At 37.5% G+C, this 144,179-nt stretch overlaps 1 long non-coding RNA gene and 1 pseudogene across 1 annotated transcript; one reads left to right on the top strand and one right to left on the bottom strand.

Moving 5' to 3' along the window:
• Window positions 1–15,500: 15,500 nt before the first annotated feature.
• Window positions 15,501–17,140, bottom strand: LOC149266398 (uncharacterized). The gene is made up of 2 exons (XR_016252778.1): window positions 16,334–17,140; window positions 15,501–15,984 (listed from the first exon to the last, which is right to left on the bottom strand). It is a non-coding gene; the product is annotated as an uncharacterized LOC149266398 (long non-coding RNA).
• Window positions 17,141–36,287: 19,147 nt separating this feature from the next.
• LOC149266397 (large ribosomal subunit protein uL18 pseudogene) lies at window positions 36,288–98,948 on the top strand (annotated as a pseudogene).
• The last annotated feature ends 45,231 nt before the right edge of the window (window positions 98,949–144,179 follow it).

The raw sequence follows: 144,179 nt of genomic DNA, 5'->3' as shown, positions 1-144,179 counted from the left end.
TACTCAAATACATATGCAGGAAGTACAAAAAATAAACATAATAATCAAATCCATAATTCTAAACAAAAGTAAGAGGCATCATAAGTCAAGAAATACTTATCTTCAATGAGAGGTGATCCTCTCCCACTTAAACCAACCATTACCATCCATAATCCACATAACATTGTTACCTTTAATCAACCAATGAGGCATACTAGGGATTATCCCATCTAGGGCTTCATCAAATCTTTCACAAGTGCTTGAGCATTTTTACATTAACCATACTAGGTTTCATATCTCATAATTTTTCCGTAAACCAGGGTTTCTATCAAACCCTAATCCTAATAATCGAGTTGCCTAGGGTTTGCTTTAAACCCTAGAATTATTTTAGGTCTCTTCCATCCTCTTCTTGCTTCCATTAAAGGTGTCATCATCAGGGTGATCTCCATGGCTTTTCTTCAGCCCAGCTCTGGTACCATGTTAAATTTCATAGGGCTACATTGTTCTTTGTTTTGATAATTGCATTTCTTCATTAACACATTGAGTTCAACCCATAACATTATAACATTATTCAGATTTACATTATTATTCATTAGCATATGCAAATATGTAGAAAGAACAATATCATCATCGTCTATGCAGCGGAATATAAAGGGACAATAAAAGAAAATCATACACACATAGAGACACCAAGATTGGTAGGAGACCAAGAAAAACCCAACTATGAGGAAAACCCTTGGAAATTCTTCTTCTTCTTGGATTGTCATCAAATGATTTAGCAAAAGAGAGTACAATGATTCATATTTTCATTAATGCAACAAACAACTAGAACATCCATAACATGGCCTTAAACATACTTATGCTCAAAGATCATGATTCTGAGGACTGTAATGCACTGTCACTAACTGTAGTTAACTACTCGATATTGTTGTCACTGCGTTGAATGTTGTTGAACACTGTTGCATACTGATAACTCATATTTTGGTCTCGAAAGCATGCAAAGATAATGTGTGCGAGCATCTAAGGTTGATTTGGATTCTCTCTCGAGAACAGGATGAGTGCGTCTAGGACTAATTTGGACACTCCCAAGTGAATTTCTTGTGGGCATCCGGGGTCCAATTGCACTGCAGAAACCCTAGCCTCCTAGATGCTCCCTTATATGCCCTTTGCGAGCGGCGACACTGATCTGGACAATCTCTAAGAACTAGATGTGAGCGTTTGAGACTGATCTGGACTATGGAAGCCCTAGCCTCTCGGACTATCTCTTAGACACTGTGTGCGAGTGTTTGAGACTTCATAGACGCTCTCAGGATAATACGGTGCCAGCGTCCACGGATGAAAAACATTAGTTATGAGCGTGCGTCCAAGGCTCAGCAATCCCGGACACATGCGAAGTTTGACCCTGTAGTTTCAAACCCCATTAGAGAACTTTTGAGGTCTAAAATGGGCCTCCTAAGAAAAATGTACAACCAAAATAAACTTTATAAAAACCAATAGGATTCAAGATGATGATGTCAACCATGGGGGATGATTCACCTTTTTTGGAGTAAAAAATTAAAAATAATAAAAAATAATAAAACTACTTTTTCGACTCGTATTTTCAACTTATCTCCCTAAGGTTTTACTCAAATTTTGAGTGGGAGTACTCGGATGCAAAATTTAATTCCTCATCCAAGGAGTACACATGTTGCATTCTTTCTATGGACCATGCTACATGAAATATGAGAAATACATGAAAAAACGTGATTACAATCACATTTTTCATGTATTTCTCATTTTTCCTGTAGCAAGGTCCATCAAAAGTATGCAACATGGGTACTCCTTGGATGAGGAATCAAATTCTGCATCCAACGAGTGTTACCACCTGAAATTTGAGTAGCCGATAGGGAGATAAGTTGAAAATACGAGTTGAAAAAATAATTTTTTTTCTTTTTTCCGTCTAAAATTTGATGATGTAATCTAATATTATTTTATTATTTCCACTATTATTTTATAATTTCCTTAAAAGGCCCTTTTAGACCTCAAAATTTCTCTAATTATTTGTGTGAGTTTTCCTCTACCAGACCTGTGCGAACCAAACAATAGAAGATAAAAGAGAGTGCTTGACAATTGTGTCCAAATGAGCTTGAGGTCTCTTCTATATATAGGCTTTCATGAGGGTCCACTTGTTGTTGAGACCAACTTGTCCAATTGTACATGTGCTTAGGGCTGACCTAGTTGAATATACATGAGTAAATAAGCAAATTCACAAACCAACTTTTGCTTGTCCATATAAGGTGATCTTTAGGTCTATTTTGGTCCTCTCGAAAAGATGAATCTAATGCAATTATCCTCTTCATCATATGAGCTACCCAAAGTGGAATTTGATTGTAGTTGCGTAATTTTAACATGTGCCAACAAAGAAGTGACATCAACAAGCGAGCGTGATTTTTGCGAGACCAAGGGCCTTCTACCATACAATTCCTGTCTAGGGTGTGTTCCACATGTCTTTCCTAAAACTGCCCACACCATCATCCCATCCACACATCACTCCACTGATCTTCCTGCCTTTAAAACCTTCCCATGCTAGTCATTGTCATTTCAAATTTGTTACTCGCCAATGGTTTCCCTCTATCACTCCTATGTTTAACCTCATTAAGCCATCAGCTAGTGTAGAGAAACTCCAATGCCACCACACCAAATCACAGTTGCCCACCATGGATTTTAATTAAAAGTTGTTCACATTTTTTTTATCTAATGTATTTTGATCTTTTCTTCTGAAAATATGTATGTGTTATGAATTTTTATATGTTGTAGCTAATTTTTTCTCTCATTTGTTTGCAAATTAAACATAGGGAAATACGTTTTAATATTTTTCATTTAACTTTTATTGCAACTAATCTTTTTCTTTCACAAATTGCAGACATAGATAATTGGTCCTTCCCAGTAAGCCACCAATTGTTGGTAGGCCAACTACCTCCCCTCTCATTCACTGCTCAATAATATGGGCCCTTACCTATCTCTTTGGACTTTGCTTATGATTTCAAATTGCTCATCTATATATATATAAAGATATAGATAGATAGATATATCCCCATATTTGGAGTTTTTTCTTCTTCTAGCCATGAATATTGGTTAAGTTTTATGATTACAACTTCAGATGATCGTTGTGCTTGCTATCCACTTACGTTGAATCTTTTCATCCTCAAGGTTTTTAGTCTTTCTTTTGAATTCGAATATTTCCATCAAAAGAAAACATTGTTACAGAATTTGGAAATTCTGTAACAATCCTTATTTAGTTATCATAGTTATTTTCTTTAATCTAAATTTTTGTTCAAATGCCTAGACTTAATGTGTTAACCTATTAATTGATATCTTGAGTGAATAATTTTAATTCAATATAATCGTTCGATTTCCCTTTTTCAGGATATTCCTACCTATCTTGGCCTAAATATTTGACACTTTTAATTGTTAATAACTATGTCACCTAGCGCATGGCCTAGTCTTTGGCATGAGTTAGATTTATGCTTTGTGAATATTGCAATCCCCCAAGTTCTAAAGTTTAGAGTTGTGGGTAGAACTTTCTTGAATCACAGTCATGCATGTTTCGAGGTCAGGGAATGATTGAAGCAGGGGTTTCGAAGTTGGTGGTGTCGTTTCAACGATCAATCCTTGCCACCTATAGCCGTCTGACAAACGAAAATATCAGGGCCTGTTATGATTCTACCTTACCATTCAATGCATGATTTGTTATATTTTTCAAGGGTTATTCCATTTTTGTCTTTGTCATTCCCTTCTGGATCATGTCTCTACCGAAACGGTAGGTTATGGTTTCCAGGTTTTTGCGACTACAAATCATTGGTGATGTGTAAAACTGGCATGCCATTAGGTTAGTCATGTCTCGAGTTATTTAGTTTGAAACCAAAGGCATTGATTTATTAGAATCATATGATGGTTGTGCTAAACATTTTCGGGAAGTAGGATGGTTATAACCAGTGGGTTTCCAAGGCATTTTCTGCCTCCTTCAATGGTCGTAAATCCAAGGTAGGAGACCTAGATTTTATAGTGGATGTTAAGTTTATTACACAGGCTACTCACTTGCCATTGGAGGGTGAAATCTAGTCAAAACCCGAAGGATTAAGAAGATTCAATGGAGAAAGTTGTTGGTGAGGAAGGGATATACTTATGATATAAAAGGTATGTTGACTTCCTATTTAAAACCTAGGTGAAAAAATATGATGTTATTTCTGAGAAGTTATATCACTTGTGAAGGCCGATATAGCCTTGTCTTTATTTACCATATTAAGTTACTCATGGTTTTTCTAGGATTTCCATTAAATCTAAGGAATTTTGTGTATGTCACTGGTTAAGATGTCCTCAATGCATCAAAAATGTCACTCTGGGTCACGTCATTCTCTAGTTCATCATAGTCTAATTGTTATTTTAGTTAAATATTAGTTGAGAAAGTTAGGGTTAGACAGAAAAGCCTTTCTGTTAGGAAATAGTTTTCATGAAAACCCTCCTTTCGAGAAAATTCACTCTCAGATATCCCCTGGCCCTAGTTCGATGCATGGTAATGGTTTCGTTGACCTTTTGGGTGGCAGCATTCACTTTAGTGACCCCGAGTCAACACCCAAAACAATCATTTCCGTTGAGAAAGAGGATAAAGTTCTAGAGCTTGAAGCCGCTATATTATGATGTAGTGAAAATAAAAATGTTTATGTGGAAAATCATGAGTTTAGAAGGAAATATGATCAACAAAGAAAGCCTATTTTTGAAAAGGACAATCCTGATTTTGACTCCTTTGATCCAAACTCTGCAAAAGAAAGCACAACTAGTCAGTCACTGCAGGACAGTAATACACATATAAAAGACAAGTTATTGAACAGGGAAATTTCTCAAATACGAGGTAACAAGAAAGAATCCCCTTATTATCATAGCACTATTGATCTCAATGGGTCTAAGCCCAAGAAAGTTACATCGAAATCCATGAGAAAACATGACAATCCACATATAAATGTTACGCCTGAGTCAAATTGTAAAACAAAGTTGTGTTTGAGACCCTGTTGGACCTTTATTGTCACCAGCAATATCTTATGACCATCCCGCAGCTTACTCGTCGAATTGAGCAATTAACTCAAAAATATGAACAGCTACGCGTTGCTTGTAATCGTTCTGAAAATTCAAGGCAGCAAGAATCAACCCAGTTTGTTGAGATCCCACAAGGGTCAGATACTCAGATCATAGTAAAATTTGTCAGAGTAACGATGGTAATACTAAATAAATTTATATTTTTCATTGATTCCACATTATCGATAAGATATGACCTTTTTTTTTTATTTTATAGTTGATAAAAAATAAAAAATAAAAAATAAAAAAATATACAGAATTAGAAATTGTGTAACATTCTTATCATGTGTTATACTATCTTCTTAATCGATGTTTATATTTATTACAAGTGAATTTGTTGATAAAATATGTTGTTCATGTGCTCACGAGATGCATCTCCCTGAAACTGGAACTTCTTGTTATTAGTTATCATGTTAGTTGCTTCATTGAAACTAGAACTTCTTGTTATTAGTTATCATGTTAGTTGCTTCATTTATTACCCGTTGATTTTTTATTGGCTATGAGGTCAAAAAAACATAAAATTACTTTTATTTTTGCAATGATATAATTTGATTCTAAGTATGATACTCTGGTTAGAAGATATTTTGTATATAAACTCTTCAATTCAAAACACTAAAAAAAGGAGGGAACCCATGGGGTGAAAGAAAGATTGTTTTCATAACAGAGAAGTGTTTTTATTTGAGTATGGAATGAATGATATTTTTTAGACAACTCGATGTGGTTTGATTCCATCTAGTGTTTGCAATTTTTATTTCCATAAGTCATTGTTGTGGTTTTATAATATCTTTTGGTTTACGAAATATATATTTTTTGTTTGTTAATCGACTTCTTAGATTAACAAGCAAATTCTCTTAGTTCAATTTATGTGTTGTTTAAAATTCCATCTACTCATATTTGTTTGTTTGATTAATCAATTGTTCAGTCTTCAGTGACTAGTGTCCTAAGAGGAACAATTTGATTTCGATAGTCAATTGGTTTGAGAGATTTGTCAAGCTAATTATACTATCTATCTTTTATTAATGAATCTATAGTAGATTATTCATTCTAAATGTTATCCTAATTACTTATTTCAGTTTTGATCTGATGATTAATTGATTTGATTCGTTAATTATCAGTTAAGGAATGAATTTTACTTAAAAATATATCTTTTGATTTGGATATTCTTAAAACTACCAATTGCAAGTTAGTTATAATAGTTTTCATTTTTCCTTAATGTTATATTTATATTACAATATGAGTATCATGCTTTAATTCTTTTGTTCATTTTGTTCTTTATCACATTAAGAGAAGAAATATTTATTCTTTCTGTTAGTAGTTAGATTGATTATAATTTCTTGAAAACAATTGATTATATTTCATTTCTTTTATAACACTAGTTATATTAACATTCTAACTTTATTTTTTCTCTGTATTATATTGTAAATGTTGTAATATAATTATTGATTTCATAACGTAAAGCTAAAAGGCTTTTAAATTTATTTCAGTAGGATTTTAGATTTAATTTAATTTAGGTTCTAATAATTATTTAATTTAGGTTCTAATAATTTATTGATTTAACATAAATAGACTTAAATATTATTAACTTCGATATTAACATAAGATATTTTACTGGTGTTCTTCTTTGTAAGGAGGAGGAGACCAAAGGCTAACAGAGCCTTAAAACCAGTTGAGAATGACCATCCCAAACAGTTAGGATTGTTGTGGTCTGGATCGCTTCTCTTTTGTTGACATTAATGAAAGTCACGTGAATTGTAATCTATCATTTTTCTCACCATCTCTAATTTTCTATCTCCTACAAATATGTCGTGTTAGATAAACCAAATATAGACAATCAAAATCATACCTCAGTGTAGTTTGGGGGACGTTATCTCGTCTACACAAATTAGGGTAAGATTAACACAATCTACATGTATAAATATAATGACATTGATAGATCAACATCTCAACATACCAACATCATCATTATAACACAACGCTGCAACAATGACCATCACAATGCATGCGTAATAAACATGTCAACAATTAACATGCATGCATGATAATCACATCTAGCCCATTCAGTGTAAGTGTTTCAACCTAGAAGTCACAATGCATGCATAACAAACATGTCAACTATTAACATGCATGCATGACAATCACATCCAACCCATTCAGTCTAAGTGTTTCAACCTAGAAGCTTTTATACCACCCTGCAACGTCTCCTCCCACATTTACCCAATTTCACAGGGTCTTGAGGGTAAACATGAGACAAGTGTCACTATGACATGACCTTACCTCCAAGTTCCAATTAAAAAAGTGGGGCCTACAAACTAAATCCTCACTAACGTCTCAAAGAGACTATAGATCACTCGGGATTGGAAAATCACGTGATGTGATCAATCCGTGATCTACAGCGCTTTTTCTCTAACCTAGTACCCCAACCGCACACACAAAACCTTTTCAATGTTTTTATGACCTAAATTCTTTAGTTTTAAGCATGAAGTTCTAAATTTTGTGCCACCTTTTCTGATCAGCCTCCAAGTGTTATTCTCTTGACCTGCGAGAAGATACCAGAATACCAAATATGCGAATAAGTATACCCTGAACACAAAACAATAAGAACTAGCAGCATGTATTTTACCATTTAGAAAGGAAAGCAATGTTCACTTGCCTCTTCGAGGGGGCAACCTCCAATAGAGCTAGGCTCAATTACAAAATAAGACACGACGCTCCTCAAGAGGAGTCTCTATCCTTTATATAGGATTCATACATGCAATACCATGGGTCAATACCATGGTTCTTATTAATACCATCTATCTAATACCATGGCCCATTTGCAACTAACTATGGTCCCTTCTTTAAATACGGGTCAACCACTTACAATTATTAATATGGGCTTTATTGACTCTTTACTTAACTATAACTATGACTCGGCCCTATTACATAAATAAAGGGGTTAGGGTTGGACCCTAACATGCCCTCCCCCATAAAAATAGCCTTTCCCTCAAGGCTGAAGCTGCGAAAACTACTAAAAGACAGTGGCTGGTTCCCAGGTCGCATCTTCTGGAGAGGTGTCTTTCCACTTGGTGAGGACTTCCTTGATCGTGCGGCCACGCAAGTGTCGTTCTCGCGTGTCAAGAACCTGTTCAGGTTGGAGCCAGATTGAACCTTCTTCATCCAATTCCAGTAGACTGGTTTGAATTCGGCAATGGTTCCCAATCACTTTCTTGAGGCATGAAACATGGAAGATTGGATGGGATTTTGCAGTGGGTGGCAAAACTAGCTTGTAGGGTACTTCTCTGATGCACTGAAGTACTTGATACAGTCAGTAGAATTTTGTAGATAATTTCTAACAATCCTTGTCTTTAAATGATGTTTGCTTATATGGTTGCAGCCTCAAAAATCCCTGATCCCCTTCTTGAAATTTTTGTTCTGAACGATGTTGATCTGCCTGTTGTTTCATGTGGTTTTGAGCTTGATGGAGATTCTCTCTGAGGTGGGCCAGCGTGGTTGTGCGGTTTTGTAGGAGTTGATCCACTACTTGTACCTTCGATCATCCCTGGATATAAGAAGTAGGTGAAGGAGGGAGTTGACCATAAACTGCTTCATATGGAGTCATTTTGGTGGTGGCATGATAGTTAGTGTTATACCACCATTCGGCTAGAGGTAACCATTGTACCCATAGATATTTATTTTCTGAAGTGAAACACCTAAGGTAGGTCTCCAGAGATTTGTTCACTGCTTCAGTTTGACCATTAATTTGGGGATGATAGGAAGTAGTGAGTTGTAGTTGGGTACCTTGTAGCCTGAAGAGTTCCTACCAAAAGTTACTAATGAAGATTGGGTCATCATTAGACATAATGGAAGTGGGCATGCCATGCAATTTGAAAATCTGGTCCATGAAAGATTGAGCCACCAACGCTGGTGTAAAAGGGTGGGGTAGGGTGCAAAAATGAGCATACTTAGAAAGTCTGTCCACAACCACCATGATGACTGACTTGTTGCCTGACTTCGGAAGACCCGTAATGAAGTCCATAGAAACCTCCGTCCAGATTGAGGCCGGGATGGGCAATGGCTGTAATGTGCCTGGGGATTTGACTGTTTCTCCTTTGTGGTGCTGACATACGTCACACTCAGCTACAAAAGTAAGAATGTCCTTTTTCATGCCTGTCCAAAAGAATGAACGTCGAGTGCGAGCATAAGTCTTCTGAAACCCTAAATGGCCTTCATGAGTTCAGAAAGCAGTGTTTGGAATGTCTACTTCTTTCATGCGAATTTGGTGATGACTCGAGCGAAGGTCTAGCTTAGTAAAGAATTAAGCCCCATTTAGTTCATCCAACAAATCATCGACAACCGGGATGGGAAATTTATCTTTGACCATCAGCTTGTTGAGGGCCCTGAAGTCTAGACACATACGCCATTCCCCATCTTTCTTGAGCACCATGACCACAGGGGATGAATAAGTACTAATGCTAGGACGAATGATGCCTGCTTCCAGGAGTTCCTTGATGATTTTTTCAATTTCATTCTTTTGGGAGAATGGATATCAATATAGGCGCACATTTGGTGGTTGGGCCCCTGGGACCAAAGTAATGCTATGATCATGTTCCCCTCTCGAGGGTGGAAGCTCATGAGGCTTGTTAAAGACCAGCAGATGGTTGTTTAAGATTTGTTGCATCTCATGATGAATATGAAGAGAAGTGGGCTCGAAGGCCTAGATGGCATTAAATTGGGCTATAACTCCATGGTGGCCCTTTTTAACAATTTTTCCATCCTATGCGAGCTGATGATAGAGGGAGCACCCGCCTGGAGTCCGCGGAGGGTATGTGTGTGGTTGTTCTGCTTAAAGCTCATATATAACTCTTGGAAATCCATTGTGATTGGGCTGAGTGTGCGAAGCCATTCAGCACCCAAGACAATGTCACACCCACCCATGTGTATGGCAAACATGTGGGTCTTTAGCTGATAATCCCCCATTTGAAGTTTGACATTTTCACAGCGGCCTTCACATTTCATTGTCCCCCCATCAGCAATTTGGACCTAGAAATTAGAGACTGCTCTGACAAAACAATGCACTGCTTCAGCGACTCTTTGATGGATAAAGTTATGCGTACTGCCACTATCAATCAAGACTACTACAGGGCGATGCTTAATAAAACCTCTGATTTTGAGAGTTTGGGGAGAAGAAATCCCTACCAAAGCATGAAGCGAGATAACTGGTTCGTCAGGTGTAGCTGGGAGCACATTGTCTGGTTGGTTGTCCTCATCTTCCTCCTCTGGTTCCTCAAGTGGTGGGGCTTCCTCTGATGAATTGTGATTAGTAGCATCAATTTGAAAAAAATTGGGTTCCTTGCATTTATGCCACGGGGAGTATTTCTCATCACAGTAGTAACACAATCCTTGCTTTCTTCTTTCCGCCATTTTCGCTGGTGACACCTTTTGAACCTCAAGTGTTTGGGCAATGCTTGGAGCCTGGGTGGGGCGACCCTTGGCTATGAAATTTTGACGAATCCACTGGGCCGCTAACGCGCATTCTACTTCACGAGCTATCTTGCAAGCATCTAGCCATGAGATTGAGTGTTGTAGTCTGACGTGGGCTTGTATGGCTTCTTTGAGATCATTGACAAAACATTCCAAGTAGAACTCATCTCGTAGACCTCCTGTGTGGAAGGCTAAGGCTTCAAAGGCTGTAATATATTCTTGCATTGTTCCTGTCTGTCAGAGCTTAGTAAGACGACCCAAAATATTAGATTCATGGTCAGAGCAATCCGAAAGGGATTTTACAAATATCTGCCAAGTCACGGGCCTTCCATAGCAACGTTGATGCCACTACCACCATTGCCATCTTTCGTGGTCCAACTACATGCGACCCACACTTACCTAAGTCGCATCATCTCTTATGTGCTTCAATGTGAAATATTGCTCCATTTGTGCTAGCCATGTGGCTAGATGAGAGCTATCAAATTTATACATGTCCAGTGTGGGTGGTCACGGCTGGGACTATTGGTGGTTTCCATAAAAGTGAAGAGAATGGCTAGACTCGCCCTCAATGTTTTTATTAAAATCATATGCCTCCAATTGTTCCCTCGTCTTGCCCTTTGTGAGAGTTTTCTGTAAGTTCTGGATCTGCTTCGTTAATTCCTCCAACCTATGTTCAAGGGAGTCCATCTTCTCATTGTCCATAGTTTGAGCTCTGGTTTGTACAATGCACCGATTCGGTGCACTTGTCGTTACTGTGAGAAAAAATTTTGGACCACCCGATTTTTTTTATACTTACAAGTGAATGGTACCGCCTTGTTCAGCTCGTCGACCTGATTCTTGTGGGCTAAGTCTCCTATAAGCATTCTGGGAGTGTCTCAAACTATTTACTTCGAGGGGAGTTTTACTCCGCACTTAGGAATACTGCAGTGGCAAATTCCCTGAAAAGTTGCTTCTGCCCATTGTCCTGCGAAAATCCTGCTAAGGTATAGGAGCCACACAATGGCAGATCTGACTGTTGTGATAGCCACTGAACCCAACTGTTGGATCTGAATGGCGGATCTGCTAGATCTGAGTGGCGAAACTGATTGTTGTTGTGGCGATTGAACCCAACCTACTAGATCTGATCAGGCAAAGATGATGCGTGATCGAGAGAGAGACAAGGGAACTAGGGTCTCAAGGAGTGTCAGGTGCTATAGATCGCAATATACATAAGGGCCCGACAGTAGTACTCCGGCCAATCTTTCAGGGCACTAACCTAAGAGGATAAACCATACCCTTAGCTGTACCCTATCATATGCGCGAGTAATCTCTCTGAGTGCGGTTATCGGTGTACTGTAGCAGCAAGACGACCGACGGTTTATCTATGGTGAGGTGTCAAGAGAGCCTAGGGGTCTTCCGATATACCTAGAGGGTACTTGGAAGACAGTGTGTGTGCGGTTTTGTTTAATGCGCTACTACTCGAAGGGGTACCCGCAGGGGTTACAAGAGAGTCCAACAATCGTGATCACCTCTTGTATTTCCTGTGTGCATGCCTCCCCAAATCCGCAAGTTTATGCGCTTAACGACAAATTCTGTGGTTTAAAGACGCCGGAACATGTCTCTAGCCAAAAAAAATTCTGCTAAAAATGGAGATCCCACCGCCCCTAGAAAGTGCTCTGATACCACTTGTTATGCTCTTGACCTGCAAGAAGATACCGGAATACCAAATATGCGAAGAAATATACCCATAACATAGAACAATAAGAAATAACAGCGTGTATTTTATTATTCAGAAAGGAAAGAAATGTTCACTTGCCTCTCCGAGGGGGCAACCTCCAATAGAGCTGGGCTCAATTACAAAATAAGACACGACACTCCTCGAGGGGAGTCTCTATCCTTTATATAGGATTCATACATGCAATACCATGGGTCAGTACCATGGTTCTTATTAATACCATCTATCTAATACCATGGCCCATTTGCAACTAACTGTGGTCCCTTCCTTAAATGCAGGTCAACCACTTACAATTATTAATATGGGCTTTATTGACTCTTTACTTAACTATGACTATGACTCGACCCTATTACATAAATAAGGGGGTTAGGGTTGGACCCTAACACCAAGCAACTACTTAAAAGTGCTTGTAACTTTCCAAAATCATAGAAAATACAATAACAATGGTAAGCATTCAAACTTAAGAAAAAACTTAACATAGACATGCATCATCCATAACAGACATTTCATCAAAACATATAGAAAGCGTGTACGCTACAAATCATGAATGCACATCTGATCATAAACTGATAATATCCATTTAAGGATCAACAAAAAAGATTAAGCCCCCTTTAACTTGTTGCAATAACACTTGTTAGCTCATACATTCATCAAACATTCAAATACTTATCAAAACATGTTAATATCCATATAGATAGAATACAACATATAATCCGCAAATAACCAAAATAAAACCCATTGCAAATCAACCATAATGTGAGCATCATAACCAATACAAGTGCTCATAAATCACAATAAGATCACTTTCACGTACCACCCGACCATAGACTGAGTTGAACCAAATCTCTTTCATCCAATCACCTCCGCGCCATATTCCAAACATGAGTATGGGATCTCATGGATTAAACCAAAAACAAAACAACCAAAGCTTCCACAGACCAAACCACCTCAACCCTCAACCATAATGATTCCACCTCTACGGTCTCGAAATCGCTAACATCAACCAAATCTATCTCTACCAAAACTATCCAAGTCTCCAAGGACTAATAACTCAACCCATAACCTTTTAGGGATACAAAGCATTTATTCCAAGCACAACTCCATGGATGCAAAATGCAAAAACATCTCTTTTCAAAAAATGTACTTTTGTGCATGCAAAAAACATATTTCTTATATGAGAAATCTTAACACAATGATTGTTCTTTTGTGCATAAAATGTGTTCTTTCTAACACGATCCTCATTCCTTCTATGCATACAAACATAGTGTTTTCCGAAAACAAACATGACATCTTATTTATGTATATACATGATTCATAAGTGAGTTTCCAAGAAAATAATCTTGATTCTCGTCATTTATTGCACAAAAATTCATTTTCTTTTCTTTCCAAATGATTAACACAACTAATTTATCTCTTACCACGGAGTATTTCCAAAATAACATGGCTACTCTTTTATGCAAATGATATTTATGATCACTTGCAAAAATATTTATGATATATAATCAATTTTACTTTTACCATTCTTGTATGCAAGAATAACCATAACTAAGCATAAACAATGTGTTTTTTTCTTAAAACACCACAAAATGTATCCATTATTTTTAACCAAAAAACCACAATTGCTGCTATATTCTCCAAAAAGAACTTATATATTTTCAAAAACGAAACACATAATAATTGTTTTTACACAAAATTACACAACATTCCAAAAAACCATTCCACTTTCCAAAAACTATAAATGGCTAACACCAAAATTCCAAAAAAACCTTTCAAAAGATAAGCTTATTATACCAGTACCCATTAGTTATGCCTTTGACTGCTTATTAGTTTGTCTTTGACCAAAAAAGTTTGTTGTGTATCTATAGTTTAACATTGAGAATTCAACTTTTGTTAGTTTTTATTATTATTTAAATTTGTTTATTTGTAAGATGATTGGTTGAGGTCTTATTATGGGTTGTTTATTAACTTCCATTTCTATTAGTTACCAATTTTTTGTTTTTAAGTTTATTTCTTTTTCACTTTTATTTTTATTTTTTTGAATTACATTTTTTTCCATATTTTGAATTTATGATACTCATTATTATATTAAAAACATATTTTAATAAATTTAGTTATAAAAATTTATATATTTTAATAAAAAATATCACACACATAAAATAAACATATATATTAAAATGTATATATGTTAATATAAACAATATTAATTAATCATATTTCTTATTTTTTGGTGATGGCATTCAACATTACAATATTTTATCAATTGTGTTACTTTTGTGATAAATTTTCATGTCCTTGTTAAAACAATAAATACTAACTACTATATAACCTTGTTTTACTTATATAACTGTACCGAATAACTAATAAAAAAATTTAGTAGAACATTAACCAATATTTACTCTTCATGAGACTAATAAAAAAATTTAGTAGAACATTAACGAATATTTACTCTTCAAAATCTCATGAATTATTTTCGGCCACCATTAACTAGTATTTTTACCTAAAATATCTTGTTAACTAGTCTGTACGGATCAAATAATGATAGTCTTTGCAAAAGACGTTAAGCAGTCTTAATGTACCAGAAATTTTCGGTTTCATACCCATCATGGCATGGGGTTGTAACAGCAATCTCCATGCTTTGGCTATGGAATCAATGTAAGTACCCTTAGTTCCCAAATTTTTGTTTTTCTTGGAAAGACAATTCAATTTTACGAAAGTTAAAAATTAGTTTGGTAACTAAATCTGGATGAAACTGTTTATCATATGTTAAATTGAATGTATATATATATTTTAGGCAAGGCCAAAGGATATTACAGAGACAAAAGTATTAAAATATATATTATTGTGTTTTAAATATGATGAAGTATGTATATATATATTTTTTAGGTAACGCCAAAGGATATTACAAACACAAAACTATTAAATATAATGTTTTAGAATATAAAACATCATTTTTAAAAAATGTTTTGCAGTGCATTGTTTAGAATCCTTTAATTGTTTAGAATCCTTTAATTCCAAAATAAAATCGTTAAATGCCAAGACCTTTTTTTCGACCGACAAAATAATAAAAATGTTTGATACAGCAGAGATGGAAAAATCTGCTATTTTGCATACACCCATGTATTTTACAATAAACATTCAGAAAAATTCTCAATATCTTGCAGACACCAGACAGAATTTACATCCAGAAAAATTCTCAATACCTTACTGACAGAATTTCAGATTCAAGCACAAGACCAAAAAAGGAAAAATTCCCCACATCTACAGACAGGAACATAAAAATCAAAATACACCAGATCCATCGATCAGCAGTTCAAAAGCCATCAAGCCAAAACAGAGGAGCAGTCCAAGGTTTATGCATAGGTTTACTCACATTTGTGACACCTGTTTTCTAAGGGTTCTTTCATTATCAATTCCATCACTGTGCTCCTCAAAAACCCAATCTCTTCCTTTTCCAAACAGTAACTACCCTATTTTAAAAAGCAAAGAGGAATCTAAAAACTGATAAATTTAACAAGCGCATTTCCCCGATAAACTTTGTTGACATCTCGAGCTTTGTCTGAGGGTTATCCGACGAGCAATCCGACTGAATGCACGCCGGTAAGCCACGGCAACTCCAGTGTCTTCACTCACCAAATCCAGGAATATAAATGATGTCGTGGTATTCAGTGCATTCCTTTTCATAGCTGAGAGGCTCGGTTATCCTTGTCTGAAGTACCTTCCTCCTGTACAAAGGTACTAATTTTTCAGCGTTAATTCTTTAAATTGTTCGGGTGCTACAAAGTTAAAATAAAAATGAGAATCAGTAACGAGTCAATAAGTGTGAAAAACGGAAAATAAAAATTATCTATTTCAGAAGAAACATGGCCTTATCTGTTACAATTAATTACTTATTAATCTATCAGTGTACAAAGTACTATGGACTAAAAACCCAATTCATGTAATCTGCTTGTTCAGCACAGGATCCGTTTCTGCGATTCGTGAGAAATGTAATGTACATCTTTGTAAAACTCACCCATTACGTACAAGAAAAGTAAAGTATTTAAAACGTGGACACATTGAAAATAGGATTACCTTTGTATGTACTACAAGAGACGAAGATTGATAGCCTTCCCTTTTCATTGCTTCCCATCTCTCCTCCAACATTGGACTTCCTTCAATGAACAGCGTCTCTAATTTTTTACATTTTATCACGTTGTCCATCGATTTCCCTTCCAATGACTTACAAAACCGCAAACTCAGAAGTTGCAATGAGACCAGAAGATGGAACTTTTTCGGGAGCTTCTTTAGACTTTCACAGGAAGTCAAGTTTAAGATTTGCAATGATCGAAGTAAATGAAAATTTGTACAGAAATCTTCAAGCGAGCAGCAGAATGATAAATCCAGCTCCACCAAAAATTTGAGTTGACCTAAACCTTCCGGAAGTTTCTTTAGCAGCCAACAGTCTTGGAGGTTTAACACTGTTAAGCTTTTTAATTCCCCAAATCGATAAAGAAGCATCTCTACACTGCTACACCGAGCCAATGATAACTGTAGAAAGGGCGAACCGCGCACCAAATCTGGTGGATGGTCTGGTTGTGAACAAGACGAAATCTCCAGCGAGCACAAAATCGACATAAGATGTGCAAGGCTTTCTAGATAAATACCACTTTGTTCATGATGTTTCAATAGATCGATTTCTCTACCTAGGCATATTAAGTTCCCTAAGCGATGAGGGAGATCCTCTAGAGACCTTACCTTCTTTAAGCCAAAGAGGGCATCCTTCAGGGCTACAAAGAATCCATGGCGGTCATGGTGATCCCCGGGGTGTTTGAGATCCCATAAATTCAGTAAATTTAATAATGATCCTTTGTGACGATGGCCACCAAGACATGGGCATTTCCCATCAGTACGGTGTAAGCGACGTTTTAAATCATTAACTGTATTTCTCATCACGAAACTCGAACCCCAAGGGGATTCCATTTTCCATGCTCTTGGATATTGAAGCTTTGAATTTAATCGTACATACGCGTTTGAGTACCCCTGCAATTATGCAATTGTGGTTTTCACAATCGTATTATTAAAATAATAAAACTGTATTACATAAATTTAGATATCTCCGGTTATTTAAAAAGACTAACAAGAGACTAAAGGTATACTTGCCTTTTGTTGCTGGAAATCCTCGTGTTTAAAACTAAAATATCGTAACTTCTTTATCCTCCCCACATTAAACGGAAGTTGGGGAATTCCGGCTTGGAAAAACACCATCTTGTCAAATACTCCTTTACATTTTCCTTCCACTTTACCCAACTTTCCGAGGGCAAGAACTCTCAACGAATGACACATTAAGTCAAGTTTTGCTGCAGTCATACTGGTAGTATCCTTATTTTCGCGCAACAACCATATGCCTGTGATCCTTTGAATGTCCTGCATGTCATTAATATTTTGGAGAAGTATCAAAATTATTTTCAATCACCAACCAATATGCATATGATCCTTTGAATATCCTACAAGAAACAAAATCTAGATAGACATTGCGTGAAATAAAAACATGCTTCCAATTATTAGATGATACATCAATAAATTGGGCACCTTGGTTTCCTTTTTCTCTAAAAGAGCTTGAATTTGACTTGCACTGGTCAGTACCGTTCCATCTGTATCCTGGCGACAATTTGATTTAATGGCATCAGGTACCCTTACAGTGTTTGCGTCTTTGATTACAAGTGCTTTCGTTTCCAGCGTCTCCAATTCAGAGTTTCCCACAATATTTGCAACTTCGCTCCAATCCCATCCATTAAAAAATGAGTGGATGTCATGAAGTGACTCTTTCAACTTTTGTTCAAGTTTATTATACGCAGTGATACAGGGCTGTATCTCCTTATTTTTTTCATTGGCAGAGACAATAGAGCGCTCCGTCTCCTGCGCATTTTCACTCTCTCGGTTGTCACACCTCCCAACCTCGTTCTCTTTCTTAGTTGCTATTCCAGAGGCTTGTGCAATAACTTCTTCTGCCGGCCCCACTGTTTTAACAATATTTAACAATATTTAACTACAATATCACACATTCTTATACCGCAAACTAGTAAAATGTTCAACATTATACATTTGTCACCATTTATCATAAATTACCTGCGTATTCTGGAAATTGCCTTTCGATATCTGTGGTCATTTCACTTATAAGTTGTGTCGTCATTTCTATTTGCAGATTCATGTGCATATTGAAAAGCCTCTCATGAAAATCCTGCAGTGTTCTTTTGTCTGTGGATTTTGGGTACAACCTGCCATTCATGTATGAGAAAAATTGTTTTTACCGATGGCTCGTGACTTTACTACAACTTCTTTTGCTAGGTCCTAAGTCTTATTCTTAGATGGCAAAGGTATTGAGTAAATTTAAATGGCCATTTCATCTTCGGGTATAAGTCCACCTGACACATCGTTATAAATACTATAAAGCATTTAGATATAGCTGGGAGTGTTACTTTGGGCATATCTCGGCTATAAATGATTTGTAAGCTAACGTCCATGCCTTCAAATAGCACATAAGATATTGGCATTTATGAAGCTTCCACAATATACACATACATAAGATTTTCTGAAGTTTAGATAATGAAGCATGAGTGCTCACCCAGATAAAATTGTAGAGTCAATCAGGTCGTAGCAGAAAATAGCCGCGTTAACAACCAGCTGAGTTGCTTCCATTTTTAAGCCCTCGAACTTTTCCGTCCACGCAGTTCTTTGTGTCATCCGGTTAATATGTTTGGCCACGATCGTGGCTTCTTGCAACAAAGAAATGCATTCCTTTCGATTCGAAAAGACCGATTCAAATCTGTCACGTAGATTTGCGACGAAACCGCTAGCACTTGCCTTCGTGGCGTTCGGAGCATCGAGTTTTAACTGGACGCCAAAATTGTAAACGACATTAATAAACATACACATACACATAATTAAAAATACACGTTTAGTTGAGTATGGTGTATCCATTATGTGTGTTTCGGACTTTTCCCATCTTTTTTTTAAATATGGGAGGGCAAATTTCGTTGTTTCTCTTTATTTTTCAAAAGATTCGGTTAATGCGATATATATCTACCTTTGAATAAAGAAATAATTAATAATAGGGAAATTTACGAGGGAGGTTCCGTGGAACACATTTATCTTATTGCGGAGGGACTCCACGCCTATTGAGTTGAGCGGCCCTTCGTCTCGAGCAGCCTCAAGTTCTTGCGCCGTTTTGCTTGTCTTCAACACATTTATCTTATTGCGGAGGGACTCCACGCCTATTGAGTTGAGCGGCCCTTCGTCTCGAGCAGCCTCAGGTTCTTGCGCCGTTTTGCTCGTCTTCAAAAGAGAAATAAATAAATCAGTATGTTACATATGATGTTTATGAACTCTGATCCAACGAAAAGCACAATAATAATAATAATAAACTTCTTATCAATCCTAAATATAAAGGGAGCGCTGCACCTTCATCGACTCCAACATGTCAGATATTAGAGTAATAATCTCATCCAGATCAACACCATCTTTGTGTATCACTTCAACAGTTACCTCCTCCTCTGCTTTCGGTTGAGCAGAGGAGGAGGCACCTGAGAGAAGTTCAGGTTGGGAGATATCTGTAACATATGGAAGAGTACTAGCAGCCACAGGTTTTTCTTCGATAGGAGATGCTTTTGGAGAAGCATCGGCATCGACAATCTCTGACGAATCCAAATGTCGTCCACAAGGAGTCCTTTTTTGATCTGTAAAGCCAGAGGATAAACTATGATCTGTAAAGCCAGAGGATAAACTACAAGGGGTACTTTTCTTTGCATCCATTGTTGCTAATTCTGTAACCTTGAGAGATTCTATTTGGTCATGTGATATCCCCTCGCCCGATATACACGAGAGATTCTATTTGTCATATCACCGTCGCTGTATTCACATTAAAAGTTTATTCAGACGAGGAAAGTTAGAATTCAAACTTACAATTATTATATTTTCAATAATAAAATATAATAACCAACCAGGTCGTGACAACTTAACTAAAATTTCCAAAAAAATCAAAAAATAGAGTTTCACAACTGTAATTAAGATTTCCAAAAAAATTCTGCTTTATTTTTTCAAAATCTGGCTGAAAAAGTGGATATCACTTGGCTCGAGATTCCATATGTCATAAGTTGTCTTGAAAATCACATTAGCCCAACTATTCATGAGATTCCATGGGTCATAATAGAAATAAGAGATTTTAAAGTCACATGAGCCAAATTATTCATTCAGGGATCGTCTAACGAGGTGGAGGAATTGCGCGGACGGCCAAAAATGGTTGGAATCCGAGTAAAAAAAATTCAAAACATCTTGTAGAGACAGTGTTTGAATCGTGTTTTTGATGGTGGAAATATATTCAGCACCATCAAAAACGTCTAAAACACCTAAAATTTTGAAGTTTAACAACTATAACTTGGATTTACAAAAATACTTGCAAAATTTTCTCTAAATATAATCGGAATTTCCATAACTTTCCAATCAATTCTTACCGCTAATTAGACTACAGCATTCATAATTCCAGTACTGCTTTTAATATCACTTAGCTGGAGATACCATATGCCATAACCTGTCTTGAAGTTGGAGATTTTAAAGTCACATGAGCACACACATTCATAATTTCAGTAGACTTTTAAGTGGTCTTGAAGCGAGAGATTTTGAAGTCACATGAGCCCAACCATCCATAATTTTAGTCCGTCACCGATTTGGGATGTAGTCAACAATAATAGAGTTCGCACATGCAAGTACCATATTTCAAGCTTTGAGAAATGGAAAATGCTATTTCCACCTCTATTACATATTAAATGAGGCCTGACATGTGAGCGGGATAGCGATTTATAACGCACACCTTCGTGGCTGGAGGAAAAGAAAAAACGGCGGGCGTTATAAATCGCTATCCCCCTCACATGTCAGGGCTCATTTAATATGTAATAGAGGTGGAAATAGCATTTTCCTTGAGAAATATCGCTTTACGTGTCCTGAGATTTTGTCATATCACCATAGATGTGTGAAGTGTTCACACAAGAGATTTTGAAGTCATACGCGTTTAGTTGTATTGATGATGATATTAGGTCACCGGACTAAAGGATGTTAGAATTCAAACTTACAATTTACCAACCAGGTCGTGACAACTTAATTAAAATTTCCAAAAAAAATCAAAATAATAGAGTTTGATAGCTGTAATTAAGATTTCCAAAAAATTCTGTTTTATTTTTTCAAAATCTTGCTGAAAAACTGGTGACCTTATTAGACAATGGCTTTTTAATATCACTTGGCTCGAGATTCCATATGTCATAAGTTGCCTTGAAATGAGAGATTTTAAAGTCACCTGAGCACACATATTCATAATTTCAGTAGACTTTTAATATCACTTCCTTCGAGGTTCCATAGGTCATAAGTGGTCTTGAAGTGAGAGATTTTGAAGTCACATGAACCCAACTATCCATAATTTTAGTCCGTCACCGATTTTGGATGTAGTCAATAATAATAGAGTTCGCACATGCAAGTACCATATTTTAAGCTTTGAGAAATATCGCTTTACGTGTCCTGAGATGTTGTCCTATCATCGTAGATGTGTTCACACAAGAGATTTTGAAGTCATATGCGTTTAGTTTAATTGTATTGATGATGACATTAGGTCACCGGACTAAAGGATGTTAGAATTCAAACTTACTATTTACCAACCAGGTCGTGACAACTTAATTAAAATTTCCAAAAAAAATAGAGTTTGGTAGCTGTAGTTAAGATTTCCAAAAAATTCTGTTTTAGTTTTTTCAAAGTCTTGCTGAAAAACTGGTGACCTTATTAGACTATGGCTTTTAATATCACTTGGCTCGAGATTCCATATGTCATAAGTTGCCTTGAAATGAGAGATTTTAAAGTCACATGAGCGCACATATTCATAATTTCAGTAGACTTTTAGTATCACTTCCTTGGAGATTCCATAGGTCATAAGTGGTCTTGAAGTGAGAGATTTTGAAGTCACATGAACCCAACTATCCATAATTTTAGTCCGTCACCGATTTTGGATGTAGTCAACAATAATAGAGTTCGCACATGCAAGTACCATATTTTAAGCTTTGAGAAATATCGCTTTACGTGTCCTGAGATTTTGTCATATCACCGTAGATGTGTTCACACAAGAGATTTTGAAGTCATATTGGTTTAGTTTAATTGTATTGATGATGACATTAGGTCACCGGACTAAAGGATGTTAGAATTCAAACTTACAATTTAGCAACCAGGTCGTGACAACTTAATTAAAATTTCCAAAAAATAGAGTTTGATAGCTGTAATTAAGAGTTCCAAAAAATTCTGTTTTATTTTTTCAAAATCTTGCTGAAAAACTGGTGACCTTATTAGACCATGGCTTTTAATATCACTTGGCTCGAGATTCCATATGTCTTAAGTTGCCTCGAAATGAGAGATTTTAAAGTCACATGAGCACACATATTCATAATTTCAGTAGACTTTTAATATCACTTCCTTCGAGATTCCATAGGTCATAAGTGGTCTTGAAGTGAGAGATTTTGAAGTCACATGAACCCAACTATCCATAATTTTAGTCCGTCACCGATTTTGGATGTAGTCAACAATAATAGAGTTCGCACATGCAAGTACCATATTTTAAGCTTTGAGAAATATCGCTTTACGTGTCCTGAGATGTTGTCCTATCATCGTAGATGTGTTCACACAAGAGATTTTGAAGTCATATGCGTTTAGTTTAATTGTATTGATGATGACATTAGGTCACCGGACTAAAGGATGTTAGAATTCAAACTTACTATTTACCAACCAGGTCGTGACAACTTAATTAAAATTTCCAAAAAAAATAGAGTTTGGTAGTTGTAGTTAAGATTTCCAAAAAATTCTGTTTTATTTTTTCAAAATCTTGCTGAAAAACTGGTGACCTTATTAGACCATGGCTTTTAATATCACTTGGCTCGAGATTCCATATGTCTTAAGTTGCCTCGAAATGAGAGATTTTAAAGTCACATGAGCCCAACTATTCATGAGATTCCATATGTCATAAGTGATAAAAATGGAAGAGACAAAATACATAAACTATATATTAGATTAGTTTTCCAGGTGAGATACTTGGAGAGTGTACAAACACTCATACAGGGACTGTATCTTGAGTCAAATGAGCCTCAAATATATAGGCTTTCACAATATCGGGTGGTTTGAACCACTCCTTAACAAATAGGATCTCAATCCTATTCTAAAGCAACAAACACTTAAACATAGGAAAGCTAACTTTCTCCATTAATGCTAACACTCCCCCTTAATGGAGAAAAGGTTCACTAAAAAACTCAAATGACATACAACGACGCTTGCTGGTCTCAGTCTCAACTAAGCTTACAATGGTAAAAGATAGAGCTTTCATTTTTGTCTTCTTGCAGCAGAGCCCATACTTGTTCATTTGTGGATGAAGCTTCATCTTCACTTTCTTTGCCATAAGAAAATGGTGGAGCTTCGCCTCTTTTCTACGTTTCCTCCTACATGAACTCTTATCTTCCTCTTCGAGTATATACTAACATTCTTTACATTTGATATTGCAGGTTCTTGGGATTCTTCAATTGCTTCTTCTTGTCTCCCAATATCTGCACAAAAGACAATGTTAGATTTATAAAGAGGACCACATTTGCTTTTATCTTCCTGCTCCTTGAGGAGAGCTTTCATTTCTCCATCTCTCACTACTCCATCCCTTTCCGCTGTCATAGTTATGCCTTCAGCGTCTTCACTCAATTCTGTAGCTGCAAGCATGTTCCACATTTGATTTATATGTGAAGATAGGCCTTCCTTCTCACCAAACATTAATTCATCAATAAGATGTTTTTCAATCATCAAATTGATCCACTCATCATGAGGTATATAAATCTCATCAAACTTGATTTCTGCATCTGGAAAAATTGCAAGTTCTACAGTAATGGATGTGATGTGTTTTCATCATCACAAGTTTCAGTTACAGACACACAGTCATCACCCATCATTGCATCTTCAGCTTCACAACCAAATATGGGATCATTTTCAAAAGCAATATCTTCAGCATCATTGCCCTTATTCAAACAATATTTCATTTCTAAAACATCTCATAAGAATTTTGTACTAAGAATCTCTCCATATTCATATATTATGTTGAGTATGATGTTGTCATCTAATGCAGATGTTATAAGACTTAATGCTGATGCATCTCCACTATCATTAATAACATCTTCAACATAATCCAGTAAATTTACCTTCCATAATATTGTTTTCATTTCATTTGCCCATATTTCATAATTCATACTTGAAAAAGACGGTAAATTTAACCATTTAATAATCTCACCAAATTCCAAATCTGCATCTTGATCAGCTACTGGTCCATCAGCGTCAACCTGAAACACATCACTAAATTCAACAAAACAATATTTTGCATTTCTCCTTTGATGCTTTCTCCTTAGTTTTCTATGAGACTCTTTTAGTTTACTTTGAAGACCCATTTTCTCCCCTATCAATTTCGGATCTGGAAATCGATCCACCACAGTCAAATTCTCCACCAGCACTCGAATATCTCCACCAGCTCTATGGCTCCACAGACAGATCAAACAGTCTCCTCTTCAGGCAAATACGGCTCTCTAGCGGAAGTCTGAACGCAGACACCACTCCACACACACAATGAGAGATTTCCTCACACTGCTGGCAGCATCCCACGGCTCTCACCAGCCCCACGCAGATCACTTCACAGGAAGTTCCTCAACAACGTCCACAGCTGCCTCCTCAACAACAGATCCTCACACAGATCTTCACGCAAATCTTTATGATCTGCTTCACGATCTGCTCAATTGTGCAACAGATCTTGCTCTTCTCGTGTCTCCTCTTCACACAGGCGGCCACCAATTTGCATCGATCTGCAGCACGCAGGGCAGATCTCAACACCACGGGCTTCTCACCAATAATCCACGCAACGACCTCCACTATGCTGCCTCCTCCATAGGCCACCAACACTGGCTGATCCCTTCTCAATCTGCGCGCACTTTCCACGCGACTTCGGGGTAGTTTTGCGGCCTCCAGCAAGCAAGCATGCTAATTACAATTCTCTATGGCAATTTTAATGCACAAATCTGTGTCGAATCATGTCAACATGAAATCTGTATCCAGGAATATCAACACAAATCAAACAAATTACAGATTTTCCGCGAAATATGTTGCAAGGATGTCATTGAAAACAATTAAAAAAAAACGCAGTTTTGCTTCTGTTGCGCCTCTCTCAGCCCACTACGCGCAGGTTTGTTCCACGTTTGGACAACACTCAGAAGTCCACAGCTCTCCTGTTTGCGCTCCAAACAGATGTTCTCGGCACCAGATCAAGCAGCCAGTTCAATGATACGTGGCCTTGAAAAAACGATGTTAAAAAAAGACAATGTTTCTCCATGGTCACCAATTCAATCTTGTCGTCCCTGCTAAGGTCATGTGTATGCTGCGTTCGAATGGCATTCACCACATGTACGTAGCAGCAATCTCACAGCACCCAAAGCAATGTTCTGCATACAAAGCACAATCCTTCTCCGATCAGCACGATCTAAGCCCCTTAAAAAAAAAAAGCAAATCCATGCTCCACATTGCTACGGATCTTCGCGCAGCCTGCAAACAAAAAACAGAATCCGGCCTCCTCGTGATCAACAACAGGTTATGCCAGCGATTCACGCCAATCACTTGGCGGTCGACTCCTCCACGCTACCTCCGTGGCAATCCTCACCAGTTTCACACGCAGCCACATGGCAATCTAGGCAGCAGATCTCCACGGTTTTGGATTCAATCATCAAATTTGAATTCCTCAGGTGCATTTACTCCATACGTTACTCCACTGATCTACACCTCCTCCTATTTTTCTGTACCAAGCAGCTTCTTCACGCTTGTTATTGAGTCGATCTCCTTACACTTTCTCTACCAGCAAAGAGGTAATGAAAATGCCACTTTATAGGTGCTCGCTGAAACTCCAAGACGCGGGGAGGAGATTTGACACACAAGTTGAAGAATGGTTGTTTACAAAACTGGTTCCACCATCCAATTAGATCGATCTCAACTCGCAGAATACACACTTATCACTTTGCACCGGAGGATTCCTTCACAGATCTCATGGTTGATCCGAGAAAATCAACAAGCCTTCAAACCACTCGGATCATCGACAAAATTCACTCAGATCTCGCTACCCCTCTGACCACACCACAACTACCACAGTTCGCAGGGTTTAAAAAACAAAACACACAGCTTTGTTCCACTGATCGGTCAGCGTGATTTACCACCACAGGTTCGCGAAGTTCTTCGCGACTGTACACCAGATATCTGTGACGATCGATAAAATGAAAATGTGCATAAGAGTTATTGTGGATCGGCGTGATTGGCCCTCCAAACCACGCGACTATTTCGCCTCAGTCGCAACCTTCACTCAACATACAGGATCGACAATCCTGCAGCGCTGATACCATGATAAAAACAGAAGAGACAAAATATATAAACTATATATTAAATTAGCTCTCCAGGTGAGATACCTGGAGAGTGTACAAACACTCATACATGCACTGTATCTTGAGTCAGATGAGCCTCAAATATATAAGCTTTCACAATATCGGATGATTTGAACCACTCCGTAACAAATAGAATCTCAATCCTATTCTAAAACAACAGACACTTAAACATAAGAAAGCTAATTTTCACCATTAATGCTAACAATAAGTTATCTTAAAATAACAGATTTTTAAGTCATGTGAGCCCAACTATTCATGAAATTCCATATATCATAAGTTGTCTTGAAATGAGAGATTTTAAAGTCACATGAGCCCAACTATTCATAATTCAGTAGTGCTTTTAATATCACTTAGCTAGAAATACCATATGTCATAAGTTATCTTGAAGTGAGAAATTTTAAAGTCACATGAGCACACATATTCATAATTTCGTTAGACTTTTAATATCACTTCGTTGGAGATTCCATATGTCATAAGTTGTCTTGAAGTGAGAGATTTTAAAGTCACATAAGCCCAACTATTCATAATTTTAGTCCGTCACCGATTTTGTGGCCAACAATAATAGAGTTGGCACATGCAAGTACCATATTTTAGACTTTGAGAGAGATTTTTAAGTCATATGCGTTTAGTTTAATTGTATTCATGATGCCAGTAAGTTACCGACTAAAGGATGTTAGAATTCAAATTTACAACTACTATAAATTGAACTAAAGCTGCAATGTCACTACTTTTTGACTATAAATTGAACTAGAGCTGCAATGTCACTGCTTTTTTTTTGTTTTTTCAGATGGTCACCAACTCACTTTTGTTTATTTTAAAAAAATTATTAAAATTAAAAAAAATATTATTAAGAAACAAAAAATACTTAATATAATATTTAATTTAATAAAATAAATTAAAAATACAATCGATACTAAAATCAAAATACCCGTGTCATAACTTGCTATATAAATCATTAAATTTCTTGTAAATCAAATATAAATAACAATATAAATTTATTTTATATAATAACTATTTTACAATGAGACAAAGGTTGCAGGAAAATATATTTATTACACATAATTGGATGGTGATTTTCTTTAGTATATAGGAAAATCTATATATTTTAAATGACATTTTTTTTAATGATATAAAAAAATTTAATTTTATTTGAATGTAATTATGCAGATAAATTTTGAATATATTTTATTTTATTCAAGAATATTTATAGCAAGGAAAAGTTTGATAAGATGTTTTCTGGATATAAAAGTATCATAATATTTAAGTTGAAATTAAAATGAGGAGATGTTTATTTGATTTAGCATTGATTAATATCTATAATTTGATATCTTAGAAGTATAAGGTCTAGAGATTGTTTTTTTTTTTTGGTCTAAAGCTAATTATTTATTTATCTTCTATGTTAAGAGGAAATACAAAAATAGATATATGCCAAAAACTAAAGGAAAAACTAAAAAAAAATATAGATATGAAAATGGATATGAAGGATATGAAAAAGATGCATAAGAAATATGAACACATGTGGACTATGAACAAATAATTATGATTTCTAGTGTATTAAATTTTTTGATAATAAATTAAATAAAAAATATTATAAATAAGTGTTACATAATAGTAAGTATCTATTGGGCCTGGAGTATGCCCTAAAACTGCTTCTGCTTGGCTAAGAGCTCGTCTTCCTCGGACGTAAGGAAACAGGTTAACGGCCCAAGACCCAGAGGCATCTGGCAGGAGTGAAAGTCTGCTCCCTTACGGACCACCAGCGGGTTATTTCAGGTGGCGTGGTTTTCCTTGATAACAGTGATGTGTCAACTGACATTCGCGGATAGCAGCCAGAGATGGCTGTCCTCACTGTTGGTTTGACAAACTGAGTTTGATAGGTTTTTCCACCTTTTGAAAAAAAAAAAAAATAAATAAATAAAAATAGTAAGTATCTACATCTTACTATCTATGAATCTCCATAAAAAAAAGTATTATTTTTTTATTTAAAAAGTTACTAAGCATCCTTACTCTAATAAAAGTCAAACATTACTTGCTCCAATAATATAACTATTATATGTATTGTCAAACCTTACACCACCTTTAGAAAAGTTGTAAGTAGGTTTTCTATCCAAACATATATATTGGCGGAGTAGAAAGGCCAATTATTGTAAATTTTAAAATATTTTAAAAACACTTTTAAATTTCCATATACTTTAATTTAGTAGTGGTTACATCTATCAAAAAGTGTTAAAAAAAACCAAGTGTATGCTTAATTTTGTATTCAAAACTTAAAACCTCGCACTTTGATCTTAACACACTTTTCAATGTGGTGATTTTATATATATATATATAATATATATATATATATATATATATAATTAATTTTAATTTAATGTTTTTTTTGGACATTTCAATCGCAAGGCGAAGGAGTTACCCGGAAAGTTATGGAAATTCTGTGGAAAGTTATGGAAATTCTGGTTATATTTAGAGAAAATCGGGCAAGGATTTTTGTAAATCCAAGTTATAGTTGTTAAACTTCAAATTTTAGGTGTCCTGGACATTTTTGATGACGTTGAATCCATTTCTACTATCAAAAACATGATTCAAACACTGACTCTATAAGATTTTTTGAAATTTTTTTACCCAAATTCCAACCACTTTTAGCCGTCCGGACAATTCCTCCGCATCCTTAGACAACTCCCATTTCAATTCCATGGGATTTGATAAGTATTTATATAAACTAGTCGTCTCATAAGGTGAACAATATTTTCTAGGTTATATGATATTTAATGCACACTAACAACCTAATGGGACAACCTTTATCGTACTCCCAGATGTCAGATACCTTCACTGTCAGGCCAGGGTAACTCCTCATTTGAACGAGAGAAAACTCTGATTGATGTTTTATTCATTACCTAGCACTTTATTTATACAAATACAAAACGGATCAGTTCATCTTCTAGATGACTGTCCGGCTTCACCTCATCCGTTTCGGATTAGGTGTCAACATTCCCCCCCTTAATCTGAAGGGATGTTGGTGAGTCCAAGCATCATTCTGAATCTTTCAAGCTTTTCTCTTCCAAGCGCTTTGGTGAAGATGTTTGCAATTTGCTCGTTTGTGGAACAATGACGGAGATGGATTGTTTTGGCCTCAACATGATGTCGGATCAGATGATATTTAGTATTGATGTGCTTAGTACGATCATGGAACTTTGGGTTCTTGGCCAATTTTATTGCAGATGTGTTATCAATCATGAGTGGAGTTGATTGTATTTGTTTTACCAGCAAATCTTCAAGAATTTTCCTGAGCCACACAATTTCTTTCGTTGCTTCAGCTGCTGCCACATATTCTGCTTCTGTTGTGGAATCTGCTGGTACTGATTGTTTGCGTGATCTCCAGGAGACAGCTCCCGATCCAAGACTCATAGCATATCCTGAAGTAGATACCCCAGTTTCTTTGTCTCCATCGAAGTCTGAATCAGAGTATCCAATCAAGTTGAAGTCGTCCACCTGTGTATACTTGATTCCAAGGTCTTGAGTTCCCTTCAAGTACCTTAGAACTCTTTTTGCAGCAGACCAATGTCCCTCACAAGGCCTTTGCATAAACCTGGAGAGGATTCCAACATGCAAATGAAATGTCTGGTGGTAGTAGTGAGGTAGATGAGACTTCCTACAAGCTGTCTATACTTTGTTGCATCCTCAAATTCCTTTCCTTCAGTAGATGTGAGCTTCAAGTTTTGTTCCATTGGAGTAGAAAGGGGATTGCACTCTGTCATGCCAAATCTGTATAACAAATCTCCAATGTATTTCTTTTGAGAAAGAAATATGGACTTTGGATGTTGGGTTACTTCAATGCCAAGATAGTAATGAACATAGCCCAAATCAGTCATTTCAAAAAAATTTCCTAATTCTTTCTTTATGGATGCAATATAGCTTTCATTGTTCCCTGTCATTAAAAGATCATCTACATATACCACAAGATATACAACTGTTTTGCCAACTTTCTGATAAATAAAGTTGCATCATCAAGATCAAAATGATTGAAGTTGAGTTTCAGAAGATGCTCAGTTAGTTTTTCATACCAGGCTCGTGGTGCTTGTTTGAGGCCATACAAGGACTTCACAAGTTTGCATACTTTGTGTTCATGTCCTTTCACAGCAAATCCTTCAGGCTGGGACATAAAAACATTCTCTTTTAGATCTCCATTCAAGAATGCAGTTTTTACATCCATTTGATGGACTTTCCAACCGTTCTGAGCAGCTAGTGCAAAGAGTGTCTGGATGGTGGCCCATTTTGCTGTGGGAGCAAAAGTTTCCTCATAATCGACCCCTTCCTTCTGTGTAAAACCTTTTGCCACAAGCCTAGCTTTGTGCTTGTCAAGTGAGCCATCAGCTTTGTACTTGTTCTTGTAGACCCACTTGCAGCCAATTGGTTTGGTTCCAAATGGAGGATCAACCAGCTTCCAAGTGCCATTCTTTATGAGGGCATCATACTCCTTCTGCATCGCTTCTTTCCATTCATCATGAGAAGCTGCTTCTTTGAAGGAAGTTGGTTCAAAATCTGTAGACAAGTTCAATTCACAATCATAAGTAACATCCATATCAACAGGTGAATTAGAATTATCTACATCACCTCCATCTTGTCGGTTTGAATTTCTGGTTCCTGTTTTTCCAATTTCATCAGGATGAACACTTTCAAGTGTCTTTGTCAGCCATTTTGGGGGACCTTTCTGAGATGGTCTAGGCTGTTCTGTTGATTGAGTTGGGTCTGAATCAAGATTGAGTCTCCCAGTTCTATCAATTACATCACTTAAAGCATCATCCGTTGTTGGAGTGTCATGCAGGGGAGATTGTTCTTCAGAAGAAGATTCCACATGTTGATCTAGTATAGGAATCCCCCCTTCAAGATGTGGAATCTGATTATCAAACTCTTGAAATGATTTCGGTTTTGTGAATCTATCCAAGCGATCAAGTTGCCGCTCAACAACACTGTAAGATTTGGATGATTCAAGAAAAATGACATCTCTAGATAAAACAAACTTTTTATTTACTTCATCATAAAGGCGGTATGCTTTAGATGTGTTTGAATACCCCAGGAAGATACACTTACGACTTCTAGCACCAAGTTTGTTTCTATGTACCTTTGTATTAAAGCATAACAGGTGGAACCAAATATCCTGAGATGTTTTACTGAAGGAACATGTCCATACCACAATTCATAAGGAGTCTTGTTTCTTATAGTACTAGATGGACATCTATTCTTTATATATGCAGCACATAGAACAGCATCAGCCCAAAACATTGTCTTTACATTTTTGAAGAAAAGCATGGATCGTACCATATTCAAAATTGTTCTGTTCATTCTTTCAGCTACACCATTCTGTTGAGGATTATAAGGTACAGTTGTTTGATGTTTAATCCCATGTTGGCGAAGATAGTGTTCAAATTCATTTGATGTATATTCTTTTCCATTATCAGTGCGAATAGACCCAATATGAGATTGTGCATCATTTTCAATCCATTTATGAAAATTCTTGAATGTTTGAAAAGCATCAGATTTGTTCTTCAATAAGTAAACCCAACACATTCTGGTGTAATCATCAATAAATGTCATGATATATTTATTTCCATTTGCAGAAGGAACAGGCATTGGACCACATAAATCTGAATGAATAAGTTCAAGCTTCCTATGTGCTCTTGAATGTGAATCATGAAAAGACTGTTTGCTATGCTTTCCTAGAATGCAAGCATCACATTGTTTATGTTTTCTAGGAATTGTAGGCAAACCAGACACCATTTTCCTTCAACAAGCGGAGACTATCATAGTTTAAATGTCCAAATCTAGCATGCCATAATAAACTTGATGGAAGTGCACCTTCTTCATGATGAGAAATATATGAGAAATGTTGTGCATGAGCAGAGGTTCCTTGCAGTTTAAGGAGTCTTTCTTCTTCTATACCCCTCATGACAAGTGAGTGGTCAGATGCCTTTCTTACCTCAAGCTTGCCATCAAACATGTGAATGGAGTGACCTTGCTAGCGGATGTGGACCAGGGACAACAAGTTTCTCTTCAGCTGTGGGAGATATAGAACATGATCCAGAAGAAAGTCTGGAAGACCAGGCAGTTTAAGCCTGATTGTGCCAAGCCCTGATGGCTTGATTTTTGACTGATCTGCAAAGTATACTGCTCCATCAACATTGTTAGTGAAATCTTCAAAGAAATCTCTCTTATGAGTCATATGACAGGTTGCTCCTGAATCAAGCAACCAGTCATTTTTCGAAGAAGCAAGTGAAGCATTAAACAAATCTTCATTTACTCCAATGTTACATTGTGCCTCAATATAGTGAGCGGATTCAGGTGCTTTACCTTTGTCTGAGTCATCAGTTTTACTTTTCTGCTGATTTCTTCTCTACTCAATCTTGTCCCATGGTAGCTTGCATGTAGAAGCATCATGTGATCCATTTCGTTTGCAGCGAATGCAATGCAGATCTACCTTTTCTGCTTGAGGATGTCTGCCCCCCCTGCCTCTGAAGTATCTTCCTCTTCCTCTTCGTCCACCTCTTCCTCTTGTAGAATCTTGAGCAGGCTGCTTTTCTTTATGAGCAAGGCAAACAGTCTCTTCAGAAGATTCAGGGACTGTTTTCTTTCCAAAGGCTTTCTCTCTTTCAGCAAACTTTTTCACAAGAGTGTCAAAGGTTATATCTTTAAGATTTCCATTTGCTTGTAAAGACTCAAGATAGTTAGAGTAGGTAGGATAGAGTGCTTTGAGAAAGGCAATAAGAGAGATATCCAGCTCAACCTTAGTGGATTTAATATCATGCACTATAGACTTTATTTCAGAAGCAAGAGTAAGAGGATCATTATTTTTCAGTTCAAGGGTGAAGAGTTTAATCATGAGCTGAACAACTTCAAGTGCAGAATGTGTATCATAGAGTTCTTTCAGCTTTTGTAAAGCTTCAAAGGCAGTGGAATAGGATGAAATATGACGACTTACTTCCTCATTTACAGATGCTGCGATCAATGCAAAGGCCTTGCTGTTCTTGTTTTCCCAAATGGCGAGTTCTTTGTCTGATGTGGGCTGCACAGGGTCTCTGTCTTCTTCTCCGACACACACTCCTTTCCACAGTTCATTGTAGATAAGGGTGTGTTTTACCATCCGGGACCATTCAGAATAGTTCTCCTTGCCAGTGAGAACTATTCCGACCATAGAAATGATTGAATGCATTCTGTAAAAAAAAATCTCTGCCAAAAACACTTCTGTTGAGAGAGAAAAAAAAATCCTTATATGATAGCCTTATGCATTTTATTTTCCTTTAACATTCCATAGCATATATATATCACTGCTCACATATATGTTCAACAAAACTAGGGCGCTCACTGCTTACATATATCAATATCTCAACAGAAACCAAGGGCGCTCACTGCTTACATATATCAATATCTCAACAAAAAACAAGGGCGCTCACTGCTTTACATATATCAATATATCACAAACGAGGGCGCTCACTGCTTCACATACATCAATATATCACTGTTCAAAAAACAAAGGGCGCTTAAATATATCTCACTGCTCACATATATCATTGTTCAAAAAACAAAGGGCGCTGCTCACATATTTATCATATATATATCACATGAAAACGCTGTGGTATCCTGGAGGGGCTTCACGCCATGGTAGCCGCTGCCCATATCGATTTCTGGAGGGGCTTCACGCCATGGTAGGCGCTGCTGGATGACGGCTAGCACAAAAAACTATTATTCAAACAAGCCTCAAAACATACCACTGGATTGCTGGACGCTGGATTAATGAACGCAGTTCTTTATAATAGAAAACGATACCTCTGTTCTTACCAAGATACCACTGTTCTTACTGCGTTAATGCGCATATACCACTGTTCTTAATAAAAAACGCAGTCACAATTTAAGACAGTCTTAGGAGGATCAATAACAGACCATATCAATCATCGTATTGAAATGAAATCATGGTGAAAAGAAATGTATCAACGCTTCCATACATCAATACAACGTATTCTATAATACATCAATGCAGTCGCAGTAATAAAAATGCAGTCTTCATAAACTGTTCCGCTGCTATCTCAACGCTAGTTACAAACAAATGGAGCAGCCAATACCATGGAGCAACTTACAACCAAACGCAGCCAATACCACAGTTCTTTACAGTCTTCAAACGCAGTTCTTTATAACCTTCAAACGCAGTTCTTTATAAAAAACGATAGTCTTCAAACCAAGCCAATACCACAGTTCTTTACAGTCATAACAAACGTAGACTCAGTCAAAGTATATACCCACAGCTCTTTAAAAACGCAGTCTCAGTCTTCAGAAGAGCAATGACGCAGCGAAATTACACAGTCATATCAAATGCAGACACTAGCGATTACCTGGAAACGCATACCATTTTGTTTGAATGGAATGAGGTAGGTTTGAGCAGAAACGCATCAACGTACAGTTCCACGGACAGAGGGCGCAGTCTTCATGTCAGAACAGAGGGCGCAGTCTCATGAGAGGGCAGTGTCATTCTCAGAGGCGTTCAGGACAGAACAGACCAGGAGTTACAACTAATTTGGGACCTATGCTCTGATACCATGTCGGGTAACTCCTCATTTGAACGAGAGAAAACTCTGATTGATGTTTTATTCATTACCTAGCACTTTATTTATACAAATACAAAACGGATCAGTTCATCTTCTAGATGACTGTCCGGCTTCACCTCATCCGTTTCGGATTAGGTGTCCCCTTTAATACACCCCTTGGGCTTTGATACATACATGCAGGCTTGGAATTTGACGTCCCACCGGATGTATTTGGCATTGCAGAACGTATTTGACTGCCATCAGAAATTTTCTCCCGTCAAGTTTGACGTGTGTTAGAAATAGATAATCTGTCAAAATGACGTTCCTTTTCAAATTGAACCTGTCAAAATCTATAGTACTTGTCAAAATCTATAGTACTTGTCAAAACCTACAAGCACCTCTAAATTCCCATTTCCAGGATCCCGAATAACGAGTTTCATAATATGACACGGAATGTTTAGAGAGATTTTATTGCTAATAAAGTTTCCAGGATCCCACATCTAAATTTCCCATTTCTAGGATCCCGAATCACGGTAATATCACACGGAAAGTATTAAGAAGGGCGACATTTGATTTCTAATAAAAGTGCAGTTATAGCAAGCGACACATTTAAGGAGTTTCTATGCTCTTAACTGAGAGATTAGCATAGCATAATGAGCATTTACCCCCAAAGAAAACTATTGTTTCATTGCATTAAATTATGTTAAAGCCTACAAGGCCAGCAGGTGGGCAAAGGAAAGGTGTTCGTGGTGGTGCTCCAATTTTTTTTATATATAAAAACTTGTAAGAGTTTGTAGAGGAAGTGTAAAGAGTGTGGGCAGAGTGAGGCCCCATTCATGCCGGTAGACTGAGAATATTGAAAAAAGAAGGCCTTAAAGATTTATCAGTTTTCTCTGGGAAGGAACAGGCACCTGGGACTCAGGAGCACGAGGAGTAGAAGAGCATGGAGACATCATGCCTTTAAGACGCTATGTCGAGATTGGGCGTGTAGCCCTTGTTAACTATAGGCTTGACTATGTGAAGCTTGTTGTAATGGTTGACGTTGTGGACGAGAAGCCGGCATTGGTTGATGGTGAGATCTCAAATGAACCTTAAAAGGCTTTCATTAACATATATCAATATTGACATTTCTAGAGTACCAAAGATAAATTTTGATTGAGGCTGTGGAGTCTGCAGAAGTTCAAAAGAGATGGGAGAATATTTCATGAGGTCGAAAATTAATCGTGCAAGAGCGAAGCGCTGAATTGGACTACTTAGAGACCGAGATTATTGAAGAAGCCAATAATTTCTTCGGAGAGTAAAGATTGTGGTTGGTGAATTTCATCCATTGGGATGACTTACTGGTAGGCATATTCATTCATTCGGTGTATCCTTCATCTCGGGCTTTGCCATACCACATATTTCATGCCCACATTCTTGGTTGGGCGAATTTGAGATTGATGTATACCAGGATCATACTAGAGCGCCTGTTTCTTAACAGAATCCTATTATCATCAAGGATTTGTTGTTGTTCACTGTTGCATATAATTCAATGATGGGATTTATTTCTCCTGTAATGGAAAAGGCTATTTCCGTTGGGTTTGGATCAGCCTCCACTGCTGAAGAAGTACTCAAGGAATCGATGCTTCCAATCTCACAACGATTCTCACTGGTACAACAACTTTCTTAATTCTTTCTCAGTTATAATTTCTTGATTTTATTGGTTGGTGACTGTTACTTTCAGTTATCATCATACTTTGGTTTGTATGAATACTTGGTCTTTGGTTTGTATGAATACTTGGTTTGTTGTGGAGTGTTTGGTTTGTATGAATACTTGGTTTGTTGTGGAGTGTTCCCTCTGGCTTTCAATTTTTTGGTCTGGTTCTGTTCCTTTATATTGTTAGTTTGGAAGCTTTGTTTATGAATAGTGTGGGGTATTGTTTGATTTACATTGTAATGTTATCTTTGGACTAGGCACAGCGCATTAGGTGAAATCCGGAATATAATAATTTGTTATTATTGGATGACTAAAATGTGTTTATAATCCCAGAGTGATAGGGAGACGATCCACAAGCTGTATAGTTTGCGAGAGCGATTGGAATGTTTGATCCCTGTGTTTACTAGCGAATTACAAGGTAATATAAGTGTTAATTTATGAAATTTTAGATATGATTTAAACTTATGAAATTTTAATTAGTTTTAAGAGTTTTTCACGTCAGTTTGAAACTCTGATATACAAGAAATTAATTTGAGTACTTCTGATCCCTGTGTTTACTAGTGAATTACAAGGTAATATAAGTGTTAATTTACAAGAAATTAATTTGAGTACTTCTGATCCCTGTGTTTACTAGTGAATTACAAGGTAATATAAGTGTTAATTTACAAGAAATTAATTTGAGTACTTCTGATCCCTGTGTTTACTAGTGAATTACAAGGTAATATAAGTGTTAATTTATGAAATTTTAGATATGATTTGAACTTATGAAATTTTAGTAATTGTATTTTTATTTTTAAGAGTTTTTCACGTCAGTTTGAAACTCTGATATACAAGAAATTAATTTGCAGCGTACTCATTTATTTATGTGAAGAGAAATTCAGTAATGCTAAGCTATGGAAACAAATTTAATAATCAAATCACTGTTTTCATAACCTTTATAAAATTACAGAACATATGTACGTGTTTATCTTGCATGCAAATTTAATATTGAAATATATATTAAATATTAACCAAATTTCCATTGTTTAGAGTAAGCTCCCGTCTAGTAATGGTGTAACATAGTTCAAGTCCAACAAAAAAAATATGTGAAATTATAACGCGACATTTGAGCACTAATTTTAAAAAATAAACATGGACTTCAGTAAGTCGATGGCGCCCAATTTTTTTCCAGAGGAAAATTTGTTTTTCTTTTCTACACATACTTCCGGGGAAAAAATCATTACAATCGGAGCACCAAGACACTAGGTTAGAAATTTTTTTTTTCCATAAAACTCTACTCCGGTTGGAATACCATATATTGTAAATGGTGTTGGATTTCTGGTCGTTTTAACATTTTTTAAAAGGACTTCAGAATTATAGTTATAAATCACTCTAAACACGTGATTGTTGATTTCAGCGCATCTTATGACTATCGACATAAAAGTAAAATAATTGTATTAATGTCCAATATTGTCTACTTTAATGCAAAAAGTGATTTCCTAAAAAGCTCCAGTTAGTGAATAAAATAAATGGGAGATAAACCTTTTTTCATTAGTACTCATGGGACTTTAGTTATTAAATCATTAGTGTGATGTGATTTGATATAAAATGGTTAATATTTTATTTTTTCTTTTAGTGTGATGTGATTGGATATAAAATAATTAATATTTTTTTTTTTTTTTTATCATGATTTTCCTAGTAGGTTAATTTAGCAGTAGTCTAAGAGTTTTTCCAATTTTATGGCTATTTTTTTTTAAGTAAATTTTGGTTTAAATTAGATAGAAATATCTAGAAATTGTAATACAATTTCAACTGTAAAATTTATACAATTTTAATTGTAAAGTCTAAAAAATATTGAGTGCGGTGAGATGCTTTAGAAAATGTGGTGAATAGCATTTAAATTAGAAGGGTTGGTTTTAATTTTATTTGGAAGGGCATATATTCATTAGAGTAGTTTTTAAGTGAGAATTTTGGGAGTTTTTGGCACCGAAATCCTATGAAAAAAATTGTTGTCAAATCGAGTTCACCGATTAAACATGTGATTTCAATGAATCCCTACTGGATTATAGACAAATTAGATAAGAAAAAAACAAGAAAACTTTTCAGAAAGTGGCACTTAAAAACTATTAATATATTCATCCAACCATGAATGATTATAAAAAAAAATGAGTTTCTATTAAAAAATGCATATTAAATAAATTCTTCATTAAAAAAGTGTCAAAATGAAAATGATAAGGGGAGCTTGCTTCACACTCACAAATTTGAATAAAACGTACCATAAATAATTATAAAAAATATTGAACTTTTATTAAAAAGTGTATGTTAAATAAACTATTCATTAAAAAAATGCCAAAATAAAAACGATGAGAGGAGGTTGACACTCACAAATTTGAAAAAAACGTAAAAAAATAAAAGGCGTTGAAAATACAAAAACGTCATCAATTTTTCATTTGACGAGTAGAGCGGATTTGAAATTCCCAGCCTGTATACATGACATGAAATTCCCAGCCTGTATACATGACATCTAACGATGCCATAACCCACCGAACTTTTATTACATAGATTAAATATTAACTAGAATTGAAAAAGGTTTATCAATATTTAAAGGATTTTGAAATCTAATTCGTTTATGTTCATATGTATTCGTTTATTGGCTAGTATATCGGTGTATGTTGATGGATGTGACGGATGTCAGCTGTATATATGTAAAATAATTGTACATTGGGCCTAATATAAAGCTTCAGGGGACTAGCCACCCCCATTTTAAAATATATGATCGATGTGTATTTATGTATTTTGTGTTTATCTATTTTTTTTTTTATAATGATGACCATAATAAATATGGTATTCATTATCAATAATAATAATGAAGAAGAATTATAGTTAAGTTGAATTAATTTTTATTTATTAAATTTAAAAAATAATAATATATTTATTTTAAAATTTTAATTTTATAAGTCAATTTATTTATCCAAATGTTTATAGATATTCTAAACCTGTGTTAAACAATTTTGATTTATTAAAATTTTAAAAACTTGAAAATAAATTAATTGATTTCTTTTAATGTTTTCTTTTTATATGAACAAATTGGAATTAAAATAAATATATACTACTCAATCTTTATATCTATTTATTTATTTTTATGGTCCAAATATGAGTTAAATTAATTGGGTTGTTGTCAAGGTTTTTCAACGTTGGGCTAGTTCCATCGTAATAAAGTGTCATTTTGAATATATTTGGGTTAAGCACATTAATATAGGTAGATGGGTTACTAAGGATGTAGTCTACACAAGCAGGATACTTTCATTGGGTTCCCCATGAGGTTTACTTTCAATCACATATGTACACACATGGGTAGACACACAACAATGAATTAATAAGTCAAGAATCTCAATTTTTTCGTCAAGGCAAAGTTTCACCTTAATTCACTCATTTTTTCAAATTTTCCACAAGTTGGTTTATCCTAAAATAGGGTGAAACCATTAAGAGAAAAGTATAATAGTCAAGATTAATCAATAAGGTGGAACACTAACTTCTAACAAAATTCGTACTAAAGAATTTCCATGAGAAAAGAGTGTTGTACACTTTTAGACTTAATCGTCCACCTTTTTCTCTCAATAATAATAATAATCTAATTTTAAGGTCATGACCAAACTAGACATCAAATTGGTGTATTATAACCCATCTCTATCTGAACAGAGAGAGGATCAACTATGGAAAAATTATTTGTTATTATTATTTTTAAATGCCACATATTAACTCACCATTAAGCACGGACATTACACATCCCCTTAATATTGGATTGTAAAACATGCTTCCTAATTTAATAATAGTGAAGAATTCATTCTGAGAAGTTGAGGGAGAGAAGAGTGGGGGACTTGAATGCTAGCCACCCCAACCCCCTGTTTCGTACCTCCTTTCATCAGTGCAATCGGGGTTTTCCTCTTTTGCTAACAAAATGGAGTCGTTTTTTCGCGGGGTTCTCGATGTTGTGCATGGTTCGTTGTGGCCTCTCTGTCTGCTCATGTTGTTTTTGCTATCCTTTTCACTGGGGTTGTTGTTGCTAGAGTTCTTGTCTGTGCTACTCGGGGTCTTGCTTTGATGTGTCACTACTACTTGTGCCCTTGTCATTCTATGTTTGTGTTTGCTCATAAGGGTTTGTCATGGTCTTAGTGCAGGCTTTGTTGCCCTGTTATTGTTTATCCTTAGTAACACATCCGCGTATACTAATGTGCTTAACCCAAACATATTCAAAATGGAAACCTATTACTATGGAACTAGCTAGTTGAACAACTTTGACAACGACCCAATTAATTTAACTCATATTCAAGCCACATATAAAAAAAAATAAAAAAAAAATAAATATATATAAAGATTGATGGTTGTATATTGATGAGCCTCTGTATTGCAATAAGAATGTTGCAACTCCCAAGGCTACCGACTTATAATTATCAATCCGAGGTTCGTACAAACTTAAGAGGTATCAACACTATATGTGCAGCATACAATGTGTCCTTCCTTTGCTGTCATGATGTAATGGAGTGCATGTACTGAAATCAAACCCTAAACTAATTGCAGAAAATGAACTAAAATGGAAACCCTAACATATTGCAAGAAATAAAGTACAAGGAAATAAATATATTCTAAGTGCATAAAGATCATGAACTAAATGTAAAAGAAACCTAACTAACCCTATTTATCACATGTGATGATTTAAACTAATTGAGCATGGAATCTGATCTAGATAGTGCTAACTGTTGTGTGTATGAATAAATATAAAATAACCTTTTCATTTTTATCTTTTTGCTTGAAAAATGTAAATGCTAATCTTTTTTTTTTTACCAGGGGAGACAAGTGTGGAGGAAAAGGAGTACAATGGTTAATATGGCTTGGAGGGAAAGTAGGGGCCTAATCCGAGCTTCTATAGGATCTCCTGTTTTATTACAAAAAGCAGGCCGAAAGCTTAGGAGGTGGTCTAGAACGTGGAATGGAGCTTGGGAAAGGTGGATAATAGAAGAATAAGGCATGGAGGTGGTGGAAACTACCTAGAACTCAAGCAAGGGCTTCAAGATGGGTAGATTTGCTCAACGGAAATGACAATTTTTGCTTATAAAACAAAAATTTGGATTGAGACTTTAGTGGATTTTGGCGACATGGGTGGATGAGGCGAGGTGAGGTATCCCTGTAATGTAGAGTCTTCTTCAACAACACACATTATTTTATGCATCTATCCACAAATTCATCTATACATGGGAAATATTTATTAAATAATGGAAAATTACTTAGTCTAAAAATCAGAAATTCGAGAACTAGTGAGCTAGTAAATCTATCAAATGCCTAACCTAATCAATTGCAAATGCAACGGGGTAAATTTTGTTATTAAATAGAATGTTTTTGTGATCTAAATCAAGTGGAACGAACTCGATTGAAGCTCGTTAGCATGCTCTAAAAAATAGCAGAAATTTATTGTTCTTTGCTAAAAAGGAGTTCCAGAAATCTAGATTTGGGAATAAGAAGACTAATCCAAGTAGCTCAATGATTACTATGACCTTCCAAAGATTTTCCAAGGATGAAATGATGCTTTTGATCCTAAAAAATAACTTACATCAACCATTTAACCCAATCCTACAACAAGAAATCATTAATACTAAATGCGGAAATAGAAAGAAATAAAAACAAGAGATGCATGTGAATAATAAGTGAAAAGAAGAAAAGAAAATGATAAAAAAGGGCTCTGAGGCTCCTGGGATGGCTAAGCCCAAGGAAACTCAGATACCTATGGAGGAGAACAAGATTTAGAAGTTGAACATGACACCAATCTTCATTATTTTCATCAATACAATTACATCCCTACAAGAAAATATAATGGAGCTGCAAAAATACGAGTTCTCTCCACAAGAAGACTAATCAAAATATATCCCTAGAGGCAAATTCGACTTGGTACTTATACAAAATGATTAGGAATCATTCCCCATGAAAGGAGGAAGCTTTCCCCACCAAAATCCCTTGATTAGTGGATCTAGTTCCCAATACTAGGAATCTGCATTAAATGGCAGGGAACACATTCCTAGATTTTATCAATCATTGGAGTTCCACAATATGTGTCATAATTCCATAATATATTATTTATTTATTATTTAATATTGATCCTCCTGTAGTAGGGAGCAAGTCCCTAAATTATTTCCTCCTCCAAATCTTCATAATCTGCCCAATATTCTCATAATATTCCACAAAAATAAATAATATTAGGCACAAATATGCAATTATTCATAAACCTTCCTAATGAATATATTAAAGTTAAAAATATATTATCTAATGCAAAAATAGAGGTTTAATGTGCTGAAAGATGGTGAGATGGGCCTTAATTTATGTTTAATTCAGAGGCATGGGCCTTAAAGAAATCATTCTGAGAATTTGAGGGAGCGAAGAGCGGGGTAATTGAATGCTAGCCACCCCAACCCTCTATTTTGTGCCTCCTTTTATCAGTGCAATCAGGGTTTTCCTCTTCTACTAACAAAATGGAGTTGTTTTTTTGTAGGGCTCTCGATGTTGTGCACAGTTCGTTGTGGCCTCTCTGCCTGCTCATGTTTTTGTTGTTATCCTTTTCACTGGGGTTGTTGCTGCCATAGTTCTTGTCTGTGCTACTCAGGGTCTCGCTTTGATACGTCACTACTACTTGTGCCCTTGTCATTCTATGATTTTGTTTGCTCATAAGGGTTTGTCGTGGTCTTAGTGCAGGGCTCTGTTATTGTTTATCCTTAGTAACGCATCCGCGTATACTAATGTGCTTAACCCAAACATATTCAAAATGGAAACCTGTTACTATGGAACTAGCTAGTTGAACAACTTTGACAAAAACCAAATTAATTTAACTCATATTTAGACCATATATAAAAAAAATAAAAATAAAAATTATATATAAAGATTGACGGTTGTATATTTATTTTAATTCCAATTTGCTTATCATAAAAATAATGTATTAAAACAAATCAATTAATTTATTTTCAAGCTTTTAAAGTTTTGATCATTCAAAGTTGTTTAACACATGTTGAGAATATATATAAATAATTAAATAAATAGATTGACTTATAAAATTAAAATTTTAAAATAAATATATTATTATTTTTTAAATTTAATAAATAAAAATTAATTCAACTTAACGATAATTGATCCGAACTTAAACAGGAACGCAACAAATTACAGAGATAACCATAAACACAGATATGCAGTGGAAATAATACTTCATTTCATTAATGTAAAATACTGAAATATGCTTACAAACAGTAATGGAAATAAACCAGCTAGGGCGATGGTAGCTTATCTCTGAGCAGAGATGTGGTGGCTACATGCCTCTGAACTGTCTTACAATGAGGCTCAAGGGCCTTTTTATTATTGAACAATAAGAGAAAACCCTAAACAACCAAAACCCTAACCCGAGGAGATGTAACACCAAGAGTTTGTGGGCCCCGTTGGGGTGAGTTGGACAACCAACTTCCGGGGTCGCGAATTGGTCATATTATCTCCGTTTGACGCGCATGATAGCCCATTGGAAATATCTCTCCGAGGACTACGACGAAAAAGATGATTTTTTGACAGAAAAATCGCTAGCAGTAGATTTCCCAAAAAACGTCGTTTAGGGCCTCAAAACGGCTCCAGAAGTTTAGGACCCAAAAAACTGCTAAAAATAGTAAACTATGCTATAATTAAGGAAACTGAAAAACTGAAAGAAGCACTGGTAGGGCTCCAAGTGGAATTAGCGGGTGGCCACCAATATATACCTGGATCAATAATGGTCATCTTCATTGTGATCATTATTGATAATGAATACCATATTTATTATCATTATCATTATCATATATATAAAAAAAGGGTAAACATACAATATATAAATACACATCAATCATATATGGATATGAACATAAACCAATTCTGATTCAAAATCATTTAAATATTGATAAACCTTTTTCAATTCATGTTAATATTTAATATATTTAATAAATTTCCTTTGGTTGTCGCATTGTTGGGATGTCATGTATGTATCAAGGGGTGTATTAAAGGGTGAGAGGTATCCAACATCTGGGAGTATGATAAATGTTGTCCCACTGGGCTCTCAGGGTGCATTAAATATCGTATAGCCTGGGAAATATTGTTTGTCCACCCACATTAAATCATTTGTAGTCATAAAATAACATTACAACTAATACATAAAAAAAATTAAGATTGGTTGGTACACTACAATGAAATGATTGTACATATTGGTATAGTTACAATACATATACCACTTTTTCATTTTTTTCTAATTTATACTTTATATCTTATTTCCCTTTTTGACAATTAAAAAAATAACCCATAAAAATTGTCTATTCAATAGTTTAGACCAATCAAAAAATAGGATTTTTGAATTTAAAAAATTCTAAAAAAAAATTTAACTTTGAGAAAAATATTTTAATATAATAATTTCTAAACAATTTTATAAAAATTTATAAAAAAATTTGAAAACCAAAAAGGTCAAAAAGCTTTGACCCAAAACCAATTAAACTTGTTTGTTAGCAGGTATAAAAATCACCATAGGCAAAGTTTCAATAAAGCACGAAGGAAATACTCTTGTGCGTTAATGAAATGCAAAAGCAATGAGAAACCTAATGCACATGGTCATGACTCTAGCTAAAAATCTTGCAAAGCTAAAGTTATCTACCTCTAAAGAGGAGGATGACATATGTATTTCCTTTCTTTTTTGTTATATAGGTTAGTAGAAACCTTGATGCAATCCTAGGCGTTGGTATTTTTGGTTTTATCGTAAACTTTAAATCGTTCAAATGAATAAAACCTTTGTTGCTATCCTCCTAATCTAGTTTCCCAGTGATAGACCAATAAGCATAAAGCATGATGTGTTTTGTTATGAATGAGTAATACAAATACTCTATGGCTTATTAAAAGTAAATAAATAAATGAAATTTCATGTACACCACAAATCACACCTAGTATTATGGAAAGCCTACATATTAGATCATAACACTAATTTCACTTGAACGGGTCCATATGGATGAAAGTGGTTCAACATTGATTTAACAATGTTACAATTTATGTAGCAATCATATGGAAGGAATTCAATTGAATTATTTACTTACACTCTATAAAGGGATCATATGGAGGATATTCAATATGACCATTTACTCATTCATCTTCTCCACATCATTCCTCGAATACAATGAAATCATTATACAATTAAACTATTCTTCTTTAATATAGGTTAGTATAAGATTAATGGTTTAATTGTTTAGAAAATTGCAATGATTTTTTTAAAGACAAACAAAATATACCATTATTGTGATATGAGTACAATGTTCAATAAAAAGGAAAAAAAACCACTTATTTAAGACCTCCAATAATACAATTTTCTATAAAAGAAATATAACTTACAAGAAGCTTTTACCATAAGAATTATAGGCCAAGTGATTTGTGCACATGCATTATGATGCATAACAATACTTATTCGGTATGTTTTAAACCTACATTGAATCAATTTTGATGGCTAGTGCCAATTTGTAGTGCTTGAATATTAGTAGGTATAATGAAGAAAGTAAGTAATATTCATAAATTCGAGCAAGCTAAGCAAGTAGTAAATGCAAGCAAGTTGTGTAGGTAGTAAATAGAAGTAAGTGGAGTATAAATAGTTGTGCATGCATTCATGAGATTTATCACAATAGGATTTTATTGTACAAAAATGATAATTTTTTATTTAATTATCATGATATAGGGAAAAATTGTTAGCATTATTCTTTTTAATTTTCTTGGTATATAGAATAATCACTAATAAAGGAAAAAACCATAAAAATAGTGATGAGTAGAACATATTATGAAAAGTTTCTGAACCCTTAAATTGATAAAATCAAAAATCATTTTCATTTCAAATTTGACAAATACTTTTTTATCTTCATTTCCATTTGCATGGGACATAATTTTATACCCTTCTTTCATAGGCTAGAGCTCTTAAAGAGCAATGTTGAATTAAATTTTGAACCATGGAGGCCACCTTTTGGCTGAATCAACCTTTGAAGTTTTCCAACTTTAGACAACATGTTTCCCCATGGCATTCTTCAGCGACATTCATTTTGGATCCACATTCTAGTTTCAAGCGTACTTTCATCCATCTTACTGTCAGTACATGTGTCACATGTTGTCAACTTGTTGACAGGTGCCAAAAATCCGTCAACCAAGGGGTTATCTCTGACGTGAATTCCAAATTAGACCTCACACCATTTTGAATAGGAGCCCCATCTAAAGTATCAACCCTGTTGCCATATATTCCTATAGATTTTCCTTGACTTTTTCTGTCAGCAAGAGAGAGAAGCATGTATGTTCCTTCATGAAAAGCAAGAAAGTGTGCCTGGTGAATGTTTGATTATAGGTGTATCAAGGTTCTTCTATTGTAGAGGGAGGAGAAGTGATCCTCTTAAGAGAGAGGTAATAATACCACCCTAGTAGAGTCACACACAAGTGAAAAGAGAATTGCCTAACATCAAGGAGAATAATCCACATAGATGTGACGATTGTTACATCCATTACAACACATTTTAAATAATATAAGCACTAAAATAAATAAAATAATTCAACTACTTTAGTACAGGTGAAAGAAAACATGAATCATAAACATTCATAGAACAATCTTACAAATATTCACAATCCATGCATGAAAACGTGTTGGCCATCAAGCTTCAAGTATTAAGTAAAAGTCCCAAGATACATGTACACAACGAACATCACTAGTTCTAATACTTAAGCATTGGAGCCACGACTTGCTCCCCAAAAGTACTAATTATGTCTCTTTGATGCCTTATGGGAGAAGCAAAGGTGAAAACCTCCTCTTGCTTGTAGAATGAGGGTGTATATATAATGAATGGGGTGTTCCTTCACCTCCTTTGTGACTCTTTGACTACCCTCATGGTTGTTTGACTTCTCTATGACCTTTTGACTTCCTACATGACTTTTCACATTACATGAATGACTCTTGGACTTCCACTTTACAATATATTTTTGCAATATTGAATTACATATTCCACAAAATGATGTGGCACATTATGACTCATGACGTGACATGGAATGACACTGATGACATGGATTGCATGATAACATGGTAGCGTCAAGCCACTCTTTCTTTCCACTTGGTTTTTTTCTTCTTGAAATATGGAACATGCTCTTGCTCTTCCTCTTCCTCGTAACTTGAAGATAAGGAGTCTCCAATGTGGTCTTGGTCCTCAATTATTGTTACAAAACCGATATCCCTTTGTATTCTCTTGATGGATCAACTTGTCTTTGCAGCTACAAGGGTACCTTCTAGCATGGTCTTCTTCTCCATCTCCTTCATCATCATCCCGTCATAGCATGATATAATACATTTGTTTGCAATCCACACATGACAAGACAACATCATTCCAATAAACCCCTAGTCTGAGTTGTTGGATGATGATCCATTGACTGAGTTGTGACTAGGTGGAAGGTTGAGAAAGTAGATTAGTGACTGCACATTGCACAGCTCAGGAGCTCAAGGGTCAAGCTTGAGCCTTAAGACTGTACAATGCACAGTTCAGGCTGGATTGAGCAAGTTAATTGCACAGTTTTGGAGCTGAAGGAGCCAGGATGAGGGGCTCAACACGGTTTTTGCTTATTGCGTAGTTATGGAAGGAAGAGGAGGCCAGGTGACTGTGCAAATGCATAGATTAGGAGATCAAGGGTCAGGCTTAAGCCTTGAGACTGCACAATGAGAAGTGAAGCTGGGCTAGAGAGAAAACTACGCAGTTCTAGAGCTCGAGGGTCGGGCTTGAGTATTATGACTATGCATTGTGCAATTCTGGGAAGCAAAAGCTTCACATCGTGTAGTTTCAATGGAAAATGTTGTTGCTTGAGGGCTGAGACTGTGCAGTTCGCAATTCAGGCTGGGAAAAAAGAGGCTAAATTACTTGGTCGGGTAGTTTTCCCAGTTCAGACTAAGTGTTGGATCAATGAAGAAATGATGAACCAAAATAACACTTGAACATGATCATACACTTAGATAACTTGACGACATGACAAGGAACACATATAATACATGAAAAACATACTTCCCCTCAATGCAACAACTTTGCAACGGCTTACACCAAGTGCGACACCAAAGATACACTTTGATATGATAGTGACGACACTTGTGTGATAGTGCTTGAAACTTTGGAAATGAGCATGAAACATGTTTACATGACAAGACCAACTCATTTAAACAAATATTACCCCAAAAACAAACTAGAACTACCTTATATACATTATGTGACACTTAACATGCTAGAAGATGACAATTGCTAAAGTGCAAACGACACTTGCTATATGTGAGCGATAGTGAAAGAAACACATCCTAGAGTGAAGATCACATGAAAAAGAAACTAATTAGAGTGAAATAAAGAAAATGTGACAGTCAAAAGCATGAAATAGACACTCGCAAATGCAAAGCTGCACAAAATCAACAGTTTTCAAAACTCACTGAAATAGAAGTGCAAACGTAACTAGAAGTGTGAAAATGTCAATGTCAGTGCCCACTGACTGTCGACATGGATTGAACCTTATGCAAGCATTGTCTTTATTTATTTTGCAAGGATTATTCAAGCTTGCATGAAGGACTATGCTCATGAATTCATTACGGACTAAGCATGTGTGAGTAGGTGACTTCAACACTTACAATCCAAAAGGGAGCTCAAGGCCTTAATAGAGCTAGAAGTGAATATGGAATGGGTGATCACAAGATCCACAGTAAGCTCCAAAATTTAAGTGTAGACAAAATTCTAGAGGTTGTTTATCACAATGAAAACACTTGGAACTAGTGAACTGTAGCGTCTCTATTCATGTTTTATCTTTAAGTGAAAGGTCACAATCCTTCAGGAAGTATTGATTCTTCATATAGATTACCTTGGCATTGCCACTTATTCCAGTTAAAGATATTGTCCCCTCTATCCTTTGGTTAACTTAAAACACATCAATATAAGGCTAGTTATGGCTCAACTACTTCGATAGGGGAGAAGGATAGTAATTATATAGAGCTTTTAAGCACATTCCCTGGTGTTTCTCCATTGCGAATGAGCCTGAACAGTATCCCGACAGAATCTCCTCAAGAGAACACAAGGATCGCTTCACTTCTAGCAAGCCTGGACAGTACCCCGACGAAGTTGCTTCCTTCACCTCTCTGCACAGGAAGCCTTTCTCTTCTTTGACACTTTATTCATTTTATTTATAGAAATGTGCTTAGGAACTTATTTATTTATTGGGGTGGAAGAGGGATCCCGACTTATTGAGAGAAGAAGAGGTTGTTCCTTGTTTAAGGGATTTGAAAGATAACCAAAGTTTTATGCTTGTTTTAAAGTTTTTCTCCTTTCCCTTCTCTACTCAGTTGAGTCGACAGGTCAAAACACCATTCAATACAAGGTTGAGTCAAGAATGAAGGTCCTAATAAAGATATAGGCTTCACAGTTTGACCAAAGGCTTTCTATCTGGAACAAATCATATTTTTCATTCAGACATCATTGACTTTAAAGCCATTAAAACCCAATATAGAGAAGAGGCAACAAATAAGCTAATGATTGTTCGTCATCACAATTGTGCCTTTCAATTTTTTTCCATATTTCCTTTTGAGCCAATAGAGCATCTTCATGCAATGTCCTACAAAACAAAAGAAAATACATGAACAAATCCAAAAGAAAAAACAAACGTTAGGTAAAAGTTAGAAAATAAACGAAAGACTACAATAACTGAGTGCAGGATGCATGTGCAAGGAAACTAATGTGTAACTAGAAATACTCCTAATCTAGATAGCTAGAAGGTCGAGGTCAAGTGTAATGAAATTTCCAATGAAGCCACCATAGTTGTTCTTGACCTGCAATCACAAAGACATGACTGATTAAAACTGAAATAAAACAATGTGCAACAGAAAATATAAGAGCTTGAATATTATGCACAACAAATTGAAGGTCTCTCATGTCAGTAGAAAGATATGTCATAATTACTACTTCTAACCATTTCACACTCTTACCCTTTTTATTAAAACCGTAAGAAAACAAACCTCAGAGGCTTCTTTCAAATGTATCTTCATCTACACTGTACTCCTTAGAAAGCATGATAAATGACCAAAAATTGTTATATGCATTAGAGATTTCCAAGTAAGATTTCCCCATCCATTCAACAATTGGATCATGAAATTCGAAACAATCCTCTATAAAAACCTAAAAAATTTGAAACAATGAATTTTCAATTACAAGCGTGGGATCGGGATGAAAATATTGTGAGGGAAAATGGATTTGATCATATTCAGCAGTCATGCCAAGATATTGAGGAACTGACATAACCATCAACGAAGGTTGAAGTTCCTCGACTACTTAATAAGTATCTGAATAGTGATAAAAACCATAAATATTAGTTGATGTGAAAGAAATGTCATTTGATATACTGGTGGGAAAATTATACAACAAATGGTAGTTAATATTATGATCAAATGGATTGTTTATGGAATAAGATTCTCAGTTCAAAGATCGATCAATTTGAACAAATTTATGAATGCCTTTATCAAATGAATCACCTTCCTCCCATGATATATATGACAACTTGTTTCCCTGTAACTAGTAACATATTGCACTAGCATTGTAATCATCGAAAGAAGTGAGAATGAATGCCAATACAAAAAACACATGAAACCAATCAGGATATGATGAGTGAAGAAGGATTTGATCTTCTAGATAACTTGTATATTCATTGTCACTTAAGAAATAAATATGATAGGCACGATGCCGTCGACCAAAGATAGTCTTTGAAATGATCAACTTTGCAATTCCATGAATCTATGAGAGAAACACATTCCAAACCCGAGTTAAGTACAAGAGTCTTGCATGGAGATGAATCATGTGAAATAGAATCTTGAATCTGATCAGAAACTGAATTTTGAAAGTTCGAAATATTACATCTGAAATACTAAACATATTTCAAAAATAAATTTAAATCAAGTGAAACCACACAAAGAGAAGAATTGCGCAGGAGAAACCAAATCTGACTTAGTTCAGTATGCTTACCAAGGCCGCGAGATCCTGACATAACCATCAACGGAAGTTGAATTGTCTTGACTTCCTAACAAGTCTCAAAAATTTCAAGGATTGTGAAATTGCATTCTGAATATTGAATCAAATCTTGCATGGTGTGAGGATAACTGCTTCCTCTGATCTCAACGGGACCACTACTAATAATATGGAAGCCATCTCTGTCACTAATTTAACCATATTTTACAACTTCAATAACTAGATTACTCAAATTGAAAGATTCTTCTGATTGCAAATCTGGAGATGTATGAATCAGATAAATTTCATGAGTAAGTTGATTTGAAGATTTGTATTCATGTAAAACAAGAGATGATGAGGGATGGAAAGAATACTCAATTATTTTATTATTTCTTTTCTTTTCATGGATAACCTCACTACCTTGTGTTAATTGGGAAGCTAACTCATCAGATGGAGAACTTGAAAAGCATGAAGCATCTTCATTTAAAGTAGATGTATTACAAACATTAGATCATATGATATAGTGAGATGAAGATGAAGTTTCAATAAGAACATCTTCTTCGACTGAATCAGATTCGAGATCTAAATTAAAATATTCATGAGAAACCAAAAGATCAACTGATGCACTCAGATATTTGTGATCACATACATCAATAGAGTCATCATCATCAGAATGATTGTTGCCCAAGGCTACGAATTGATTGAGATAATTGATTGCATTTGATTCACTACCGATATTAGCAGATTGAAAATCATCCAAGAATGGAAGTGCATCATCTTTTCATGGGGGACTTTGAAAAGGGGAAGAGAGATCAAAAGTCTCTTCACTTTCATCCTCCTCTACCAGTGTAATGTGATTGCCTTATATCTGATCGCAATTTGAACTAGCAACTCAAATGGATTATCAGTGCAATAATTAATGTACCATGTCAACATGCGATCTTTTAGAGAAGTAACCAACTACACCTTATTTATATGGTCATCTTTAATCTGTTGTGCTGTCTGCACAACCTTCACAATGAACCAAAACTGATTCGGGTCCTCACTCCCCAAGCCCTTGAAAACAAGCAACTTCATTATATTCGACATGTTGAATAGCGGCAGAGGTGGTGGTGGTGTGGGAAAAGGTGTATGTTGTGCAGGTGAAGGTGGAGGTGGCATAGGTGGATGATGTATTCACAGAAAGCCCTGCCTTATCAACTAGAAAGCGCTTCGCGGTGAGGCCTGTACCGCTCCCTCTTCATCACTCGAAGGAGGTTTAATCAATGGGCTATATTCAGGAATTGCTTTTTCCTGATTTCTAAAGATTCGTCCACTTCGCGTAGATCCAAACATGAAGGCAGTGGCATACACTACAAGAAAAAAGGACATTAGTGAGGGGCGAAAAATGTCACCATAAGCTCATTGGTGACGGTCAAAAGAGAATTCGTCACCAAAAATTGAACGTCACCAAAGGTGGCGTCGCCAAAAGTATAGGTGTTGTAGTGACATACAAAGTCTGTCACCAATAATGATTTATAATGACGGATAACGACCGTCACCATTTCATATGAGCAATGGTGATGGACCATAGCCTCTGTCACCAAAAATTGAACGTCACCAAAGGTGGCGTCGCCAAAAGTATAGGTGTTGTAGTGACATTCAAAGTTCGTCACCAATAATAATTTATAATGACAAGTAACGACTGTCACCATTGCATATGAGCAATCGTGATGAACCATAGCCACGGTCACCCAAAACTGAATGTCACCAAAGGTGGCGTCGCCAAAAGTATAGGTGTTATGGTGACATTCAAGGTCCATCACGAATATTGATTATAATGATGGATAGTGATCGTCACCATTTCATATGAACAATAATGATTTATTGTGATGGATCTTTAATGGTCATCACTATTGGTGCATATATATGGTGACGTTCATTGACCGTCACCAAAAGCTGCATTGCTAGAAGTATAGGTGTTGTGGTGACATTCAATGTCCATCACGAATAATGACTATAATGATGGAAAATGACCGTCACCATTTCATATCAACAACAATGATTTATGGTTACGGACCTTTGAGGGTCGTCACTATTGATGTGTATATATGGTGGCGTTCGTTGACCATCACCATTTCATATTTTTGGTGAGGGTCGAAAAATGTCACCAAAGCTCATTGGTGATGGTCAAAAGAGCCTCCGTCACCAAAAATTGATCGTCGCCATTCCATATGGATGTCAGGGCACAATGGAATCGAACCACCAACCTCCTGCTTGTAAAGTAGGTTCTCTTCCATTGAGCTAGCACCCTTTAAAGAATTATACTTTTTAAAATTAGACCTTGAAACTTCATAAATTGTAAATTCTACAACCTTGAATAAATTAAAGTCTCAACAATATTTTACTAAACAAGCAAAGAAACATCGAAGATATAGGTCCCTACCTAATGGTTATTGAAGTTATGAAAATTGGGTGGAGAGAAAAATAGTTATGTATAAGAGAATCAATATGTTCAGTTGAATACTCAATTAGAAGTGAAACTCTAAAGACATTTATAACCTATAAATGACCTATAACTATCAAATGCCCCAAATATTGCAAAGAAAATGTCATAAGTGGATATCATATGGAAGAAGAGGAGTTAGGGACTTGGAACCCTTGTACATCTTGGCATGCCTTAGCACTTGGCCCATCTTATCTTGTTTGACATGTCTTTGTACTATCTGGCACATCTTAGCATGCCCTAGCATTCCCTAACACACCTTGGAAGTCACGACCTCACAACTAGCATTGCATTTTTCCATGACTTGGGAACCTTACATTCACTAGAATAACTTGGCACTCCCTAGTTTTCATGCCCTCTGTTATCATCCATAATGTCCTAGGCTGATGAAGAGATCAACAGAGGTAACCACAGACCAATCTTTTAGTTTGGTAGCTAGCCCTACCAAACCAGAGAGGTCTCTCTCTATGAAATCACAACCAAGAGATGACTAGAATGTAAAGTATTTTAGGCTAGATAGCTAGGGTCAGGTGGGTTTTTGGAAAATTTAGGGACTTGGAACTCTATCCACTAGTGTCTTGTTTGGCAGGGACTTTGTCAAGGAGGCAAGGACTTGGAACTCTGTCTAGGATAAAGCACCTAACATGCATGACAGAAGCTCCCTAGAATAGAGTACCTCCTACCTAGAAGAGTGTCCCCTACTCAAAATATAGAACCCTTCTCTACTGTGCACTTTTCTTAAAGATAAATCTGTGCATAAAATAGTACTAAGAAAAACACCTAAATTAAGAAAAGTGAGCATCTAAGTCAAACTATAAAAGTATAATAAATATGGCTCTATATAAGTTTGGGAAACACTAGACAAGCATGCTTTCATACAACAACAATAATATGCCTAAAATTGATGCGATTCTTTCATCGTTGCTATACCCTCACAACAAAACTGGAATCTATAGCATGTACCCCAAGGCTGTATGCATTTGCTGAAGGTGTAGATTGAAAGGATCTGCTGAGATGAAGTACTATTGAAGGAGAAACACCTTCAAAACAATAGATAAAGTCTATTGTGAATTCAACCCATTTGCACATAGACCAAGGCTGCTACTGGGTACACTTCTCCGCTGAATGGAAACTACAATGTATTGTAGTGCTGCTGAAGGAAAAACACCTTTAGTGCAACACGGATAAAACTCTAACAGATATTGTCACTGTGGCCTCGGTTGTCGATGATCTCATCAATATAGGTAACAACTTCGATAATTGAAAAACCAAAAGGTGAGATGCATAGATCATTTGAAATGACAGATTTGGGCATACTTTATTATTGTTTAGGAGTGTTAGTATAGAAAATGCAAGGTAACTTGTTGCGTCTTTATGTCACAGGCCAAGGATGCGAAGAAATACATAAAATATTAAATAGCATGGTATAAGTCGATTGCAGGTTATTTTGAAACGGGAATGGAATTCTCCTTGTGTGGGTTCTAATCTAGTGGGTATAACTTTAAATAAGAAATTGATAGTTATGGGGTTGAAATTGTCTCACAATTCATGAAAAGTTCCAAATTTGTTCACTAGAAAGAAGTAGAGCGAGTCGTCAGGTTTATGGAAGGGAACACCCTATTCGCAGGAAGATAACTTGAAATTAGTTGGGCATATTATTTCTCGTCTTCTTGTACGTGTGTGCTTTGAAAAGATAACCACATCCAAAGACTCAATAACAAATCTGGTAAAGTTTATAGATGTGAAGAACTTATGAGAAAATCCATCGCTTAATGACAATTGAGTGAGGAATATGTCGAAGGATTCAATCTTGCACTCAGTCATAAAAGGAAGTTGGGGTATCTAGCATCTTACGAACAAAACGACTCCAACCATAATGTGAAAGGCATGTTAACTGTGAAACCTCTTTCCCACTTTGTACTTTTGTTCCCTCTTGAATTCCAATAGGTTTCTGGCTGCTTAGATCCACAAAACTCGTGCCAGGTAAACTCTGCATGATACAATTGTGACATGCAAGCTTGACACACACTCTAGTTTCCCTCTAAAAGAGGGTAAGTCATAATATTATGAAAATCTTAACTGTAATTTGATCATACCATATTGAGGTATTGCATGGAATTAACAATATACTATCAATGCACTAATTAAGAACTCAAAATAAATGAATTACTTATTGCTACAATAGCACCTCTTGGGATTCTCGGATAAAGCACCTAACTTACATGGCAAAAGCTTCCTAGAATAGAGTACCTCCAACCTAAAAGTGTGTCCCTTGCTCAAAATATAGAACCCTTCTCTACTATGCACTTTTCTTAAAGACAAATTTGTGCATAAAACAAAACTAAGAAAAACACCTAAATTAAGAAAAGTGAGCATCTAAGTCAAACTATAAAAGCATACTAAATATGGTTGTATCCAATATTGAGGTATTGCATGGAATAAACAGTATACTGTCAATGCACTAATGAAGAACTCAAAATAAACGAATTTCTTATTGCTACAATAGCGCCTCTTGGGATTCTCGGATAAAGCACCTAACCTGCATGGCAAAAGCTTCCTAGAATAAAGTACCTCTTACCTAGAAGTGTGTCCCCTGCTCAAAATATAGAACCCTTCTCTATTGTGCACTTTTCTCAAAGATAAACCTGTGCATAAAATAGAACTAAGAAAAACACCTAAATTAAGAAAAGTGAGCATCTAAGTCAAACTATAAAAGCATACTAAATATGCCTAAAATCAATGCACTTCTTTCATTGCTGCTATAACTTCATAGGAAAACTATAATCTACAACATGTATCCGAAGGATGCATGCATCTACTAAAGGTGCAAACCGAAAGTATCTACTAAGATGAAGTATTGTTGAAGGAGAAACACCTTCAAAACAACATATACGGTCTAATGTCCATTCAACCCATCTGCACATAGGGCAAGGTTGCTACTGGGTACACTTCTCCCCTAAATGGAAACTACAGTGTATTGCTGCTCTACTGAAGGAGAAAAACCTTTAGAGAAACACGGATAAAACTATAACATATATTGTCACTGTGGTATCGGTTGTAGAAGTTCTCATCAATATAGGTAACAACTTTGATAATTTAAAAACCAAAAGGTGAGCTACATAGATCATTTGAAATGATAGATTTGGGCATAATTTATAATTTTTTAGGAGTGTTAGTGTAGAAAATGCAAGGTAGCCTGTTGAATCTTTATGTCACAGACCAAGGATGCGAATAAATACAGAAAATATTAAATAGCATGGTACAAGTCGATCGCAAGTTCTTTTGAAACAAGAATAGAGTTCTCCTTGTGCAGATTCTAATCTATTGGGTATAGATTTAAATAAGAAATTTATAGTTATGGGGTTGGAATTGTCTCACGATTCATGGCAAGTCCCAAAGTTGTTCACTAGAAATAAGTAGAGCGAGTCGTCAGGTTTATGAATGGGAACACCCTATTCACAGGTAGATAACTTCAAATTAGCCGGGCATATTATTTCTCCTCTTCTTGTATGTGTGTGCTTTGAAAAGCTAACCACCTCCGAAGACTCAAGAACAACTCTAGTAAAGTTTATAGGTGTGCAACACTTCTGAGAAAACCCATCACTTAATGACAATTGAGCGAGGAATATGTCGAAGGATTCAATCTTGCACTCAGTCATAAAAAGGAAGTTGGGGTATCTAGCATCTTGCCAACAAACCGACTCCAACCATAATGTGAAATCCAGGTTAACTGTGAAACCTCTTTCCCACTTTGTAGTATTGTTGCCTCTTGAATTCCAACAGGTATCTTGCTACTTAGATCCAAAAAACTTGTCCTAGGTAAACTTTGCATGATACAATTGTGATGTGCAAGCTTGACACGCACTCTAATTTCCCTTTAAACGAGGGTAAGTCAAAATATTATGACAAGCTTAACTATAATTTGATCATACATTGTTGAGGTATTGTATGGAATAAACAATATACTATCAATGCACTAATGAAGAACTCAAAATAAACGAATTTCTTGTTGCTACTGTTATCACTCAGGTTTTCCCAAAAGTTGTAAGAAAGGGAAGGATGCCGAGGTAACCACAGACCAATCTTTTAGATATAGAATCTAGCCAATTTGTATCTAGAGAGGGCTCTCTCTTTATGATTTAGCTTTGTTTGTTTGTTTTATTTTTTTTAAAGTATTAGGCTAGTTATGAAGTTCAAGGGTTTTGTTTGAGTTTGGTTGGTGAGATTCGATAGAACAGAGAGGTAAAACTGAGTAGTTCAGTCCATTGGGCTAATGGAGTCAAAGAAGATGGCTTTCTGGATTTGGTTTCTTAACAGAGGATGGCTTCACAGAGCAAGGTAGTCAAACAGGGAACAAATAGAGACTTGAAACAGATGGAATGGGCTCAAATTGGGTGAAGGGAAGTTAAGAATCCTTCAACCTATTTAAAGAGGGAAATTGGATGATTACTGATAAGGAGCAGTGAAGTATTCTTTAACAAATAATCAACATGAAAGAATCAGGAAACATGAGCAATTAAGATTTCACTGCTTATTCTAATTCTGAAGAAAACACAGAGAACAATAAAGACTGAAAACAGAGTGCAATCAAGCATATTATGAAATTAACCTTTTCTTTATCATTTAGATTATGAAACACAGGTGATATAATAAACAAGAAAACTATAAAACACAAGATATAGAGGACTTATTGGTCCAGAGGTTGATTCAAGAAATCTGTGACAAGTCCTCTGCTTCAATTCTTCATCCAGTAAACCATGCGACAGTTGATTCCAACAGCTCTTTATTCCAAAATTTCAGTATTACAGCAGAGTCTAGGAAATCCACCCACAATACTCCAATGGAGGGGGTATTTATGCAACAAATTTGTACAACAAATATCTCATAACAGCTGTGAGATAATATCTAGGATAAGTAATAATAGTTTACAAGTAAAATAGAAACAGCTAGTCTTCTTCAGTAACTCTGCGCTGGCTGCCTATCTTAACTGATACTCTTTAATTATGTTCTGCTACTCTTTAATTATGCTCTGACATACTTTAATGCTGATCTGATACACTTTAATGTTGATATGATACACTTTAATGCTGATCTGATCCCTGTTCATCTTGCTCTGGTAAAACAAAACTGCTAATGTGTCTTCTGATCATCTTTCCTCTGGCAATTTGTGTCTCTGAAGGTCCACTGGTTAGGGTAGCAAATATCCCTGTATATCTTTATTTCTTTCTTCTGCAAGCTCGGAAGTCCCTATGTTTGGTTTAAACTACGTATAAAGAGGAAGAAACTGTAAAATGGTAGGTTGGTTGAGGCTGCGAGCTCGTTGTTGGAGTCTTTTCTGGTTAGGAGGTAGTCGAGAGACTGGAACTATGAACTCAGTCGATTTTATTTTGCAGGAGAGCGCGGGGCGTAATATATTGCAAAAATGACATTTTACCATTTTATTCGACAAAATGAAGTTTTGGCAGGAGTTTTTGATTTGATCAGGAGGATGTCGTAAGCAGTACGGATGACATCAGCGGAAGCACGGGGGCAGATGACGTGGCAGAGGACGTGGCGGGTGACATCAGAAAAAGGACAGAGGACGTTAGCAGTAGGGTGGTAAGCGGTTTTGCCCCACACCGCTTTTGGGGCCAAGTGGTTTCGGGCGAAGGGCGAGCAAGCAGGATGACGGAGTGACGCGTGTCTTTGGTACGACGGCAAAACCACCGGCTGATTGTGCGTTAACATTCGACGGTTAGGGGGTCGCGATATTGATCATAGACCATTGGATGGTGGAGCGGGGATCGGATGGCAGACGCGCTTTGGAGATGGCGGGAGGTTAACTTGCGGGCCCGACCATAATAAACGATGTTTTATCATATCGGGGCTGTTTTGATAGGTCGGGGGGGATTGGTTATTAATTAACCCAGGTGGTTAATTAACCCTTTATGCGCGCGGAGGTTCTTAACAAGTTCCAAATAAACTTATTAATCCACATTTGTACAGTGACTATGATTGTAATCGACTGGGGGGGGGATATGTATTATTTGGGGATTTTTAATATATTCACATAATACGGGGAAGGGTATTAATTTATATGGGATTTATATAATAAAAGTTAATGGTTAATATGAAATGAAAGCGCTAAGTATAATGTTAGGAATTTTACACTAAAACTTAGGCTAAAAGAAAAAGGGGTTGATACAAGAAATATGGCCATTTTCCTAAGTGAAATAGGAATTTACTTAGGCGATTAATGAAATGGAAGGAGTGGATTTTTAGTGATATTAAGAACAGATTCTTAATATTTTAGGGGGGAGGGAATTAGTAAATGATTAGGGAAAAATATGAAGGGGAGTTAGTTATGAAACCTTGCCTCGCTTGAGCTGCTTCAAGTATAATGTCCGCCATTGCACTTGTGATAGAAGTGAAAGTTAACCCTTTTTAGAAACATAATCCATCACAAGTATCATTCTGCAACACCATTCTACCTACCTTGCCTACTTTGGCCTAGCATTTTTTCCTTCTTTCTTTGGGTGCACTTGGGCTAGCAAACCCTCATAAACTTTTCTTTTCTTTGCATGGCAAGCCTACCTAAGTCTGCACTTATTACATCCAAGGGCTCAGATTTAACTGTTGAGCTCCATTTTATTTACTCTACCTATCTAATTATCTACCAAGATTAAACAGTTTGGTCAGATTTTTATTCTCTATCTCTAAAACAGGAAATTCAAATATGAACTAGCCAATATTGAACTGTTTGGCCATTCATCAATTGTGTCATGAATTGACAAGTTGCACACAATGCTTATTACAGAAAATAAAAAAGTAGTGGCATTTTGGACTTACACACTTTCCTGGTCTTTCTTTATTTGGGGTTCATTTCTTTCACTTTTTTGACCATTTTATTCTTTTTACCCTTTGATTTTTCTTTTAGGGCATACCCTCTTTACATTTTTTACATTTTTTGATTTTTTGATAATATGGAAACCTTTGCAGCAAGGAAAGGAATGAACATATTACAGAGCTCATCTAGTCAATCATGAAATATGACACCTATTGGTATAGGAGTATAACAGTGGCTCCACTTGGGGATGGCTTTCCCTGGTGGAAAGTCAAGAACAGCAGGTCAGATGGCCTTCTGAATAACTTAGACTATGCTCTGAAATCTCCTTTGGCTGGTTGCTTTATTGTATATATGACAGCACATTTTTGAAGCTTAGGGCCTTCTCTTCGGGCTTCAACTGCAGCAAGTTACTATCCAATCCAAACTGTGGCATTATTAAGGATATAGTATGTACATGTTAGAGTCAGAATACATTAAAAACTGGATCAAAGTAATTTTTCAGCATTTGACCATTCACTGGTCCTTCTTCTGTTTCTGTGCCATCCAGGCTCTTCAGAAAGTAAGTATTGTTCCCTTGCAATGCCTGGATGATAAATGGCCCTTTCCATAGGAAGTCAAACTTCCCATGTTTTCCTTTGTCTTCTCTCCTGGAATCCCACCTTAGAACTTTGTCTCCAAGGTAGAAGTCTTCACCTTTGGTCCTTTTATCAAACATTTTCTTGAGTTTTTCTTGTAACACTTGGGATCTTTGATGTACTTCTTCTCTGGTCTGTTGCAAATGGATGGTCTGATTTACTCTCCTTTGAATGCCTAGTTCCACCTGAGCTTCTTGCAGCAATTTCATTACAAGAACTCCTAAAGATGAAGGAAACACAGCCTCCATGCCATAGAATAACTCATAAGGGCTAGTTCCAATAGATCTCTTTGTAATAAGTCTGTCTACCCATAGTGCATTTGTAAGTTTCTTGTGCTAGTTTTTCTTGTTCTCTTCCAACAATTTCTTAATAATATTAAGCAGGATTTTATTGGAAGATTCAGCTAGACCATTACCTTGAGGGTAATAGGCTGTGGAATGGACTAAAGTGATATGGTATTTGTTACAGAAATTTATCATTTTCTTGGACTTGAAGGCAACAGCATTATTGGTTATGATCTTTTCAGGACAGCCAAACCTAGACAAGATGTTGGTTTCTAAGAATCATATAATCACTGTATCATTGGCTTGTCTAGAAGGAATGGCCTCTATCCATTTGGTGAAATAGTCTGTGGCAGTAAGAATCCATTTATGTTGGCCAGAAGAGGGAGGATGGATTTCTCCAATGAAGTCCAAACCCCATTGTTGAAAGGGTTTTTTAGTGGAAATTGGTCTCAAGGGTAAGGGTAACAGTTTCCTTTTGCCTTCAAAAATTTGGCATTTGTGGCAAGCAGTGACAAACTTCTTTACATCAGCGAACAAGATTGGCCAGAAAAATCCAGCCCTTAGGATTTTTTCTGCAGTTGATTTCCAGTAAAGGTGTCCACCATAGTCCCCTACATGAAACTCTTTGAGAACTTTGTCAACTTATTCTTTTATTAAACAATTCAATAGAATACCTTTATGATTTTTCCAAAAAAGAGCATTATCTAAAATACAGAATTTTGAAGGTTTCATCTTTAAAAACCTTTTCTTTGTTCTGGATAACCCTGGAGGAGCCTGCAGGTTTAATAATACATGAATTATATCAGCATACCAAGGTGATTCTAAGAAGGCTTGGCTGATTTGTGGAGTTGCCATCTCCTATTCATTATCCAGTTCACTAATATCCAGGGCTTGAAAGTTTGTTTCAGTCATGAGTTTAGCCAATCCCTGTCCTTTTATAAGCTTTGTAGGTTTTATTTCAATGTCATACTCCAATATATTAGCTATCCATTTACCTCGTTTGCCTTCAATTCCATCCTGAGTCAGGATGTCTTTGACAACAACATTTGGTACATAAGCTACTACATGGGAGTACAATATGTAGACTCTGAAGTCTTTAATAGTTTTCACAAGTGCAAAAGCCTGTTTTTCCATGATTTTGTAATTTAGAGGTGCATCTCTAAGTGCTTTGCTGAAAAAGGCTATGGGTTTTTCACATCCTTGATCATCGTTTTGCAGTAAAACAGCTACTATAGTGTGTTCTGATGCAAATGAAAAAATTATGAAGTCTCTATCGAACTTTGGACTTGTAAGGACTGGTGTTCTGGTCAAAGCCATTTTAATTTCTTCAAATGCTTGTTTGGCTTCTACTATCCATTTAACCTTTGAATCATTTTTTAACATATTGTTCAGCAATCTAATTAATTCAGCCAAATTAGATATGAATCTTCTCAGAAAGTTAATCTTTCCTAGGAAAGCTTGAAGTTCTTTGACATTTCTGGGGTGGGGTATTTGCAGAATAGCTTCTATTCTAGCAGGATCAATTCTGATGCCATCTTTGGAGATGATATGGCCTAACAGTTTTCCTTCTTCTAGACCAAACATAGACTTTTTAGGATTTAATGAAATACCATATTTTCTGCATTTTAAAAACACTTGTCTCAAATGATCTAAATGTTGCTGATCTGATCTAGAAAACACAGTGAGGTCATCTAGATATATAACTAGAAAATCGTGAATTTCTTTTGCAAAAGCTATGTCCATTGCTCGTTGAAAGGTTGCCCCTGCATTCTTAAGTCTGAATGGAATTTTAACATATTTGAATGTGCCCCATGGTGTTGTAAATGCAATCTTTTCTTGGTCATCAGGATGAACCAGAATCTGATTATAACCTGAAAACCCATCCAAAAGTGAAATCCTAGAAGCACCTACTACCCTTTGTAAAATATGATCCATCTTAGGTAAAGGGTAATTTTCTTTCAAAGAAACCTTGTTTACATTTCTTAAGTCAACACATAATCTGATTTCTCTTGTTTTCTTCCTGGTAGGCACTAAATTAGATACCCACTCTGAAAATCTGATTGGAGCAATTATCCCTGCATCATGCATTCGTTTGATTTCTTTTTCAATTAAAGGAAGCAATATAGGGTTGATTCTTCTGAGCTTTTGTTTGAATGGTTTTTGACTTTCCTTGAGGGGTATTGTATGTTGAATTATAGAGGTGTCATAAGATTTCAGGTCTTCATAGCTCCAGGCAAAAACATCCTGGAATTCTTTGATCAGTTCAACATACTTAAGTTTTTTATCAGGGGGCAAAGATTTGGATAATTTTACCATTTTTGGATTCTCTTCAGTTCCTATGTTGTAGTCTTCAATGTCTGCTTTTAGAGGTTCCATCTTGGGTTTCTTTGGAATATCGTTGAAATCAAAGAGATCTTCCAAAGGAGTTAATCCTTTGGGCAAATGATTGTCTTTCCAATTGATAACTTCAGATTCTCCTTCAATAATCTCATCAACATCTATTTCTTTAAGATCCTGTATTTCCTTTTTGGTAAATTTCGTTGGATGAAGCATTTGAGTTGCATTTTCTGCTGAAATGTCTGTTTCTATCTGATTTGTTGGATCAAACTCACTAACTGTATCTACATCTACGTTAGTGCTAGAAAATTCTTCTTCTAGGGTTAAAAAATTGTTGATCTGATTATCACTGTCAAACACTTGCCAGTTCTTTACATTATCAGGTATGGCTGGCCTGTGTCTAATTTCAGCTATGAATTGATGATTTGGTTCAAATGGTAATTTACAGGTGCTGGCAAACATTGCTAGGCTATGAGCTTGCAAGTTGTGTTTTCTCGAGATTTTGGCAAGCTGAGTTTCTAGAAATGTATTGAGGATCTCTATAGTTGTTCCTCTGTACTCTCTTAATCTGGGATCATTTGTTAAGAACTTCCCTTTTATCTATTGAATGATTAAATCAGAATCTCCTAGGACTGACACTCTAGTTGCTCCCAATCTTTTGACCAGTTTAAGACCTAGTAATAGAGCTTCATAGTCAGCCATATTATTAGTGCATCTAAAGTTTAATCTATAGGCATGGCCTTCAGCATGATTGTTTTCAATATTGTGCACCCAGACTCCTGCTCCTACTCCCAATTTGTTCACAGAACCATCAAATTCTAAGTACCAAAGGATTTCATGTTCACAATTAGTATCTGGTGTTTCAGGGATCTGTTCAATAAGGAGATCTAGTTTTTTGATTTTTCCTGGTTTATCTGATGTTTCATGATTTTCAGAAATTTCTTGTATTTGGACACTAGACTTCTCATTTGCAATTTCTTCCGTTTCATCCGCTAAAACTTTTATTGCATGTGGGGTATCAATTTCGGCATTGTAAAGGATAAAAGAATCCATATCTGAATGTACTAAGTAGATAGGGAAATTTTGAGGTTTCTCTTGACTACTTACTACATACTTCATTAAGGTTTCTTTGTATAGTCTCTTGAGCTGACCAAACACTGAAATAGTAGCGTAAGACATGTCTAACTGTAGAGATCCTTAAAGCTTGCACCCCAAGATCTAGACAATAACATGCCATACTTTGGTGGAATATCAGCTACTACTATGTCCATTAAGATGGTTTTGGCAGGATATTGGACTAGTGACACACATAAGTCTTTGATTAAACCCAAACATTTGACCTGACTTGAATCAAAAGAGAAAAGATCTTTATATGGCTTGGTGATGTCAAGGTCTAACTTCTCCATTACAGATTTAGGCATTAAGTTATGGAAAGCACTAGAATCAAACATGGCATTATGAAGTATTTTATCATGTATGTTTAAACCAACATAGAAAGGAGGAACTTCTCCCTCTACTGTTTTTCCATTTACTCCCGAGCCAAAGATCAATTCAGGCTGGTCATCAAAAACGTTTACTGAATCTTCATTCACAGAAATTTTGAGTGATCTGCTGATTTGATTTCTGTAGACATCATGTTTAGCTAATTCTGATAATGGAACAACTATCTTTAGTTTGCCTACTTCTGTCTCAAGATTGAAAGGTTTTTCGGTCTGAGTTCTTGTATTTCGGACAGATGGATTTTCTGCATTTTCCCCTCTTCAGGAGTGGGATTATGAGTTGAAGTCATTTCCAAATCAAGTTCTAGAGGCTCTTCTACATTTCCTTTAGAAGGAATAGGAGTGGAAGGTTGTTTGTTAGGTGGTTGATTATCTGATACATCTTCAACAATTGGGTTATTAGGGTTAGGATCTGTTTTAGAAAGAATGTGTACAGGGGGGGCACTGATCTTACCTTTGTTAGGCTGCTTGGTATCTTTCTGTTTACTGGTTTCAGGGACATCTATTCTTCTGCTCCTCAGATTGTATTATTTGTGGACTTCATAAATGGTTGTATCATATCCCTCCCTAAAGTCAAATGATTCACCTGACTGAGTTTGGAATTGTTTAAGGATGTGAGCTTCTTGATCCTCTTGGGTCAAGAAAACTTGTTGTTCATTGTTGAGTCCCATCAGATTAATTTGAGTGTCTTCTATTGGTTCATCAGAAGTTGAGGCTTTAGCATAATTTTCTTGAAATGGGGGCCTAATATTTTGGTTAGGCCCTGTCTTTCCAGTGTTAGGATTTTGGTTCTTCCTGAAATTTGGATTTCTCTCAGTATTGCTTGGTTGACCATCCCAAAGGGATTTTCTCTCGATTGTTTCTACTCTATCTCCAAGTCTATCCATTCCTTTAATAATAGCATCTAATTTCGGTTCAAGACAGAGGGTTCTTCTTTGAGAGGTGTCTTCCTTTCAGCTCTGGCTCTAGATCGTTTAGATATCAGGTTGGCCTCAACACCGACAGCTATACTCTGCATCTCTTCTAAGTTTTGAGGAGCTCTTTCCCTAAGTTGGTACGCCATATCAGAATCAAATGCATCAGGGAACTTGATCAAGGCCAAATCTGGAGGAGGTCTGAGATTTTGAGGAATAACATTGTATGCATTATTGAATTTGGTACAGTAATCTTGGACAGTTTCTTGTGTGCCTCTTCTTAGGTTTTCATATTCTAATAAAATGTGGAAAGGATCTTTCTTCTTTTCCCATCTGTTCAAGAAGGTCTGATAAAGAGCTTGTGGGTCATTGATACTGTTTGCAGGGAGGGCTCTAAACCAGGTTCTAACATCTCCAGTTAAACTTTGAACAAATACTTTCATTCTAACATCATCATCATCAACTTCATATCTTTCAAAATAGTTGGTCATTTTATTGGTATGTTGTTGAGCTGTGTAAGTGCCAGTACCTTCAAAAGAAGGGATTTTACTTTGATAGTCTTGGGGCATAGCCCCTGGATTGGCAGGTAAGAGCAGGGGAGTGTATCGGTTTGCCATGGTTGCAGAAATAGATGTGACAACTGAAGGAGTAGGGATAACAATGGGAATGTGTGTTGTAGATGGAGGAGTGGAAAGGGTAGTTTGAGGGGCTGATGGTGAACTTGGAGAAGCTGTAGTAATCACAGAAAGGTTTGGTGTTCTTTCAGAGGTAAGCTCAGATTGAATGGAGTTCTGCAAATGTCTGTCAAGGTGTGAAGTAACAACTTTAGTCTGTAGATTTTCAATGAATATTGGATTTTGAACTATGTGGGTTAACCCAGATTCTGAAAAGGTCTCAAATAAAGATTTTTCAAAATACTTATCAAAAGGTTCGTCCTCAGGGTAGATCCACCTCACAGGACAGGATTTTGATCTGTATAGAGGCCGAGAACTAGCAGAATTTTCTTGGCTATCTTGTCTTCTAAGAATCCTAGGAATCAGATTAGGATTTTCAAACACAGGTGGGGGATTAGGATCAGGATTTGATCTGGTGTAACGAATCTTTTCTGAGGCCAGTTTTCTAGGTGTGTTTTTTGGTTTTTTCTTTGAAATAGATTTAACAATACAACTTTAACAGTCTCTTCTAGGAGGTTTTAGATGTGGGAGTTTTGAACTTTCCTAAAGACTTTTTTGAAAAGAGGAACTGATCAAGTATTTGAAACCAACTGTCCAATCTATAAGCTAGACTGGAGATAGACTGAAGTAGCATTCATTTACTTCTGCAATTGCAAAGCAAAAGCATTTCAAAGGCTACCTGGCTAACTTCAGGCTCCGTCTGTAGCTTATGAAGTAAACAATAGTAACAAACAATTATTCAGGTCCCCAGTGGAGTCACCAATGATGTTATCACTCAGGTTTTCCCAAAAGTTGTAAGAAAGGGAAGGATGTCGAGGTAACCACAAACCAATCTTTTAGATACAGAATCTAGCCAATCTGTATCCAGAGAGGGCTCTCTCTTTATGATTTAGCTTTGTTTGTTTGTTTTGTTTGTTTTTTTTTTTTTTTTAAGTATTAGGCTAGTTATGAAGTTCAAGGGTTTTGTTTGAGTTTGGGTGGTGAGATTCGATAGAACAGAGAGGTAAAACTGAGTAGTTCAGTCCATTGGGCTAATGGAGTCAAAGAAGATGGCTTTCTGGATTTGGTTTCTTAACAGAGGATGGTTTCACAGAGCAAGGTAATCAAACAGGGAACAAATAGAGACTTGAAACAGATGGAATGGGCTCAAATTGGGTGAAGGGCAGTTAAGAATCCTTCAACCTATTTAAAGAGGGAAATTGGATGATTACTGATAAGGAGCAGTGAAATATTCTTTAACAAATAATCAACATGAAAGAATTAGGAAACATGAGCAATTAAGATTTCACTGCTTATTCTAATTCTGAAGAAAACACAAAGAAAAATAAAGACTGAAAACAAACTGCAATCAAGCATATTCTAAAATTAACCTTTTCTTTATCATTCAGATTATGAAACACAGGTGATATAATAAACAAGAAAACTGTAAAACACAAGATATAGAGGACTTATTGGTCCAGAGGTTGATTCAAGAAATCTGTGACAAGTCCTCTGCTTCAATTCTTCATCCAGTAGACCATGCGACATTTGATTCCAACAGCTCTTTATTCCAAAATTTCAGCATTACAGCAGAGTCTAGGAAATCCACCCACAATACTCCAATGGAGGGGGTATTTATGCAACAAATTTGTGCAACAAATATCTCATAACAGCTGTGAGATAATATCTAGGATAAGTAATAATAGTTTACAAGTAAGATAGAAATAGCTAGTCTTCTTCAGTAACTCTGCGCTGGCTGCCTATCTTAATTGATACTCTTTAATTTTGATCTGCTACTCTTTAATTATGCTCTGACATACTTTAATGCTGATCTGATCCCTGTTCATCCTGCTCTGGTAAAACAAAACTGCTAACGTGTCTTTTGATCATCTTTCCTCTGGCAATTTGTGTCTCTGAAGGTCCACTAGTTAGGGTAGAAAATATCCCTGTATATCTTTATTTCTTTCTTCTGCAAGCTCGGAAGTCCCTCTGTTTGGTTTAAACTACGTATAAAGAGGAAGAAACTGTAAAATGGCAGGTTGGTTGAGGCTGCGAGCTCGTTGCTGGAGTCTTTTCTGGTCAGGAGGCGGTCGAGAGACTGGAACTGTGAACTCAGTCGATTTTATTTTGCAAGAGAGCGCGGGGCGTAATGTATTGCAAAAATGACATTTTACCCTTTTATTCGACAAAATGAAGTTTTGGCGGGAGTTTTTGATTTGATCGGGAGGATGACGTAAGCAGTACAGATGATGTCAGCGGAAGTACGGGGGCAGATGACGTGGCGGAGGACGTCAGCAAAAGGACGGAGGACGTCAGCAGTAGGGTGGTAAGTGGCTTTGCCCCGCACCGCTTTTGGGGCCAAGTGGTTTTGGACGGAGGGCGAGCGAGCAGGATGACGGAGTGACGCGTGTCTTTGGTACGGCGGCAAAACCACTGGCCGATCGCGCATTAACGTTCAGTGGTTAGGGGGTCGCGATATTGATCGTCGACCATTGGATGGTGGAGTGGGGATCGGATGGCGGACGTGCTTTGGAGATGGCGGGAGGTTAACTTGCATGCTCGACCATAATAAACGATGTTTTATCGTGTCAGGGTTGTTTTGATAGGTTGGGGGGGATTGGTTATTAATTAACCTAGGTGGTTAATTAACCCTTTATGCGCGGGGAGGTCCTTAACAAGTTCCAGATAAACTTATTAATCCACGTTTGTATAGTGACTATGATCGTAATCGACCGGGGCGGGGATATGTATTATTTGGGGATTTTTAATATATTCACATAATACGGGGAAGGGTATTAATTTACATGGGATTTATATAATAAACGTTAAAGGTTAATATGAAATGAAAGCGCTAAGTATAATGTTAGGAATTTTACATTAAAACTTAGGCTAAAAGAAAAAGTGGTTGATACAAGAAATATGGCCATTTTCCTATGTAAAATATGAATTTACTTAGGCGATTGATGAAATGGAAGGAGTGGCTTTTTAGTGATATTAAGAACAGATTCTTAATATTTTTTTTTTGGGTGGGGGGGGGGGGGAATTAGTAAATGATTAGGGAAAAATATGAAGGGGAGTTAGTTATGAAACCTTGCCTCGCTTGAGCTGCTTCAAGTATAATGTCCGCCATTGCACTTGTGATAGAAGTGAAAGTTAACCCTTTTTAGAAACATAATCCATCACAAGTATCATTCTGCAACACCATTCTACCTACCCTCCCTACTTTGGCCTAGCATTTTTTCCTTCTTTTTTTGGGTGCACTTGGGCTAGAAAACCCTCATCAACTTTTCTTTTCTTTGCATGTCAAGCCTACCTAAGTCTGCACTTATTACATCCAAGGGTTCAGATTTAACTGTTGAGCTCCTTTTTATTTACTCTACCTATCTAATTATCTGCCAAGATTAAACAGTTTGGTCAGATTTTTATTCTCTATCTCTAAAACAGGAAATTCAAATATGAACTAGCCAAGATTGAGCTGTTTGGCCATTCATCAATTGTGGCATGGATTGACAAGTTGCACACAATGCTTATTACAGAAAATAAAAAAGTAGTGGCATTTTGGACTTACACACTTTCCTGGTCTGTCTTTATTTGGGGTTCATTTCTTTACTTTTTTGACCATTTTATTCTTTTTACCCTTTGATTTTTCTTTTAGGGCATAGCCTCTTTACATGTTTTACATTTTTTGATTTTTTGATAATATGGAAACCTTTGCAGCAAGGAAAGGAATGAACATATTACAGAGCCCATCCAGTCAATCATGAAATATGACACCTATTGGTTTAGGAGTATAACAACTACAATAGTGCCACTCTTGGGATTCTCCAAGGAGCCACTAATTTATACACATTTGGAATCTTTACTTGGTCTGCAGAAAGATTAAGCAATGGTAGTGATCACTCTTTGCCCTCCCATGGAAGGTCTATACAGAGTCAACAATAAATTGATTTAAAAGTGAGGTATATGCCTGAAAAATAGGAGTTTGACTCTTCAACTCTAATTTAGTGGCAAGGAAATATTCAATTGTAAATGCTTGATCTTCTACAGTGTAAATTTCTAGATAAATGGTTAGCGTAAATCTGTCCATTGTCCACATATCCCAAAAAACCATGTATGTCTGGACTCTGGTTGTGTGTAAGAGAGGGGAGATCACATAAATAATCCATTATCAAAAGAAAAAGTTAAAGCACAACATTCTATGGAGATTTTTTTAAAATTTTATTACATACCTTAGAAATTTTGAAAGGACATAACTGAAGCTTCCCTCTCCTTCCACACTTCATTAAATATGCCCCTTTTCCAATGCAGATGTGGCCTGCAGAATCACAATCAGCAAATAGAATATGAAAAGTAAGTTTAATGAATTAAAGTAGCTTTGTTATACCTCAAGCAAATGGACTATGAGAAATTGGATTCATTCTATACAAAAGATTATATGGCAAGATCTAATTACATTTTTAACTGAAACAAAGGTAAATTGGATTCATGCTATGCAATAGACGATATAATGAGATCTAATGACATTTTTAACTCAAACAAAGGTAAGTTGAGTAAGCTGAAACTCCAAAATGATGGCATCCAACTTCTGAGTGTTAGTTACTATATATATCTAGCTAGAGGCTATAACATAAAGATATTTGTTATATGTGAAGATAAAAAAATGAAAGGAATGTGAAATTTTGACCATCAACTATAAGTTCCTTTCAAGGACTAGATCAAACCATAACATTGTTATCAAGATAATCAACTCACCCATTCTAGTATGCTTCTAGCATTTTCATGATAAAAATCAAACTCAATAAACTTCAAGCAACATAAATTAACCAACAATATGTCTGAGGTTGGTTACCTAAGGATTATATCATACTAAATTTCCTTTTGCATCTAACATTGAAAATGACTATGAAATAAATGAAGACAAATCAGTGATTATGATGGATGCATGTGATGAAATAAAATAAAAAAATGCCTTTCTTCTTGCTACTGATGAGCCTTCTAAGGGATTCTTGGATAGAGTTGATCCTGATCTGCTTTTTGAAATCAAAGAGACACTTTCTAGCTACTCTGATTTGACAGACAACAACCCTAATGCTTATGAAAATGAATATGGAAAGAAATAAGCATTGATGAACATGGTCTTGAAGAATGTGTCTCAAAGTCTAATATGGATAGGATTTTAAATTTCTACAGCGAGCAGAGGGTTTTCCCAATTGGGTTCCCTAGAATTTTTTTTTTTTTTTTGCTATAGCTGGCTGTGTTTTATTTCTGTTCTATTCCACTACAAATTGGTAGAGATATTTTTTGTCTTCAAGCAACAATTAGTTTCATGTTTATTCATTCAAGTAGTAGTAGAATTTCAAGGAAATTCTACACAAGGGACAATTAGTCTATATTTTCACTTATATGTTTTGCAAGTAAAATTCACAACTAAATTTTCATCCAAAGTGTTTAGGTTACTAGCAAGTGGTATCACAACATATCTCAACATTGCAAGGCATAAATCATACTATTCAATAAGGTTGAGACATGAGATACAAAAATCTTCCCAAGTTATGCAAGCAAGAAAACTGCTGAATTTTAGTTCTAAATCTATCCAACCAGAACAAAATTATGCCATTTTCAACACCCTCTAGTCAAAGTTATTCATGGCCTCATTCAACTCAATTAAGAATATGTCAATATCGTTGAAATTTTCTTCTTCATTTCATGTTTCTAAGTTATATATTTATGCAACCTCATATATCATTTATGTTAAGTGATTATTCATTAAAAATTATTTAGTCCGTCTAGCGCATCTACCTAATTTTCTGATCAGTTTCTGGGAAGACTCTATTAGACATTTGCAACAGAAATAGAACATTGTTTTAGTACCTAGTGTTATAAAACTCTAATCTGGAAAAAGTATTTTGGGTTGTTTCCCTAAAAATATTTACAAAATTTTCAATCCCAAAGCCATTTCAGGGAGAAATTTAGTATTATTTTTGGAAAATTTGAATGCAACTAAAAGAAATTCTTCTCGTTTGCTCAAAAGATTCCAGCACCAAATATGAGTGAATTCACAGAACTTAAGATTTGGAAATAATTAAATTTCACTTCACTTTTACAGGACCATATATGAGTGAATTCACAAAACCTGAGATTTGGATTCTGGAAACACTTAAATTTCACCTCATTTAATAGGATTGGAAATTCCCTGAGATACAAACATGTAGCATTAAGGATCTACTTTGCTTGTTTAAGGACAATTTTCAGCTTATAAATAGTGATACAAGAATCCTTGTATACATTCCTGACACAGTTCTTTGGTCACAACTAATGAAATTGAACTCCATCAATACATAACAGACAAGGTAGAATGTAAGAGAGCATCTACTTTTCAAGATATACTCTGACAAAAATAAACATCTATCAGTCATATAAAGTTGTCACCACACCAAAGAAGGAATTAAAAACCAAAATAAAAATAGGAACATGCTTGGATTGTTATGGTTACTCTAACGAAATGTTAGAGTAGGATCAATATGTTAATATGGAAAATAGTGTAGTTGATTATGATTTATTGAGCCCAAGGGATTAGCCCAACCGAATGTCATTAATGTTACTGGGTATTTGGGTAGTTGTGCTGGCAGGTCCCGTGTTTGAAATTCCTTTGGTGAGGTGCACTAGTCAATGCCAATGGGTTTACCAAGGATGCCATCCATGAATGTGGGGAAACATCCATTAGGATTCCCCAAAGCGTTTTTCTTGGAAAGAATAAAAATAGGATTTCCTAAAGAGAAATTTTCCCTTGGGTGAGGTGCACTAGTCAATTCCAATGGGTTTACCAAGGATTCCATCCATGAATGTGGGGAAACATCCATTAGGATTCCCCGGAGAGTTTTTCTTGGAAAGAATAAAAATAGGATTTCCTAAAGAGAAATTTTGAGATGCATACAGTGTACACCCAGTAAAATCAACTCTATAGAGACAAACCATAAAAGAAGGAAAAATACATATGATTTTACCTATGTTCCCTCGTTTTCCCTCCCACCCTATGAAAAGTGAAAATATGCTACTCTTAAACTTAAAAGAAAGGATGAAAAAAATAGTGAATTTTGAATCAGTCCTCTTGTGTGGAAGAAGACTAAAAGTGGGGTGGAAATGCAGCGAGGTTAGAAATGAAACATACCTGGGTGCCATTAATGGATTGAAGAGGTAAAACCTTAACTCACAACTCTCTTCAATCTCGTTTTCCCTCCCGCCCTGTGAAAAGTGAAAATATGCTACTCGTAAACTTAAAAGCAAGGATGAAAAAAATAGTGAATTTTGAACCAGAGATCTGAGGTGTGTGTACTCCTCCCTGTGTGGAAGAAGACTAAAAGTGCGGTGTAAATGCAGTGAGGTTAGAAATGAAACATAACTGGGAGCCATTAATGGATTGAAGATCCAATGGTGGAATATGCTACTTGTAAATTTGAAAGAAAGGATGAAAAAAATAGTGAATTTTTAACCAGAGATCTGAGGTGTGTGTATTCCTCCCTGTGTGGAAGAAGACTGAAAGTGGGGTGTAAATGCAGTGAGGTTAGAAATGAAACATACCTGGGTGCCATTAATGGATTGAAGATCCAATGATGGGGGATCTGAGGTGTGTGTACTCCTCCCTGTGTGGAAGAAGACTAAAAGGGGTGAAAATGCAGCAAGGTTAGAAATGAAACATACTTGGGTGCCATTAATGGATTAAATATCCAATGGTGGGATTCGATATCAATCTGCTACTGGTAAAACCTTAATTCACAACACTCTTCAATCTCATTTTCCCTCCCGCCCTATGAAAAGTGAAAATATGCTACTCTTAAACTTAAAAGAAAGGATGAAAAAATAGTGAATTTTGAACTAGTCCTCCTTGTGTGGAAGAAGACTAAAAGTGGGGTGGAAATGCAGTGAGGTTAGAAATGAAACATAACTAGGAGCCATTAATGGATTGAAGATCCAATGGTGGGGTTCGATAGTCTGGTAAAACCTTAATTCACAACTCTCTTCAATCTCGTTTTCCCTCCCGCCCCGTGAAAAGTGAAAATATGCTACTCGTAAACTTAAAAGCAAGGATGAAAAAAATAGTGAATTTTGAACTAGATATCTGAGGTGTGTGTACTCCTCCCTGTGTGGAAGAAGACTAAAAGTGGGGTGGAAATGCAACGAGGTTAGAAATGAAACATAACTGGGAGCCATTAATGGATTGAAGATCCAATGGTGGGGTTCGATATTAGTCTGGTAAAACCTTAATTCACAACTCTCTTCAATCTCGTTTTCCCTCCTGCCCCGTGAAAAGTGAAAATATGCTACTCGTAAACTTAAAAGCAAGGATGAAAAAATAGTGAATTTTGAACTAGATATCTGAGGTATGTGTACTCCTCCCTGTGTGGAAGAAGACTAAAAGTGGGGTGTAAATGCAGCGAGGTTAGAAATGAAACATACCTGGGCACCATTAATGGATTGAAGATCTAATGGTGGGGTTCGATATCAATTTGCTACTGGTAAAACCTTAATTCAAAACTCTCTTCAATCTCATTTTCCCTCCCGCCCTGTGAAAAACTCTCTTCAATCTCGTTTTCCCTCCTGCCCTGTGAAAAGTGAAAATATGCTACTAGTTTTCCCTCCCTCCACCTTATGAAAAGTGAAAATTTAATTCACAACTCTCTTCAATCTGGTTTGCCCTCTCGCCTTGTCAAAAATGAAAATATCTACTAGTTTTCCCTCCGCCCTATGAAAAGTGAAAATATAATACTTGTTTTAGAAAGTAAATGAAGATTGGAATTAGGAGGGCTTTGTTACATCAAAAGTAAGGCTGATTTTTTTCAAAAATGTTAAAATTTCCCTCCCTAAAAAAAATAAATACAATATTTATAGAGTATAGAGTAGATGTGTAGGTGTAATGTAAATATGTAAACAATTCTAAATATGGGCTTAGCTAAAGAATAATAGTAATAATAATAATAAAATTCAAAAGTATGGGGATGAATGCAAAAATCTAAATGTTGGCTCAATTAATAATAAAAATAATAAAATTCGGTTTGTTATATTTTGATTTTGTTATTAACTTGTGAATAGGTTTTGTTACAATACCATAAGCCAATACCATCTCCTATCAATACCTCAAGCCCAAAAACCATAACTTATTTCACAACCAAAATATTTTATAACAATATGACAAGATTCTTAAGCATGGATATCCACCACCCACTTTACAATGGATATTATTTACTTGTAAAAAATTGGTTTTGTTATAATACCATGGGCCAATACTATGGCTTATCAATACCACATGCTCTAGAAACATAACTTATTTCACAATCAAAATATTTTATAACAATATGAAAATATTCTTAACCATGGATATTCATTCTCACTTTACCATCGATATTATTAACTTGGACATAGACTTTGTTACAATACCATGGGCCAATACCATGGCTTATCAATATTACATGCCCAAAAAACATAACTTATTTCAAAATCAAAATATTTTATAAGAATATGACAGGATTCTTAATCATGGATATTCACCCCCACTTTGTCATTGATATTATGAACTTGTGAATAGGCTTTGTTACAATAGCATGTGCTAATACCATGGCTTATCAATACCACATGCCAAAAAATCATATCTTATTTCACAATCTAAATATTTTATAACAATATGACAAGATTCTTAACCATCGATATTCACCCCCACTTTACCATGGATATTATTAACTTGTAAATAGGCTTTGTTACAATACCATGGGCCAATATCATGCCTTATCAATACCACATGCCCAAAACCATAACTTATTTCACAATAAAAACATTTTAATTTAATTTAATTTTATAACATTTTTTATTTGAAGCTTATAGGAAAAGGGTTGTAATTAGTTTTGAGATATATATAAACCCTCTATCCTCACAACTACTAAAATTATTCCCATATAAATTAAATTAAGGTTTTAATAAAATTAAAAATGAGAATAATTTTGTATTTAAAGATGTGAAATTTATATAATACAAATATTAGTAAGAACCAACATAGATCTATCTTAACTAAGGATCCAAGTGATGATAGCAAGCAAAGTGAAGGGAAGAGAGGGGGAGGGAGATAGTGACAAAGATGGAGGTTGAGAGAGAGAGAGAGAGAGAAAGAGAGAGTGATGGGGGGAGATAGAGAGAAGGAGGTAGGAAGAGAGAGAGGGGAGAGAGAGAAGAAGAGAGTGGGGATAGAGATATGGAGTTGGAGGGGGAGAGAGAGGTAGGAAAGAACTAAGACATAGGGAGATAGAGGTGGAGAGAGAGGGAGGAAAGAACTAAGGCATAGGGAGATAGAGGTGGAGAGAGAGAGGGAGAGAAGAGAGGAGGGGAGAGAGAGAATAGGTGGGGATAAAGATAGGGAGAGAAGGGAAAGAGAGAGAAAAGGGAGGCAGAAAGATGGAGGGGGGAGAGAAAGAGAGAGTGATGGGGGGGGATAGAGGGAGGTGAGAGAGAAAGGGAGAGAGAGGACTAAGAGAGAGGAGAGAGAGATGAAGTTAGAGGGGGAGAGAGAGGGAAGGAAGAAGAAAGACATAGAGGGAGAAAGGTAGAGAGACAGAGGGAGTGACAAGGGAGCGATGGAGAGAGGAGAGATGGAGGGAAGAGAGAGAGGTGGAGAGGAAGTGGGAGGGAGAGAGAGATAGATATGGAGAGAGAGTGTGTATGTTTGGGGGGTGAGATAGAGAAAGGGAATAAGAAAGAGACACATAGATACAAATATAGATATTATATAACCATCCTAGATCCATATTAACCTGGATCTATCAAGCGCCAAAAAAGAGGTTTGCACATCAAGAGATTGGATCCCTCTCAGCGCTTGATAGATCCGGGTTAAGATGGATCTAGGCTGGCTTAATAAGTTTGTAGTTGTATTTGATAAACTAACAAATTTTTTTATGGTTGTGTTTGAAAACAATTTTTCCATATTTGGTGTATTTATCATAATAATAATAATCTAATTTTAATTTAATTTTAAGCTTACCTTTTTTATGCAATTATTTTGTTGTTAGTTTATAGAGATAGACATGTTATACTTTTGGAATTTGAAAAGGAAACACGTGCTCTTAACTTGGTTGTATTGAAAACATTTAAGTGTAAGAAAGAAACATGCCCTCTTAACTTGGTTGTGTTAAAAACATAAATGTTCTTGTATACTAGGTGAGTGCAAACAAGAGAGAGTATATGGTAAGTGGATTAAATAGTTAAAAACAAATGTTAGTTAAGGAGAAAGTTACAAAAATATAACAAATAGGCTATGGTTAGGATATCACTGTTTTGGGACATCTAAAGTTGAAGGTACATTTTATGGAGGTGTAGTCTAAGCCCTTGGGTGTAGGGCACATATTATGGGTATCTTGGACTTTTGGTGTGTGTTAGTGGTGTCAACTAGTGGTGGAGTGTCCAACCAATGAGTAGGAAAAGTTTTTCATTTACAAGGTTGGCATCAATCAAGTATTCTCCCTCTCTACCCAACTCTAAGATGAGGAGTGTGCATAATGGACTTATTATTGTAACAAATTGCAAATATTTGATTATCTTTAAGTTCAAGGGCTTGAAGTGGTTGCCTCAACCTACAAATCTTTAAAGGAACTATGTGTTTTTCAATTAAACCCTTGTGGTCAAGGAGCTACAAAAGAGGAAGGCCTTATGGCTATTTTTAAGGGGTTGTAATGACCCTCGTCTTGTGGTAAATATGTAGATATGATGCTAATGGTCCCGATCTTAGTACATTCACATATATAATGTAAATATTTTACTATCACCTTGCATTATGAAAATATGATAAATATTTTGTGGTTACCCTGATGTACATGTTGAAGTTCCACTTGCATGATTATGGGAAACACTTCTTAGTTATCCTTGTGTACATGGGGAAGATCATAATTACTCTATGCAATAAAAACACCTAGTAATATTTTCACACTGAACACTATACAATAAACTTAACCCTAATATCTTAGTGAAGAACAAGTAACTAGCTAGACTCTGGAAGGGTTTTTGGATTGACTATTAGTGAAACTCATTGTAGTTAGGTGTGCCAATGTGTGGTGAGTGTTAGTGAGTGCTAGGGAAACACAAGGGAGCACTAGGTCAAAATGCATGGAAATGAATGAATAAGAGTGTGTGACAGGGAGTGTCAATGAGTTCCAGGTGTGGTAAGAGGGGAGTGACATGGTATGCTAAGCAACGCTAAGTCATTCTAGCGTGCCAGAGCGACATGCAGCCAATATGTGCTAGGTGCCAAGGTGTGCCAAATAGTTCTAGGAAGTGTTAGGGAGTGTTAAGGAAACACAAGGGAGCACTAGGTGAAAATAATGCATGCAAATGAATGATTAAGAGTTTGTGACAGGAAGTGTCAGTGATTTCAGGGTGTGCTAAGGAGGGAGTGACAAGGTATGCTAGGTAGTGCTAAGGCATTCTAGAGGCCAAGGAAACATGACAAGATGTGCTAGGTGCTAAGGTGTGCCAATGCATGCCAGGGAGATTTATGGAGTGTCAGGGAAAAGCAAGCGAGCACTAGTTTCAAATGCATGGAAATGAATGAATAAGAGTGCGTGACAGGGATTGTCAGTGAATTCTAGGTGTGCTAAGGAGGGAGTGACAAGGTATGCTAGGTAGTTCCAACGAATGCTAGAGAGCTAGGGCGACATGCCAATATGTGCCAAGTCCTAGGGTGTGCCAATGTGTGTCAGGGAGTGCCACAAGAACACAAGGGAGAACTAGTTCAAATTGCATGGAAATGAATAGATAAGAGTGTGTGATAGGGAGTGTCAGCAAGTTCCAATTGTGTTAAGGAGGGAGTGACAAGGGTATATGCTAGGCAGTGCCAAGGCATGATAGAGTGTCAGGGCATGTTAGAGAGTGGTAGGGTATGTTAGGGAGTGGAAAATCATGCCAAGGAATGCATGGGATGATAATGTGTGCCATGTAGTGCCAATGGATTGTTATACGTGCCAAATGTTATGGCATGTGAAGATGTAAACTATGTTGCTTAGTTGTTTTATGGGCACTGTTGGATGTGAGCCTTGACTTGGTAACTTGTTAAGTGGGATGAGTTAATATTGGACATGAGAAGCCTAATATGATTTATAGTCCATTAGGGGAACAAGGCATAGTCTAGTTATAGTAAATGTAACTTGGTAAAGTTGTTGTAGTCGAGGCAAGACTTGGTTGGGTTCCTCAGTCTAAAAGAAAATAAGGGTAGTTATGAGGGAATGATAATTAAGGAGTGCCATGGCATGCCAAAGTATGAAAGGGCATGCTGACATATGCTAGATAGTGTCAATGCATGTCAAGGAGTGTTTGGGAGTGCCAGGGAATCATAAGGGAGAACTAGGTCAAAGTGCATGGAAATGAATGAATAAGAGATTATTCCAGGGAGTGTTAGTGAATTCTAGGTGTCCCATGGACGAAGTGTGTTAGGAGAATTTCATATTAGGACTTGTAGGAGGAAAGCCTGCGATTGTGATAAGAGGATGGAAAAAGTAGTTTGAGACAAAGGGAGACTTTGGTTTAGGCACTGTTGGCATTATGATGCATGTGTTGTACTTGATGGCAACCCACTCATAGAAGAATATCTCACCTATGTATAACTGGATGAATCTTCAGAAGAGATGTCAGATGTGACTGATGGAGGACAGCTCAAAGGAATCAGATGATAGTTCTAAGTGTAACAAGTTAGCTTTGCCATCAAGTCCAAAGGGGGAGATTGTTGGCATTATGAGACAAGTGTTGTCCTTGATGGCAAATCATAGTGCAGAAGGATAACAGCAAGGAATTGATGATCAGTCTACAAGTATGAAGAAAAATATATACACGCTGGTTCACTATATACCAAGTCGCGTATATAAGCAGGTTCACTATATACCAAGTTGCGTATACGCAGGTTCTCTATATACCAAGAAGCATGTACAAGCAGGTTGGCTTCAACAAAAGAGCGTGTATGTGGAAATCTTATCTTTGGTCCACGACGGTTATTCCTTGGAAGTTGTGCCTATGGTTTTGGACCTTGGTGTCTCGACGGACGTGTTGATCCCTAGTTTTGAAGTTGATGGTATTGGATTTCTATGGTTGTGGCCCTTGGTATTGAACAAGGCCTAAGGCTATATAAGGAGAAGGAAATCATTAGGCAAGGGTATTTGAAATGTCTTGAATATCTGATGAAGTATTAGATCCAGTATGCAGGGTTATGGGTTGATGATGCATTGCTTGATCTGAGCTAAGGAGAGATCTCACCGGTTGATGGAGAACAAGATCTAAGGAGAGATCGGGATCAAATGGTTTGAAATGAACTATCTTTATGATGCTTATTCTAGATCTACATACTGACGCATGTATTGTTCTATAAGTGTTATGAGTATGACTGATGTCTGGTACAGCTGCAAGTTAAGAGAAATTATTTTTAGATCTGTACGCGGGTTGTCTTTGGCAAAAGCGCATATACACGCGGGTTTGATTCATCGAAGTAGCGTATACATTGTAAAGCTTGATATTTGAAGTTGCAGATGGATCTGATGGTTATTACAGAGTTCTGTGTCTGCTCTGTGTTCTGGTGACTGTTGTTAACAGGGTTTCAGTGATTCAGAGTTTGATGATTGTTTTGAGCCTCAATGATAGTTATGGGTCCAGTATGAAAATTGGATGAAAAGTGGCCTTTCGGATTATGTGTTGTGCTTCAGTGTATCCAGTCTGAAAATTGATGAACGTGGTACCTGGAGGTGAGAAGATTGTAGCAAGCACCTACGTACTAGTATCTAAGCTAGTACAAAAGCTAAGGGAGATCTTTGGAGCATTGTAGCAAGTAGCAGCCTGCGTACTAGTAAATGGATCGGCTAGTACAAGAGCAAAGGGGGTTGTAGCTCCCGTACTGATATAAGACTGCACCAGTACAAATATTGTAAAAGGATTTTCTTATTAAGAAGAAGATTGAGATGACTTGCAGCAGGTGGTTTTCACCCACATTGGGTTTCCACCTTATATCTTTGTGTTCATGTGTGTGGCTTTTGTGTGATGATCTGTTCTGTTATACTGCACCTGGTTACTGTTAATATGGTTAATAATGTTCTGATGCATTTATTGAAGATAAGCTAACTGAATCATAAGATTTCTAGATATACGCTAGTTGCTTTAGACACAGTCGCGTGTACACGCCGGTTCACTTAACTGAAGTAGCGTGTATGTTTTGAGCATTGAAAAAGTTTTAATGATCTGATAATACTGATTCACCCCCCCCCTCTCAGTATTATTTCCAACAATTGGTATCAGAGCAGGTCCTTTAATAGAAGCTTGATCGCTTGAAGGAGATCCGTGGAACAATGGGAAAGAAACTTAAGAAGAAAGCTCATAAGAAGAAGAAGACATCTCAGAAGGACTCTGACAGTGGGAGAGTCGATTGGGGATTAGGCATAAGAAGCTCTTCAGATTCAGAATCATTATCAGGTATGAATGTGTTATCCTCTGATGTTCCAGCTATATTTCCTTGTGAAAGAGATGAAAGTGATAGCGAAACTACTGAATTAGCTCTTATGGGTGAACAAGAAAGAAATGAGATAGAGGCAGAATTTAAAAGTCTTACAGACAAAATTAGAATCCAGCAAGATCTGTTGGACAAAAGGAACCATGCTTTTGAAAGGATGAATGCCGAGCTAAAAGCTTGTCATGAGAGAGGAAGCAAGATAAGGAAGCTATTTAAGGACAAATATCAAAAGTTGTTGGATGAAGTAACATCACTAAGAAATGAAGTCATTAAAAAGGACACAACAATCAAGGAGCTCAGAGATCGATCCAGTTATTATGAAAATCTTGAAGCTACAATCCCCTCACTAAAAGGAGATCTTGAAGAATCAAAGAAGCATAATACAGATCTACTCCAAGCTATTGCAAAACAAGAAAACGAAGTCACCAGCTTAAAATCGCAACTAGAATGTGCCTTCCGAGTTCGTCAAATGCAGCAGGATCTGAATGAAGAACAAGAAAAGGAGATTCTCAAATTAAGGCATCAGTTGGAAGAAGGAAGGAAAGATGGAGAAGACATGAAGAAGTAATGTCTAGAAAAGGAGGAACAACTTCAAGTTGAGGTAAATATCTTGAAAGGTAAATTAGAAGAAAAGGATAAACTTTTAAGATTTCAAGATAGTACTAAAGCCTTGGATGATATTCTTAGTAGTCAAAGGTCTCCTGCTATCAAGACTGGTCTTGGTTTCCATGAATCTGTTGAATGTGAATCTAGTTCACAAGGTGAGGCAAGGAACTCTAAAGAGAAATCCAAAATGATCAACAAGGAGATGAAAGGTCAATCTCATCATCAACCAAGGAAAGAAAGTCTTCAAAGAAAATCTTTTACTCCTCCTATGAATAATGTTGAATGTTATGTATGTCATAATCTTGGACATGTTGTAGCTAGATGTAGAAGAAGAAGAGTTCAAGACTATTATGCGGACAGGTCATCTCAATCAAGGTACTTTAATGGATATTGCTTTGCTTGCAATATGTATGGTCACAAAGCTGCTGATTGCTACAGGAGGAATATGAAACATGTAAGATGTTATACATGTAACAAGCCTGGACATATAGCAAAGGAATGCAGGAACAAAGGATGGACATCACACCAAAAGGAGAAAACCTCATCACACTTGAAGATATGGAGGAAGAAGGAAGTACAGTCAGCACAATGTACTGAGACACAGCACAGCACAGACATATCAGACTCAGGGGGAGCTGAAAGTGTAAAACTTCAGTGTTCTGAATCTCATACGCAAGTTCCTTAAAGGGAAGTCGCGTATATACGCGAGTTAGACACTGCAAAGTCGCGTATATGTCAGTCTGAGGAAAAGCAGTGGGGACAGGATCAGAAAAAGGTTCTGATATGATTCAGTCTATTATTTGCTCTATTGGTTACAGTCTGCTGAGGATGTGTGGAAATGTTTTGTTACTTGTATGATGTCTATAAGTGTTTTTGATCCTAACTTGAGGATGATGATGTTTTGATGCTTATTGCTGATATATGCATGATCAGATCTAACAGATGGCACTGGTTGAGGGGGAGCATATGCCTTTAGTAATTCATTGTTGGCATTATGGTTAATAATCCTTGGTGATGATTCTTATATGGCTAAATGATATATCTTGCTATGATGTGGTTGTGAGTTGTCTATGATAAACTCTCATATGATTCTTGAAGTTACATAGAAGATGTTCAGATCAGATTTATGGTTGATTCTTTGATGATGCATATATGGTGCTTACATGGTGATCTTCATAAGGACAAGGAGAAGTACAAAGCTTGAATACACATCTTCCTCACTTGATGATGAGTCACTTATATACTGCTGTTGTCATATGCATAAAGATCATACAGTTATGATGCAGGCACTCATGTGGATAAGGATTGTTGCTGATGATGATATCAAGAAGCTTTGTCAAAAGAGTTGAGCTCAAGATACATAGTGTTGATACATGGATGACTCCTCAAAGTCACTGTGTTGGAGACATGATGATGAGTTCATATCTATATGATGATAGGTTGATACTTACATATGTTGGTTGATGCAGATGTTCCCAAGTAATGATACTTGGATCATGTAGAGCTTGATGAAATGGCTATGGTGGTTTCACACATGTGAATGACTCTGAATTCTGTTCAAAGGGATGAATTGATGCAGACATACCTTGTTATAGGTTGATGAATTATTCTCTACAGGACATTTACAGGTTGCTGATATGGAAATTGGTATACGCGAGTTGGATAAGGACTATCCGCGTATATACGCTTGTTTATGAAGATACAGTCGCGTATATGATAATTTGAAGGAAATCAGTGGGTCAAACTCAGAATGAGAAGATTCTGATATGGGTCTAACAGAGACCATCTGGTACAGTCAGAGGGATCAGATAATGATGCAGTGTTGGCATTACCTTAGATGCAGAGGGAGAACAAAAGAAAATATAATTGCTGGACTAGATGCTTATGGAACAAATCATACATTGTGTATGATAGCTGCTGATGACTATCGTGGTCTTACTTAGATGTCTGGTCTCTTGACTCATGAAGTAATTGAGTGTCTCTATCTATTGTAATCAGTTGATGAAATCTCTTCTGGTCATTTGATGAATGTTGAAATATTTCAGTCATGTATTTTCATCAAGGTCATGTAACGGCCTATGTTGGTTTCCCCACTATGCCTGGGATGAATGATGTTATACTCTTGAATTATCATGTGTAAACTTTTGATGTATCCCCACTTGGTTGGGTGGGTGAGTCAATTCTAGTATGTCCCCACATGGTTGGGAAATGGACGTATGTATGAGTCTTTGGTGATAAGAAGGTCTTTTATGATGTATAGAGTCATGTTCTTCTTGAAGAACATCTTTTGCAGATCTTGCCTACAGTCAGGAAGAGCATGAACAGCACACTTTAGCAGTACAGAGATTCAGCATGTACTCAGAAGGAGCATGGACAGATTGGTACACCTCGGCATATACAAAGGGGGAGATTATTCAGAGATTTCAGCAGGTACTCAGGGGGAGTATGGACAGTGGAATGATTCAGCAAAGGAAGAGAATATCTTGGTCCACCCTTTGCCCTTGATGTCAAAGGGGGAGAGTGATTTGGTGTTGTTGCCATCAAGTCCAAAGGGGGAGATTGTTGGCATTATGATGCATGTGTTGTACTTGATGGCAACCCACTCATAGAAGAATATCTCACCTATGTATAACTGGATGAATCTTCAGAAGAGATGTCAGATGTGACTGATGGAGGACAGCTCAAAGGAATCAGATGATAGTTCTAAGTGTAACAAGTTAGCTTTGCCATCAAGTCCAAAGGGGGAGATTGTTGGCATTATGAGACAAGTGTTGTCCTTGATGGCAAATCACTCTGATGACAAATCATAGTGCAGAAGGATAGCAGCAAGGAATTGATGATCAGTCTACAAGTATGAAGAAAAATATATACACGCTGGTTCACTATATACCAAGTCGCGTATACAAGCAGGTTCACTATATACCAAGTTGCGTATACGCAGGTTCTCTATATACCAAGAAGCATGTACAAGCAGGTTGGCTTCAACAAAAGAGCGTGTATGTGGAAATCTTATCTTTGGTCCACGGCGGTTATTCCTTGGAAGTTGTGCCTATGGTTTTGGACCTTGGTGTCTCGACGGACGTGTTGATCCCTAGTTTTGAAGTTGATGGTATTGGATTTCTATGGTTGTGGCCCTTGGTATTGAACAAGGCCTAAGGCTATATAAGGAGAAGGAAATCATTAGGCAAGGGTATCTGAAATGTCTTGAATATCTGATGAAGTATTAGATCCAGTATGCAGGGTTATGGGTTGATGATGCATTGCTTGATCTGAGCTAAGGAGAGATCTCACCGGTTGATGGAGAACAAGATCTAAGGAGAGATCGGGATCAAATGGTTTGAAATGAACTATCTTTATGATGCTTATTCTAGATCTACATACTGACGCATGTATTGTTCTATAAGTGTTATGAGTATGACTGATGTCTGGTACAGCTGCAAGTTATGAGAAATTATTTTTAGATCTGTACGCGGGTTGTCTTTGGCAAAAGCGCGTATACACGCGGGTTTGATTCATCGAAGTAGCGTATACATTGTAAAGCTTGATATTTGAAGTTGCAGATGGATCTGATGGTTATTACAGAGTTCTGTGTCTGCTCTGTGTTCTGGTGACTGTTGTTAACAGGGTTTCAGTGATTCAGAGTTTGATGATTGTTTTGAGCCTCAATGATAGTTATGGGTCCAGTATAAAAATTGGATGAAAAGTGGCCTTTCAGATTATGTGTTGTGCTTCAGTGTATCCAGTCTGAAAATTGATGAAATGTGGTACCTGGAGGTGAGAAGATTGTAGGCAAGCACCTACGTACTAGTATCTAAGCTAGTACAAAAGCTAAGGGAGATCTTTGGAGCATTGTAGCAGGTAGCAGCCTGCGTACTAGTAAATGGATCGGCTAGTACAAGAGCAAAGGGGGTTGTAGCTCCCGTACTGATATAAGACTGCACCAGTACAAATATTGTAAAAGGATTTTCTTATTAAGAAGAAGATTGAGATGACTTGCAGCAGGTGGTTTTCACCCACATTGGGTTTCCACCTTATATCTTTGTGTTCATGTGTGTGGCTTTTGTGTGATGATCTGTTCTGTTATACTGCACCTGGTTACTGTTAATATGGTTAATAATGTTCTGATGCATTTATTGAAGATAAGCTAACTGAATCATAAGATTTCTGGATATACGCTAGTTGCTTTAGACACAGTCGCGTGTACACGCGGGTTCACTTAACTGAAGTAGCGTATATGTTTTGAGCATTGAAAAAGTTTTAATGATCTGATAATACTGATTCACCCCCCCCCCTCTCAGTATTATTTCCAACAGGCACAACACTATTTTTTCAATGACTTGGTTGGGTTCCCAAGTCACAAAAAAAGTAAGGTTATCTATGAGGGCATGAAAACTAGGGAGTGCCAAGGTGTGCAGGGAATTTCAGGAAGTGCTAACACATGTTATAAAGTTCCAAGGAATGTTAGGCATGTCAAGACATGCTAAGTGCTAAGGCATGCCAATGTGTGCTAGGTTCTAGGATGTGGCGCCAACACATGCTAGGGATTGCCAAGGAAACACAAGGGAGGACTCGTTTCAATTACATGTAAATGAATGAATGTGCGTGTGTGATAGGGAGTGTTAACAAGTTATAGGTGTGCTAAGGAGGGAGTGACAATGTATGATAAGCAGTGCCAATAGATGATAGAGTGCTAGGAAATCCTACTAAGATGTGACAAGTGCCATGGTGTGCCAATGTGTGCCAAGGAGTGTTAGGGAGTGTTAGGGAAACACAAGGGAGCAGTAGGCCATAATGCATGGAAATGAAGGAATAAGAGTGTGTGGCATGGAGTGTTAGTGAGTTCCAAGTGTGTTAAGGAGGAGTTACAAGGCATGCTTGGCAATGCTAAGGAATGCTAGAGTTCTAGGGCGACATGCGGCCAAGATGTGCCAACGTGTGTAAGGAAGTGTTAGCTGGGAGTGCCAGGGAAACACAAGGGAGAACTATGTCAAAATGAATGGAAATGAACAAATAAGAGTTTGTAATTAGAAGTTTCAGTGAGTTCTAGGTGTGCTAAGGACAAATTGACAAGGTATGCTAGGAAGTGTTAAGGCATGCTAGAGGCTAGGGCAACATGCCAAGATGTCATAGGTGCTAGGGTGTAACAACACGTGTCAAGGAGTGATAAGGAGTGCTAGGGAAACACAAGGGAGAACTAGGTAAAAATTCATGGAAATGAATGAATAAGAGTTTGTGACCAAGAGTGTTAGCAATGTCTAGGTGTGCTAAGGAAAGAGTGATAAGGTATACTATGTAGTGCCAAGGAATGCTAGAGTGTAAGGTGGTAGGCCAAGATGTGTTAGGTGCTAGGGTGAGGTAGGGAGTTTTAGGGGGTGTCAAGGAAACATAAGGAAGCACTAGTTCAAAATGCATGGAAATTAATGAATAAGAGTGTGTGAGAGGGAGTTTCAATGAGTTCTAGGTGTGTTAAGGAGGAGTGACAAGGTTATATGCTAGGCAATGCCAAGGTATGCTAAACTACCAAGGCATGTCAGGAAGTGCCATAGTGTGCTAGGGAGTGTCAAAGCATGCCAAGGAATGTAGGGGATGTTAACACATGCCACATAGTGCCAAGGCATTCTAAGACATGTCAGGTGCTATGGCATGTCAAGATGTAAATTGTGTTGCTTAATTGTTTTAGACCAAGGTTTGATGTGATGAGCCTTGTCTTGGTAACCTGTTAAGTGGGATGAGTGAGATTGTACATGAGTACCCTAAGATGAGTTACAAGTAGTTCTTAGGTGAACAAGGCATATGTTGAATTTCCATGACACATGAGAATCCAGGTTTGGCCTTAGAATTTTTTATGCGAACACACTCAAGTGCCACAACACATCTACTATGCAGAACAAAATCTGCCATGAAAGAAAAAGTAATGGATTGAATGCACATAGTTTAGGGTCTACACATCTTCATATGTTAATGCTTATTATTGTGATATACAATAGCCATTTATATGTCTGGTGTAAGACTCCTCTGGAGATTTCTATCCAACAACAACATCTCTGTGGTAAAAGGTGTACTGTCAGAGGTTGCTCCATCAAAAATAGCAACCAAAAGGGACTTACTGTGCACACAGATGAATAATTAATAATATTGTTATCTATGAGTGCTGATGTGGAGGTATGGGACAAAATTACACAAGCAACAAACCTTTTTTCTCAACCAATCAAGATCTAAAAATGAAAATGTGTGATTATATATACATGTGTCATAGTATTTGGAGAAATGCCAACCTAACCCAAAAATTTGTTGACATTTTGCTGGAGCTGACCTATAATTGTTCCTAAATTTAATAAACATGTAAAATAGGACTAACTTTTCAATACAAAATATAAATTGATAGGAACATGGCCAAATTGTGAAAGTGTAAAAATTGGTATGGTTTAAAGGGACCGATCCCTTTGAAAAGTCTTAAATGTGGTAATGAAGGTTGAGCCTCGTTCTAGAACCCCTTTGGGCATCCATCTTAGGAATTGGTGTAGGATGCAACACTTCAGAATAATTTTTGTAGCAGTGATGTCAACACTTGTATAGTGACATGGGGTTGGAGTTGGCCTGTCAAAGCTCATTGGTCTACTTTGGAACTTCTCTAGGGTGATGCCTTAGATTATTTGGAGTACGAGGGCATTATTTGATATTTAGTTTGCATTGAAGAAGCTTTGGAGGCTAGATATTGCAGAAAAACCCCTTGTTCTAAATAGGGATGCACATGCCACTGAAGAAAGTAACAACAAGTACACAAATTTGAAACTCAAATCACATCACTATTTATTACTCTTTGAAATAAGAAATAACTAAAAATTTCAAACACTACTATTCAATTTTCCTTTAGTCTATAAGGTACAATGAATCTAGAAACATGTACAACTATGTCTCAACTTTCTTAATTCCTAATCCTAATGCACCTTCCTTGCATGGCTATACAAGACAATTAAAGTCTGCCGCTAGTGAATATGATATGAGATATGCAAACATGCTTCCTTAGCTAAGGCTGAGAATTAATAACTAGGGAAGTGCTCCTTTTAACTGTGCATGCAAAAACTAAATAAAGTAAAGAGTTTCACTACTCCAGGTGCCAGAAACGAATCCATTGCCTAAGGTAAGTGCTTTGCCCAGAACAAGATATTAAGGACTCAGAAACTTTGTTGCTTCCTTCAAGAGAGGTGTATGCCAAATAGAACTAAGCTATCATGCACTATCCTCCAAATTCATTCACCTTTAACAGAAATCTTGTGCCCAGAAAAAGACAAGAGACCAATATCCAACGGAATTCACTGACCAGCCAGAGACCCTTGTGCTCAAACAATGAGATAATAAGGGAATGCCAACTAGGATGGAATATTTCACCACTGAAATTGACAAGAGATAGAAGGGGTCAAAAACTATCAGACCTAATGCTGAAGAACAAATGAATTAATCCACACTTGGTCATCCAAAATGAATTCAATCCTTCTTTATTTATAGATTTTCTAGAGGGGTTTCATATTCTTAAGTGATTGAGTAAACCTTACTCCAAACCCCAAATTTCGCTTTTTTAAGCCCAGTTTCCCAAAAATTGCCCAACAATGGGTGTTTTGGGGTTTTTTCCCCTTTATGGAGGACTATAGTCTACAGGGAGGGATAGGATATTACGTCCCATTCGTCCTCAATTTGTAGAGGATGTTACATGGCACCTAATAAAATAAACAATGCTTTAGTTTAGGAGGTAATAACTAAATGCTTATTTATTTCCACATAGGACATACATCTTGCAAAAATGATCATGGGGTACAAATACTACAAAAGGCATAAATCTTACTAGCATTGTCATAGTCCAAGAATAAAAACCCTTTCAGGTGAAACAAGGTCAGTACCACATACTACAAGCACAAATGACAAATTCAAAAACAATATGCTTATTCAATGAAAGAATGACGAATCATATTAGCACATTTTAAATTTAATAGCTCTTGAGTTGCAGTGTCAATCAAAATTTCTCAGGTTGGATCATAATTAAGTACTCAATGTTGTTTTGGGTCCAGTTTGGGGAAAAGGAGGAGCTCTTGGTGACAATGGGATGATCAAGCTTTTCAGAAGGGAGCTCTACTATAGTTTGCAACATACAAACCATTCATTCTAGTGGAGGAGATATAGAGAAGCCTTTAATAAGGACCTTTCAAAGATCAATTTGGAGGAAAATCCATTTTCTAAGCTTAAACATAGTTCTAGATTCAAACAAGAGTAGTCATTTTTCAAAACAAGTATTAATTCCCAAGAAATTGGAGCCAAGCTGACATGTTCACCATTTATTCTTCTACTGGACAAGGAAGCATTTATGAAAAGTCCTTGGCCCTTTGATCTAGTATTTGATGTAAACATCTTGATTAGGAATGTAATAAGAGATGCAATTTATATTAAGGAAAAGGGAAAAGTAGAGGGCCAGCTAATAATTATCTCTAAAAAACTCTCAATAGAATCCTAACATATTTGAAATGGAAAAGGATAACTCCATGGTTATTTTTGCTTTAGAAACTTTGCTAATTTCCATGATTGAAGCATGTATTCATGCCTTGATAGAAGCTCACAAATGCTTTTGATATTGGTTGAAGCAAAGAAAATGTGCAAAGTTACACTCACATAGAGGTATGGAAAAAAAGCATGTGGAGATTGTTGTCCCAGACTCCAAACAAAGAATGGACAAAAGGTGAAAAAACCAAGTCAAAAGGTATGTGTAGCTTTTGTCATGCAGAGGTAGGTGTTAACTCCACACTCTACAGTGAAGGCTTTGCAATGTAAGTGACACAAAGGTTTGCATGCAGAACTTTGGACTAAAAGGAGTGGAGCTTGATGCTGCATGTACACTATTACTCCACTTTCTGTATGAGTTACAGGAGATAAAAATAATGAGATACGTGAGATATAGAGTAGATACTATTGTTATTCAAATTTAATAAAAAATATTACTATGTCTTCCTCGACATAAAAGAAACATCTTCCATAAAATATTTTCTCCATGAACCTGATTTAAAATGAATCTCTTCCGTTGACGTGCCCAACCATAAATAGAAACAATGTCGATAGGCCATTTTCAGTTTAGAAAATTCACAATTAGTTTCAATTGTAATATCTCCTATTTTCAGTTCATATTTTAGTTACAAGTAGTGAAACAGGACTCGCCGATTAATCACGATTAATCACGAGTTGGAATCTGCTCGCTCTCTAAATGATCCGATCTAAATATTTGCGAGTCAAACTCACATTGACCAAGTTTAACTCATGGTCAAGGAAAGTTTGACTTGAGACTTGCTGATTAAAGCAGATTCCTATGATTGATTCTAATTTATTCGATTTTCAGTCTTGACTCGATGAGCACGAGTTTTTCAAGTTCAGGTATGCCACATTGCTAAAAACTAAACGCCAGTCGTTCTAAAATTTATTTCTCATTTCTCAGGCCCAAAACTCATATGTCGAGACCTTTAGTAATCAATCACTACTCACTATTACATAGTCCATAACCCACTTTTCACACAAAAGAATCTTAATCCAAGTATTCAAAGATCTCAAATACTTACCTTGCGGTCCCTTGAAGAAACGTCGCTCCGCTTCATTGTAGTTGGCTGAGGTGTTGACGCGAATTCTATCACAAATCCTCCTATGAATCAATCAAGCCAGTGATAAATAGCACACACGATCTTATCTTCATAAGCTTCCAACCTCCGCACTAGCTCCGGGATGCACACTATCGGACCGTCAAGCCTCCACCTTCGTTGGTTGTTTGCCAATTTAGCGATCCACTCGTATAGTTCGATCAGGAAGGTGCAGAAGAAAATTTTGTTTATTTATGTGTATAAATATCTGTCCAACCATTGTTCTTTTTTCAGACGCGGATTTTTGTTTTCTTGAGCCGTGAATTCGTGGATCTTTCTATCCAACCACTTCTCAATTTCCTTCTTGGTCGGATTCTAGTGATGCGACATAACACATCTCTTTATGTAGATCCCGGTCCCGACAACGAAACCATTTGTTGGCTTAGTGGGTCCTGACGCAGGTTCAGAGTTGGTTGCACCAAACAAATAACTACACCACTGGCCCTTTCGGCATAAATTCATGGGGCGTGGACTGAAGTCTCACCCGAAGTAGTATGGGGGGTTCTGGAACTAAGTTTCCGCACCCAAAGATCAGGGTGATGTCATTTTGTGACCTAGATCTGCCTTCATGCAGATCGATAAGCCTTTATGGCTTGTCGATGTAACTTCATTTAATCAGCCTCTCGACCTTCGCAAAGGTCTACGACTGGATTTTGCGGACCTTGAACAAGCGAATTAGCTACTTACACACACCATAGATTACTCTTAGACCCGTATTTACTCCGATATACTTTAAGTGTTTGATAATTTTAACAGAAAGTTTATAATCTCCACGTAATCACTTAATATCAATTGCGTTTAGATGACAATAAAAATCAAGTAAAGTCTCACATCAATACATCATTATTTTATAAACCCATTATTTATCACAGCATAAAGCTCATTCATACATAATAGAAGTAAAGAGATAAAACACAAGAATTTCTAGAACAATCTTCTTTATTGATATTCAGTTAAGCTTACGGACTCAAGACTTCCCTACGCACTCAGTTGCATGGGTTCGCGCACTCATCTGCGGACACTACTCTAGGCCTCTGCGCACTCAGTTGCGGAAAATTTTCCTTCTTACTCCAATGTGCTAACTCTCTAGCATCTTTCCATCATACCCATAGAAAAACTTAGATCACTGCCTTAGACTCTCTAAGACACACCTATTTATACAATCCCATGGTCTGCGACCATGGGTAGATCTTCAAAAGCTGACTCAAGTTACATAAAAGAAGGGCAAAACCCTTTTTGACTCTTTAAGTAACTACACGCTCCGCGACCACAACTTGCGGAGTCTTTACATAAAAAATTGGACTTTTGCCCCAAAACTGACCCAGGGGACCCCATCCCAACAACTGATCAGGTGTCAAATTATCAAAAAAGAGAAAAAACAATTGTTGGTTTTCCAAAACATAGAACAAAAAATATGATCATATCTCATTTGTATTCATAATTCTAGTTTGTCACCGACTAAAGGATGTACTCAACCATGTTAGAGCTCAAATATACAAGTACTATATTTAAAAGTTCTTAGCACTGTAGCTTACTTATATTAATATTTTGTTATATCATTGTAGCTCTCTTCATAAGAGATATTTTAAAGTCATATGAGCATATCTTATATTTATTCATAATTCCATTTGGATACCCATTGAAGGATGTAATCAAATATGTTAAGATACAAATATTATATCTTAAGTTTTGATCAACATATCTTAGGTGTCATGATATTTTTTTATATCACTGTAGCTAGGATGTAATTTGATGGGAAATTGTCCAAATTGAAGGATGTGTTCATTGGTGTTAGTGTGAAATTTCTTGGAAGGTGTACCAAAAACACTTCACTTAAGTCAGTAGGTGACACATGACCCTAACAATAATTTTTGGCTGCTCACACTTTAGATATATAATAAACTAGAAAAATATGCAACAAAACAACATATATGATCCAAAGCAGCAAACAACAATGTATATATCCAATGTAGTAACCCAAATTGAAAGACTTAAAATGAATAAATCTTTTATTGATAAAACCTGAAGGAGATCTACAAAAAGGGTCTCCAAATCCCCTTTCATGGGATGGGTCCTTTGATGTCCTTGATGCTTCAGTAATCGATTCTCTCTCTCAATGTGTGAAAAACCCAAAACAATGTGGAGAACTCAAATGGGACTTCAAGCGAAAAGAGACAATAATTGTGACGATGATAATGGCCATGGTGAGGAATGAATGGAAAACCCTCTTATTTATAACAAAGTATTGAGTTAATCTTGAAAATGGAGAATAACAAAATAATATTGACCAAATCAAGATCTAACAGTTTGGGATATTTTATTATATTTTTTGGAGGGGGAAAAGATATTCAAAATGGTCAAATATCTTTATTTAGAAATAATTAACAAATAAAATGATTTATTAATTATTTCGCGAGGATTAAGAATGGTGTGAAATTGAAATAACTATTAAATAGTGATTTAACAATTATTCCAATAAGAAAATTAAAGAATAATAAATGAATAATGATTTATTTGATTATTTCTAGGGGATTTAGTCAATGTGACAAGGAATAATTATCAAAAAATGATTTAATAATTATTCACAGAGAAAATTAAATAAATAATTATTTATCTAATTATTCTCATGGGGTTTTTAAATTTTAATAAAAAAATAATTTAATAAAAATGGTTTACTAAAATATTTCCCAAGGTGAAAGTGATTTTACTATGGTACAATTAATCCTACATGGTGTATTTCGATCCACCTAGTTATAAATGGCTAAGTTATCATTTTTTGGTGATAACAGTTGGTATTAGGAGTTGGAACATTGTTTAAGTTCTAAATGGTATAACTTACCTATTTAGATATTTTTTCATATCACTATGGTTTGGGGATTTTAATCTCTAAAATCATATGAGTTGTGAAGATTATATGCATATTTATCTAAATCAATTGATTAATCAATTATAATAATATGGAAAATACAATACTAGTATTAATATAAGGGAAATTGCTTACATTGAAGGCATATAAAAAAAAAAGCATTTCTACGACTATACACATCTTAATAAAGTAGTTCAAAGAAGATAGCTACTCTTAACTAAATGTTTACAATAACTTATTTCGGAAGGTAATTCATGCATTATTCGCACTGATAGATCTAAAATTATGCAAACTATATCTAAACATTAACTATCAAAAATAAAATTGAAGATGAATCTCTTGGATGACAATAAATGACATGCATAGTGTATAAAAATAAAACTAAATATGAATTGCATGCATCACATGAATTGCATAATCTGGCATCATTATTGGCATACTCCCCCTTGACACTCGGATGGCTCATAATTTGATCTAGGAGTATCATAAATTGGAATTTTCCAACTTTCTTGGTGAAAATTTCTACAAGTTGTTGTTAAGTATTTATATAACTTAGTTCAACTTTTTTCTTTTGCACCAAATCTCGAATGAAATAATGCTTTATATCAAAATGTTTTGCACTACTAAGACTACATCCTTGGCTAATTTGATGGGATTCATATTATCACAAACAATCATAGTAGACTAAATTTGTCTCTCCTTTTTTTTCTAAAACATTTCTAAGCCATAATACATGTGTACTCATGGATACTACAATTTCCTTTACTTTTCTGAATAGAAGAGAAACTATGCTTTGCTTCTTCAAGATGTAAGTAATCAAACCCAAACTAAAGGAAATATAATTTCTAGATGTAGGATTTCAGCCATTCAAAGTACCTCCCCTATACGAATCACTAAAGCCAACAGGATTAAAAGTTTTATAAGTGTATGTTGGAAGCTGAACAGCCAAAAGGAGTCCAAGAGACCACTTGGAATATGAATCCAAGGGTCACACCATGTACTATAAATGTATATCATTTGTTAATAATAAGTGCACTCTCCTGTTTATCTTTCCTATGTTGTTGCTGCCATGTGTGTGTTTAACATGGTATCAGAGCTGGATGGTCATTCCTGGCCCTCTGCCACATAGATTTTATATTTTGAAACCCTTGTCAGCTATATTTGAGTTGGGTTCTCTCCTTACAACCTGCCATCTCTGCCCATTCTTTCGAAATAACAAAAAAAATGGACGTTTTCCCTCATATTCAGATATGTCACCTGTCTTTCTGTTCGATTCTTTAATTCATGTCTTTTACGTTTGAATGTTTCTTCTGAGCTCCACGTTAAGCAGTTGCACATTATTTTTGAAAGGGTCATTGAATGAATTGTTGGTTAAGCTATTTGCCATGAATTGAATGTTGTGTTGATGTACCTGACACGTTTAAATACCTGAGCGTTGGTGATTCCCTGTGCATGAATATAACACTCCTTCCCTCGGGAATATTAGTGCCATTCTCTCTGCCATTCTATTGAGCATAGTAACGCATCAACTCCCATATCATTCGTTGCTTTGACTGCCATACACTCTGCTTTGTCGAGAACAATGCTGGACGCAGAATTCTCCATATACATGTGGTGCTGGTAGTGTGGAAGCGGAGACCCTGTGCAAGTGCACCCATGTTAGGAAATTGAACGCCATTAACAAATCTGAAGAAATCATGGGGAGGTAACATTGGATGTAGAGGCATGCTTGCAAGTTGACCACCGTGTACGTTGAATTGTGGTGGATGTCTAATTTCGGGTTCAGGGGAAAAAGTTGCATATAAAGCCCTTGTCCCTTTGTGCATGCTTGTGGTGTTTGCGTTGTCAAGGGAGGTCCAATTTTCAGATCCAACCTACATTTGATATCGCCTACATCTAATAGAGTTTGTTTGAGCCACCTGTTCAACAACCTCTTCCCCATACCAGCAGTACAAGTCCTATTCATCAGTCCAAACAAGCTGAAATTCTTGTCTGCATCTGTCTTACTTTCGAGAACATTTAAAGCTCATAGTGCTGCAGCGTCCAACTGCATGTAGCTCTCCAAGCTATACCGTTGTATGTTAAATCTCCCATAATTGTTATCATTTGCAAGAAAATTTGTATAAGGGAGGTATTGAGCCTAAGAACATAGAAGAATTGTACAAGTCAGTGCATGCTACAATTCGAGCAGACCCAACAATCAATATGTTGGGAATGAGGAGGCCACTGGAGAGGACTACAGTGTTGAGCCAAATGATTCAAGGAGGCCATTCAGAGCTTTGTTGGATGTAGGTCTTGTGAGGACCACCACTGGCAACAGAGTTTTCGGAGCTCTGAAGGGTGCTTTGGATGGAGGATTAGATATTCCTCACAGCGACAAGCGTTTTGCTGGTTATAACAAGGAAAGCAAGAGCTTGGATGCTGAGGTCCATCGAAAGTATATTTTTGGAGGTCACGTCGCTTCATACATGAAGACATTGAGAGAAGATGAGCCAGATAAGTATCAATCACAGTTTTCTGAATATGTTAAGAGAGGAGAGCCCCTAAAGATTCAACTCCTAATACTTGTGTCATTGTTTTACTTATGTTATTGATTGGGGCATATCGAAATTTCATGTTTGTGCCTAAGCTTACGGTAGACCTGAACTCTTATATGAACTTTGTAAAGGAGGTGAGGTATACCAAATCTCAACTCTTTGTCATGCGAGTGCGAGGTATGAACGTTGGTTTTGCAAAATCCAGTGGTTGTTGACTGTTTCCCCTGGAATCCTTAATTGAAGGGGCGTTTCTTGATAAACAAGTTGTTAATAGAACATAAGAAGTCGATTGCATAGATTGTGATTGGCAGAGACAAAATAGTGCTTTCTGTCCCCAAGACTTCCTCCGTAACATGAAAATGCCACTGGCGATGACAACGATGGTAACTGTTTGAACCTGTACTCTAGAAGACGTCGTTCATTGCATTCCTGACTTAGTTGGTAATGCAAAGAACCTGTTTCCTCATCCAACTTTGTAATGGTAATTTCCCACAGGTGCTGTAAGGATCAAAAGTGAGTTCTCTTCCTATTAATATTCCTCCATCCAGTAATAATATATGGTGCATTATTTTGCATTCCGGCTATTACAAAGAGGAAGTGATACATTATTTGGAGCATGATGTCAGCTTGAATGGTATGTATACTTGTTGCAACTGATCTGTGGTGTGTGAAAGCCGTGATATATGTATGTGGAAGATTGTGCATGGTTCATTGGTATCTTTCTATGAAGACTGTAATTTGGTATGGGTATGTTGGCTCACATATATGATGCATGGTTGGTGCGTGGTTGCTATTTAAATCATTGAAACATATAAAGTCAAATTACAACGTTATTTTGGAGATAATTGCAGAAATATATCAGATTTTTTTGACTATTTTGGGCCCAGCTCCACCTCTATCTCTTGGGATTTATTTTATCAATTGAAGCCATAATAAAAGAAGCTTAAAGAACAATGGTGCATTTCTAGTTGAAATCCTTTGAGGTCTTCATTTTTGCTGAGACAATGGCCAGAATCAATGATTTTTTAGAGCTATTGAGCACATTAATGTTGTCTATTGTTGAAGACACGGTGAAGGTCAACAAAGACACTCTCTTTGACATCCAAACCTGTCTGCAAAATGCGCAGGAAAACATTGATTTTTTGCAGCCTTAATCTCAGCTACAGCGAGCAGAATTACAACAGTGGAGTCATCATTCTGAACCTGTTTCTGTTCAGAACAATGAAACAGACTCCCATAAACAGCAAGTCAATAATGTTACAAATTCATATCTAGTGCCCAGTGAACCAGCAAGGTTACAGGCAGATGCAGAAATTCAGTCTGCATTTCCCAAACCCATCATCAGACCTTGGGAAGAACTTGTCCACAACAAGCATAGAACAGGTCTTGGATATGACAAGGAGGTTTCCTTTCATATTCTAGATTACTCAAAGCCCATCCAGTTTCAGAATGCTGGATTCCTTCATGACAGTTCACCTTCAGCTGTTCCAGATTCTGTACATCTTCCATAGCAACAACAACAGATTGTGAAATGCCAACATTGTGACCGAGTTGGCCATCTGAAAGATCACTGTTTTGATCTTCATCCATGTAAGCATTGTCATAAAACCAGTCATTCTTCAAACAGATGCTTCAAAAACAAACCTCTTGCAAGAACAAAGACTCATCTTGGATGGATCGCTTCTTGGCCATGGGCTTCAACATCCAAGAAAATATTCCACTCATACAATAAGATTTGTTCTCGAATATTGAAAAGTCTTGCAGTGGAGATCTCTTCATCTTCTCGTCTTTTATCTAACAGGGGGGCAAATGATGGTCATCTACAAGCTTCAAATCCACATCAAGCTAGCCTGAGCCATAACTTGCCATACTAGATTCAGAGTTGTAGCCAGAGACAAATATTCCCCTGAGCATGCCTTCAGTCGGTCATACCTCTTCAAAGAATTGGGGACACTTCCTCTAGCAGAAGACTTCAGCTTCTTGCCAATTACTTAAACCATCACAGGTTGAGACCTCCCTTTTCAGGTTGAGGTTCTCCCTTTTATGCGGGGTGAGACCTCCCTTTCATGATTGAAGGTTTCCCTCTTCAAAACATTAGGAGCACTTCCTCTAGCAGAAGACCTAAGCTTCATGCCAGACTTGGAAGAGTTCCAGGAACTGCACTAAGCGTTCATCCTTAAACCATCGCCCTTTATACCAACATTTTAGAGAGCACATTCAGCCTAGTGCTGCCATGCATTTTTTGCACATTTTGTATTACAGCTCTCTTCTTGGACTCATACATAACCCTTCGGATTAAGGGGGGGAATGTTGGACACCTAATCCTCTAAGGGTTGGTGTGGAAGTTGAACAACCAAAAGGAGTCCAAGGGACCACTTGGAATATGAATCCAAGGGTCACACCATGTACTATAAATGTATATCATTTGTTAATAATAAGAGCACTCTCCTGTTTATCTTTCCTATGTTGTTGCTGCCATGTGTGTTTCTAACAGTGTAGTAATGAATGGGAAAATTTAAAGTTTCATTCACATACCTTAAAAGTTTCCTTGTTGACTTAATACACATTTCAAATGGCTTTATCATGTATATTCGAAGAGAAACAAAATAAGGAATATTATATTGTGTGGGTTAAAAACATGAAAGTTGCAATAATAAGTCTGTAAATAATCTCATCAACTATTTAAACATCAACATTTCTACACAACTCCATGAAAGGTTGGAGTGCAAACTGATTTATAATCAACCATATGAAATTTATTCAACGTACCTTTTGAATACTTTGTTTTACAAGTGAAACTTTGATCATTACTTTGATAACCTCCACTCTTAGAAAATATTGCATCATACCCAAATATTTCATCTCAAATTCATTCATCTTAACAATTTTCAATTCATTCTTTATCATAGAAGATTGGTGGCTAAATTTAACATATGGGATAACTTTCCCTACTTTTTCCGAAAAAATAATTCACCATTTTCCACAAGATAAAATTATTTTACCTTTGAATTAGAATATTTTTACAAAAATATGGTCAAATGATTCATAATTTACATATTAGGGTCTAGTAAGATTCCCCAAGTTTTCTACACTTCAAAATAAATTTCCATGCTTAAAATTTTCCATGTTACCTATATACAACAAATCATCAACATATAAACTTACAATAAAAATATAACTCCTGCTTGTTTGTAGTAAAGGGTAGGTTAATTCTTCCTACTTTGGAGCCATTCTCTCGAAAAAAATCCATGAATCCTAGAATACATTGCTATTGTGTTCTCTGGAGGCCATACAAGAATTCTTCAACTCGTAGGCCTGATGTCATTTTCGTTGCATTTTACTACCTTGTGGCGGTTCAACATAGACTTATTCTTCTAAATACCCATTAAAAAAGGCACTTATCACATCCATGTGATGAATGATCCATTTTATTTTGTGCCATTAGTGAAATCATTGTTCTAATAAAATATTATCTTGCTATAGGTCTTCATAATCAATTCCATACCTCCATAGGAAGTCTTTAGCAACTAAACTTTCCTTTTGTTTATCAACACTCCCATGGCTATTTATTTAGTCTTGTAGACCCATTTGGTACCATATTTTTTCTTGTCACATGGAATCTTTGTAAGCTCCCATGTATCAGTATTTTGAACAAAGTCTATCTCTTCTTGCATTTCTTTCACCAAAACCTCATCAATACATACATCTTCAAAACATTATGGTTCTATTATCGTTCTGTATTTTTGAGGTGGAGGGAGTAAACACATAGGACATCATCAAAACCACTTTGGAAGCTGGGATCTAGCCCTGCCAGCTTTAGAGAGGGATCTCTCTATAAAATTTAGCTTTGTTTTTATGTAAATTTTAGGCTAGTTATGACTGTACTATTGTTTTGATTTGAATAGTTTGGTTGATTAAACTGTCATAATTCCATTGGGCTATGGAGTCTATAGATTAAACTGGATTTGGTATCAAATTTTAGAGGAGTTTCACAGGGCAAGATAGGTTGCACTATTTGGATCTTTTCAAAAATTTAAATGGATTATGAGAGAACAAAAATGTAATATTCGGTGAAAGTTAAGGAGCAACTAAGAATTCCTTAATTTGACTTCAGTGGAAAACATGAAAATTACTAATAGCTAGAATAGGGTGATCTAAACAACAAATCCTATTCATCACAGTTTCTGTTAAGTAATTAAGGTTTTCAAAATAATAGAGAAGGGAAAACAACTTTTAAACATATAAACTGAAGAAACACATCACCATTTTGTACCACATGAATCCTATGAAAATGTCCCCATATTATTGATGCTCAAGCCACTTTGAAAAATTACAATAACTGAGGAAAATTATCTTCAAAAACCAACCCTTAATACTTAAAACTGTGAAGTATTTATACAAAATAATTACAAAAACGCTGTCAAAAAGACAATGTATTATTAGCCTAATTCTAAACAAGAAGATTTATCTCTGGCAGAAACATAGGCCATGTAGACAGCTGCATGGAAAGGTGGCTATGCTTTGGTGGGTTCGGTTGTTGAATCAACCCAAAACTGTGATGCGTTGATGTGCTGGCTGTTGTGCTGGCCACTGTCTTATTGCATTCGAATTACCTTTTTAATCCAGTGAATAACAAATTTCTTCCCATCTCTTTTCATTGGGTATGGTTAATTTAATTACCCTCCGGTAAATTTCATCAACCTCTATGTATTTTGTAAAAGTTGGCTTCACTGTAAAAACATGTTTTACCTCATTCTGTATGTAGAAGTCATTTTCCATGGTTTCTAAAAATTCTTTCGTTGTCATACTGCCCTTTATCCCATTGAACTTGACACTGCCTCCTTTAATTTTCAAAACATAGTCTTCCTGAGTGATCAATTTGTCATTAATTACATAAATGTTGGGAAACCCTTTATGGATTAATGTTTGAATTATGCTAGTAAACATATTCACTCCCAGCCCTAATGTTTCACATCTTTCGTCCAATTGATCAATGAGGTTCCTTTTTGTCAAGACTTTCTTGACTTCCAAAATAGTGACAGTCCTGTCACTAATTCCCAATTCTTCAAGTTCATCTTAGTCTTAGAATTAATGAATCTGATAATGTTCGAGGCTTCTGTGGGAATCTCTCTAAGCTTTTCCCTTACCTGAACAATGGTTTTTGTGGCTTTTTCTATCAATTCCTTCTATTTAAAGATGATTTGGATAGATGGCCAAATCTCATTCATAGAGTCCATAATACCCATACAAATGGTTTCCTTGGCTTGGGCCAGGGTCTGACCAATTGAGGTATCCTTTTCTACCTTCTGCAACTTCTCCAATAGTCTCTGTGATTTCTGCACCTCAGTAAGATGAGAAGCTTTAGCTTTCGCTTTCTGCACTTCTAGAGATTTGAGTTGCTCCTGAAAAGTTTTGATCTCCTATGACTGGATTGACATGTTCTCCAGTGTTTTTGTCACTTGTTCAGCACTGGCAGTATTAGTGGAGGAAGTAGTTGCAGTGGTTGTTCCTGTTGTTGGAAGCTGAGAAATGGGTATGAAATCCAGGGGGACAATGGCCATCTTATGACCTTGTTCTTTCTCCTTTATCATATTCTCCATTTCTGCCTCCATCTGTCTAATCTATATGTTTTGCTCTATAGTCAGCTTCATCATGTCAACCTTCTATGCTTCAGTTTCTTCAATGTCCTTGGTTAACAGATATTTTGTGGCTGGCATCTTACGCTGCTTTCTCAATGCTGCAATGTACAAATTATTCTTCTTGATGATCTCCTATGCAACATTGACATCTTTAGGATCATATCCTATCTTGATTATCAAATCTTCCAAAGACTTGATCCTATTATCCTTTGCTAAGGAGGATACCTTTTCCATTTTTAATTGTGACTGGACATTGGAAAATGAAACTTGCAACTTGGACAATGACATAACAGTATTAGTCAATGTAGAAGATATCATCTCACTAGTTTTCTTATGCATCTCCATTTGATCAATGGGATGAATGTATTTGGTGCTGAACTCAAATGTAGTGCTCTTGTAGTCTGCTGTTGTTTTTGGCTGTGGAATTTGGGCCTCAAGGAAGGCCATCTGCATCTTTCCATGCTCTGTGTCAAAATCTGATAGCAATCTTCTTTGTGAGCTTGAAGTATGCTCCCAAAACTTATTATAGGTATTTTTTTTAAGAATTTCATTCTTAAGCTTAATCTCCCTGTACCTATGGAAAACTGTATTTTCCTTCTCTCTATAGACATTCCGTGAATCCAACTTTGTTTCCTTCTGACCTTGTGATGATGAAGGTCTAGTAGAAGATGTCACAAATTTGCTGCTTGCAGGTGGTGAGTCTGTAATTATGATGAAAACCTGCTCTTCTGTCTCTTTGTCCACATATGTCCTAGGAGTCAATTTTGGCCTTTTCCTATAACTGATCCTGAATTGTTTGTCTTCACTTCCTGTGGTTGATGATGATCCCTCCTCTCTTTATCTTTTACTTGATTTTAACTGAGGAGTAGGAGTCTGTAAAGTTGAAGTAGAAAGGAGTTGTTCTTTAGCTTATTGCAAGGTGTTCTCTGTCCATTCCAACTGATTTTCATACTTTTCTAGCTCACACCTTGAGGTATGGATGTAAGGAGTAGTTTTATTCTCTACTCCGAGATTTGAAATAACACCATAAGGGTCATAAGACCATGTAAAAATCAGGCTGAATTTCATCTCTTTAAGAAGTTTGTCTGCTTCTTCACCTACTGTCCTGGTATTGCATACAAATGGGCCCACCTGTGTCTTTATGTGAAACTGTGACTTCTTCTTAGCCACCAAAAAATGAATGTCATCAGAATTTAACATATGTCTGATATACTCCAGGGTAAAAATCCTCATGGGCAGATATTTATGGAGTTTGTATGGTGCCAATTCACATCCATAAACTCTGATTTCTATGTAGTTTTCGTATAAATACCAATCTCCAGTCTTGGCTTGATCTGTTAGATGTAGAATTCTTTTAATATCTTCACTGATTCTGGGTTGTATTGAACTGTTTATGAGTTTCATTGTTGGGTGAACAAACTCCTCAATAAACTGCTTGTAGGTGAATTCCTGTTGCTCTTTCATGACCAATAAAGTCCAAAATATCACTAGCTGCTGATTTCCCTCATCATTAAGCTTCTGCAATGCAAAATTGAACTTGTCTTCTTGATAATAAAAGAACATGTAGATTAGAATAGAGGTGTAATTAAACACCTGCTCTGTGGGAAATTTTAGAAATTGTTCATGAATGTTGTCAGCCAAGAATTGACTGAAATTATATACAATGGATGGTTTACTGTCTATGGAAAATATGGAGAGGAAGCCTAAAATGGGCTTATCTACCCACTGATCAAAATAATAACCTAAAATATAGGAAATTATGGATATAATTTGTTTAGCTTGTGTTATGCTCTTGACCTGCGAGAAGATACCAGAATACCAAATATACGAAGAAATAAACCCAGAACACAGAATAGTAAGAAATAATAGCATGTATTTTATTATTCAGAAAGGAAAAGCAATGTTCACTTGCCTCTTCGAGGGGGAAACCTCCAATAGAGCTGGGATCAATTACAAAATAAGACACGATGCCCCTTGAGGGGAGTCTCTATCCTTTATATAGGATTCATACATGCAATACCATGGTTCTTATTAATACCATCCATCTAATACCATGGCCCATTTGCAACTAACTGTGGTCCCCTCTTTAAATGTGGGTCAACCACTTACAATTATTAATATGGGCTTTATTGACTCTTTACTTAACTATAACTATGACTCGACCCTATTACATAAATAAGGGGGTTAGGGTTGAACCCTAACATTCCCTCCCCCATAAAAATAGCCTTGTCCTCAAGGTTGAAGCTGCGGAAACTGTTGAAGGACAATGGCTGGTTCCCAGGTCGCATCTTCTGGAGAGGTGTCTTTCCACTTGACGAGGACTTCCTTGATCGTGCGGCCGCGCAGGTGCCGTTCTCGCGTGTCAAGAACCTATTCAGGTTGGAGCCAGATTGAACCTTCTTCATCCAATTTCGGTAGACTGGTTTGAATTTGGAAATGGTTCCCAATCACTTTCTTGAGGCATGAGACATGGAAGACTGGATGGATTTTTTCTGTGGGTGGCAAAGCTAGCTTGTAGGCTACTTCTCCGATGCGCTGAAGTACTTGATACGGTCCGTAGAATTTTGGAGATAATTTCTGACAACCCTTTTCTTTGAGTGATGTTTGTTTATATGGTTGTAGCCTAAAAAATACCTGATCCCCTTCTTGAAATTTGCGTTCTGAACAATGTTGATATGCCTGTTACTTCATGTAGTTTTGAGCTTGATGGAGATTCTCTCTGAGGTGGGCTAGCATGGTTGTGCGGTTCTGTAGGAGTTGATCCACTGCTTGTACCTTCGAGCATCCCTGGATATAAGAAGTAGGTGAAGGAGGGAGTTGACCATAAACTGCTTCATATGGAGTCATTTTGGTGGTGGCATGATAGTTAGTGTTATACCACCATTCGGCTAGAGGTAACCACTGTACCCATAGATGTTTCTTTTCTGAAGTGAAACACCTAAGGTATGTCTCCAGACATTTGTTGACTGCTTTAGCTTGACCATCAGTTTGGGGATGATAGGAAGTACTGAGTTGTAGTTGGGTACCTTGTAGCTCGAAGAGTTCCTGCCAAAAATTACTGGTGAAGATCGGGTCATGATCAGACACAATGGAAGTGGGCATGCCATGCAATTTGAAGATCTGGTCCATGAAATATTGAGCCACCAAAGCCGGCATAAAAGGGTGGGGTAGGGCACAAAAATGAGCATACTTATAAAGTCTGTCCACAACCACCATGATTACTGACTTGTTGCTTGACTTCGGAAGACCCGTAATGAAGTCCATAGAAACCTCCATCTAGATTGAGGCCGAGATGGGCAATGGCTATAATGTGCCTGGGGATTTCACTGTTTCTCCTTTGTGGCGTTGACATACGTCACACTCAGCTACAAAAGTAAGAATGTCCTTTTTCATGCCTGTCCAAAATAATGAACGTCAAGTGCGAGCATAAGTCTTTTGAAAGCCTGAATGGCCTGCAATGGGAGATGAGTGCAACTCCGCCAAAATGTGACTTTTGAGGGTGGATGTTGGTGATATCACGACTCTGTCCTTGTAGCGAAGAATCTCATCCTACCAAGAGTAGCCCGCTGTGGAATTTGGATCTGCCTGCAATTTATTAATGAGTTGGGAGAGAAAAGGATGTGAAAACCATTCCTTGCGAGCCTCTTCAATCCATTTTGGAATGGGAAGGGAGATTGCGAGCAGGGTTCTTTCGTCCTCAAATTGGCGTGATAAATCATCTGCTATGACATTTTCACACCCTTTCTTGTAAATTATCTCATAATCATATCCCAACATTTTGGTGAGCCATTTATTTTGTTGTGGTGAGGATAGGCATTGCTCCAAAAAATATTTAAGGCTTTGATGGTCTATGTGGATTTGGAAACGCCGCCCCAATATGTATGGTCACCAAGTATCTACTGCATGTAAGATGGCCATCATCTCCTTATCATAGGTATATTGTCCCAGATTTGTCCCACTTAGTTGTTGGCTAGTGAAGGCCAAGGGTCGACCTTCTTGCATTAAGACTGCCCCAATACCTGTACTTGAAGCATCACATTCAATCACAAAAGATTTGGTGAAGTCAGGTAGTGCTAATACGGGAGTGGAACACATGGCATGTTTGAGAGCTATAAATGCCTATTGCGCTTCATCATTCCAGAGAAATGAATTTTTCTTGAGAAGTTGAGTGAGGGGTCTAGCAATGCGACCATAATTGCGGAAAAATTTGCGATAGTAGCCCGTGAGACCCAAAAATCCTCTCAAGGTCTTTGGTTGAGGCCAATCCTGCATTGCCTGAATCTTTTTGGGGTCCACCCTGACACCGTCACGCCCCACAACATGGCCCAAATAATCAACTTCTTCCATGCCAAAAGAGCACTTGGACATCTTGACAAATAATTTATGCTTCCAGAGCAGTTGCAAGAGCAGATCTACATGTTGAAGATGTGTGGCCCAGGTGCGGCTGTAGATGAGGATGTCATCAAAGAAAACAAGGACAAATTTTCTGAGATATGGTTTGAGCAGGTGGTTCATGAGGCTCTGAAAAGTGGATGGGGAATTACAAAGACCAAATGGCATGACTAAGAATTCATAATGGCCTTCATGAGTTCGGAAAGCAGTCTTTGGAATGTCTACTTCTTTCATGCGAATTTGGTGATAGCCCGAGCGAAGGTCGAGATTAGTAAAGAATTGAGCCCCATTTAGTTCATCTAGCAAATCATCGACAACTGGGATGGGAAATTTATCTTTGACCGTCAGCTTGTTGAGGGCCCTGAAGTCTGGACACATACACCATTCCCCATATTTCTTGAGCACCATGACCATAGGCGATGAATAAGGACTAATGCTAGGACGAATGATGCCTGCTTCCAAGAGTTCCTTGATGATTTTTTCAATTTCATTCTTTTAGGCAAACAGATATCTATATGAGCGCACATTTGGTGGTTGGGCCCCTGGGACCAAAGTAATGCTATGATCATGTTCCCCTCTCGAGGGTGGAAGCTCATGAGGCTTGTCAAAGACCAACAAATGGTTGTTTAAGATCTGTTGCATCTCAGGATGAATATGAAGAGAAGTGGGTTCGAAGGCCTGGATGGCATTAAATCGGGCTATAAATCCATGGTGGCCCCTTTTTAACAAATTTTCCATCCTATGCAAGCTAATGATAGAGGGAGCACCTGCCTGGAGTCCGCGGAGGGTATGTGTGTGTTTGTTCTGCTTAAAGCTCATATATAACTCCTGGAAATCGATTGTGATTGGGTCGAGTGTGCGAAGCCATTTAGCACCCAAGACAATGTCACACCCTCCTATGTGTATGGAAAACATGTGGGTCTTTAGCTGATAATCCCCCATTTGAAGTTTGACATTTTCATAGTGGCCTTCACATTTCATTGTCCTCCCATCAACAATTTGGACCTGGAAATTAGAGACCGCTCTGACAAAACAATGCACTACTTCAGCGACTCTTTGATGGATAAAGTTATGCGTACTGCCGCTATCAATCAAGACTACTACAGGGCGATGCTTAATAAAACCTCTGATTTTGAGAGTTTTGGGTTTGTCAGGTGTAGCTGGGAGCGCATTGTCCGGCTGGTTGTCCTCATCTTCCTCCTCTGGTTCCTCAAATGGTGTGGCTTCCTTCGATGAACTATGATCAGTAGCATCAATTTGAAAGAATTTGGGTTCCTTGCATTTATGCCCTAGGGAGTATTTCTCATCACAGTAGTAACACAATCCTTGATTTCTTCTTTTCGCCATTTCCACTGGTGACACCTTTTCAACCTTAAGTGTTTGGGTGGTGCTTGGAGCCTGGGTGGGGTGACCCTTGGCTATGAAATTTGGATGAGTCGACTGGGCCGCTAACGCGCATTCTACTTCACGAGCTATCTTGTAAGCATCCGGACATGAGATTGGGTTTTGCAGTCGGACGTGGGCTTGTATGGCTTCTTTGAGGCCACTGACAAAACATTCCAAGTAGAACTCATCTCGTAGACCTACTGTGTGGAAGGCTAAGGCTTCAAAGGCAGTAATATATTCTTGCACTGTTCCTGTCTATCGGAGCTTAGTAAGACGACCCAAAAAATTAGATTCATGGTCAAAGCGATCCATAAGGGCTTTTGTGAATACCTGCCAAGTCATGGGCCTTCCATAGCAACATTGATGCCAATGCCACCATTGCCATCTTTCGTTGTCCAAGTACATGCTACCCACACTTAGCTGAGTCGCATCATCTCTAATGTGATTCAACGTGAAATATTGCTCCATTTGTGCTAGCCATGTGGCCAGATGAGAGCCATCAAATTTATACATGTCCAGCTTGTGTAGTCGCGGCTGGGACTGTTGGTGGTTTCCAAAGAGGTGAAGAGAATGGCTAGACTTGCCCTCAATGTTTTCATTAAAAGCATATGCCTCCGATTGTTCCCCCGACTTGCCCCTTGTCATTGTGTCAGCTAAGGTCTGGATCATCTTCATTAATGTGTCCAAATTTTGTTCAAGGGTGTCGATCTTTTCATTGGCCATAGCTTGAGCTCTGGTTTGTACCATGCACCGATCCGGTGCACTTGTCGTTACTGCGAAAAAAATAAATAAAATTTGGGACCACCTGAAATTTTGATGCTAACAAGTGAATGGTACCACCTTGCTCAGCCCATTGACCTGATTCTTATGGGCTAAGTCTCCTATAAGCGTCTCGGGAGGGTCTCAGACTCTTTTTTTTTTAATTTCGAAAGGAGTTTTACTCCTCACTTAGGAATACTGCAGTAGCCGAATCCCAGAAAAGTAAATTCTGCCCAATGTCTTGCGAGAATCACGCCCAGGTATAGGGGCCCACACAAATAGTCAGATCTGTTGGCTAACCCTCAACTGCAGAGTATGAGTAGGAATGTGGCAGTGATCGAACCCCTGCTGCTAGATCTGAATGGCGGATCTGATTGTGGCGACTGCTACAGAACCCAAATGGCTAGATCTGAATGGCGGATCTGATAGATCTGAATGGCGGATCTGAGAGATCTGAATGGTGGAACTGATTGTTGCGGCTGCGACAAAACCCCACCTGCTAGATTTGATCTGGCAAAGATGATGCGTGATCTAGAGAGAGACAAGGGAACTATGGTCTCAAGGAGTGTCAGGTGCTACAGATCGCAATATACATAAGGGTCTGACAGTAGTAATCAACCTAATCTTTCAGGACACTAACCAAGGAGGATCAACCGTACCCTTAGCCGTACAACCCAACTACCCTATCTAACGCGCGAGTAATCTCCCTGAGTGCTGTTCCGGTGTACTGTAACAGCAAGACAGCCGGCAGTTTATCTATGGTGAGGTTTCAAGAGAGCCTAGGGGGCTTCCGATATACCCAGAGGGTACTTGGAAGACAGTCCGTGCATGGTTCTGTCTAATGCGCTACTACTCGAAGGGGTACCCACTGGGGTTACAAGGGAGTTCAACAAGTGTGACCACCTCTTGTATTTCCTGAGTGCATGCCTCCCCAAATCCGCAGGTTTATGCGCTCAATGACAGATCCCATGGTTTAAAGACGCCGGAACACGTCTTTAGCCAATTTTTTTTTTTTTTTGCTAAAATTGGAGATCCTACCGGCCCTGGAAAGTTCTCTAATACCAATTGTTATGCTCTTGACCTACGAGAAGATACCAGAATACCAAATATGCGAAGAAATATACCCAGAACACAGAACAGTAAGAAATAATAGCATGTATTTTATTATTCAGAAAGGAAAAGCAATTTTCACTTGCTTCTTCGAGGGGGCAACCTCCAATAGAGCTGGGCTCAATTACAAAATAAGAAACGATGCCCCTCGAGGGGAGTCTCTATCCTTTATATAGGATTCATACATGCAATACCATGGGTCAATACCATGGTTCTTATTAATACCATCCATCTAATACCATGGCCCATTTGCAACTAACTGTGGTCCCTTCTTTAAATGTGGGTCAACCACTTACAATTATTAATATGGGCTTTATTGACTCTTTACTTAACTATAACTATGACTCGACTCTATTACATAAATAAGGGGGTTAGGGTTGGACCCTAACAGCTTGATCAGGGAAGATGGAGGAAGGGTATGGAGGATTCTTCTTAGGTAATTGGGCATTTTAAGGCAAGAAAATCTCAAAGATTCTATCTATTGTAGAAATATCCAATTTCTAATAAAGCTGGGTAAGGGATTCTAAGGAGAAAGGGGCACTATTTTCCATAGGGGGAGATAACATCATTTGATTTATAAATTGGGTAGTAATTGTAAAAATAATGTCACCGGATGGGGTCATGATAGCTATTTGGGCAGGGACATAACATGCCTGACACTTTCTGGTGAATTTAGGGGCTTGGAAGGTCAAAGGAAAGATATAATGGGGAATATTGGACTCCCAAAGCCCAATTTCATTAGTTTTGTCATTATTCTTGTCTTCTAACCAATAGTAAAGCTCTAAGAACTCACAGTCACACTGAGTCTCATTAATCCGATAATCCCTGGCGGCTAAGGGGATATGATCTAAATCTATGGAAGGATAGATCAAGGGATTGACAAGTTTATCTTGGGCTTTTCTCTTTGGAGGCATGTCTGTATTAGTGAAAGATTACAAAAATTGGCAAAAGACCTTACCGGGAAATAGTTGGGGTAACGAATTGTCTAGGGAAGGAGACAGAGGACTGTCAATTTTGATCTGCATCTAGTAGATGAAATGCTCTCGAAATTGTCTTTGTATAAAAGCTATCAATTTACAGAGAATAAGCAATGAAAGGGAGGAAAGCATTGGTTTCAAAAGCTTTTAAACAATGTTGTGAAAGTCCCGTTGGAAATGGCATGGGACTGTTAAGTTTGAATGGTTACCCGGGAATTTAATTGAATGCTGAACAATTATTTTTTGTTGGGAGTGCATTTAAGTGGACAACAACTAGGCAACGTGACGGGAGGTGAATGGCGAAGGTGGCGTGGTGGGGACGTGGCAAAGCGGGCGAAGGGAAAGTGGTTTCGGAGGGGTAGTGGGTGGTAAGCAGTTTCGACAGGGGGTGAAAAATGCAGAGAGGGTGCCATGTTAGGATGCGGCCCAGCGGAAGAAACCACCTTTTCGGAACCCCCCCACCCCCTCCCCCGTGGTAAAGGTAGGATGGAGAGGGGGGGCCGAAGAAAGATGTGGGTCATGGATCGTGAGCGGGAGAGGATCTCGATACTCTGACAACGACGTTGATTAACCACATATGACAAAATGAATTTCTCCATATGCACTTTTGCGTTTTTCCATTTTGACTTAGGATAAAGGTGAAAGGTGAAATATATGCAAAAACACCTTTTCCTTTAGCGCATGTTTTTCCTTTTTACAATGTCATAAAAAGTTAGGTTAAAATGGAAAAGGCATATGTTTATGAAACCAACTATTTTACTTACCCTCAACTAAACTATCATTTTATTCTTCTAAGGGGTGCACTTGAACTAGCAAACCCACATGATTTTCTTTTATAAAAAATGAAAAACTATCTAAATCCTATCCCTTATTTCTCTTATTGATTCAGATTAAACAATTGAACCAATATCATTTTCTACCTAACTACTGATTTACCAAGATTGAACTGTTTGGAAAATCTTTATTCTCTAGTCTAATTTACAGAAATTTAAACATGTTTAACCATGATTACACTGTATGATTAAACAAATAGCTAGTCATTGTGGCATTTTGAACAAACTGCACACAATATTTATTTAACAATGATGAAGAAAACTATCTATCAGTAGTGGCATTTAGATTTGCAACACTTTCAGTATTATTTCTTTTTGTTTTTCTTTTCATGGGGTTCTATATATATATTTTTTTAATATTTTCATTTTTCCTCTTTTTCTTATTTATACCCTCTTTTCATTTTTTATTCTATTTTTTTTTAATATGGAAATAATTTGCAGATTGACAATTATTTACAATATAAGATTCTTGAGATAAAATACTCAATCACCTTGAGATCCTATAAATTATAGGACCCTAACAGGTTCAAAACCAACTTTTTCGTAAAGAAAAATTTATAGACCCACCTCCTGAATTTTCTTCATATGCTTGACTTGTACTCCTTTGATAAATGTCACTTAGCCTTCTTATCTTTTTGTAGAACTTGAATTTGAAGCTATGGTTGCATCTAGAACTAAAGAAATACATGAGCGACAACTTTGTGGATTTGTGGCACTTGGAACTAGAATATTAGGGGGCTATTCATAATCAATATCATTAATAATACACCCATTCAAAATGGATTTTGACTTCTCAACATGGCCTTTTTTGTGACCATTAACTACTCCAACACCAAAGATCACATCTCTTTACAAACAATTTTATTAGTGAGATAATTATACAACATGTAAGCTTTACTTGTTCACTATATCCAACAAAATGCATGACTCACTTTCTAGATCTAAATTTTGTCTATTTTGACTAGCTACATGCACATAGGTTAAATAACTAAAAAAATTGAAATGATAAACAATAGGATTTTTCGCATATGATGTTACATAAGGAGTCATCATATCAAGTGCAAAAGTGAGACACCGATTAAAAATGTGTACAATTGTATCGACTGCATCACTGAGAAAATAATTGCTTAATCTTTTCCTTTGTAACATACTCACTATTATGAAAACAACTCACAAAAAGATAGATCAACGCCTTAGAAATAAGTCTCTTCAAGGGGGAAACCTCCTTTGCATTACACAAATGAGCAATTCTTGGATGATACAAATGACAAGACCTCCTTTCTATATATAGGAGTCTAAGGGGTCAAAATATAATCAGAGCCGACCTAACAATAATAATGTAAGGGCACAATAATAACAATAGTTGGCTTCTATGGGGCACAATAATAACAATATGGGGACTACATGGGCACAAAAATATAATAAGGGGGTTGTACTAATAACAATAAGGGATTACACTAGTAGTATAGGGACCTAACATGCCCCTCTTTCAAAAAGTGTTGTCCTCAACACTTGAGTAGTTCTTGATGCTTCTGTATAAAATTATTTTCCTCCCATGTGGAATGTTTAGCAGGTAAGTTCTTCCACTTGATGAGATACTCTGAAATTGATCGATTTCGTAGCTGTCGGGTTCTTGTTTCTGTGACTGCTCCAGGTTCCAATATGATTTTTCCTTCCTCATCAAGTTCTAGCAATATTGTTTGAATTGGGATCTTTTGCAACTTTTGAATGAGTGGCCACACTTCTTCATCCTTCTTCCATTCATCCCTTGCTTCATTTATCCAATCTGGTTGGATAATAGAAATAGCACAAAACAATGCTTCCACATCCTCATCCTTTCTTGAGAGTGCATTTGCAACAACATTTTGCTTCCCTTTTTTGTAGATGATTTAAAAGTCATAACCCAACATATTTGTGACCCATTTTTGTTTCTCTTCAGAGGATAATTTTTGTTCTAAAAAGTATTTAAGACTATCATGATCTGTTTTTACCTTGAAGTGTCTTCCCATTAGGTAGGGTCGCCATTTCTTAAGTGCATGTAGTATTGCCAACATTTCCTTCTCATAAATAGCTTTGTGCAAATACTTTCCTTTGATTGGACGACTTTCGAAAGAAATGGGTCTTTCATCTTGCATTAAAACAACACTAATTCCATTTCTTGAAGCATCACATTCCACAATAAAGGTTTTTGTGAAGTCTGGCGTAGCTAAGACCGGTGCTTGGCACATTGCCTCTTTAAGATGTTCGAAGGCCTTTGTTGCTTCTGGAGTCCATGAAAATGAATCTTTCTTCAATAATGTTGTTAAAGGTGCTGCTATTCTCCCATGATTCTTAACAAACTTGCAATAATACCCTGTCAACCTGAGAAATAATCGCAGATGCTTTATGGATGTGGGGATTTTTCATTCCTTAATGGCTTTAATTTTGCTAGGGTCTACCTTAACACCTTCATGAGATACAATATGACCCAGATATTACACCTCTTGTACTCCAAAGAAACATTTTTGCATATAATTGTTTCTCCTCCAATAGTTTGAGCACCCTGTCAACATGTTGAACATGATCCTTCCAAGACTTGTTGTAGATTAGTATATCATCAAAAAATACGAACACAAATTTTCTAAGGGTTTGAAAATGGAATTCATTAAACCTTGAAATGTAGAAGGTGCATTGGTAAAGCCAAAAGGCATGACCAAAAATTCATAATGACCCTCATGAGTTCTAAATGTTGTTTTCAGAATGTCTTCGTTCTTCATTCTGATTTGATGATATCCTGAACGAAGATCCAACTTGGTGAAGTAAATTTATCCATTCAATTCGTCCAATAATTCATCAATGACACGAATGGGAAATTTGTCTTTAATAGTGAGCTTGTTGAGCTCCCTATAATCCGGACACATGCTCCATGATCCATCCTTCTTGTGCACCAATACTACTGGAGCAGAGAAAGAACTTTGAATAGGTTGAATTATACCAGCCTCTAGCATTTATGCAACCCATACATTCAATTTCACTCTTTTGGGCATAGGGATATTTGTACGGACTGATGTTTGGAGGAACACTTCCTGGAATCAAATGAATAGCATGATCATGATGAAAAATAGTTGTGAGGCCTTTGGCAGTCTCAAATACCTTGGAATGATTGTCCAAGACTTTTTGGAGATCTGGAGAAATAGATGATTTCGATGTGGGAACCTCTAGCAAAGATAATTATGCAATTACACCTTGTTGTTCCTTCTTTAGAAGATTTGTCATACAGTTAGAGCTAATTATCTTTCCCGGTTTCCCTGCAATACCCCTTAATTCAACTTCCTTTCCTTCCACACAAAATTTCATGAAAATTTCTTGAAAATTAAAAGCTATTGTACCCAAGGATTGTAGCCATTGTTCTCCTAGTACAACAACACCACCCATTGGAATGGAAAGCATTGGGCTATTCAATACATATTCTCCCATGGATAGCTTGATATTATGGCACTTTCCAGAGCAATTTATGGTTCCTCCACTTGCAACCATCACTTGACTCTCTAGTGCTGGATATAGGAAGCAATTCAATTCCTTGGCTATCTTACAATGAATAAGATTATGGGTACTTCCCGAATCAATCAACACTATTACCTTTTTCTTCTTGATATGTCCTTCTATCTTTATAGTTTGAGGAGTGGTAATTCTAGCCAATGCGTTGCAAGATATGGTCTGATTCATTTCTTCTTTATCTAGGGTTTGTTCCTGGAGTATATCCTCTTCTTTTGACATTTCTTATTCCTTTTCTTCCTCCTCTTCACAATCTATGTAGAATAATTTCTTCTCAGCACACTTATGACCTTTAGTGTATTTGCTATCACAACTGTAACAAAGCCCTTTTGCTCTTTTTTCTTCCAATTGTTGTGGTGTCAACCTTGTAGGTTGTGGAAGGTTAGGGGCAACAACACTTCCATCTTTATAGTTGTGAGTGGTAGGCTTCCTGGTTGCCATAATTTTGCTTTCCATTTTTCTTGCTAACTTGAATGCCTTCTCCAATGAATCAGGTTCCCAAAGGTGAACCTCATGTTGGATATTATCCTTTAAAGTCCATATGAACATGTCAATCCTATGCTCCTCTGGAATATCTTTTACCCTTATGTTCAATTTTTGGAAGTTCTCAATGTGCTCCATCATTGAACCCTTTTGTTTCAGATTTATCAATTGGCTAAAAAAGGTGTTGCTTTTTGTATCCTCATAATGTGCTATCATTTCTTCCGTAAAAATTGCCCAAGTGACAATTTGTTTACGAGAGAAAAGCCATTGATACCATACAAAATGATTTGGTTCCAAATATAAAGTTGCAATATGTACCTTTTGTGTGTTTTTCACATTATGGAGATCAAAAAATTGCTCCATTTATAGTATCCCTGTTCCGGGATCCTTGCCATCAAACTTCCTCATATCGATTTTTGGAACATTGTGGGTTTTCAATCCAACATTAGAGTCTATGAAATCGTGATTAACATTTCTTTTGTTCTCATCATGAGTTTCCTTTACTACCCTTTCACCATTAGTAACCATTTCTTGTAGCAACGTATTCAAATTTATCTTCAATTCTTCCATCTTAGCATCCATGCCATTCATTTTAGTGTCCATGCCATTCATCTTCGCTTTCATGCCATCCATCTTAGCTTCCATGGCATCCATATTAACTTGCGCACCATTCATATTAGCTTCCACGACATTCATCTTGGCTTCAGTTACCTTTTGTGAGAGTGAAATTTGTTGTATTTGGTCTTGTAATTTTGATATATCATTTTACATTTCTTCCTCTTCTTCCCGAGTCATGCTAGAGATTTCAGGTTTCTTACTAGGTGTTTCCATTTTGTTTCTTCGAGGCATCAATTAATACTAATAATTATTCACTATTCCCTTTGAATTCCTTCAATCTAATTTTTCAAACCAATCTTATGCAAAATTTATAAAAACTACACACCTTGTTTTCACTTTGTAAGAGCTCGGTATTGAATCTGTTGTATCTCAGTAACTGCAGATCTTGAATATTTGAAATAGCGTCTTGTAGTAGCACTTTGAATCCTCTTTCTAACCCTACAAGTCTAATCAATATTGGATTCTCCAAGGAAGAGTTATGCGAAATCTACCACAGTGACCTGATTATAGACTAGTTCAGTAGAGTAAACTTGTATGAAGTTCCACATGTCACTATTTTGACCTTAGTACCGGAAACTGATATACAGAAAACTACAGGCCATTTTCTTTATGAAAATTCTGACGAAATTTCAATCTAATGCTTAGAACAAAAGTTATGACGATTTTCCCTAGATCACTTTTTTGGAATGTAATTTGGGAGTCTGCAAAAACCCTAACTTCCGCAGATCATATCTCCGCAAATATAGTGCAAAAAGATCTGAAATTCGGACTCGAAGTTCAAAATGATTTTGGATCAAATGGGTTTTTGTTTAGCTTTTCAAACATCGCAGAAAAAAAGTTATTGCAAAAATTCCACTATGACTTGTTTGGAGCAGCGAAACCCTAGAATCCAATGCTTTGATACCAAATGTTATGAAAACCATCTAAAAAAAAGATAGAAAAGATAGATAAAGGCCTTAGAAATAAGCCTCTTCGAGGGGGAAACCTCCTTTACATTACACAAATGAACAATTCTTGGATGATACAAATGACAAGACCTCCTTTCTATATATAGGAGTCAAAGGGGTCATAATATAATTAGATCCGACCTAACAATAATAATGTAAGGGCACAATAATAACAATAGTGGGCTTCTATGGGGCACAATAATAACAATATGGGGGCTACATGGGCACAACAATATAATAAGGGGGTTGTACTAATAACAATAAGGGGTTACACTAGTAGTATAAGGATCTAAGACTCACCATTTCCATCATTGTACAATTATTCTTGTTGTTTGTAAGCAATAATGAGTCGTATTTTTATGCCATTCATATCACAATAATTGTGAAAAGTTTTTGAACAAAATTCTTCTCCATTGTCAATCCTTAAGCTTTCAATTTTGTAACCTTTTTCATTTTCCACAAGGGATATAAACTTATTGAATGTATCAAAAAATTAATCCTTGGTCACTAGAAAATAAACCTAACACTTCATGAGTAATCATTAATAAATTTAATGAAATACATGAATTACCAAACTCTTTATCTAAATAGAACCACAAATTCCTAAGTGAACTAACTGAAGTCGATGATAGGCCTTCCATGCATAGCCTTTTCAAAATTTCTCTCTTGCATGTTTCCTTTAGCACATCCTTCACAAATTTCCTAAATATTCTTGAACATAAGGAAAACATAAACTAATTATTTTGATGTTAGAAGCTTCAAACTATGAAAATTCATATCCCTATACTGGAGATGCCAAAACTAACTTCTGTCCTTGTATGCCATATTGGAAATACTATTTCTATGTTGTCCAAACATTAATAGGAACATCCTATTCTTTTGACATAGGCACAACAAAGGCCACCTTATTCTTATCATAAATTGTACATTGTTGGTTTTCAAACACAACCTTATAATTCTTCTCGCATAAATGATCATTGCTCAATAAATTAGGCTTTAATGTGGAGTGTAATAATTGTTATGGACCCCCATAGCCATTTTGTAGGAACCTCCAATGTTTTGTCATCACTAAGATTGATCTTGGATTTGAAACTTTCATCTAGTGTCAAAAAATCTCCTTATTCCTTGACATGATAGAACACCCTGAATCTAAATACCAAACATCATTAGTACCATTTGGAGCTTTTTCGTAAGATAAAACTAAATTGTTTAGGGAGGCCTCACCACCCTCTTGAGAATAACTAACATATTTTTTAGTTATGTTATTTAGATATAAAGTCCTTTTCGAAGTGATCATACCTATTATAATGATAACTTTGTATATTTCTCTTATAAAATCTACTTTTCCCTCCACCTCTTGAGTTACCACCTCTTTCTCTATTTATTCTTGAATAATTTTGATTCTTACCTATACCTTTTCCTTGGTTGTTTTAGTGCTACTGTTGGCATATTTATCACAAATAATTTGTAATTTGGAGGAAAAATATTTCTGATCACATTGTCCAAAAAAATTTCTCAATCTTTCTTCATGAGACATAAGAAATCAAACTAATTGATCATTTTTAAGGGTAGACAAATCCTTGTTTTTTCAATGATTATGGAAGCATGGTTCCACCTCGTGTTAGAGACCTAAACACATTTTTAATCACAACCTTTTTGTCCAAATTTTCTCCAAGAGTAGCCAAATTACTGACTACATATTTTACTTGCATCCAATAATCACTCACATTTTCAAGTTCTCAAATTTTGTTTTCAGAGTCTACAATTTGATCAGTCATTATGAGTTGTCTTTGCATCTGCAATTCTTGGGTATATGATTTTATCTAAAGCTATCTAAATGTTTAATAAATATTGAACATTCTTTTTTTCCCCCTTCTTCTTAGCTTTTCTATCATTGGCTCAAATAATGTTCCAACCATAAAGTATTGATACAATCTCCACAAAGTTTTCCGTGTCAAAAAAGTCATCATGTTCATGAACCAATAATCATAATCACTTCCATTAAATACTTTGAAATTATGTCAAAGGAATTAGAATTTGACAAATTATGTCAAAAAAATGTGAGTTGATGCCAAATGACGATTCTATACAAATCTATATTTGAACCAACAGAATCAATTATAATAACATAGAAAATATAGCACCAGTGCTAACAAAAATGAAATCATTTACAACCTAGGCATACAAAAAAAATCTTTCATTCCCACAACTACAGACACCAAACGTGTTCAACACTTATCATCATAATAAAATATGGTACCTTTAATTGAAAAAAAAATGAAAAACTATATATAAACTTTAATTATTAAAATAAATTTCATGATGCAAAAAGTATTCAACACTTATCCACTTCGACAATTTTTTGAAAGGTCTTAATAGTTTTGAACATTTTAGGGTTTATCTATTCCTGGTTTGAATTTTGTTTCACTTTCTCACATTTTCTCTTATGTGGCCTTGGATTTGGAGGAAATCCTCATGGACTATTTAGATGATCCTTTGGATGGGGAGAGAATTTTTGTCAGGCTTGCAAATAGTCTGGGTAATGGTTCAAGTTTGAAGTGGGGTTTTCTATACATGGAAGATTGCGTGTCACTTTTTCTAGATATTGACATTTGTGTGGAAGGGCTTCATCGACGCCCTATTTGTCTTAGTTTTGACCTCACCACTATAGTAGTCACGGGGGTTGGATATCTCGTTCACAAGGGTGAGGGGGTTTAATAATGCCATGGTTTACTATTTCTAGTATCTTCTTCTATCCCTTTCCCATATTCTTTTCTTCTGCCGACTATTGGGATTCCTCCCTATGATGGGTTTTTTCTTATGGTTTATTTTGGGGATTCATCATTTCTTTACTCGGGCCCATCATTTTCCCAGTCCTTTTTTTCCTTTGGGTAATATTCAAGGGGTCCCTCTCCAATACCCTTTTATGGGGGTTTCACTACTTGCATGGACAGGTCTATACGTTTGTTTCCCTTCTTTATTGATCCTGCCATTGATGTGGGCTCTTTGGGTTCCCTATTGAAGGGTTTTCCCTCAAGGGTTTCACACCCTGGTGGTCATGTACCAAATTTATATCAATTTTCGGAGGGTTTTCCTTTATGGGTTCCTAGGGAACCTCAAACCAATGGGATTATAGCACTTGACATTATGACAACTTCTCGACCATCATTGTTGGTTAAAAGGAAAAATACTTCTATCAAACAAAATAAGGGACAATTATCTATGGTTTGGGAGATGATATTGAGATGCACCAGGTTGTCAAGATGTGCGACCTAGCTCTAGTGGGGTGTGCTAGAGGGAAATTTTACAACCATTAGAGTCTCAATGACTAGGTCTGCAAGTAATGTGGGATTCAATGTCTTATTTTGCAATCCATTAAGGTGTTGGTGCACAACTGGTTTATATTTTTCTTCTCCTCCCAATAAAAGGTAAAGTGGGTTGTGGATAATCATTGGTGCATCGACTCTTTGCCTCTTTTTATCAACCATTGGTCTTCATCATTCAATCGTACTTGGAAAAAGATGGATAAATATCCAATTTGGGTTACGCTTATGGGCCTAAAAGTTCAATTTTGGTTAAAAAAAACCCTTTTGGCAATTGGAAGTTGTCTTAGGGACTACATAAAGGTAGACATGTCCTTCACTCAAGTTGAGGAGATGAAAGTGGGGTGGGTCCTTATGTGTCTGGACTTTTGAGAATACCTTTGGAGTGAAATCTTGTAGACCCATAATGGACTCTCTTGATATCATCCTGAGGGGATTCCATTTTGTTGCAAGCATTGTCATGCCCACTGTTAGGGCCTTGCGTTGGTGAGAACCCGTGATGAGCCACTAACTCGAGGAGAGTCGAAATATTGAACGTGCCAAGGGTGATTTGGACCGACAGGCAGTGGGTGCATTCAACTAAACATGTGGGTGAGTCGGGAGAGTGCACGCCCTCACTACGACAGGGTGCCCGAACATGTTCAATCGATGTGTGACGGGTATAGCAGTGGGTGCCCGCCCAACATGGTGATCACATGCATGTAGTGAACATGTAAGGTGCGTGGATGGGCATGGGGACAGGCTTGCGAATGAGCGTGTAGAAAAGTGTGCATATGGACATGCATACATGGCGTGCGGGTGGGTGAGTGACCAAGATAAGTGTGGACAACTGGGATCATGTTGACCCAGCAGAGGACGTCGATTTGAATGCAAGGAAAAGGTTAGATTAAAGGAAACGAATGAAGGGATGCATTCTAGTCAGCCAAGGGCTTGTGGACGCGTTGTCTGGGCAGGTCAGCTAGCGTTTGGGCTTACGCATGGGATGAACGGATTAAACTCTTGGATAATTTGATGAGCAAGGAAGTGTATAAGTAAATGAAGGTGACAGTTCAGTCAAGGCATCCAAGAAACTTGACCAAGTTTAGAGCAAGTCGAGTGAAGGCAAGGAGAAGTGCACAAAACCGAATGAAGATGCAGGAGGAACTAGGCAGGGCGAGGCTCATTCAGCTAGGCACAGGTCTAGTGTGTTAAGTTTTGGGGAAATTCGGGGTTTCCTACAAGACGCAGTGCGGAAGGTTTCACAAAGGATGAGCTGTCTTTGCATAAGGGCATGACTGCATGGTGGGCGAGCCACTTCTACATGAAGGCGCAACTGCACTGTGGGAAAGTCACCTCTACATGAGGGCACAACTACACAATGGGCATGATACCTCTACACAAGCACGCGACTACATAATAGGTAGGCCACCTCTTCACTTGGGTTGGATTGCACGATAGTAAGGTCGCTGCACAGTTGGGTCTGTTATCCCTTACAATTTCCTAGGCTGAGGAGGAGATCGAGAAGGGTAACCTCGAACCACTTTCAGCTCAGTAGCTAGCCCTAATGAGCTAGAGAGGGATCTCTCAAATTTTTTGTCAATGAATAGCTTTAAAGAACCAAGTTTTTAGGCTAGATATACATATTTGTTTGTTTGTTGATGAATTTGAGATTTTAGGGTTTGTTGGACTAGGGTTTAGAGCCAGTGATTAGGTCTAGGCTTTAGGAAGGCAGAGACAAATATAGAAAGGAGATAGATATCAGAAGGCCATGGTGTACTTGAAATATTGTCAATGTAGTATAGAATAGAAAGTTTTGAAGAGACTAATGAGCATATGTAAGTATGAGTTCATTATCTTTTAGAAGAAATAAACACAACTATGAAAACCATATAAACAGAGCTTGAAATCAAGAATCCTGTCTATTTAACTGCAAGGTAATCCATAGAAAGAAGACAAAAAATGTGGAGAAAGATGATTTAACCATTAGAAAACTGATAGAAAGAAGAACAAACACCATGCACTCACTGGACTAGAGTTCCTTAAAAATAGCTGCAACTGCCTTTGTATTAGCTGAAGAAAACATAAACATGCCAACCTCCTCCACAAAAGTCCAACCCTTCTCTCTGAAAGAGAAATGATACATATAGACTTAAATATTCCATTTCCCCACCTTCAGGAGTCAAATACCTAGGTGGTGGAATTGACTCCAATATTCTCTCAACCAACAGGTGAGAGTGAGAAGGTAAAACATAAACACTTCTTGGAGACTTTGTTTAGGACTTTGCTTCCTTAATGAGGTCTATTAAACATCAAAAACAACCTATCATGTCCATTTAATCATTATTACATCATATAAACTCGAACCAAGTTCAATTACATAAAGAGTTTTAACTTTGACCAAGTCAAACTGAAAATTAGGAAATTTACATAGTGAATTTTTAAATAAAAACACAGGAAATTGTAGAAGCGCAGCACAAACTTTGAGCCCAATTTAAGGTGCCTTTCAGAGGTCCAAATGAAGATATGAAAGAAATATCAACTAGATTTTCAAGTCTAGTTTCCAGAATACCCTTAATTTTTGAAAATGACCCATGGTAAGGCCTTCAAAAATCCAATCTCCCATGGTCTCTCCAGAAGCAAAACCCCTGTCAAAAAAGGTCCAGAAAGCTGATTTTTGACCACTTTTTCCTCTTTCTTCTCAAAATTTGGGCCATCTCTGGAAAATTTGAAGAAATGGGTTTTGAGAGGATGCCAAGGGATTTCCAAAACTGCAAACCATTTGTGATTTGAGTGCTTGAGGAAAAGGCACAGCGCCAAGGCACTGCGCTTCTGTGACTGGCCAAATTTCTGAATAAGGCACAAAAATTTCTAAAAAAACAAAAATGTTCAGAATTTCTTCAAAATTGGTCAAGAGCTGTAAAATGAGGTATATTAAGCCCTCATAGATACTTCAGAAATCATCTCCAAGTTTCCTTTATCATTTTTGTCCTTTAGGGCTTCTTCGAGCTTATTTTTCCGCTGTTTGAACCTGACATTGGAAATCCTATTCCTGGCCTCGTGGTGATGTGCCATGTGGCTCAGTAGCTGGTTTTCTCTATTGGCATTGTCCAAAAGCTTCTCCAAGTGATTATTGACACTGTCTAGCTGATGAGCCTCATAAATGGGTAATTATATGGGCTCATTTTACCTCCTAACCTAGTCAAATCAACCATTCTCTTAGCTTATTGTATGATTTTTTGATTATATTTATGCTCATGGAGTGAGTTGAGTTAGTTATGATGCCATGTGGTCTCACATGTGTTTAATATAGATTATTGATGAACTTTGAGGTCAATGTCAAGGATGCAGTGGACAAATGGCAGCAATGACTCGAAGTGGACAAAGGAGAGGACTTATAGGAGGGAATTCCCCTCATTTATTACTCCTCACTTCGAATTCCCCTTCATTCAGCTCGGAGTACAAGCAGCCAAGTCATGCACTAGAAGGAAGTTGAGCAAGTGGAGGATGACTGATGATTATCTTGAGTTTTGGGAGCTGAGCCTCCCCGATTTTAAGGAAGTTGTTGGTAGCTTCATTTGTATAAGTAGAGAGGCCTAGGGCCTCACTAGGGTTGGATTTTTGTTGGATTTTTTCTTATGTAAACTTTGCTCAACTTCGAGCTTATTATTTTGTGACAGTTCATGTAATCTTGCTATTGTTTTAGAAATAAAGATGGAATCCTTTTTGAGTTATCACTGATTTACCTGAGAGGGCTGAAGCTCTTGGGTTAGGGCCCAATCCAAGCAGCCAAGCTCCTCTTTACTTGTATTTGTATGTTTTATTTCAGTTTGTAGATTAGGTTGTTGTTAGATGTATTTCTTTTATGGTTAAGAATAGGTTGCTTTTGATGATTCAGTAGTTTGCTTCCATTTGTGCTTTCTATATCAGGTTAAATAGTGATAAAGAAAAGGTTCAAAAGGCTAGCAACAGTGCCTTGGCCTCTCTTCCTCCCTTTGGGACCATGATTTGAGGCAAAGACACTCTTGCTGCCCCAAAACCATAGATTTTCCTCATTCATAGGACTTCTAGTGTTTGTAGCTTTTTAGTGGTTAATAGTCTAGTTTTGCTTTTCTTCAAATCTTCTTCATCATGCTCACTTCTTTATTTACAATAGTATTCTTTCATGCTTTCCTTTCTTGCAGCATTTCTCAGCATTTCCTTTCATAGATCATAGCTTAGACTAGTTTGATGCAAAACCCTGTTTTTTCTAGATGCACTCATTTCATTGCTTGTTTGATCTTATTGGTTGACTATCAGTTTTCTATGCAGCAGATCTCTTCTAGCAGTAGGCCAGCCTATCAGCCATCCCATCCACCATCTGATCCATGCCCTACAGGTCGCCCAAGTGTTGTTGGGAAAAGTATCCATTCGGAATGCCCCTATCCCACTCTAAGGTGTGATAGTGCCTTAGCAACAAACAAGGAAAACTATTCTCGTATTCTTCTTTATGAAATGTAAACGAAGAGGAAGGATGTAACTAACCTGTGTCTTTCGCTAGTTTGTTGATCCAATCGCTCTCTCCTTTGTTCGCTTCCCGCTGCCTGCTCCCTTACTGGTCCAGCTTCACCAAGTTCCTGCAAGATCACAAGAGAGGAAAACTACACAAAAGACATAGATTTACATTCATAACTAGTTTAGGATCAGATTAAACTAAATATGCAAATATAACAAAGCATCATTGATATACAAGCATATAGGAGAAACTCAAATAGTTTTATTGATATCATAAGAATGTCCAAGAGTAGATACAACCAAGTGAGTCCCGATCCAGCATCTACCTCCCAGCAAAGGAATCCCTTCCTCACCTCCAACAAAGCATAAATCACCCAATGCACTAATCTCAATCTCAAACCAACAACAATTCTCTGCAAAGTACAAAATTCCAGCCTCCTGGATCTCTGGGTGAGGGATCCATATATAGATGTAAGCAGAGAGGATGAGTCAGCTTATGTTTTGACTTGTGGCTTCTCTCTGTCAGTTCTTGCTTCCACTTGGAGACTGAGAGCCTCTTACTCATCATTAGTCGAATTCAGTGAGGCAAGTGTCATTGGAGAAGATTCTGGAAGCTTCCAGTGTCTTTCCACCTCGTTGAATGAGCTTGCCATTTGTCATTTCCCGCTCAACACACCCTGGTAGTGCATTCACCTGCGTTGCAACACACCTAGCCAGTGTATTTGGGTGCTTTGCAACGCAGGCAGCTAGTGGAGCCTCTGAATTGATCCTGATTTGACTAGTTTTGAGCAATTTCTTGTGGAGAACTTCTGGGAGAAGCTGTCATTTGTTGACCTTGTTTCTTTAGGAGCTGGAACAACATCATTAGGGACTTAGGATCCCTTGGTTTATGGACATTTCATGCTTATAGCTGTAAGGTACAAAAATGTCTATAACAGTTGCCCCCTAAAGTATGAGGCCGTTTATCGGGTGAAATGCTTTATTAGGAGGATCCAAAGTTCTTTCAATGCTGGGAGGAGACCTGTAATAAGATACAATACAATACATTATTTTTCATATTGTTTTCATGATCTAGCTGAGGCGGGCATTCCCATGCTCAGCTTTATAAATTTATTTTTATGTACATAGTACAGACAATTGTCTGATGGTAGACTGATGATCTTGATGAAATCATCATCCTTTTGGTAGGATGATTATCTGTGCTGTAATGCTGTACAAGTCAATGTCTTTATTTTTCCTGAATATATATCGCAGCATGGATGGATGAAACTAGATCCGGGGTCTTCAATCTCGTCCGATCTTCACTCTAAGTACAAGTCGATCCATGTGAGAAATGTTCTGAAGTCGAACATGGAAAGACATCGCTTGATTACCAGTCAATGATGTAAACTGTTAACAAGCGCGAGAGGAATCACCGATAATGATAATGACCCTCAAGGTACTATAGTACAATTCACGTGGTGTGAATAAAGGACTTGGCGTCGAAGATCATGCAAAATCTTTCGGTCGAAGGTCATTGATGTATACCTGTCGCCGGAAGTGAGAAATTTGCCATTGAGGCATGCAAGCTTCAAAGTACTGAAGGGGATGTTCCTAGATCAACTTCTTGGATAATGAGCTGATGTCAACAAGAAGCGATCCGTCAAAGGAGGGCCTTGATGTATCCCACATGAATGACACGGAATGGAGCAAATGATTTTGATGGAGGTGAAAACGATCTGATGATATATGGTTCAGGGTGGCAGTCATGAAAGAATGAAGTATAATGTATGGTAGTGGATGGGACACGGTTGACTTCTCTGGATGACTTCTCTTGAACATATCGGCGACACTTATATGATGGATTGGTAGCGTTTACCCCAAAGGTGGATGGTATGGCGAGACCATGGTGATGTGACCGGTGAATGAGACAACCCAACCTGACTCAGGCATGGAGTGGAAGTGTCATGTTCAAGAGCGACCTGCTACCAATAAAGGTTCTTTGAGTTTCTTCCCAATTTTTCCCCAGTCATTGCTGACCAGTACCTCTTTATTTTTGTCAAGCTTGAGGAGGATAACATATGCTTGTTCTATAATTTGCCCTTCGGGCAAACCCATCGCTATGTTTTAACGAGCCTAGCGATAGTGAAACTCGTTCTCGTCTAAAGACAAGTTTGTCGCTATTAATGTTTTTAACGAGTTTAACGACAAAGATAACTCGGTCCTTTTCATTTTTAGAGAGTCTGAAAAGGAACGTAAAGGCAACTCTGGAAGTCATTTTTCGTCATCTAATCCCTTAAGTCCGAAAACGTATAAAACAATACAGAAGGGATGAATTTTCGATAGTTTTAACGAGCCGAACAAAACAAGCGCTCGATCTTTTTGTGCAATAATCCCTCAGGTCCAAAAAGATTAAAATCTAGAGGAGGGATAGCACTTCCGGTCGCTTTAACGAGCTGGAAGGCCAAAACTCGGCAATCTTTTCATATTTTACGAGTCAGCTGAAAAGAGCTTAAAGAAGACTCGTCTTTTGAGGAACGAGTGATAAGATGGGTAGCAACTGATTCTAGGTAAGGGTTGGAATTTTCCAAGCACGGAAGTGTCACAAGGATGGCTAGTGAAATCACTCTTCGTAGCTGTTCCTCAAAATGGGTAAACAATCAAATGGAGGTGAATGATCGGCCAATGGAAAAGTGGAGGTGACGGTGCAAACACGACCAAGGCTTTAATGGCTGATAAATTTACATTCACGGTGGTTATTTACCGGAGGATAGTTCATTTTTTAACGAGCTTAAATGCGGATTGAAACACTTGCTCGGTCTTATGTTTATTTTTTAACGAGCATGAACTATGTGCTAAAATTGCTCGATTAATCCAGTCATATGATAAGAATGTCTCATTTAAGATTCCATTTTTTATGGAGCTTGCGCCTTACAAAGCTTTGCTCTGGAATCCTTTCTTTATGCAAGTTCGGAAACGACTAATCCTACGAGTTTAAAGGGTTAGACCTACAGGTTTAAAGGGAGGACCTAAAAATTTAAAAAATAAATAGCCGCCCCTTGCTTGCACTCCAAAAGGTTTGCATGCCCCTAGGTATAAAACAGAGTTTCAAGGTTACCTCTACTTCACTTCCGGCAAAACAATTGTTTTACCGAGAGAGGCCTACCTCTTTCAGGTCACCCAAAGATTGTTCTATTAATCTTTCAAACAAAACACTTCTTCGACGATGTCTACCGAGATAAACAAAGGTGAGCGACGATGCTCGCCAACTCACATAACTTTAAGAAAAGAATCTTATTCTAGAATAACCCCTATCCCAATCACGGACGGGGTACAGACTAGTCATATTCTCCCGCGGAAACCTACCCTATACCCGAATTTTTCCTGCCGAAGCAGACCAGGACGCATGCCCCCTGGGTTCCAGTCATATCCTTCCGAATCACTCGCGCTCATCGGGAGGACGGACCGTGGGTTGAGACATTTCTTGTGTGAAGAGACCATTTAGGGATGGTATATGACTATTTGCGATGCGTGATCCGGGAAATGAAAGATGGTCCACGAGCTTGACCACTCTTCCTTCGTGCGGAAAACACATTACTCTAAGGAGTGAGGAGACAATGGCTCCCATGCAATATATATAGTCTCGTCCAAGGAGTAGGTTATAATCCAAGGGTCCTTGAACGACCATCACATTCATTTGAACGATCTTCCCTTTCAATGTGATAGGCACATTGGGGAAGATCCCTAAAGGTCGACTGGTTCCTTTATCGAAGCCTGTCAGATTTCTCATCTCAGGCAAAAGCGATGGCGAACCAAGCGCTTTCCAAGCAATAGAGGAAAGGATACTCACAGATGCCCCCTCATCAATGATGGTGCCAGCCATGACCATTCTGTATATTTGAACGATAATTCGGAATGGTATGCTTGCTGGCAAACGAGGTCTGCCTAGTTGGTTCCAGTCGAAGGATACAACTAGGTTGCTTGGTGGTGGGACCGAGTAGACGGCCGGGTATCGCTCTGACGAACTTCCTTCTTGCGATAAAGGAATGGGTGGATTGCCCCCGTGTTCGTCGGAGTCTGTGCTGATGAAGAGAATTTGGATGGTGTCATCCTTATCCTCTTCAGTGATTGTATCATTCGAAGATAAAACCTCTGAAGGCAAGACTGGGTCAACTGCCGCCTTGACCTTTTGACTTTCGTCTGGTATGGATTCAGTTGGTTTATCTTCAATGATAGGTGCTTCAGTTGACCACTTGAGCGGGCCAGCTAGATTCTCAACTAACGAAGGACTTGGCAAGAGTTTTTTATATCCAGGAGGAAGTCGTAACGGTGAAACCGGACGATCTTCCAAGACTCTTTTAGCCTTGTCTAAGAAGGGACAACGGTGGAGGGTGTAGAGCATTGGGAAGGTATGTTTTAATAAATAATTTAGTGATGTTTTAAGCAATAGTTGTAATCTTTTCTTTATTATAAAGTAGGGAAAATGCAACAAGAACGAGTCTAAAATGATCCAATCACTAACAGTTGTCTTCTCTACGCAGGAAAAGGTAAAAGCAGGAAGGCGCAATGCAAAACGAGGATTTGATGAGAAGATAACGGCTGTCCCTCCAATTCTAAATAAGGTTCAGACCAGGTCGAGTAAATCAAGGAAGATCAGTTCGGAACGAGATGAAGGACTGTCAGTTCGGAAATACAGGCCGAGTAAAGGAAAGCGTTAACAGTTTAGCGGATCCCTCAGGATCTTCGATCCTGAGGGATCGCTACGATCAATCGTTTTGTCGACCGGTGAACTCCGCCGTTAATTGTATAAAAGGAGGGTAGCATTGGAAACTAGGGGATTACTTTTGGTATCTTTAACTTTCTGTCATGAATTTTATTGTCAGTTGAACTCAGACTATTGAGTCTCTCTGAGACCTAGTTTTGTACTCTCATTGATGCGTTAATATAATATCTTGGCGTTAATTTCTCCGTGCGTCTGAAGTAGTTTACGGCAGTGCGCCATTGGAAGCTTTGGGCCCGGCTCCAACGGACACTGGCTGATTGTACCATTACAATTCTGCTTTGTGTGGTTTGTTTCTCATAATCTGTTATGGTTGCATGTTGTTTCATATTTATTCATCTGTAGCTTTCCTGTTATAAATCTCTGTAACAAGTTCATATCATACTTTCAGGATTCTTCGCATACTGTTGATCCGAATTGTTTGCATCAATTACAGAATTCATAAGTAGAATATTTCAGCTACAGGTGATTGGGGTTAATGGATTGTTGGTGACTATTGCAGATCGTGTACATATGATTGACGTTTCCTGTCTTTAATGATTTGCTGTTCCATTTGATATATATATGATTGATGTTTCCTGTCTTTAATAATTTGCTATTCCATTTGATTAAGCTGCAAACCTGTATAAATGATTGCTTTCCTTTTTGTATGTAAGTGTGTGCCAAGGATTGGAAGTGTTGACCTCGCGAGACTTAGTTTCTTTACTGCCGTTCCATTTACTGCCGTTCCTTTTATTGCTGTTCCATTTCTGAAGTTGCTGTTTCATTCTGTTTTATTGCTGTTCCTTTCGCTTGCGTTTATTGAAGTGGCATGAGAGGAGGTTCAAGACTGTTGTGAGATACAGCAGACGCTATAATGCTCCCAGATCATGATCCATACTCCTTCATCAGTTTCTAGGGGGATAGGTTACTAATTCCATACCCTCGACCGACGAAGTTGCTGCGTGTGTGATTTCTTTATGCAAAAGTAATTTAGCATTAGCATCCGTTTACTCTTGTATTCTTTAGATCTATACTACGAAGCATTATCCTGACAAATAGCCTCAAATTAAGATGTCCTTTACAATAACAAAACGCTCCCGGATTGACTTGTAATGTGAGATAACTAGAGGTGAAAAAGACCCTTGTTACAGCTCCACATTTTGGCGCCGTTGCCGGGGAAGGGGCATAGCCATTTGTTTTTTTTAACAGGGTAGTGTGTGAATCTGTTAGGGGAGAACTGGATTTTAAAAACGGAAGGTAAGAACCTGCGTGCGGAGCATGTAAAAGCCCTGCTCCACCATCCGCTTTCCTAGCAGAATTGATTTAGTAATTTAATTGGAGTGCATGACTAAGCAGAAAAAGCCAGAAAAGAATCAAAAGCCTCCATCCAAAACCGAAAAAGCCAAGGGGTCGGCGACCCTTGGACGAAAAACCTTTATAGACGAAATTTACAAGAAAGCCGGATCTCCGCCATCAGTAGGTTATAGGAAAGTAAACTCTAAACAACCTGCTAGTTCCCTTCAGGCCTCAGAATCACCATCTGAAGCCTTTGCGGAGGTGCACAGTCAGACAGAGGAGCAGGACTTTCAAGAATTTGACAATTCGACTCCTGGACCAGTGCACGAAGGAAATTTTAGCAACCTTTGCGAAGGAGAAGGAGAAACAGGGGAAATCGAGGAACCTAGATCTCCTATTGAACCAAACCAGCCTTTAAATAGTCCAGATAAAGGAAGCGCTGCAAAAATCCTCGTTGAGGGAATTCATTCACCTCAGACAGTAGGGGCCATCATTATCCCTGATAAAGGGAGTGCTGTAAAAACAGTTCCTGCTAAGATTACCCCTCCTCAACCAAGGAATACTCTCTTGGAAATTCCTGAAGATTACTGGCATATATTTGATTCCATGGCGCAGAATCAGCCAAATACCCAAACCTCTACTTTGCAATATCCCATAGTAGATTCCGCTGCGAATGCACCAATGAAGGCAATTCCGCTTCAACATATCCCGACGTTTCATGGACTCACATCAGAAGACCCTGATGCGTTTCTATTCGAATTTGATGTGTTATGCAGGGGATACGATTACACCACTGATCCCCAGAAGCTAAAACTGTTTCCCTCTACTTTGAAGGGAGCAGCTCTGAGATGGTTCATGGGTTTAGGTGGTGGAGTCATAAACAATTGGGAAGAAATGAAAGCGGCCTTCTTAAAAAAATATCAGGATTACTGTAGATCAAGAGAACTAAAGGATGAAATCTTTCAAATGTCAGCCAGACCAAATGAAACTTTAGAAGAATATGTAGAACGTTTCCAATATAACTTGCAGAGATCTCCATATGCATCGTTACCTCTGCCCGATAACGTGTTGAAAACTGCATTGATTAGATGTATGAAGGAGCAATGGATTGAAACGCTGAATATTATGGGAAAAGGAGACATTTATCAGGAAAATTTTGCTGACATCATTGATCTGTGTATCAGGAGCTCAAGAGGCAGCACAAGGATAAAACCAGCAGAATATGATCGCTTCACTAGAGACAATCGAACATCAAAAGAAGGAGTATCACGAGTGGAACTTGGAAATCTGTTAGAGAATTTTAAAACTGATATCATGGGGACATTAACTACACAGCTTGATATTGTGCAGGCTAAACAGAAGCAAGCGGAGGCGGAACAGAATCTGGCAATTTTCTGCCCGCGGTGCAGGAAGAAACATAGCCAGAAAGAATGCCCGCTCGATACAGTTCAAATATGTGCTATTTGTACCAAGGACCATCCGACTGAAAGCTGTCCCTCGCTCCCTGGTTTGAAGGCGGTGTACAAAGAAGCAGAAGAGGAACCAGAATCAGCATACTTTATTAACCAGCGTCGTCAATGGCAACCTAGGCAACCTGGTATGTTTCAAGATCCCTCCTCTTCTTTTCAATCTCCGCAATTTAATGCTCAGCAACAGAATATGTGGCAAAATCAGTCTCAGCACCCGTTTTCAAATTGGCCGCCTCAAATGTTTCCTACTCCGAACCCTTGGATGAACCAAGCTGGTTGGCCAAACTTTCCTTATCCTCCGCCATATTGGCCAAATAATTCATATCCTCCGCAGTGGACCCCTTCCACTTCGCAAAGTTCACCCTGGCAGAGCAACTGGCCAAGATCGACATATCAAACACCAGGATCAATTCCGCTCCCTCAACCAACTCTGCCAGCCTTGCAACAAAATCCCCAGCCCAACCTAAGACCGCAGCTCCCAGCCCAACCCAACCCGAACCCAAATAATCGACCAGTTCAATCTCTTCAAATTATAGAATCTTCCGAGATTGAATCTGCTCTGCAGGAGTGCAATGATCTTCAGTTGAGATCTGGGCGAATAATAGAAACTGAGGGACATAGAACCGCTCATATTGAAAACCAGTTACCGATAGAACAGCCGTCACAACAAGAAGAAGTAAGTAAAGACCAGTTCATCAGCAAGTAATTACATCTTCTCCACCTTTCCCAGAACGACTGGCCATTCCGAGACAAATGCAATATCCGGATTTTGATATTCTGGGAGAACTTCAAAACTTGTATATAAGAATTCCATTCCTTCAGGCTATACAGGATATCCCCATATATGCAAAAACCATAAAAGACCTGTGTAGCAGAAAAACAAAAAGAAATATAACCCCTAACCCTAGAGTCCAGGTAGTCGGCACCTTATCCGACCTCTTATCAGGGAAAGAAACACCAATTAAATATGAGGATCCTGGAAACCCAATTGTCACTGTTCAAGTCTGTGGGCAGACCCTGACCAACGTTTTAGTAGATCTAGGGGCTGCGATTAACATCCTGACAACATCAACCTGCCAGAAGCTTGGAATCACATCGGTAGAGCCTACTTCCACTTTACTAGAACTAGCTGACCGATCAGTAATAAGACCAGAAGGCACCTTGTATGATGTCATGGTTTCAGTGGACTCTTGGGAATACCCGACCGATTTTCTGGTGATTAATCCAAAAACCCGACTAGATGGACATCCGCTAATTCTAGGTAGACCATGGCTCGCTACTGCTGACGCCTACATTGGATGCCGGCAGGGAAACATGACCATAACCAGAGGACCGATATCAAAAATTTAATCTTGTACCCGCCAGCCCAGCCAAGCATCACACCTCATATATCGCTGACCAATCTGCGCCCTGCCTCATATATTACTGATAATATTAGACCACCATTAACAGTTCAGGAAGCGCTAGATTTTAAAGATCAAACGGAAGATGATGCCATCAATAAATTCATTAATCAAACAGAATCCACATCGTATACACAATGCTTTATGATAAAAGCGGCATTTGATAACGAATTAGAGGAAGATCCTCTAAAAGATGACAATGACCCAAATATACCTGTAACCTCTGTTGCTAACAGCAAAGTAATACAAATTGAACCGGGCAAAACTTTAAACATTAACGCTAATCTGACACCTGAGCAAGAGACCAAACTCATCCAGCTCCTACGAAAGTATCAGGAGGCATTTGCTTGGGACTATCCCGATATGAAGGGGATTGATCCCCAGCTATGTACACATCGTATCTATATCGAGAAAGATGCAAGACCAGTTCGCCAACCACAGAGAAGACTCAATCCCCATTTAAAAGATGTTGTAAAAGATGAGCTGCAGAAATTATTAGACGTTAATTTTATTTATCCTATTTCTGACAGCAAATGGGTCTCCCCACTTGTGGTCGTACCTAAAAAGAACGGGAAATGGAGGATCTGTGTCGATTACAGAGAATTAAACAAAGCTACACAAAAAGATCACTTCCCTCTCCCTTTCATAGACCAGGTATTGGACACCTTAGCAGGCAAGAAATTTTTTTCTTTCTTGGATGGCTTCAGCGGATATAACCAGATTCAGATTGCCCCTGAAGACCAGGACAAGACTACCTTTACTTGCCCCTGGGGAACGTTCGCCTACCGAGTCTTACCCTTTGGATTATGTAATGCTCCGGCCACATTCCAACGGGCTGTTCTTAGCATCTTCGCAGATTTAATTAATGATGGATTGGAAGTCTATATGGATGATTTTACACCATATGGAGACGACTTTGATCCAGCCCTGGACACTCTCGAAAAAGTTCTAGAGCGTTGCATCGCTACCAGGCTTTGCTTGAGTCACGAAAAATGTTACATGATGATGACAGAAGGACTCATTCTGGGACATTACATCTCAGCAGCTGGCATTCAGGTAGACCCGGCTAAAATTCAAATACTCATGCTTATCCCAACCCCCACTAATCAAACAGAGGTACGCAGTTTTCTTGGTTTTTCTGGGTATTATAGACGATTTATACAACATTACTCACGTATTGCCGCACCTCTACATGCATTAACTGGAAATGTTGATTTTTTGTGGACAGAAAAATGTGATCGAGCCTTCACAGAATTAAAGAAGTTGCTATCTACAGCTCCAGTTCTCAGAGGACCTAATTGGAACTTACCATTCCAAATTTCAACCGACGCCTCAGACACAGCAATCGGTGCAGTGTTGGGCCAAGAAGAAGAGAAAAGACCATACGCTATCTATTACATCAGCAAAAATTTGGCTCCGGCTGAATTAAATTACACTGTCACCGAAAAAGAATTTTTAGCTGTGATACATGCTATTAATAAATTTAGACACTATATTACAGGCTATCCCGTTATTTTGTACACAGACCATTCTGCTATTAGGTATTTAGCAAATAAGCCTGTTACAAATGGAAGAATAACCAGGTGGTTGATCTTGTTGCAGGAATTCGACATTACAATCAGAGACCGACCAGGGAAGGAGAACCCTGTAGCTGATTTTCTTTCACGAATACCAAAATCAGTTGAAACAGCAGCAGTTGAGGACCAATTCCCAGATGAACACTTATTTGCAGTCGCTGTTCAGACTCCCTGGTACGCTGATGTGGCTAATTATCTTGCAGTAGGTAAGCTTCCAAAACATTTAACTCCCAATGAACGGAAACAAATCGTTGCGAAAAGCAATCGATTTTCGTGGGTTGGGGGCTATCTGTTTCACACAGGCGCAGATATGGAAATCAGAAGATGTATTCGAGAAGACGAAATCTTTGATATCTTGAAAGCCTGCCATGACGGGCCATGTGGAGGACATTTCGCTGAACGAAGGACAGCACACAAAGTATTACAAACGGGATATTACTGGCCTACAATCTTCAAAGATGCCAAAAAATTTGTCCAGGCCTGTGATAGTTGTCAGCGTGTAGGACGACCTGGCCCAGCAGACGAAATGCCTTTGCGGCCTCAATTGGTGATCGAACCTTTCGAACGCTGGGCTCTGGACTTTGTCGGACCCATCAACCCCCCATCAAACCAAAAAACCTACATTTTGGTGGCAACTGAATATGTTACCAAATGGGTTGAGGCGGAGGCATTACCCAGAGCTACAGAGGAGTCGGTAATTCAGTTCTTGTTCCATTTGTTTGTACGTTATGGTCTTCCAAGGGAAGTGGTTACAGATGGAGGACCACAATTTGTGGGACATAAATTAGCTGCAACACTCAATAACCATCACATCCATCACAAAATTACTACCCCATACCATCCGCAGGCAAATGGGCAAGTCGAGAACAGTAATAAGATAATAGAGTCAATTTTGACAAAAACTGTTGCCTCACACCGCCGCGCGATTGGCCGCGCCCGACTACCGGAGGCACTGTGGGCTTATCGAACCACATGGAGAAGTACCACTGGCTATTCACCATATCACTTAGTGTTTGGAAAGCAACCCATTTTTCCTATAGAATTTGAGATCCAAACCCTGCGAACTGCCCAAGAAGTCGGATTGGATTTAAGTGAAGCACAGAAAAATCGATTACAGCAAATTAATGAGTTGGACGAAACAAGGCTCGCTGCATTACAGAATACAGCACTCATCCAGCAGCAGCGAGCCAAATGGCATGATGCGCTCATCAAAAACAAGATATTTCACGAAGGAGACTGGGCTCTGTTATATGATTCTAGATTTCAGGATTTCCCGGGGAAGCTTCAGACTCGATGGTTGGGACCATACGAGATTCAAAAAGTCCATGACAATGGGACCCTTACTTTGATTACAATTGATGGATCTGGATATACATTTAAGGTAAACGGCCACCGAGTTCGTCTGTATCGCAAACCGCTCACTCGGGAATCATTTTGCCAGCAGTTACGCCAAGATACTAACATCAAGATTATGGGAGAGGAAGCAAAAACTTCCTCCCCTATAGATTGGTAAGAAGTTCATTCTTTATTACCACATTTTGTATATAAGATTGTAAATTTTGTATATATGTTTCGAGTGTGTGTTTTGCTGTTCCTTTTCAAAAGGAACAGCACTTGTGTGTTTTGCTGTTCCTTTTCAAAAGGAACAGCACTTGTGTGTTTTGCTGTTCCTTTTCAAAAGGAACAGCACTTGTGTGTTTTGCTGTTCCTTTTCAAAAGGAACAGCACTTGTGTGTTTTGCTGTTCCTTTTCAAAAGGAACAGCACTTGTGTGTTTTGCTGTTCCTTTTCAAAAGGAACAGCACTTGTGTGTTTTGCTGTTCCTTTTCAAAAGGAACAGCACTTGTGTGTTTTGCTGTTCCTTTTCAAAAGGAACGCACCCTTGAGTTTTTGCTGTTCCTTTCCAAAAGGACAGACACTTTTTTGAATTTTTGCTGTTCCTTTCCAAAAGGAACAGCACTTTTGAATTTTTGCTGTTCCTTTCAAAAGGAACAACACTTTTTTTAGCCAAGCAGCATTTAAGTGTTTTTGTTATCTTAGGACATTGCATCAAAAGAACCCTCCCACCCTCCCTTGTAAGAAAGAAATAGTATGCCCTCGTCCTTTCTATAAGAAGAAAACATTGTCCCGAGGCCATAAGTAGCAGCTATATATTTATGCAACAAATATAAAAGGCATGATATATCAAGATCAGCACATCATAAATCGCTATCTATAACAGCCCTAGTATTGATGCAACAAAGGAGGGAACCATACACTCATCATTCTTTCAGCCATAAGTCTCACCTCCTCTGCCCTGTTGGAAAACTTCATCATGTTACGTTCCTACAATTTTCTTTATTATTACTTGGAAATAAGAATAGAAAATTTATATTTTCCTATTGGGATAACAAGACTTCTTCCGCCATTCCCACTCTTAAGGAGGGCTGAACCACCCTTATGTGTAACTATACAAGAGCAAAAGTCCATCTCAAAAGAAAAAAAGCAACAGCAGAACCAAAAGAAATTATTTGTCAAATGCAGGATAGGGGGTTTCATTAAAGAACCAGCCTACTATGATCATAAGATTGGAAGCGAAGTGGCATTCCCATCATGGCCACCACACCAGGGATATGGTCCAACAGGTTCATTATATAAACAAACCTTGGAACAGGGGGTCTCATCACGAGCCAGCCTGCCCACGTTTCGCGCCTCTCTGGTGAATGGCGTCATGGTTATCTGGTTACCAAGCCAGCATGATGGCCTGCATGTTGACAAGAATTGCTCTTCAAAACTACACAAAGGACTATGGTTCCGGGGTGAAATAAACAACTCTGCCACGGTTATAAACACCGGTCGGCAGCAGAGCTCTGTTAATGGTATCGGAGTCAAAACATATACACCAATTTGGATCTTATTAAATATTTCTTTCTATCCTCGTAATAATTATATCTTACACCTTAATGGATACGTCACATGAACATTTATCATTACCAATTATGGCAAAGGCATTGACTATGACAATCTCAGACTTTCCATGAGTGCTAGACGTCCTATCCTTATGTTCTGCATCACATCACGAAGGCTTATGTTAAACGCGATCTATCTGTCGCATCGATCTCGGTATTTCTTTGTCTAATCTGAAACATGGCAAAACTTTATAAGCTGTTCCATTATGACTCGGTGATGGGATGACCGCCTTCTTCTATTTGACGGCTGAGGCAGCCTATCATTTCGCGCGGGGGGGAGGTGACTTCATTACTCCGCCGGCCACGTGTTAACACATCATTCGGAAATGATATGATACGGAGGTACGATATGCGTTAACGGCATGACAATGCTATTTTTTGAAAAAGTTGTTATTTATGATCAATTATTCATGCATGCTCTGTGTCTTTTCTTTTTTGCCGCAATTACGTTCTTTGCATTGCTGTTCCATCTAGACCCTGAAACAGAACCATGGGGGGAAAGTCTATCAGAAGCGAGCCGAGCGAGCTCATAGTCTCCGAAGCCGCTCGGAAGATCTTAGAAAAAGCAGGGTGGTTAACTTATTTTGGCCGCCTGCGCAAATCAAACGAAATAGTGGCCATGGAATTCCTGCAGAATTTGCAGGAAGAACACTCAGTGGTAGGTGGGAAGCAGATAGCAGTCACGAAGGAAATAATCGCGGAAGTAACCGGATTACCAGACTTAGGTCCAATATGGACGACAAAGAAAGAAAGACTGCAAAAGATCGTAGAACTCTTCCAAGATGAAGGGCAGGAGCTGACAGTGAAGGGAAAAGGAGTGCTGCCGGCAACACTGGGAGAACCTTGGAGCGAACTGGCAAAGGTAGTACAGAGCTACATCACCTGCGAAGGACGAAAAGATGTGGTAAGGCCGCGTCACCTTAAGCTCTTAGCTGTGTTAAAAGGAAAATGTGCTGTGAATCTCCCTGCATTGTTAAATTCATTGTTGCATGATACCTCTCGGAGCCTGAAAAAGGCACACCATGAAGACGCAGTGGTTAGCCACCACGGGCTGATCCGCCTGATAGTGACATACAGTCTCGCTCGGCAGCAGACTAGCTGGCGGGAACTTATTACAGCAATTGAAGGGGAAGTAGCATCACCATCCCCAAAGACGAAGCACCCCGCTAGCACCTCCGAAACACCTAAAAAACCCAGAGAATCGCCAAAACCTAAGCAACCCTCGGGCACAACCGAGCAAGCGAAGAAACGCATAAAGCTAGGGAAACAAAAATGCACCCCTGAAGCAACTAGACATGCAGAAAAACGTAAGGAATTGGCCGCAGAAAGACGTGCTACCTTAAAGCGAAGGTATTCCTCTGGCACAGAAGAACAGGTTGAAAAACGCAGAAAGGTGGAGGTGGAGGAACAGATGGTCAGCACACCCGAACAGCCCGGGAGGCCTAGAAAGTCAGTTCGGTTGGCAAAGATAAGAGGTAGGCTGGAAAAAATCCAGCCAAACATAGGCCAGCCGATTGAAATAATAGAGGACCCTCCAGCGCCAGAACAAATACCTGGGGAAAACCTGGAACAAACAGAGAATGAAGTAGGAGCTGAAGAAGGAGATAGGGATGACGACTCTGCGGCCGAGACCAGCTATCCAGAGGCAGCTACTGAGCAGCCAATTCGGGAAAAGGAAATGGAACAATTGGGGGGTAGCCATCCACAAAACCCTGTGGAGGAAGAAGAGCTGGCCACCATCTTGGCCAGCCTTAGAGGTTATCCTTCACCCTCCAGTCCGGCAGAGCCTCCCGAAGGACCATTTGAGGAAGAGACGCGTGACGAATTGCATGATGGGATGGCAGGGGAAGAAAACCCCCCTGTCATTGACAAAGAAAATGTGAATACCAATCAGGAACAAGCCGTTCCCAAAACACCAGAAGGAAATCCACCCGCTGATGGCGGGGGGGATGAAAATGTTTGTCGGGAACAGGACGTTCCCCGAATGATAGAAGAAACCCTCGATGAAAGAGGAGCAGAACTGAGGGCCGCCCATGTGCCCACAGCCGAGGCAAAAGAAATTAAGAAGTTGAGAAGAAAACAGCAGAAATTGCTGAATATTATAGCCCAGCTTCGGCAGAAAATTCGGAGTCTGAAAGCCAGTTTGAGAATAAAGAGGACTGTGAGAAGAAAAAGAAGGACAAATACAGCTGGGTCATCTCAGAGAGGAAGACAGAGCACCTATAGACATCTAGTAGGTCGATACTCTGCTAGCAAACCTGCAGCTGTTCCAATTAATACTGAGGAACAAAATGTTGTTCTATCTGGAACAGAGCACCAGAATGCCAGAATGCCGTTCCTATTGACATAGAGGAGCAGGCTGATATTCCAAACAGCCCATTAGAACCAACTGCCGTTCCAATTAAAACTGAGCCACAAGGTGACATCCCAGTTACAGAGGGACCACCGTACCCCTTTATACATGTCAAGAAGGAAGGGGAAAATAGAGCAGTTCACACTGAGACACCACCTTCAGGGAAAATTAAGCGACGAAATGTAAAGGTCCAGGCGAAACTTCCTGCCTCCAGGGAATTATGGGAAAGGGATCCAAAAACCAAGGCCTTGCGCTGCGAGATAAGACAGGCCCAACAAGAGGCTGAACAGCTACGGGAACAAATGATCCCTCGAGAGAAATATGAGGAGCTGCAACAGGAGGTTGAGCAGAGGATTCCTCGAGAAAAATATGAAGAGCTGCAGCAGGAAGTTGAGCAGAGGATTCCTCGAGAAAAATATGAAGAATTGCAGCAGAGGGCTGAGCAGTTAGAGGAACAAAGGATCCCTCTGGAAAAACATGAAGAACTGCAACAGCAGCTGCGAAACATGAGTGAATCGGAGAGTCAGGCTTTTGAAGGATGGCAGAAGGAATAGGAAAAGGTTGCTAAGGTAACACGTCGACTAGATGCTGTTATTAAACAATTGGACACTGTATGTTCGTTGTATGATGATGTTTTGACTTGCAGGGCCCCCGCGAAGAATTATGCTTTATTCCTCCTTGAAAGATACTTAAGATTGAAAATAAAAGCTGTCAGGGCAGGTGCCCCCATTCAGATTAACACTGTTAATGATTTTATTGATTGTTGCAAACATTATGGGGTTAAGGTCCAACGATTATTATGCGAATTTTATTTGCACAATATGGTGCTTGAGCAGGAAACTGATCTAAACCCTGGCCCCTTTGTGGGGGATATACAGCTGCAAGCCTTTGTTTCATTCGGGGTCAACCAGTTAAAATGGCTCAGGGCTTATAATGCCTTTCAGAGGCAGGAGCACAGCCTAGATCTATGGGTCAGGGCTGAGCCTCAAGATCCAGTTCGCCTATGGCAATCACATAAAAGCCTTATGAGA

This window comes from Pinus tabuliformis, chromosome 6, assembly GCF_031772625.1.
Source record: "Pinus tabuliformis cultivar Carrire ecotype Pingquan chromosome 6, CPIR1, whole genome shotgun sequence".
In the NCBI taxonomy this organism is placed as follows: domain Eukaryota; kingdom Viridiplantae; phylum Streptophyta; class Pinopsida; order Pinales; family Pinaceae; genus Pinus; species Pinus tabuliformis.
This window is presented reverse-complemented; position numbering and strand designations above follow the sequence as displayed.